The sequence below is a fragment of the Staurois parvus genome, unplaced genomic scaffold (assembly GCF_062004578.1).
Source record: "Staurois parvus isolate SC_StPar_1 unplaced genomic scaffold, SC_StPar_1.0 ptg001945l, whole genome shotgun sequence".
In the NCBI taxonomy this organism is placed as follows: domain Eukaryota; kingdom Metazoa; phylum Chordata; class Amphibia; order Anura; family Ranidae; genus Staurois; species Staurois parvus.
This window is the reverse complement of record NW_028319741.1, coordinates 20,829-159,729: the sequence shown is the minus strand read 5'-3', so window position 1 is coordinate 159,729 and position 138,901 is coordinate 20,829. Positions and strand designations below refer to the sequence as shown.

Sequence of the window (138,901 nt, the reverse complement as noted above, 5' to 3'; positions counted from 1 at the left end):
AGTTTGTGTCTCTGCCCCTCCCACAATGGGGAGATTTCCCTGCAGTAGTTTGTGTCTCTGCCCCTCCCACAATGGGGAGATTTCCTCCAGTAGTTTGTGTCTCTGCCCCTCCCACAATGGGGAGATTTCCCTGCAGTAGTTTGTGTCTCTGCCCCTCCCACAATGGGGAGATTTCCCTGCAGTAGTGTGTCTGCCCCTCCCACAATGGGGAGATTTCCCCGCAGTAGTTTGTGTCTCTGCCCCTCCCACAATGGGGCGATTTCCTGCAGTAGTTTGTGTCTCTGCCCCTCCCACAATGGGGAGATTTCCTGCAGTAGCTTGTGTCTCTGCCCCTCCCACAATGGGGAGATTTCCCTGCAGTAGTTTGTGTCTCTGCCCCTCCCACAATGGGGAGATTTCCCTGCAGTAGTTTGTGTCTCTGCCCCTCCCACAATGGGGAGATTTCCCTGCAGTGTTTGTGTCTCTGCCCCTCCCACAATGGGGAGATTTCCCTGCAGTAGTTTGTGTCTCTGCCCCTCCCACAATGGGGAGATTTCCCTGCAGTAGTTTGTGTCTCTGCCCCTCCCACAATGGGGAGATTTCCCTGCAGTAGTTGTGTCTCTGCCCCTCCCACAATGGGGAGATTTCCCTGCAGTAGTTTGTGTCTCTGCCCCTCCCACAATGGGGAGATTTCCCTGCAGTAGTTGTGTCTCTGCCCCTCCCACAATGGGGAGATTTCCCCCAGTAGTTTGTGTCTGCCCCTCCCACAATGGGGATATTTCCCCCAGTAGTTTGTGTCTCTGCCCCTCCCACAATGGGGAGATTTCCCTGCAGTAGTTTGTGTCTCTGCCCCTCCCACAATGGGGAGATTTACCCGCAGTAGTTGTCTCTGCCCCTCCCACAATGGGGAGATTTCCCCGCAGTAGTTTGTGTCTGCCCCTCCCACAATGGGGAGATTTACCCGCAGTAGTTTGTGTCTCTGCCCCTCCCACAATGGGGAGATTTCCTGCAGTAGTTTGTGTCTCTGCCCCTCCCACAATGGGGAGATTTCCTGCAGTAGTTCGTGTCTCTGCCCCTCCCACAATGGGGAGATTTCCCTGCAGTAGTTTGTGTCTCTGCCCCTCCCACAATGGGGAGATTTCCTGCAGTAGTTTGTGTCTCTGCCCCTCCCACAATGGGGAGATTTCCTGCAGTAGTTTGTGTCTCTGCCCCTCCCACAATGGGGAGATTTCCTGCAGTAGTTTGTGTCTCTGCCCCTCCCACAATGGGGAGATTTCCCTGCAGTAGTTTGTGTCTCTGCCCCTCCCACAATGGGGAGATTTCCCTGCAGTAGTTGTGTCTCTGCCCCTCCCACAATGGGGAGATTTCCTGCAGTAGTTGTGTCTCTGCCCCTCCCACAATGGGGAGATTTCCCCGCAGTAGTTTGTGTCTGCCCCTCCCACAATGGGGAGATTTCCCTGCAGTAGTTGTGTCTCTGCCCCTCCCACAATGGGGAGATTTCCCATACTGGACATTCTGCAGTAGATCACATGTTGGGGCTCCTCCTATCCTGTCCTCCCCCGGGACGGCGGCTGCTCTTCTATGAAATGTGTATTTCTGGTCACTCACCATTACTCTCAGCCTGGGATGGAGACTCTTTGTCTTCTTTCAGCTGCAGTTTGTTAAACTAGAGGAGAGGAGGAGACAGAATATGAGAGGGAGGGGCAAAAGAGGAAGGGGGGGGCAAAAGAGGCGGGGGGGGGGGCAAAAGAGGCGGGGGGGGGGCAAAAGAGGCGGGGGGGGGGGGCAAAAGAGGCAGGGGGGGGGGGGGGCAAAAGAGGCAGGGGGAGGAGCAAAAAGAGGCAGTCTCAGCCACCTTCCAGGGACAGACTACACCATGGTCCAGTATAAGGGGGAGGCCCCGCCTTCCAGGTTAATGATAGGACCCCTAATATATATATATATATATATATAGCCTGGGAAGGGCCCCAAGATGATATCTCCCCCAGAGGGGCCCCTGTGATAGATATAGAAGACCCAAGATAGGGCCCCTAGTATATATGAACACTGGGGGGCCCCAGGATGATGTACACCAGAGGGGCCCCTGTGATAGATATAGAAGACACAGGATAGGGCCCCTAGTATATATGAACACTGGGAGGGGCCCAAGAATGATATCTCCCCCAGAGGGGCCCGTGATGACTATAGAAGGCCCAGGATAGGGCCCCTAGTATAAATGGACCTTGGGAGGGGCCCCTGTGATGAATATAGAAGGTTAATGATAGGACCCCTAATATATATATATAGCCTGGGAAGGGCCCCAGGATGACATGTACACCAGAGGGGCCCCTGTGATGGATACAGAAGGCCCAGGAGAGGGCTCCTAGTATATATGAACACTGTTAGGGGCCCCAGAATGACATGTACCCCGGAGGGGCCCCTGAGATGGATATAGAAGGCCCATAACAGGGTCCCCTAGTATATATGAAACATTAAGAGGGGCCCAAGGATGATATCTCCCCCAGAGGGGCCCCTGTGATGACTATAGAAGGCCCAAGATAGGGCCCCTGGTATATATGAACACTGGGAGGGGCCTGGTATGACATGTACACCAGAGGGGCCCCTGTGATGACTATAGAAGGCCCAGGATCGGGCCCCTGGTATATATGAACACTAGGAGGGGCCCCAGGATGATATCTCCCCCAAAGGGGCCCCTGTGATAGATATAGAAGACCCAAGATAGGGCCCCTTGTATATATGAACACTGGGAAGGGCCCCAGGATGACAAGTGCCCCAGAGGGGCCCCTGTGATGGATATAGAAGACACAGGATAGGGCCCCTAGTATATATAACCACTGGGAGGGGCCCCAGGATGATATCTCCCCCAGAGGGGCCCCTGTGATAGATATAGAAGACCCAAGATAGGGCCCCTAGTATATATGAACACTGGGAAGGGCCCCAGGATGACAAGTGCCCCAGAGGGGCCCCTCTGATGGTTAAGAGAGCCCCAGAATTAACTAGACCTTAGAGGGACCCTTGTCCTGAGTATAGGGGCCCCATGATGGAGTGGATCTCGGAGCTCCTGTGCTGAGTTTAGGGGCCCCTGAATGAGCTGGATGACAGAGGGGCCCAGGGCTGAGTACAGGGGTCTCAGGATAAAGAGCTAAGTGAAGAGGCCCCAGGATACAGCAGCCCCTGAGGGCCCCCGGTCCTCCTCTCACCGTCTCGGCCGCCGCCTCTTGTTCGTCCACCGCCTGGGCCCAGGAGTCAGTCGCCATCGTGCTTCGGCTTCTCTCACAACCGGAAGGCTGACTGTGACAGAACCCACGCCCACTTCCGACCACGGCCCACCAATGGGAGTGAAAATTCGGCCGGCTTGTCCGCTCTGATATTCTCCCGGCCGGAACTCAGTATTTCTTCTTCAGTTCCGGCCGCTGCGAGCTCCCGAAACACACCTAGCCCCGCCCCGTCCAGAGCTCATCCACTGCTCCGCCCACTTCTGCTGGTTTCCTTGGTAACTGTGTACAGCCACAGTAGGGGAGAGAATAGGGGTAGTGTGTGCTGTATGGGGTCCCCAGGATCCCAGTGTGTGCTGTATGGGGGCCCCAGGATCCCAGTGTGTGCTGTATGGGGGCCCCAGGATCCCAGTGTGTGCTGTATGGGGGCCCCAGGATCCCAGTGTGTGCTGTATGGGGGCCCCAGGATACCAGTGTGTGCTGTATGGGGGCCCCAGGATTCCAGTGTGTGCTGTATGGGGGCCCCAGGATCCCAGTGTGTGCTGTAGAGGGGCCCCAGGATCCCAGTGTGTGCTGTATGGGGGCCCCAGGATCCCAGTGTGTGCTGTAGAGGGGCCCCAGGATCCCAGTGTGTGCTGTAGAGGGGCCCCAGGAGCCCAGTGTGTGCTGTAGAGGGGCCCCAGGAGCCCAGTGTGTGCTGTAGAGGGGCCCCAGGAGCCCGAGGTGTGCTGTGGGGCCCCCAGTGTGTGCTGTAGAGGGGCCTCAGGAGCCCAGTGTGTGCTGTCGAGGGGCCCCAGGAGCCCAGTGTGTGCTGTAGAGGGGCCTCAGGATCCCAGTGTGTGCTGTAGAGGGGCCCCCAGGATCCCAGTGTGTGCTCTAGAGGGGCCCCAGGATCCCAGTGTGTGCTCTAGAGGGGCCCCAGGAGCCCAGTGTGTGCTGTAGAGGGGCCTCAGGATCCCAGTGTGTGCTGTAGAGGGGCCCCAGGATCCCTGTGTGTGCTCTAGAGGGGTCCCAGGATCCCAGTGTGTGCTGTAGAGGGGCCCCAGGATCCCAGTGTGTGCTGTAAAGGGGCCCCAGGATCCCAGTGTGTGCTGTAGAGGGGCCCCAGGAGCCCAGTGTGTGCTGTAGAGGGGCCTCAGGAGCCCAGTGTGTGCTGTAGAGGGGCCCCAGGAGCCCAGTGTGTGCTGTAGGGGCCCCATGAACCCAATGCTTGCCTTGGAGGGGCCCCAGGAGCCCAGTGTGTGCTGTAGGAGGGCCCCCAGGATAGGGCCTGTAGTATATATGAACCCTGAAAGCGGCTCCAGGATGACATGTACCCTAGAGGGACCCCTGTGATGAATATAGAAGGGGGGGGGGCTCCGGTATAAAAAGCCCCTGCAATCAGCATTGGGGCCCCGTAATGAAGTGGATCTTAGAGGGGGCCCTTGTGTTGAGTATAGGGGTCCCATGATGGCGTGGATCACAGGGCCCCTAGACGAGGTGGATGGCAGAGGGGTCCTTCATCCCAACTTCTGTAGCCCCCTCCCCCAGAATGTAGAGAAGGGGTTCCTATAGCTCTGTGTGACCCCCTTTCCCGCCTTCCTGGTATGGGTGTCACCAGGACAGGAAGTGAGGCGGGATACCATTCAGCAATGATCTTTGTACAGCTCTACAGACCATGTCAGCGCTATATAAATGATTCATGAAATAGGCGTCGGCCCAGCACAGGAAGAGCCAATGAAACGCTCCTCCGCGGCTCGCGGAGCTCCTCATTAAATTTGGCGAATGGGGCGGCGGTGATCTCACATGAATCGCTCCCTCGGTCGGCGTTCCGCTCGTGTCCGCCGCAGGATCCCACCTTTTATATCAAACTCCAATTGCTGTAAAAAGGCGAAGAAAAAAAATTAACGGCGCTCCCGGGAGATGGGTGGGGGACGGGGGCTGAGGAGCCGTCTCTGATTGGAGGATTCCGAACACAATGATCCTTCGGAATACTTTGACGTTTGAATGCGACCCTACACACCGCAATCCGATTGTACAATCTCCAAATCAGGTGAAATCACCAAACCCCACCCCCGTCCCCGCCCACCTATTCACAAAAAGAAAACCGTCTGTCATGTGACTTTTTTTGCGGGTGCAAGCCCACCGCCCGGTCTCTTGGTGAAAAGTCGTGATGCTGCCGCTTGGACCCCCACCATTGGACTCCTCTACAGCCAATGAAAGGCGGGTACCCGAGGAAGGTTTTCCTGACACCGAGAGATAACAAGGTGACAGAGGGGAGGAGGAGCTCCAGCACACAGCCTGTGATTGACAGCCTCAGCTCTGCTCCTGTGTGGTCGTGAAGGTGGGGGGCCGTCCCTAAAATCAGCTCTCACTGAGCTCTGCAGTAGCTCTCCGCCCCCTTTTTTCTGAACTCTCAGACAAGCTGTATAAAGTCAGCACTTTGAACGGAAGTAGAGAAGAGAAGGATACAGATAAACAGGTACAACTTATGTACTCTTTGGATAGAAGGGAGGAGTTAGATGACCCCCCCATCAATTTTCATCGTCGTCTGCGCCCCCCCATTAGGGAGATTCACTGTCCTGTTTGGCATTATCATTGAGGACCGGTTCACACTCCATGCGGTTCAGTTGCTTTTTTTTTCTGTCTCCAAAACGCACAGAAAGTCGGTGGTCGGTGTCATTGTTCACATCAGCGCTGGCAGTTCCGGTGCGTTCCAGATGCAGAAAAAAAGTAGAACAGGCGGCATTTTTCCTGCACAGAACTGCACTGGAATGCGGTAAAACGCAGCAAAATGCACCAAAAAAACACACTAATAACGCACTGGAATGCACATGTCCCTATTTAAATTGAAGAAAAAGAGGGGGAGGGGGGAAAGAACCAGAACGCATCAAAAACGCATCACAAATGCACCGGAATGTGTCAAAAACGCATCACAAATGCACCAGAACGTGTCAAAAACACATCTGGACTGCATTTCTATAGTGTGAACAGACCCTGAAAGTGAAAAAAAAACCCTAAGTTTTGGGTTGTCACTGGAACAGGAAGTGAAGAGAAATTTTCCAATGGGGGACACCGGGGATTCCCTCACTTTGGAGGGATTTCCTCTCACTTCCTGTGCTGGCGATGAGACAGGCAGTGAAGGGAAATCTTCCAATGGGAGACAGTGGGAATTCCTTCACTTTGGAGGGATTTCCTCTCACTTCCTGTGCTGACGATGAGACAGGAAGTGAAGGGAAATCCCCCCCCCCCCAATGGGGACAGAAATGACAACTGACGGGGGTCACAACCCTCCTTTATTCTATCCATAATGGAAAAAAAAAATTTTTTTGCTGTTCTACTTTAAGGGTCCATTCAGACTTGTGCGACTTCAAAATCTTGCGATCTTCATTGCCACCATAAGATGGAATCCCGGGGCTGCCACATGAGGGAATCCCGGGGCCGCCACATGAGGGAATCCCGGGGCCGCCACATGAGGGAATCCCGGGGCCGCCACACGAGGGAATCCCGGGGCCGCCACACGAGGGAATCCCGGGGCCGCCACATGAGGGAATCCCGGGGCCGCCACACGAGGGAATCCCGGGGCTGCCACATGAGGGAATCCCGGGGCCACCATACGATGGAATCCCGGGGCCGCCACACGAGGGAATCCCGGGGCCGCCACACGAGGGAATCCCGGGGCTGCCACATGAGGGAATCCCGGGGCCGCCACACGAGGGAATCCCGGGGCCACCATACGATGGAATCCCGGGGCCTCCACATGAGGAAATCCCAGGGCTGCCACACGAGGGAATCCTGGGGTTGCCACAGGATCCAATCCCGGGGCCACCATATGATGGATTCCTGGGGCAGCCACATGAGGGAATCCCGGGGCCGCCACACGAGGGAATCCCGGGGCCGCCACACGAGGGAATCCCGGGGCCGCCACACGAGGGAATCCCGGGGCTGCCACATGAGGGAATCCCGGGGCTGCCACATGAGGGAATCCCGGGGCCACCATACGATGGAATCCCGGGGCCTCCACATGAGGAAATCCCGGGGCTGCCACACGAGGGAATCCTGGGGTTGCCACAGGATCAAATCCCGGGGCCACCATATGATGGATTCCTGGGGCAGCCACATGAGGGAATCCCGGGGCCGCCACATGAGGGAATCCCGGGGCCGCCACACGAGGGAATCCCGGGGCCGCCACACGAGGGAATCCCGGGGCCGCCACATGAGGGAATCCCGGGGCCGCCACACGAGGGAATCCCGGGGCTGCCACATGAGGGAATCCCGGGGCCACCATACGATGGAATCCCGGGGCCTCCACATGAGGAAATCCCAGGGCTGCCACACGAGGGAATCCTGGGGTTGCCACAGGATCAAATCCCGGGGCCACCATATGATGGATTCCTGGGGCAGCCACATGAGGGAATCCCGGGGCCACCACACGAGGGAATCCCGGGGCCGCCACAGGATCAAATCTCGGGGCCACCATATGATGGATTCCCAGGGCCGCTATAGAATAGATTCCTGGGGCCGCCATACAATGGATTTCCGGGGCCACCATACGATGGAATCTCAGGGCATGACTTTGCAGGCTGTGGCCCTTACATTGAAGCCTGTGGCCCTTACATTGAAGCCTGTGGCCCTTACATTAAAGTTAGTGGCCCTTACATTGAAGCCTGTGGCCCTTACATTGAAGTCAGTGGCCCTCAAGTTGCATGAAAGTTGAACCACAGTAGTGCCGGGACTACTTTGAAGTCGCAGAGATATGAATGGTGAATTGGGAAATATGGGGGGAGGTGACTTGTCATGCGACTTTGAACCCCAAAGTCACATGACAAGTCGCATAAGTGTGAATGGGCTCCAACTTGTGCGGAACTTTTTTTTTTCCATTTAACCCGGAGTTGGGCTTTAAAGGCGCCTCCCGGCACTTTAACTGGTTTGTGATGGCAGGAGGCGGGGTTTTAGGGTTATGTGAGCGCCGTGATTGGCCATGCAGCGGTCACATGATTGGAAACCTCACCTTTCCGTGTGTCGTTGGTGAATGTGTGACGCGATTGCGCAGGGTGTGCGCTCAAGACACATGCAAGGTTTTTTTTTTCAGGGACGCAAATATGCAGCCTGTCCGCGTCACGACCCCGCCGCCGAGAGGCCGCAGATTTGCGCCAACAGGCTTCACGCACGCTAGGTGCATTTTTTTCACTAGAATCAATTCTCGAAGACATGGAAAGCGCCAAAACGACCGCGTTTACGCACATCAAAAGCTCCTCCCAAAATTTCCTGCGTTGACGCCAAGCGAAATCGGGATTCTGACGGAATTTCCGTGAAGTAAAACTGACAATTACGCTTGAAAATTGGGCGGAAACGCCCCGGCGGCACCCAGCGCTGGCCCCGCCCCCTTGTGATACCGCGTAGCGCGGCGGGTTATTTATATCAGGTGTTTTAATGGCGCGTCGCAGCGTTTGATCTAATAGACGGCTCGGCAAAGAAAAGCGCCGCGAGCACAACAATGGCGGCGGCGTGCGACGCATGAACTTCTCCTACCCTGAACTGAAATGACACCGTCAGTGAAAGGAAAAGACGCTCGAGCTGTGAATGGCGCCGTGGCGAGGAATTTTCCGCTCGCTTTGTGTCTGCGGCAGAATCTTTGTGTGAATGTTGGAGGAGAGGAGAGGAGCGCCGCAGCTCAAGGTCCCCCGCTGAAGTGGAGGCAGAGCCGAGGCATTGATAGTGGTGGGGGGAGGGGGGGTGGAATCTCAGGGCCACCATACAAGGGAATCCCGGGGCCGCCATACGAGGGAATCCCGGGGCCGCCATACAAAGGAATCTCAGGGCCACCATACGATGGAATCCCAGGGCCACCATAGGACGGAATCCCGGGGCCGCCATAGGACGGAATCCCGGGGCCACCATACAAAGGAATAACGGGGCCACCCTACAAAGGAATCCCGGAGCCGCCATACAATGGAATCCCAGGGCCACCATAGGATGGAATCCCGGGGCCACCATAGGATGGAATCCCGGGGCCACCATATGATGGAATCCAGGGCAGCCATAAGATGGAATCCCGGGGCCACCATAGGATGGAATCCCGGGGCCACCATATGATGGAATCCCGGGGCCACCATACAAAGGAATAACGGGGCCACCCTACAAAGGAATCCCGGAGCCGCCATACAATGGAATCCCAGGGCCGCCATAGGATGGAATCCCGGGGCCACCATATGATGGAATCCAGGGCAGCCATAAGATGGAATCCCAGGACCGCCATAGGATGGAATCCCAGGGCCGCCATAGGAAGGAATCCCGGGGCCACCATAAGATGGAATCCCAGGACCGCCATACGATGGAATCCCGGGGCCGCCATAGGAAGGAATCCCGGGGCTGCCATACGATGGAATCCCGGGGCCGCCAGAGGATGGAATCCTGGGGCCACCACAGGAGGGAATCCCGGGGCTGTCATAAGATGGAATCCTGGGGCCGCCATACGATGGATTCCCGGGGCCGCCAGAGGATGGAATCCCGGGGCCACCACATGAGGGAATCCTGGGGCTGTCATAAGATGGAATCCTGGGGCCTCCATATGATGGATTCCCGGGGCCGTTAAAGGATGGAATCCTGGGGCCGCCACATGAGGGAATCCCGGGGCTGTCATAAAATGGAATCCCGGGGCCGCCATACGATGGATTCCCGGGGCCGCCATACGATGGATTCCCAGGGCCGCCATAGGAAGGAATCCTGGGGGCCCCCCGCAGGAACTTTGTATTTCATTTTCTCTGGAATCTGGCAGCACGAGAAGAGAGATGCGAGATCGCCGGCCTGGATTGGACGTCTGTGGGCTCGATTGGACATCTGTTGATTGGACGTCTGTGGGCTCAATTGGACTTCTGTTGATTGGACGTTTGTGGGCTCGATTGGACGACTGTCGATTGGACGTCTGTGGGCTCGATTGGACGACTGTCGATTGGACGTCTGTGGGCTCGATTGGACGACTGTCGATTGGACGTCTGTGGGCTTGGCGGTCGCCCAGGATGTTTTTAGTGGTTTTTGGCTCAATTAACTTTTATTGAATGCATTCTCCAGTTATCACACCGCAACTGCCACTGACTGCCCCCCAACATGAGCCCCACCCCCAATACTGAGGAGGGAGGAGCAAAGGGATTTAGGCGAATGGGATTTCCCTGCAAAATTACCAGCTTCACTTTCCTAAAAATTTGTCCGAATTGGCCTCAATTTTTCCCATTCTGACTCCTCAGCTCCAACTGAAGGACCGCACACCTCCGAATGAAGGACCGCACGCCTCCGACTGAAGGACCGCACACCTCCGACTGAAGGACCGCACACCTCCGACTGAAGGATCGCACGCCTCCGACTGATTGACCGCATACCTCCAAATAAAGGAGCCCACCCCTCCGACTGAAGGACCGCACACCTCCGACTGAGGGACCGCACACCTCCGACTGAGGGACCGCACACCTCCGACTGAGGGGACCGCACACCTCCGACTGAAGGACCGCCAAACCTCTGACTGAAGGACCGCAAACCTCCGACTGAAGGATCGCACGCCTCCGACTGAAGGACCGCACACCTCCCACTGAAGGACCGCACACCTCCGACTGAAGGACCGCAAACCTCCGACTGAAGGATCGCACGCCTCCGACTGAAGGACCGCACACCTCCCACTGAAGGACCGCACACCTCCGACTGAGGGACCGCACGCCTCCGACTGAAGGACCGCATACCTCCAACTAAAGGAGCCCACCCCTCCGACTGAAGGACCGCACACCTCCGACTGAAGGATCGCACACCTCCGACTGAGGGACCGCACACCTCCGACTGAAGGACCGCACACCTCCGACTGAAGGACCGCACACCTCCGACTGAAGGATCGCACACCTCCGACTGAGGGGACCGCACACCTCCGACTGAGGGACCGCACACCTCCGACTGAAGGACCGCAAACCTCCGACTGAAGGATCGCACGCCTCCGACTGAAGGACCGCACACCTCCCACTGAAGGACCGCACACCTCCGACTGAAGGATCGCACGCCTCCGACTGAGGGACCGCACACCTCCGACTGAGGGACCGCACGCCTCCGACTGAAGGACCGCATACCTCCAAATAAAGGAGCCCACCCCTCCGACTGAAGGACCGCACCCTTCCGACTGAAGGACCGCACACCTCCGACTGAAGGATCGCACGCCTCCGACTGAGGGACCGCACACCTCCGACTGAGGGACCGCACGCCTCCGACTGAAGGACCGCATACCTCCAAATAAAGGAGCCCACCCCTCCGACTGAAGGACCGCACACCTCCGACTGAAGGACCGCACACCTCCGACTGAAGGACCGCACACCTCCGACTGAAGGACCGCACGCCTCCGACTGAAGGACCGCACGCCTCCGACTGAAGGACCGCACGCCTCCGACTGAAGGACCGCATACCTCCAAATAAAGGAGCCCACCCCTCCGACTGAAGGACCGCACACCTCCGACTGAAGGACCGCACACCTCCGAATGAAGGGACCGCACGCCTCCGACTGAAGGACCGCACGCCTCCGACTGAAGGACCGCACGCCTCCGACTGATTGACCGCATACCTCCAAATAAAGGAGCCCACCCCTCCGACTGAAGGACCGCACATCCTTGACTGAGGGAGCACACACCTCTAAGGAGCACTCCTGACAGAAGGACCGCACACCTCCGACTGAAGGACCGCACACCTCCGACTGAAGGACCGCACACCTCCGGACTCAACAGATCTACTGGCAGGATCATCAGGGAAATGAACTACGTTAGAGGGAGGACTCTGGGAGGTCGATGTTGCTGACGTGTTTCATCACATATATGTCATGTTATATTGTACCCAGAGCTCCACTTTGATCAGCGCTCTCCGCTTGTCACAGTCTTCTCTCTCTCTTTCTTTCTTTGAATCCTTTTTCTAGCTGCTTTGTTGCTGTGCAGGACCAGAGAAAAGGAAGTCAGACGTCGTGTTCTTTGTTTTAGTCGGCTTCCAACCAACTGCAAATTAGCAAGAAAAAAGAAAACAATGGAAGCGAACGGCGGAACGATGCGAATGGCGGCGAGAAGCGAATGACTGCGAGAAGCGAATGGCGGCAAGAAGCGAATGGCGGCGAGAAGCGAATGGCGGCGAGAAGCGAATGGCGTCACAAAGCGAATGGCGGCGAGAAGTGATAGGTGGCGAGAAGCGAATGGCGGCGAGAATCGAATGGCGGCACGAAGCGAATGGCGTCACGAAGTGAATGGCGGCATGAAGCGAATGGCGGCATGAAGCGAATGGCGGCGAGAAGCGAATGGCGGCGAGAAGCGAATGGCGGCACGAAGCGAATGGCGGCGAGAAGCGAATGGCGGCACGAAGCGAATGGCGGCACGAAGCGAATGGCGGCGAGAAGCGAATGGCGGCACGAAGCGAATGGCGGCACGAAGCGAATGGCGGCGAGAAGCGAATGGCGGCGAGAAGCGAATGGCGTCACGCCGTATCAATATTATTACAACATGTTTTCTGTATTATTATTATAAATGTTCATTTTGTATTTTATATTCCTGGGAAGGAAACGTCCCTCGAGGGTTCGCGTGGCAAACACACAGGAGGAGGAGGAGGAGGAGGAAACCGGCGCGGTGCTGCAGCTCAGACCTGTTGGGCGGATGAACAGAAAGTTCAGATGATGACATTTTGCTGGTTATTCTGGATTCATGTACAGGAACCATCACACCTCGGGGGGTACATACAGTATCATGGAGATGTCTCAACCAATCACAGGGCCCCCCTCGAATGCTTGCCATATGTTTGTAATGTGATTTTTGTTCAATGAGCATCAGCTCTACCTAGTGGCCATGATGTGTTATTTTCCTGAAATGCCTCAATCACTGTTGGGGGAGGGGACTGAGGAAACGACTCCTCCTCCTTCTGCAAAGTTACAATGTACAGTCTGATCACTGGGGGGGAGGGGAGACTGAGGAAACGACTCCTCCTCCTTCTACAAAGTTACAATGTACAGTCTGATCACTGGGGGAGGGGAGACTGAGGAAATGCCTCCTCCTCCTTCTACAAAGTTACAATGTACAGTCTGAGAGAATACGGCTTTATATACGGAGAGTTTCAATGTATTCATTTTTCCTGGCATTTTTTTCGCCCTTCAGCACAGAGCAGCCTGTTCACTTGGATTCCAGCGTCGCTCCTGCGCCATTTGTGGGCGTGTCTGTGCAATGCACATTTGTTTTGCGCGTTTTGCCGTGCGTTTGCGTTGTTATTAATAAACAGTGGCCCTACAAGCGCAATGCACGCTTCGGGGGAACGTGCGCAGGAAGTGCGCGTTTCTGTGTGTCTTCATGGGGCCGGACTAACAGGGCTGCTGTTAGAAACCACGGGGCCCCATACAGCCAACCTGACAGCCCCCCCTCTTTAAAAAAAACCACAGTTTACTAGGCTGCTTTTCTGAATGAACACAGTGAGTGATCGGTACAGATCACTCATTGTGTTCATTCAGGAGAGGAAGGGGCTGGTAAATGTGATGTATTTACCGGACCGTTCTCTCACTGTCCTTCCTGAAGGACCCGGGGGGGTCTGGGCAGCAGGGAGAAACGTATGGTGCACAGGGAGAGTGATGGGTGCGGCGGATGGGGGGGGGGGGCAATTACTGGAACCGATCCCCTGTATGGCTCTCCCTTCAGCAGCTGGGAGAGGAGAAGCAGCTGTCAATTACTGGAAGCGATCCCCTGTATGGCTCTCCCTGCAGCAGCTGGGAGAGAAGACGCAGCTTTCAGTTACTGGAACCGATCCCCTGTGTGGCTCTCCCTGCAGCAGCTGGAAGAAGAGAAGCAGCTGTCAATTACTGGAACCGATCCCCCGTGTGGCTCTTCCTGCAGCAGCTGGGAGAGGAGAAGCAGCTGTCAATTACTGGAACCGATCCCCTGTATGGCTCTCCCTGCAGCAGCTGGGAGAGGAGAAGCAGCTGTCAATTACTGGAACCGATCCCCTGTGTGGCTCTCCCTGCAGCAGCTGGGAGAGAAGACGCAGCTTTCAATTACTGGAACCGATCCCCCATATGGCTTTCCCTGCAGCAGCTGGGAGAGAAGACGCAGCTTTCAATTACTGGAACCGATCCCCTGTGTGGCTCTCCCTGCAGCAGCTGGAAGAAGAGAAGCAGCTTTCAATTACTGGAACCGATCCCCCGTGTGGCTCTTCCTGCAGCAGCTGGGAGAGGAGAAGCAGCTTTCAATTACTGGAACCGATCCCCTGTGTGGCTCTCCCTGCAGCAGCTGGGAGAGAAGACGCAGCTTTCAATTACTGGAACCGATCCCCCGTGTGGCTCTTCCTGCAGCAGCTGGGAGAGGAGAAGCAGCTTTCAGCTGCTGCAGAGAGGGCCATACAGGGGATCCCCCCCCCCCCCCCATTCCCCTGTTATGCTGATCACCCTCCCTGCCAACATCCAATTCTCCCGGCTGCCCGGGCCCCTCTGCCAGCCTGGGCCCCGTACAGGAGACTTGTGGTACCCCCTTATCCACGGCCCTGCAGACTAACCTCTGTCAGGAATTCATGGCAGACTTGTAAAGTTCCAGCAAGTCCATTGTGATAGAGGATGGGTATTATATATGCATGCGCGGTATAATATATTCCCTATCCCCCCCCATTCTGTCTCATGTACACCCCCCCTCCCCCAAACTCATTGAAGGTATGTATATCATGTGTATTGTCAGTGTTCCTATAGAGAGGCGCTATCAGGCTCCGCCGTGTGCGTGTGAACGCAGAAGAGCAGTGCGATACTCTTGACACCCCCCCGATAGGTTTCGTTCATCTCATTCCTGGATGTCTGGGTGTCACTGGGTTTCGTTCATCTCATTCCTGGGTGTCACTGGGTTTCGTTCATCTCATTCCTGGATGTCTGGGTGTCACTGGGTTTCGTTCATCTCAGTCCTGGATGTCTGGGTGTCACTGGGTTTCGTTCATCTCATTCCTGGATGTCTGGGTGTCACTGGGTTTCGTTCATCTCATTCCTGGGTGTCACTGGGTTTCGTTCATCTCATTCCTGGATGTCTGGGTGTCACTGGGTTTCGTTCATCTCATTCCTGGATGTCTGGGTGTCACTGGGTTTCGTTCATCTCATTCCTGGGTGTCACTGGGTTTCGTTCATCTCATTCCTGGATGTCTGGGTGTCACTGGGTTTCGTTCATCTCAGTCCTGGATGTCTGGGTGTCACTGGGTTTCGTTCATCTCATTCCTGGATGTCTGGGTGTCACTGGGTTTCGTTCATCTCATTCCTGGGTGTCACTGGGTTTCGTTCATCTCATTCCTGGATGTCTGGGTGTCACTGGGTCTCGTTCATCTCATTCCTGGATGTCTGGGTGTCACTGGGTTTCGTTCACCTCATTACTGGATGTCTGGGTGTCACTGGGTTTCGTTCATCTCATTCCTGGATGTCTGGGTGTCACTGGGTTTCATTCATCTCATTCCTGGATGTCTGGGTGTCACTGGGTTTCGTTCATCTCATTCCTGGATGTCTGGGTGTCACTGGGATTCGTTCATCTCATTCCTGGATGTCTGGGTGTCACTGGGTTTCGTTCATCTCATTCCTGGATGTCTGGGTGTCACTGGGTTTCGTTCATCTCATTCCTGGGTGTCACTGGGTTTCGTTCATCTCATTCCTGGATGTCTGGGTGTCACTGGGTCTCGTTCATCTCATTCCTGGATGTCTGGGTGTCACTGGGTTTCGTTCACCTCATTACTGGATGTCTGGGTGTCACTGGGTTTCGTTCATCTCATTCCTGGGTGTCACTGGGTTTCGTTCATCTCATTCCTGGATGTCTGGGTGTCACTGGGTTTCGTTCATCTCATTCCTGGATGTCTGGGTGTCACTGGGTTTCGTTCATCTCATTCCTGGGTGTCACTGGGTTTCGTTCATCTCATTCCTGGATGTCTGGGTGTCACTGGGTTTCGTTCATCTCATTCCTGGATGTCTGGGTGTCACTGGGTTTCGTTCATCTCATTCCTGGATGTCTGGGTGTCACTGGGTTTCGTTCATCTCATTCCTGGATGTCTGGGTGTCACTGGGTTTCGTTCATCTCATTCCTGGATGTCTGGGTGTCACTGGGTTTTGTTCATCTCATTCCTGGATGCTTGGGTGTCACTGGGTTTCGTTCATCTCATTCCTGGATGTCTGGGTGTCACTGGGATTCGTTCATCTCATTCCTGGATGTCTGGGTGTCACTGGGTTTCGTTCATCTCATTCCTGGATGTCTGGGTGTCACTGGGTTTCGTTCATCTCATTCCTGGATGTCTGGGTGTCACTGGGTTTCGTTCATCTCATTCCTGGATGTCTGGGTGTCACTGGGTTTCGTTCATCTCATTCCTGGGTGTCACTGGGTTTCGTTCATCTCATTCCTGGATGTCTGGGTGTCACTGGGTCTCGTTCATCTCATTCCTGGATGTCTGGGTGTCACTGGGTTTCGTTCACCTCATTACTGGATGTCTGGGTGTCACTGGGTTTCGTTCATCTCATTCCTGGGTGTCACTGGGTTTCGTTCATCTCATTCCTGGATGTCTGGGTGTCACTGGGTTTCGTTCATCTCATTCCTGGATGTCTGGGTGTCACTGGGTTTCGTTCATCTCATTCCTGGGTGTCACTGGGTTTCGTTCATCTCATTCCTGGATGTCTGGGTGTCACTGGGTTTCGTTCATCTCATTCCTGGATGTCTGGGTGTCACTGGGTTTCGTTCATCTCATTCCTGGATGTCTGGGTGTCACTGGGTTTCGTTCATCTCATTCCTGGATGTCTGGGTGTCACTGGGTTTCGTTCATCTCATTCCTGGATGTCTGGGTGTCACTGGGTTTCGTTCATCTCATTCCTGGATGTCTGGGTGTCACTGGGTTTCGTTCATCTCATTCCTGGATGTCTGGGTGTCACTGGGTTTCGTTCATCTCATTCCTGGATGCTTAGGTGTCACTGGGTTTCGTTCATCTCATTCCTGGATGTCTGGGTGTCACTGGGTTTCGTTCATCTCATTCCTGGATGTCTGGGTGTCACTGGGTTTCGTTCATCTCATTCCTGGATGTCTGGGTGTCACTGGGTTTCGTTCATCTCATTCCTGGATGTCTGGGTGTCACTGGGTTTCGTTCATCTCATTCCTGGATGTCTGGGTGTCACTGGGTTTCGTTCATCTCATTCCTGGATGCTTAGGTGTCACTGGGTTTCGTTCATCTCATTCCTGGATGTCTGGGTGTCACTGGGTTTCGTTCATCTCATTCCTGGATGTCTGGGTGTCACTGGGTTTCGTTCATCTCATTCCTGGATGTCTGGGTGTCACTGGGTTTCGTTCATCTCATTCCTGGATGTCTGGGTGTCACTGGGTTTCGTTCATCTCATTCCTGGATGTCTGGGTGTCACTGGGTTTCGTTCATCTCATTCCTGGATGTCTGGGTGTCACTGAGTGTTACTTAATTATTTGTTATGACTTATTACTGACTGTCAGATGTCACAGTGTTTCTAATTGCCTTTCCAAATACATTTCTGCTGTGGAAAAGGAAGGGGGGGGGGGGATCTGATGCAAAGGAGGGGGGGGGGGTGCACTGAGCGGAGCAGTGTGTATACTAGGAGTTTCTATGGTTACCTATCTGACTAAAGTGTCTGTGATGGTGATGATGATGGTCACCCAGGCTGCTATGGCACTGAGTGCAGCATACAGTGGGCTTCTGGAAGGAGCACAGCCCACCCTGGTGACAGACAAGCCCCTCTGGCTGCTGGCTGCTGCTCCTGCTCGCCTCATGCACACATGTTGCTGATCAACCCTTCGCCAAGACTTCCAGGGATCATCTGTGCCATTCTAGGGAACCCCCTTCCTCCCCGAGAAAAGATCTGAGGGTGCCACTGCTAGACCCAGCAGGATTGGCAGCCTGATTTCAACCCACACATCGGTTAGAAGGTCTCACTGCACCCTGTAGCTCTTCAGTGGCCCCCAGGAGCCTCTGGGAGGTGTTTTGGAGGGGCCACTTGTTGCTGTTTTTTCCTTCTTTTTCACAAGGTCCACCTTCTTCAGAAGAAAACAAACAAGAGGCTGTCTCTTCTCCTTGGTTCCTCTGGATTTCAGAGTCTAGTTCGCTGCGCTGTGCCAAGACCCTCAGAAGCCCACTGGAGTGACGGCATCAAGGTGAGTGGTCTTTTTCAGGGGGGTGGGGGGGTTGGGGAGTAAAGAGCCTGAAAACTGTTCAAGCTTTGTGTCTGCTCTGAAATAGCTTGTGGTCGTTCTCTGGTTCTTTGCATGTTCTTCCTGGGCGTTGGTGAAAGGGTTAATTATGGTTGAGTGCCCCTCTTTCTGGGAGTTGGATAAAGAGTTAATCATGATTGGGTGCCCTTCTTTCTGGGTTTCAGATAAAGGGTTCATTACGGTTGGGTGCCCTTCCTTCTGGTTGTTGGATGAAGGGTTCATTATGGTTGGGTGCCCTTCCTTCTGGTTGTTGGGTGAAGGGTTAATTACGGTTGGGTGCCCCTCTTTCTAGGAGTTGGATGAAAGGTTAATTACAGCTGGGTGCCACTCTTTCTGGGCGTTGGATGAAGGGTTAATTACGGTTGGGTGCCCCTCTTTCTAGGAGTTGGATGAAGGGTTAATTACGGTTGGGTGCCCCTCTTTCTAGGAGTTGGATGAAGGGTTAATTACGGTTGGGTGCCCCTCTTTCTAGGAGTTGGATGAAGGGTTAATTACGGTTGGGTGCCCCTCTTTCTGGGCGTTGGATGAAGGGTTAATTACGGATGGGTGCCCCTCTTTCTGGGCGTTGGATGAAGGGTTAATTACGGTTGGGTGCCCCTCTTTCTGGGCGTTGGATGAAGGGTTAATTACGGTTGGGTGCCCCTCTTTCGGGGAATTGGATGAAGGGTTAATTACGGTTGGGTGCTCTTGTTTCTAGTTGTTGGGTAAAGTATTAATTACGGTTGGGTGCCCCTCTTCCTGGGCATTAGATAAAGGGTTAAATATAGATGGGTGCCCCTCTTTCTGGGCATTGGATGAAGGGTTAATTACAGTTGGGTGCCCCTCTTTCGGGGCATTGGATGAAGGGTTAATTACAGTTGGGTGCCCCTCTTTCTGGGCATTGGATGAAGGGTTAATTACAGTTGGGTGTCCCTCTTTCGGGGAATTGGATGAAGGGTTAATTACGGTTGGGTACCTCTCCTTTTGGGCATTGGATGAAAGGTTAATTACAGTTGGGTACCCCTCTTCCTGGGCATTGGATGGAGGGTTAATTACGGTTGGGTGCCCCTCTTCCTGGGCATTAGATAAAGGGTTAAATATAGATGGGTGCCCCTCTTTCTAGGTGTTGGATAAAGGGTTAAATATAGTTGGGTGCCCCACTTTCTGGGCATTAGATGAAGGGTTAATTACGGTTGGGTGCCCCTCTTCCTGGGAATTAGATGAAGGGTTGTATATAGATGGGTGCCCCTCTTTCTGGGTGTTGTATAAAGGGTAAATATAGTTGGGTGCCCCTCTTTCTGGGCGTTTGATGAAGAGCTAATTACAGCTGGGTGCCCCTCTTTTGGGGCATTGGATGAAGGGTTAATTATGGTTGGGTGCCCCTCTTTCTGGGCATTGGATGAAGGGTTAATTATGGTTGGGTGCTCCTCTTTCTGGGTGTTGGATGAAGGGTTAATTACAGTTGGGTGCCCTTCTTTCTGGGCATTGGATGAAGGGTTGATTACAGTTAGGTGGCCCTCTTTCTGGGCGTTGGTTGAGTTGATTATGGTTAGATGCCCCTCTTTCTGGGCGTTGGATGAAGGGTTAATTATGGTTGGGTGCCCCTCTTCCTGAAAGTTGAATGAAGGGCTGATTACGGTTAGTTGTCCCTCTGTCTGGGTGTTGGATGAAGGGTTAATTACGGCTGGGTGCCAATCTTTCTGGGCATTGGACGAAGGGCTAATTACAGTTGGGTGCCCCTATTTCGGGCATTGGATAAAGGGTTAATTATGGTTGGGTGCCCCTCTTTCTGGGCATTGGATGAAGGGTTAATTATAGTTGGGTGCCCCTCTTTCTGGGCGTTGGATGAAGGGTTAATTATGGTTGGGTGCCCCTCTTTCTGGGTGTTGGATGAAGGGTTAATTACAGTTGGGTGCCCCTCTTCCTGAGAGTTGAATGAAGGGCTGATTACGGTTAGTTGTCCCTCTGTCTGGGCATTGTATGAAGGGTTAATTATGGTTGGGTGCCCCTCTTTCTGGGTGTTGGATGAAGGGTTAATTATGGTTGGGTGCCCCTCTTTCTGGGTGTTGGATGAAGGATTAATTACGGTTGGGTGCCCCTCTTTCTGGGTGTTGGATGAAGGGTTAATTACGGTTGGGTGCCCCTCTTTCTGGGTATTGGATGAAGGGTTAATTATGGTTGGGTGCCCCTCTTTCTGGGTGTTGGATGAAGGGTTAATTATGGTTGGGTGCCCCTCTTTCTGGGTGTTGGATGAAGGGTTGGTTATGGTTGGGTGCCCCTCTTTCTGGGTGTTGGATGAAGGGTTGGGTATGGTTGGGCGCCCCTCTTTCTGGGTGTTGGATGAAGGGTTAATTACGGTTGGGTGCCCCTCTTTCTGGGTGTTGGATGAAGGGTTAATTACGGTTGTGTGCCCCTCTTTCTGGGTGTTGGATGAAGGGTTAATTACGGTTGGGTGCCCCTCTTTCTGGGTATTGGATGAAGGGTTAATTATGGTTGGGTGCCCCTCTTTCTGGGTGTTGGATGAAGGGTTAATTATGGTTGGGTGCCCCTCTTTCTGGGTGTTGGATGAAGGGTTGGTTATGGTTGGGTGCCCCTCTTTCTGGGTGTTGGATGAAGGGTTGGGTATGGTTGGGCGCCCCTCTTTCTGGGCGTTGGATGAAGGGTTAATTATGGTTGGGTGCCCCTCTTTCTGGGCGTTGGATGAAGGGTTAATTATAGTTGGGTGCCCCTCTTTCTGGGCGTTGGATGAAGGGTTAATTACGGTTGGGTGCCCCTCTTTCTGGGTGTTGGATGAAGGGTTAATTACGGTTGGGTGCCCCTCTTTCTGGGTATTGGATGAAGGGTTAATTACGGTTGGGTGCCCCTCTTTCTGGGTGTTGGATGAAGGGTTGGTTATGGTTGGGTGGCCCCTCTTTCTGGGTGTTGGATGAAGGGTTGGTTATGGTTGGGTGCCCCTCTTTCTGGGTGTTGGATGAAGGGTTGGGTATGGTTGGGCGCCCCTCTTTCTGGGTGTTGGATGAAGGGTTAATTACGGTTGGGTGCCCCTCTTTCTGGGTGTTGGATGAAGGGTTGGGTATGGTTGGGCGCCCCTCTTTCTGGGTGTTGGATGAAGGGTTAATTATGGTTGGGTGCCCCTCTTTCTGGGCGTTGGATGAAGGGTTAATTATGGTTGGGTGCCCCTCTTTCTGGGTGTTGGATGAAGGGTTGGTTATGGTTGGGCGCCCCTCTTACAGCAATTGGTTTTCTACTGGTGGAACCTGAAACTGGAGGGTGGGGGGGGGGGGGGGGCTGGGTTTCTGCTTGGAAAAGTAATTTCAAGAGTTTTGCATTTTAGCACTTGGGGTCCTAATCAAGAAATATTTTTTAATTATTGAAAAGCATTTGCGCACAATGTGTTACTGGTTATACTGGAATACTAGGTATTGCATTTGGGGGTTACTTGGGGGGGTCTGTGCTCTAGTGGAGAATCAATCATTGGCATGTAATGGATCTAGGAGATTCACCTGCAGAGAATGTTTGGCGAATGTCAGATTCAGAAGTCAGAGATGTTCTTTGGGCTCTTTCAGGGGGCTCAGCCTCATACAAGTCTGTAGGATTCAGGAAGTGGAGCTGTCCATGGTGCTGAAAAACATCTCAGCTTCCTTTCCAGCAACGGGAAGCGCTCCAAGGCGCTGCACCCTAACAGCTTGTTAACTTAGGTGGCCAGGCGGTGGTAAATATAGTTGTGTGAGCTGCGCTTTTACCACCCTATATTAAACTGCAATGGCGGCCAGACGGAGTTGTACGCTTGCCTCACCCTCAGCAAAATGACACCCCATGTCACGGCCAGTTTTCCATTCGAGTGAACAGGGCCACAACCGTCCTGCAACTGCGTCCAATGCCCACGTTTGCAGTTGCGGTGATGTGGGCTTTTCAGGGGTTAAAACGTACTGTGAGACGGCAACAGATTGCCTCCCACCCGCCTGTCAGTTGTTGATCACTTTTCAGAGGGGCGGTGAAGGCTGAGTGAATGAGCTCTTAGAAAGCTGCCGAATTGACCTACCGTCTTGCCTTGGTTGAATGGCAGGTCATGCTGGGACTTGTGGTTCCTCCACTGCTGAAGGCCCTCAAATGACCAATCCCAGCTAGGCTCAGTCTGGGAGGATATTCGGTGCTTTCAATGCTTAGTAATTAATTGCTGCCCCTTCAAGTGGCAAAGAGCAGATAATAATATTTGTGGAGGATTTCAGGGCTGGTCTCCTTGATGGAGACGTTTCTGAAGCTGTAATAATGGCACTTCATGTCTAGAAGTGGCTCTCCAGCCTCCAGGGACATAGAAAGGGTTCAAGGAAGCTGATTATTCCAGTTGCCACCTTTGGGAGAAGCTGATGAGGGACTGCAAGTTCCATAGTCATTGGCTAATAACCAAACCAAGTGCCATAGTCATTGGCTAATAACCAGACCAAGTGCCATAATCATTGGCTAATAACCAGACCAAGTGCCATAATCATTGGCTAATGTTCAAACCAAGTGTCATAGCCATTGGCTAATGTCCAAACCAAGTGCCATAGTCATTGGCTAATAACCAGACCAAGTGCCATAGTCATTGGCTAATAACCAGACCAAGTGCCATAATCATTGGCTAATGTTCAAACCAAGTGTCATAGTCATTGGCTAATAACCAGATCAAGTGCCATAGTCATTGGCTAATGTTCAAACCAAGTGCCATAGTCATTGGCTAATGTTCAAACCAAGTGCCATAGTCATTGGCTAATGTCCAAACCAAGTGCCATAGTCATTGGCTAACAACCAGACCAAGTGCCATAGTCATTGGCTAATAACCAGACCAAGTGCCAAAGTAATTGGCTAATAACCAGACCAAGTGCCATAGTCACTGGCTAATAAACAAGCCAAGTGCCATAATCATTGGCTAATGTTCAAACCAAGTGCCATAGTCATTGGCTAATAACCAAACCAAGTGCCATAGTCATTGGCTAATAACAAACCAAGTGCCATAGTCATTGGCTAATAACCAGACAAGCGCCATAGTCATTGGCTAATAACCAAACCAAGTGCCATAGTCATTGGCTAATAACAAAACCAAGTGCCATAGTCATTGGCTAATAACCAGACCAAGCGCCATAGTCATTGGCTAATGTTCAAACCAAGTGCCATAGTCATTGGCTAATAACCAGATCAAGTGCCATAGTCATTGGCTAATAACCAGATCAAAGTGCCATAGTCATTGGCTAATGTCCACCCCATTAGCTGTTGTTTCATTTCCTTTGTATAAATAAAAAAGGTTGGCAGTTTATTAACATATTTGATACTTTTTTTTCCACGAGGTAAAGTGCAGTAACCCATAGCAACCCATCATCAGTCATCGTTCAATGGACTTCTGGCTCTCTAACAATGCTGACATCTGATTGGTTGCTATGGGTTGTTGCTCTTTGCACTGTCGGTGTGCGGGCGAGGCGGTGAGATCCGTCATAGAGAGGAAATTGTAGAAGAAGAAGAAGACGCGTTCAGACGTCGCGTATCATTCCAGCGCTGCGGGCAGACGTCTCCGTGTGTTTGGTAGTTGATAAGCTGAGGGATTCGGGGATCCGGGGATCCAGGGATCAGGGGATTGGGCTGATCCCATATTGTGGTGACAACGGCGGCTGAGATCCTAAATGTGTTTATAATCCAACTGTCTTCTATGCATCTATGTACTGATCCCTGGAGGAGTCTGCCCCCCCCCACTCCCCTTGTCATCCTTCTCTCCTCTGTTATCTTCTCTCCCTTTCTCCTCCCCCCCCCATCCCTGCCTCTATTACTGTCTCTCCCTCCCCTTCTCTACTACTCCCTGCATCCCTCCCTTCTCTCTCTTTTTCTACCCCCCCCCCCCACTCTCTCCCTTCCTCTCCCCCTCTATTTCTCTCTTCTCCTCTGTTACCCAATGTCCCTTCTCTCTCTTCCCCATCCCTCTTTCTTTTCCCTAGCCACCCCCCCCTCCCATTTCCCCCTACTTCTCTCTCTTTTCCCTGTTCTCCCTTCAGTTCCTCCCTCCCCCTTCCCTCTCCTCTCTCTCACCCTTTATTACTCTCTCTCCCCTCTCCTGTCTCTCCAGCCCTTCTCCCCTTTCTGTTTCTCTTATCCCCCTCTCCTTTTTCCTTTTCTCCCCTCCCCCCTTTGGTTACCTCTCCCAGCTCCCCATTTTATTTTTTTCTCACTCCCTCTTTCCTCCCCTCTATGCTCCCCACCTCCTCCTCTCTCCATTTATCCCCCTCTATCTTCCCCTCTCTATATCGCCTCCTCTCTATTTCTCCCGCTCTCTCTCTATCCCCCTCTCCCTCTATCCCCTCGTGTCTCTGTCTCTCTCTCTCCTCTCTCTCTCTATATCTCCCCCTCTCTCTATCTCCCCCTCTCTCTATCCCCCCTCTATATATATCTCCCCCTCTCTCTATCCCCCCTCTATATATATCTCCTCCTCTCTCTATCCCCTCCTCTCTCTATATATCTCCCCCTCTCTCTACCCCCTCTCTATATATATCTTCCCCTCTATCTCTCCTTCTCTATATCTCCCTCTCTTTCTATCCCCCTCTCTATATATATCTCCCCCTCTCTCTACCCCCCTCTCTCTATATATCTCCCCTCTCTCTATCTCCCCCTCTCTCTATCCCCCCTCTATATATATCTCCCCCTCTCTCTATCCCCCTCTATATATATCTCCCCTCTCTCTACCCCCTCTCTATATATATCTTCCCCTCTATCTCTCCTTCTCTATATCTCCCTCTCTTTCTATCCCCCCTCTCTATATATATCTCCCCCTCTCTCTATCTCTCCCTCTCTTTATCCCCCCCTCTATATATCTCCCTCTCTCTGTATATATTGCCACCTCTCTCTATCCCCCCTCTCTACATATACAGTATCTCCCCCTCTCTATATCTTCCTCTCTCTCTATCCCCCCTCTCTATATATATCTTCCCCTATCTCTATCTCTCCCTCTCTCTATCCCCTTCTCTCTCTATACATCTCCCCCTCTATCCCCCCTCTCTATGTATATATCCCCCTCTCTCTATATATCTCCCCTTCTCTCTATCTCCCCAACCTCTCATCTCTCTCTTCCTCCCTTTTTTTTCTCTCCTCCTCTAAATCCCCCCCCCCCCACTTTCTCTCCCCCACCCTGTCTCCCCCCTCCATCTCCAACACTCCCTCTATATCCCCCCCCCTCTCTCTATCTCCCCCTCTCTATATATCTCCCCCTCTATATATATCTCCCCCTCTCTATATATATCTCCCCCTCTCTATATATCTCCCCCCCTCTCTCTCTCTCTCTATCTCCCCCTCTCTATATATCTCCCCCCTCTCTCTCTCTATCTCCCCCTCTCTATATATCTCCCGCTCTCTCTTCTCCCCCACCCTGTCTCCCCCCTCCCCCCTCCATCTCTAACACTCTCTCTGATATGTTGTGAACAGTTTCCTCCGGTCTCTATCTCTGGCCCTCAGGTTGGTATGTTGGGGGTCATTCCGCCATTGAGGGTCTCCGCCGTCTTCTCACCTTTGTCCAGATCCGGAGTTTTTATTTTGTAAACAGAGCAGACATTTCAGATACAATGTAACAGAAGGCAGATCCCCACAGAGAACCATCCGCCTTCACCGTCCACGAATCTCACCGCCGGTGACGGTGAACTGAGGTTGCTATGGGTTACTGGACCTCGCGCCTCCTCGCCCCCTCTTCACGCCGCCTCATTAAACCAAAGTCCCAAAGTGCGCCTGAAATGAATTGCTGCGTTATCGCCAATGTCAGAGGCTGCGCACATTTCTCATTGCCCCCAGTTTTGTCCTAATAATCCCCCCTCTGTTCCTGGCAGACGCCTCTTCGCTCCCGTGACGTCAGCGCTGCTAAATCATCGAACCGTCTGGCGGACGAACGCGATCCTAAATGCCTCAATTTAAGATGTCCTCGGGCTGCGAGGAGATGAATGCGCTGCGAAGCCAACGCCGAATCTCTCCAGAGCCGCTCTGCCAACAATACGGCAGACATTCCAGGAATCGCAAGATGTTTGTTTACGTCTTGCTGAAATCTGACGCTTGTTTGCTTCCTTTTTCGCAAATGTTGCGCTTTTTTTTTTTTCTTCAAAACCTTAAAATATCTCTGGAAGCACCGACTTCTTTTTGTCTCACGAATATTTAAACGTCACGCTCACCTTTATGAGCGCTTCGCCTGCCGCACACGTCTGTGCGTTTCTCATTGTCGCAAACAGATTGTATGGCTGGCGGCGGTTAGTCACACTCGGCCGGACGCGCTCTCTGATGTCGGAGGCGGCTCACCTCTGGTCCAAGCGGCTTCCTCCATTCAGATGAAGGTCTGGAACCTAGAGATGCGCGGCTAGCTCAGTCACCCTCATCCAATCACTGCGGTGTCATGAAATGTGTCAAGGCGGATGCTGATTGTCCAAGACCATGACGGGAGGTGGGAATAGATTCAGTATTGGGGATACCAGATTTCCCGGATCTCGCTGAACGCTCCTGGTCCGCGCTGCACCTCACTGAGGCACCGCTAAATCTGTCTGGGTCTCTTTGACCCTCATTTGCATATTAATGAGCAGGGGCGGACTGAGAACTCATGGGGCCCCCGGGTAAAAGGGCATCATGGGGCCCCTGTGTCCTCACCCACACTCAAACCACACCCAAGAAAGCCTATGAAAGGTACCAGGGACATCTCATGGGGCCCCCTACTGACCATGGGGCGCGAGGTCCAGTAACCCATAGCAACCTCAGTTCACCGTCACCGGCGGTGAGATTCGTGGACGGTGAAGCCGGATGGTTCTCTATGGGGATCTGCCTTCTGTTACATTGTATCTGAAATGTCTGCTCTGTGTACAAATAAAAACTCCGGATCAGGGGCCAGACTGACAACTCATGGGGCCCCCGGGCAATAGGGCATCATGGGCCCCCTGTGTCCTCTCCCACACTCAAACCACACCCACAAAAGCCTATGAAAGGTACCAGGGGCATCTCATGGGGCCCCCTACTGACCATGGGGCGCGAGGTCCAGTAACCCATAGCAACCTCAGTTCACCGTCACCGGCGGTGAGATTCGTGGACGGTGAAGGCGGATGGTTCTCTATGGGGATCTGCCTTCTGTTACATTGTATCTGAAATGTCTGCTCTGTGTAAAAATAAAAACTCCGGATCAGGGGCCAGACTGACAACTCATGGGGCCCCCGGGCAATAGGGCATCATGGGCCCCCTGTGTCCTCGCCCACACTCAAACCACACCCACAAAAGCCTATGAAAGGTACCAGGGGCATCTCATGGGGCCCCCCACTGACCCTGGGCCCTCGGGCAGTGCCCGAGTTCCCCAATGGTCAGTCTGCCCCTGTTAATAAGCTCTCCCAGGGTCCAAAAACGAAAAAAAAAAAAGTGACACAATGAGTTTTTTTTCAGCTCTTATATTGCAGCCGATACACTTTGTAACATTTAGAAACATTGAAACCATTTTATTTCATGCTTTTAGGGCCCATTCACACTATAGAAGAGAGCTGCGTCTTCTGCATCCGAAAAACGCAGCTCTCTGCAACGGCAGACAGGAAGCAATGGATTTCTATGGGTCTCATTCACACTTCCCCGCAGCGGTCACCTGCGGTGCGGAAATCTGCAACAATGCTGCAGGTGAACTGTGCCAAAATCTTAGCACCCCCCCCCCCCCCATTCACATCTTCGTGTTCCAGAAACGCGCAAACAATGCACCAAAATGCGCATCGTGCTTGCAGCGCCGATTAATTCCTAATGGCCAACCAAATGCGTTTAGCAGTCACACGTTTTGTTGCGCAACAAAAGGCGTGAAAAACTCGCCTTACAAAAATGCGTGAAGCTCGCTGCCAATAAAAGGAGCTACTTTGGCGCATTTGTCGCACTTGCCCTGTGCTGTTGCACAGCAAATGTGCAAAAAAGAAAGCGATGTGACGCTCAGGTATGAGTGCGGCCCTAAGTGCCCGGGTGCAACTTGCCGTGCGATGCGAGCTTCAAATTGCATGGCAAGTCGCACCTTGTTGAACCGGTCAAATTGGCGCGATTGGTGTGACCAGGGACTGAGCTCGGGTTCAAAGGCGTATCGGTGTGACCGGGGACTGAGCTCGGGTTCAAAGGCATATCGGTGTGACCGGGGGACTGAGCCCGGGTCAGGGGCGGACTGACCATTTGGAAATTCGGGCACTGCCCGAGGGCCCGGGGTCAGTAGGGGGCCCCATGAGATGCCCCTGGTACCTTTTTCATAGGCTTTTTTGAGTTTGGGCAAATACACAGGGGCCCCGTGATCCCCTATTGCCTGGGGGCCCCATGAGTTGTCAGTCCGCCCCTGGCCCGGGTTCAAATTTTGTATCGGTGTGACCAGGGACTGAGCCCGGTTCACACTGAACCCTCATTACAATAAAGTCCTTGTTTTCACCTTTTTTTAATTAGCATCTCAGTGCTGCTGATCTCCTGCAGCCTCTTTGTGGCCACGGCATTTCTCGGGGGGGCGTACAACATAAGTTGCACCTGTTTATCTGCTGCAATCTCTCCTCTACAGCCATTCAAAGTGCAGCATTTACACAGCATTTCTGAGCTGCACAAGGCAGGGGGTGGGGATCGTAGAACGTAGAGCTGAGTGTAATCTGATACCTGAGTGAAGTGAATGGACACCCCCCCTCCCTCTACACAGTCTCATAAAGAAACATGCACAGCTGAGGCTGTCAATCACCTGCTGTGTGCTAGGGGGAGGGGTGGGGGGGGGGCAGGACCATCTCCTGAGATTGCTTGGTGCTGTCATAGGTCACTCATGCAGATAGCAGACAGAAATCGCACTCAGTGCTTTGGATAAAGACAAGCACACACTATAGAAGGATATTCTTTGTTCACTTTTAATTTTGGAAGTTTACAACCACTTTACACCCCGGTCACACTGGGTGCGACTTTCCATGCCAGAAAAGGAGCGACCAGGGGCGGACTGACAACTCATGGGGCCCCCGGGCAATAGGGGATCATGGGGCCCCTGTGTCCTTGCCCAAACTCAAAAAAGCCTATGAAAAAAGGTACCAGGGGCATCTCATGGGGCCCCCTACTGACCCCGGGCCCTCGGGCAGTGCTGAGTTTTCAATTGGTCAGTCCTCCCCTGGGAGCGACTTTGGCGCGTTAGTCGCATTTGAATGGGCTGCCCTGTGCCGTTGCACAACAAAGGTACAAAAAAAAAAGTGATGTGACGCGCAGGTCGGAGTGGAGCCTTAAGTGCTCGGGTGCAACTTACCATGTGATGCGAGCTGCAAAAACGCACGGCAAGTCGCACTCTATTGTCCACAATTAAAACGGTCATATCAGTGCGATTCCGACTTGCTCGGAGCCGCACCGATTTTTAAAGTAGTGCTTGCTGGCAGATGTCCTGCAAGTCGCACCTCAAGTCGGCATGACATCCGGCTTGGAAATCGTGCCACTTCACTGGAAGTCGCACGATTTCAAAGTTGGATCGGTGTGACCGGGGGGGGGGGGGAGGTTAAAGTTGCAAGGTGCAGTTTGGCTGCGCTTAGGCGCCATTCACACTTGTGTGACTTCAAAATCATTGCGACTTGATGCGACTTTGGCTTTGACCAAGGATAATTGTTTCTGCTGTACAACATTCTGGTACGACTTTCATGTGACTTTAGAGGGTTTACATTGAAGTGCATGGCCCTCGAAGTCACATGAAATTCAGACCAAAGTAGTGCAGGAACTGCCTTGAAGTCGCACAGATGTGAATTAGTACCCATTGGGGGACTTGTCGTGCGACTTTAGAGGGTTTACATTGAAGTACATGGCCCTGAAGTCACATGGAATTCGGACCAAAGTAGTGCAGGAACTGCCTTGAAGTCGCACAGATGTGAATGGTACCCATGGGGGGGGACTTGTGCGACTTTAGAGGGTTTACATTGAAGTGCATGGCCTTGAAGTCACATGAAATTCAGACCAAAGTAGTGCAGGAACGACCTTGAAGTCGCACACATGTGAATGGTACCCATGGGGGGGGGGGGACTTGTCTTTCAACTTTAGAGGGTTTACATTGAAGTGCATGGCCTTGAAGTCACATGAATTCGGGCCAAAGTAGTGCAGGAATGGCCTTGAAGTCGCACAGATGTGAATGGTACCCACGGGGGGGGGGGACTTGTCATGTGACTTTACACCCCAAAGTCGCATGACGAGTAGCATAAGTGTGTATCTGTGCGACGCGAACTGCAGCTGTGTCCAACTTCAGCTCCGGCGCGGCGTCATAAAACACTCCCGTCCCGCTCTGACATTTCGCAGTCCCCAGTTTATTCCTTTATTGCCGCAAGGACCCCCGCGCGGCGCGTCGTCCTCTGTAGCGTGTGGCGCCGCGGCGTGGATGAATGAGTCCGCTCCAAGTGACGCAGGTGCGAGCCGCAGAAAAAGACACAACAAAGCGTTGGGCTTTTTTTTTGCGAGCGTCTCTTCGTGGTCGGTCAGCAGGTGGCGCTCAGGTCAGCGGGCTCCTAACCCGCCTGTGTCCCCTGACGGCTCTCGGAGAAAAATCATTGAGCCTCGTCTGGAGCGCGTCTGCGGAGCGAATCGCATCCGTCGCTGGAAGGATCAATAATATTCAGTGTATGAAATCGTCTCCGTCGGGTCCTCCAGCCAGATGCATAGATGGACTCGGGAGACCCCCGGGGGCCACAAAGGAAGGAACTGCCAATCATTGGCTGGCGGAAAGTTCGCGGGCGTGGCGTTTATTAACCACATTGGCGCATTTTTTTTTTATAGTCGCGTAAAGATCGCTGCCACGCCCGGATGTGGCGCTCCAATGGGAGAGTCGGGTCTCAGCAACGATTGTTGTGTTTTGTAATGTTACAAAGTCACAAATCATTGATACATTGTATTTCTGGAAGCTGAATGACATGTATTCGGGGCCCGGGACAAGGACGTGTATTCGGGGCCCGGGACAAGGACGTGTATTCGGGGGCCCGTGACAAGGACATGTATCCGGGACCCGGGACAAAGACGTGTATTCGGGACCCGGGACAAAGACGTGTATTCGGGGCCCGGGACAAGGGATGTGTATTCGGGGCCCGGGACAAGGACGTGTATTCGGGGCCCGGGAAAAGGACGTGTATTTGGGGCCCGGGGAACAAGGACGTGTATTCGGGGCCCGGGAAAAGGACGTGTATTCAGGGCCCGGGACAAGGACGTCTATTCGGGGCCCGGGACAAGGAGGTGTATTCGGGGCCCGGGACAAGGACGTGCTCGGGGCATTGCAGCAGAAATCAATAAAAGCCGAGACCTGGAGTGAGCAAATGAAACCCCGAAGGAGGCTCTGACCCCCCGAAACTCCTACGTACAAAGTGACCCTGAAACCCCAAAGGGAGGCTCTGACCCCCCGAAAACTCCTCCGTACAAAGTGACCTGAACCCCGAAGGAGGCTCTGACCCTCCGGAAACCCCTCCGTAACAAAGTGACCTGAAACCCCAAGGAGGCTCTGACCCCCGAAACTCCTCCGTACAAAGTGACCTGAAACCCCGAAGGAGGCTCTGACCCCCGAAACCACCCGTACAAAGTGACCCGAAACCCCGAAAGAGGCTCTGACCCTCGAAACTCCTCCGTACAAAGTGACCCGAAGCCCGAAGGAGGCTCTGACCCCCCGAAACCCCTCCGTACAAAGTGACCCGAAACCCCGAAGGGAGCTCTGACCCCCCGAAACTCCTCCGTACAAAGTGACCTGAAACCCCGAAGGAGGCTCTGACTCCGAACTCCTCCGTAAGGACTGAACCCGAAGGAGGCTCTGACACCCTCCGTACAAAGTGACCCGAAACCCCGAAGGAGGCTCTGACCCCCCGAAACCTCCGTACAAAGTGACCTGAAACCCCTGAAGGAGGCTCTGACCCCCAAAACTCCTCCGTACAAAGTGACCTGAAACCCCGAAGGAGGCTCTGACCCTCCGAAACTCCTCCGTAAAAGTGACCTGAAACCCCGAAGGAGGCTCTGACCCCCCGAAACTCCTCCGTACAAAGTGACCTGAAAACGTGACCTGCAGCCTCGCCTTTCCGCCATCTTTATAGCAAATCGCTGCAGTTTTTCCTCCTCTGTTTCCCGCTCCGGCAGATCGATCCGGCAGCCGCCTGACATTTTCGCTGTGCGGTGGCGGTAATTGTCGGCCTTCAGACTGACGGCGGCGGCGGGAGGTCGAGGGCAGACGGTGGAAAAATGGGAAGGGGGGGGGGGATGTCAGTAATCAAGGAAATGGCTGGAAATTGCGCAGTCACTTACACGCCGGGGTTCAGTAACCACGTGAACAGTCGCTTCGCTGAGCGCTGCCGGCGTCCGCGGGTACCAGGGAAGGTGCCTGCGGGCCGGGGCGAGTTATTCTCCTGATATGAGGGGGGGAAGGAAACCGGAGTATCCAGAGGAAACCCACGCAGGCACAGGGAGAACATGCAAACTCCAGGGATGTGATCTTCGCCTTCGTGTATTGGGCGCCATTTCATCGCACATCATCACAACGCCCTGCGTGTGAACGTGCGTCATGTGAGAGCATGGCGGTCCAACAACACCGGCAGTCTCTTGTTATACAGGCGGTCCAACAACACCGGCAGTCTCTTGTTATACAGGCGGTCCATCGACACCGGCACTCTCTTGTTATACAGGCGGTCCAACAACACCGGCAGTCTCTCGTTATACAGGCGGTCCAACAACACCGGCAGTCTCTTGTTATACAGGCGGTCCTTAGTAACACCGGCAGTCTCTCGTTATACAGGCGGTCCTTAGTAACACCGGCAGTCTCTTGTTATACAGGCGGTCCTTAGTAACACCGGCAGTCTCTTGTTATACAGGCGGTCCAACAACACCGGCAGTCTCTTGTTATACAGACGGTCCTTAGTAACACTGGCAGTCTCTTGTTATACAGACGGTCATTAGTAACACTGGCAGTCCTTGTTATACAGGCGGGTCCTTAGTAACACCGGCAGTCTCTTGTTATACAGGCGGTCCAACAACACCGGCAGTCTCTTGTTATACAGGGCGGTCCAACAACACCGGCAGTCTCTTGTTATACAGGCGGTCCAACGACACCGGCACTCTCTTGTTATACTGGCAGTGTTACTGAAATACATGAGAGTTGCCATACCGCTGTTGCATTGCTGACCAGATGCTCTGTTTCTTTCTAACATGGGTAGGCAGTAGGTGTCACTGACTCATGTAAACATTTCATTATAATCCCCCCCCCCCCCCCCCCCCCCCCCCCCCGGTGGGATCAGGGGGTCGGTATATTGGAATAGCGGGGGGTCTCAGGTGGGAGGGGCCAGCAGGACAAGCTGGACAGGTCTGTGCTGGAGACTCCCTGCAGGTTCCCAGGTCTATTTTCCGCTGATCTCCCCGGGATATCGCAGGACAACCTCCATCACACTGCGCTTCGCCTTTCATTGCACACACTGAACACAGCCCTGCGATCGCTCTTCCTGCAGACAGCATGGCCACACTGAGGGCCCGTATGCAGCATGGCCACACTGAGGCCCGTATGCAGCATTGCGACACTGAGGGCCCGTATGCAGCATGGCCACTCTGAGGGCCCGTATGCAGCAGGCCACTCTGAGGGCCCGTATGCAGCATGGCCACACTGAGGGACCGTATGCAGCATGGCCACACTGAGGGCCCGTATGCAGCATGGCCACTCTGAGGGCCCGTATGCAGCATGGCCACTCTGAGGGCCCGTATGCAGCATGGCCACACTGAGGGTCCGTATGCAGCATGGCCACACTGAGGGCACTCGCTCACTGTGTTGTCGGCCGGCCAAGGAAAGTGGGGAGGGGCGCCCTGCCTGACCTCACAGCTAGCCTTATACAGCACATTGGAGGATAGGACAAAGGAAAGACACTAACCACTTAGCCGCTGCGCATTGCATAGACAAGCACAGAGACCCAGTGATGACATCGCTAGGAACGTAAAATAAGGCCCCTCCCACCAGCCATGATCTGCTCGTACAGCATAGAGAAGCACGGAGGCCCAGTGATAAGGGGGGGGGGGGGGGGACCATGGAAGGCAAACTATAAGCAGGTTAAACCCCCGCTGTAAGCGCCGCCGCGCTGCGTTCTTTGTCATCCTCCTAAGCTGCCGCATCAGCTTCCCAGCGATGTCAGTGGGACAGTCGAGGAGCCGTTGAGATATTCGACTTGCGCCTCTTCTTTTATGACACCGATAGTTACTTGTATCGCGTCCTGACCTTCGGAAGCGACGTCTCTCCTCCGCGCTTCGCTGACACATCGTGAATCCAGAACTCGTCTCCGCTCGCTATAAATGTGCCTGTCACCAACAATCACAATTCCTCCAGCTGTCATCAAAGAGAGAGAGAGACCACGTCGCCGTGACAGAAATACTTGTTGGGAATTGCGCAGACGCAGCGGCGGATCCAAACGTATTTATGGTTCTTATGATTCACTGCGGATGCCGTAGGCTGGAAATAATGGGGAACTTACCTCTACATACCTCCATGGATGCAGACACAGGCCGAGGGGGTTCCTTACCTCCATTGCAGGGGTCCCCAAACTCTCAAAACAAAGGGCCGGTTAATGGACTTTCAGACTTTAGGGGGGCCGGACGGCGGGAAGTCAGAGAAGAAAATGTCCTGGCTTCACGGGGAGTAAACAAAGCCCAGTCTTTGGAATTAGGGGAGAAATTGTGCCCCATCGTTGGTGTCAGTGGGAGGAATAGTGCCCCATCGTTGGTGTCAGTGGGAGGAATAGTGCCCCATCATTGGTGTCAGTGGGAGGAATAGTGCCCCAACATTGGTGTCAGTGGGAGGAATAGTGCCCCAACATTGGTGTCAGTGGGAGGAATAGTGCCCCAACATTGGTGTCAGTGGGAGGAATAGTGCCCCATCATTGGTGTCAGTGGGAGGAATAGTGCCCCATCATTGGTGTCAGTGGGAGGAATAGTGCTCCATCATTGGTGTCAGTGGGAGGAATAATGCCCCATCATTGGTGTCAGTGGGAGGAATAGTGCCCCATCATTGGTGTCAGTGGGAGGAATAATGCCCCATCATTGGTGTCAGTGGGAGGAATAGTGCCCCATCATTGGTGTCAGTGGAGGAATAGTGCCCCATCGTTGGTGTCAGTGGAAGGAATAGTGTCCCATCGTTGTTGTCAGTAGAAGGAATAGTGTCCCATTGTTGGTGTCAGTAGAAGGAATTGTGGCCCATTGATGGTGTCAGTGGAAGGAATTGTGGCCCATTGATGGTGTCAGTGGAAGGAATTGTGGCCCATTGATGGTGTCAGTGGAAGGAATTGTGGCCCATTGATGGTGTCAGTGGGAGGAAATGTGCCCTTCACTGGATCAGTGGGTGGAGTAGTGGCTTGTCATTGGTGTCAATGGGAGGAACAGTGCCCCACCATTGGTGGTAATTGGAGGAATAGTGCCCCACCATTGGTGATAATTGGAGGAATAGTGCCCCATGGTTGGTGTCATTGGAAGGAATTGTATCCCAGCACTGGTCTCAGTGAGAGGAATTGTGCTGTACTGTAGGTGTCAGTGGAATGAAGAGTGCCCAACTGCTGGTGTCAGTGGAAGGAAGTGTCACCTATCGTTTGTGTTTTTGGAAGGAATTGTGCCCCATTGTAGGTGTCAGTGGGAGGAATTGTGCCCCAATGTATGTGTCAGTGGGAGGAATTGTGCCCCAATGTAGGTGTCAGTGGGAGGAATTGTGCCCCATCACTGGTGTCAGTGGGTGGAGTAGTGGCTTGTCATTGGTGTCAGTGGGAACAGTGCCCCGTCATTGGTGATAATTGGAGGAACAGTGCCCCATGGTTGGTGTCATTGGAAGGAATTGTATCCCAGCACTGGTCTCAGTGAGAGGAATTGTGCTCTATAGTGGGTGTCAGTGGAAGGAAGTGTGCCGTATCGTTTGTGTTTTTGGAAGGAATTGTGCCCCATTGTAGGTGTCAGTGAAAGAAATAACGCCCCATCGTTGGTGTCATTGGGAGGAATAGCGCTCCATTGTTGGTGTCAATGGCAGGAATGATGACCCAATGTTGGAGCCAGTGGATGGAATAGTGCTCCAAGGGCCGGATAAAAGCAAGCAAAGGGCCACATCCATCCATGATGATCCAACAAGGAAAGACACGGTTGAGTCTCTATACTCAATCCTTGATTACCTACAGGGTACAACCCAGTACATGGAGGCTTACGCGTTTCAGCTGAACGGCCTTATTTGCAGCACTAGGAGTAAGGCTGTGTTGCTGAAACGCGTAAAGCTAACCTACCTATGTACTGGGTTTTATTGTGTAGCTACTAAGTACTTGGGTGGCCCTTGCTTCGGCAGGCTCACTGAGGAAAGGGGCCACCTGGTTTTGACTGGGTGGATCACGAGTACCTTAGTCCCCGTGAGGAGCCTTGTGCCCCAAGAGTTTAGAGCCTTTAGAGCTTGTAGGGGATCTCACTCCCGATTATTGGGGTGTAGGTCCTTGGACTTGCTCTGAAAGTCTTGGGTTGGAGGGCACATGGCCTTATGGTTCTTCCCCTCCCATGGGGTCTTCATTCGGGGGAGCCTTACAAGTACTTGGGTGGCCCTTGCTTCGGCAGGCTCACTGAGGAATGGGGCCACCTGGTTTTGACTGGGTGGATCACGAGTACCTTAGTCTCCGTCAGGAGCCTTCTGCCCCAAGAGTTTAGAGCCTTTAGAGCTTGTAGGGGATCTCACTCCCAATTATTGGGGTGTAGGTCCTTGGACTTGCTCTGAAAGACTTGGGTTGGAGGGCACATGGCCTTATGGTCCTTCCCCTCCCATGGGGTCTTCATTCGGGGGAGCCTTACAAGTACTTGGGTGGCCCTTGCTTCGGCAGGCTCACTGAGGAATGGGGCCACCTGGTTTTGACTGGGTGGATCACGAGTACCTTAGTCCCCGTCAGGAGCCTTCTGCCCCAATAGTTTAGAGCCTTTAGAGCTTGTAGGGGATCTCACTCCCAATTATTGGGGTGTAGGTCCTTGGACTTGCTCTGAAAGTCTTGGGTTGGAGGGCACATGGCCTTATGGTTCTTCCCCTCCCATGGGGTCTTCATTCGGGGGAGCCTTACAAGTACTTGGGTGGCCCTTGCTTTGGCAGGTCCCCTGAGCAATGGGGTCCATCTGCTTTTGACTGGGTGGACCATGAGTACACTAGTCTCCATTAGGTGTCTTGCACCCTGGGGAGTCAGGACTGGAGTCCTTTCACTGTGGAGAGGACCATGTGTATACCCTGTGTACATTTTTGTGGCCTTCACTTTTTTTGCACCTGGTGTTAGTTTCAAGTGTGTGTACTGTGGAGTTAATAAAAAAGGAGGGGGGGGGGTCCTTGAGTTGTGGCTTATTTACTTCCCATGTGTTGGTGCTTGAAAAGTCCCTGGGTCAAGGCTACCCGGCCAACCATCTGCATGGCACTAATGTTCTTTTTAGATAAGGGTGGCATTCATTACAATGGTGGTCATACTGCCACCCATTGAGAAGATTGCCCCTTACCAGGGGCGGACTGACAACTCATGGGGCCCCCGGGCAATAGGGGATCATGGGGCCCCTGTGTCCTCGCACACACTCAAACCACACCCAAAAAAGCCTATGAAAGGTACCAGGGACATCTCATGGGGCCCCCTACTGACCCCGGGCCCTCAGGCAGTGCCTGAGTTCCCCAATGGTCAGTCCGCCCCTGCCCCTTACATTCATAACTGGGGGGAAGAATGCACCCGGAGCCCAAAATATTTCCTGGCCGCCATGTGGGTAAAGAGACAGCTGGGCGGCCCTTGGCGGTTCTTTGCGCTGACCTCCTATTCATTATCAGAATGGATCTGCAGGGCGCGTCACGGCGAATGGCGGCGAGAGGCTCCAGGCCTTTTCCGAAGGCAATTAGGTGGAAGTTATTTCTAAGGCTGTAATTCCCCTGAAGTGTCCTTGGCAGGCGGATGTTCTGGAAAGGATTCATTACGCTGAAATCCAGCACGCGGGAGCGGGTAATTATCTTTACACAGGTGTATCGCTTTTGTGTGCAAATCCGAGGATCGGGGACAATGAAGCCGACTTTGATCTCGCCGAGATGTGAGCCGTGTTAACTGCTCTCCTCACGCGCCTCGCAGAAGGCAGAGGAATTTAAAGGGGCTTTCCACGTAACATGTGCATTTCTTTTTTATCAGCCCTGCAGACTTTATGATTTTATGTCATCTCTCATGGCAACAGATCCCTTTCCAGTCTTTACATTTTTCCTGCATGTTAGTGGGCGGGCAGCCCTGGCTTCTATGATTAGAGCAGCTCTAGGTGCCCAATAGTTCTCTGCTGGGAGGGGAAGCAGGGAGAGCTGGGCTGCTGAGTCACTGCTGGGAGGGGAAGCAGGGAGAGCTGGGCTGCTGAGTCACTGCTGGGAGGGGGAAGTAGGGAGAGCTGAGTTGCTGAGTCACTGCTGGCAGGGGGAAGCAGGGAGAGCTGAGCTGCTGAGTAGCTGCTGGCAGGAGGAAGCAGAGAGAGCTGAGCTGCTGAGTCATTGGTGGCAGGGGGAAGCAGGGAGAGCTGAGCTGCTGAGTCACTGGTGGGAAGGGGAAGCAGGGAGAGCTGAGCTGCTGAGTAGCTGGTGGCAGGGGGAAGCAGGGAGAGCTGAGCTGCTGAGTAGCTGCTGGCAGGAGGAAGCAGAGAGAGCTGAGCTGCTGAGACATTGGTGACAGGGGGAAGCAGGGAGAGCTGAGCTGCTGAGTCACTGCTGGGAGGGGGAAGCAGGGAGAGCTGAGTTGCTGAGTCATTGGTGGCAGGGGGAAGCAGGGAGAGCTGAGCTGCTGAGTCACTGCTGGGAGGGGGAAGCAGGGAGAGCTGAGCTGCTGAGTAGCTGGTGGCAGGGGGAAGCAGGGAGAGCTGAGCTGCTGAGTAGCTGCTGGCAGGAGGAAGCAGAGAGAGCTGAGCTGCTGAGACATTGGTGACAGGGGGAAACAGGGAGAGCTAAACTGCTGAGTCACTGCTGGGAGGGGGAAGCAGGGAGAGCTGAGTTGCTGAGTCATTGGTGGCAGGGGGAAGCAGGGAGAGAGCTGAGCTGGTGAGTAGCTGGTGGCAGGGGGAAGCAGAGAGAGCTGAGCTGCTGAGTAGCTGGTGGCAGAGGGAAGCAGAGAGAGCTGAGCTGCTGAGTAGCTGGTGGCAGGAGGAAGCAGAGAGAGCTGAGCTGCTGAGTAGCTGCTGGCAGGAGGAAGCAGAGAGAGAGCTGAGCTGCTGAGTAGCTGGTGGCAGTGGAAGCAGAGAGAGAGCTGAGCTGCTGAGTAGCTGGTGGCAGTGGAAGCAGGGAGAGCTGAGCTGCTGAGTTAATGCTTTGACTAGGAAGCAGGAATAGCTGAGCTGCTGATTAACCTGCTGGGAGAGGGAACTGGACTGTGGAAAGCATTACTTGAATGACACCAGTGTTTCTGCTGTGAACTTTGGGGTTGAATTTCTCCACAGTGCCTGCAGATACAGAGGTCAGTGCAGGTTTGCTTTACTACTTGTCAAGAAACCTCCAATATATAAGTGTCCATAGTCAAGGCACAAGGTTTATTGTAAGCACAATGTCTGAGTCAGCCGAGAGATCCGGAGACAAAGAAACGACGGGGGGGGGGGGGGGGGGAGATCTGCTGCGTGTTCCTAAGACTGCTCCCCCCTCCTCCCCCGATGAAGGGAACAATTCCCTGAAGCGTGTTTTAATATAGAATAAAGAAGCGATCATGAGGACTTTTTCATGAATCCTCCCATCTCAGATTCCTATCTGGAGCTGGAAGACGGCTGAATTATGCTGCCACTGCGGAGGGGTGAATGTCATTACTGAGGCGCAGAGATTGCCGGCAACCGTGGAGACGTTGGTGCAGCTTAGAGCTAGCCTGGGGGGGGAGGAAGGGAGCCAGAGGGCTGAATCCATCCCATCCCTCCTCACAGAGCCGGCGTGAAATCAGAATAAAAAACAAAAATGTAACACATTGCAGCTTACCAATCATTAGATGTGGTGGGTGCATTAGTTTTCTTTTTTTTCTTTAGTCCTCTTCCAGTCTGTTTTCTGGTGATCTGGCCAGTTGCACCCCTCCTGTATTAGAGCGCCCCCAATCTGAAGGAAGGAGCAACAGCTTTGGACAGCAGCAGTGTCAGTCTTGGGGGGGTGTTAGATGCACTAGCAGATTTAAATACACTAACAAATTGAAGCCAAACTCCAGCTCAAACTTTATAATCAGTTACAGCCAACAGTTGTGTTCCTTTTTTTTTTCTTTTAATTCTTTATTTATATATCTGCAAGAATAATAAACATGCATGTCGTTTAAACCCAACAAGGCCAACAAATACAGGCTATGACACCATTACATGTCCATGGATTTTCACCGCATGTGAACCTCTTACCTATTTACACGAGTATGATTAAATCTAAAAATTCCTATTCTATCCGAAGAGCCTTTTATCTTTCAACCGACTAAGTTATAATTTCCCCAAAATGCCCATAAGAACACCAAAACAACAGCAGAAAAAAAAAAGAAAGAAAAAGGAAGAAAAAAAGAAAAAAGAAAGAAAAAGAAGGAACAAAAAAGAAAAAAGAAGAAAAAAAAAGTAAGAAAAAAAAAGAAGGAAAAAAAGAAAGAAAAAAAAGAAGAAAAAAGAAGGAAAAAAGAAAGAAAAAAAAAAAAGAACGAAGAAAGAAAAAATAAGGAAAAAAAAGAAAAAAGAAGGAAAAAAAAGAGAAAGAAAGAAAGAAAGAAGAAAAAAGAAAGAAAGAAAAAAAAAGGAAAAAAATAAAGAAAAAAGAAGGAAAAAAAAGAAAGAATGAAGAAGGAAAAAGAAGAAAAAAAAAGATGAAAAAAGAAAGAAAGAAAAAAAAGAAAGAAAAAGGAAGAAAAAAAGAACGAAGAAAGAAAAAATAAGGAAAAAAAAAGAAAAAAGAAGGAAAAAAAAAAGAAAGAAAAAAGAAGGAAAAAAAGAAAGAAAAAAGAAGGGAAAAAAAAGGAAGGAAAAAAAAAGGAAAAGTTGTGTGGCTTTTGGGATAAAGGTTTTACATGATCAAACAAAATCTGATCTTTGTAGGAGCCCCTGCCAGTGATAAATGGTTTGTCTCAACCCTTCAACTGCAACATCTACAGGACAGCTTGTACTGTTGAAAAATAACAGACTTATTGGCTGGATCACCAGGTAAAAATAAAAGAAAGAAAACTAATGCAGCCATCACATCTAAGAACTGGTCAGCTGTAAATACTGTATATAATATAATAAATGTTTTGGGGTTTAATACGGCTTTGATGCAGATATTCTGTTACATTGTTACAGTATATATACGGTATATTGAAATATATTGAATACGGCCAAAATTGTAGCATTTCAAATATATAATATATTTAGGAAGAATATTTTTAAAATATATTTCAAAATATATATTTTTTCCATATGGGAATATATACGGCATCATCCATCTAGGCTCTTCTGGGGAAGATCTGCGCTGAGACATTTCCTTCTGATCGGGAGTTTTATTATACAGGATTTATATTGCGACAACAGTTTGCGCAGCACTTGACAACCTATAGGGAGATGGAGGGTCACAATCCAATGAAATACGAGAGGATTAACAGGTCCCCGCTCCTAAGAGCTTGCAATCTAAGAGCGGGGGATGAGCTGATGGACTGGTGGATTAATCTATCATTACACTTTGAAACTCTGATACTGAAAATCCTTCGTCATGTTCAGCGATCGTTCTTGGTATCGTCCCGCCACCACTCTGAAAGCGATCCGTGGCTGTCTTTGATGTCCCCTCGGGAACTACAGGACGGCGGTGACCCCCCCCCCTTGACAACGTCCTTTCAGACTTTCAATTACAATTTTTGACGCCATCGAGACGATGTTCTTCTGGTTGTCGGGCGCACTTCATGAGCTGAGCGACTGTCAATTAGCATCATTAATCAGCATTTACAAACGCCGAGCCTCGCGGAATGATGCGCCAATCTGCGAGTTGGTGGGTTCTGGTTGGACTAGGATGGCTACAGTGCCTCTTGTTCTACAAGGCTGGACATTTTTTTAATATAGGTGACCCTGTGGTGACAAGATCACTCTAAACTGTATCTCTAGCCAAATGATACACTGTATTGCCCCAAGTATTGGTCGGCCAGCCTTTCCACGCACATGACCTTTAATGGCCCCCCAGTCTTAGTCTGTAGGGTTCAATATTGAGTTGGCCCCGCCTTTTCCACGCACATGACCTTTAATGGCCCCCCAGTCTTAGTCCGTAGGGTTCAATATTGAGTTGGCCCCGCCCTTTGCAGCTATAACAGCTTCACTCTTCTGGGAAGGCCCCCCACAAGGTTTAGGAGGGTGTCTATGGGAAGGTTGGACCATTCTTCCAGAAGCACATTTGTCAGGTCAGGCACTGATGTCGGGGGAGGGGCCTGGCTCGCAGTCTCCGCTCTAATTCATCCCAAAGGTGTTCTATGGGGTTGAGGTCAGGACTCTGTGCAGGACAGTCAAGTTCCTCCACCCCAAACTGGCTCCTCCATGTCTTTATGGACCTTGCTTTGTGCACTGGTGCGCAGTCATGATGGAACAGGAAGGGGCCATCCCCAAACTCTTCCCACAAAGTTGGGAGCATTAAATTGTCCAAAATGTTGTCCCTTCACTGGAACTAGGGGGCCAAGTCCAACCCCTGAAAAACACCCCCACGCCATAATCCCCCCTCCACCAAACTTTATACTTGGCACAAGCAATCAGGAAAGTACCGTTCTCCTGGAAACTTGCCAAACCCAGACACATCCATCAGATTGCCAGACAGAGAAGCATGATTGGTCCCTCCAGAGAACACGTCTCCCCTGCTCTAGAGTCCAGTGGCGGCATGCTTTACACCACGGCATCCGACGCTTTGCATTGCACTTGGTGATGGAAGGCTTGGATGCAGCTGCTCGACCATGGAAACCCATCCCATGGAGCTCTCTACACACTGTTAACTGTGTATAATAAAACATTTAACCCGTAAATCTAATCTCCCATCCTATCTATTTACTAATACTAGCAGTCAGGGGCGGGCTGACCATTCGAACACCGCCCAAGGGGCCCGGGGTCAGTAGGGGGCCCCATGAAATGCCCCTGGTACCTTTCTTATAGGCTTTTTTGGGTGTGCTTTGAGTGTGGGCGAGGACACAGGGGCCCCATGATCCCCTATTGCCCAGGGGCCCCATGAGTAGTCAGTCCGCCCCTGCTAGCAGCATGAGGATTAATAATAGTTCAGGTGGATTGAGAGGACAGGGGGTCGGGGGAAATCTCTCATATTGTACCCGGACCCGCCAGAGCTTCAAACCCCCACTCCCCCCCGCCCCCCCACTCCATCAAGGACATGGCCTGACATTCACATTACAGATTTATAGCCATACAAATGGGAGATGAATTCTGATTGGTTGTTCTGGGTTCCCGCACTCCGTTATTTTGTATCAGTCTGTTGCTGGCGATTGATATGATGATGTCTCCGCCTCTTGCGTACGTTTTTCGGGTCATATCTGAGGACGCGCGGCGTGTTCCGCGATAATATCTCCTCTGTAATTATTCCTAATTGTTGTTCTGCGTGATTAAAATGTATTTGTGACCAACGCAGGGCAGCGGAGGGGCCGGGGGGCTCATCAGAGTCACATCTGCTGGGAATTCATCAAACTCTACGCTCATTAGTGGGGGGGGGGGGTACTGACAGCCAGGATTACATGGGGCAGGCGAGCGACTCCAGAAACCACATCACCGTTCTACACAAGTCCATCCAGATGATGATAGGGGGGGGGGGCACCGAACAAAGAGGACCTGTCCTGTCATAGTGAGCGAGCGCACTTAGTTCTAGAACAGTCCATGTGATGGGAAATGTAACCCCCCCCCTTTATGGAAACGAGATACTCTCCCTTTCCCCCTCCATTCCTCTCCCCCCCCCCCCCTTTGCTCCCACTTCCCGCTCCTCGCCCCTCACTCCACCCCATTACTCCCTTTCTCAACACTCCTCCTTCTCTCTCTCTCTCCTTTTCTCTCTTCCCCTCCCCCTTGCACCCCTTGTCCCCCCCTTCTCTCCCTCCCCACCCCCTCTTCCTCTCTCCTCTTCCCCCTCACCTCCTCCCTCTTTCTCTCCCCCCTTCTCCCCTCCCCATCTCTATTCACAACCCCCCCCTACTTTTGTCTCTTCTACACCCCCCTACTGCCCCCCTAGTTGCACCCTCTCCCCCCATTCCTTCTTGCCCCTCATCGCCCCCCCCACCCACCTTCTCTTCTTCGTGTGCTCCACCCCCTTTCCCTTGTACCCTCTTTTCAATTCTTTCCCCTTCACCCCCCCATATGTATCTGCTCACTTTCCCCTTCCCCATCTCTATGCTCCCCACTTCCCTCCCCCCCATTTTTATTGCCTTTACTTTCCCCATCACCCCCCCATTTTTATTCCCTTCACTCCCCCCCCCATCTTTATCCTCCCCTACTTTCCGCTTCACCCCCCCCCCATCTGTATCTGCTCACTTTCCCGTTCCCCATCTCTATACTCCCCACTTCCCCCCCCCCCATTTCTATTGTCTTTACTTTCCCCATCACCCCCCCATTTTTATTCCCTTCACTCCCCCCCCATCTTTATCCTCCCCTACTTTCCCCTTCACCCCCCCCCATCTGTATCTGCTCACTTTCCCCTTCCCCATCTCTATGCTCCCCACTTTCCCCTTCACCCCCCCCCCCCATTTTTATTCTCTTCACTTTTCCCTTCACCCCCCCCCCCCCCCCCCCGTTTTTATTCTCTTCACTTTCCCATTCACACCCCCCATCTTTATCCTTCCCTCTTTTCCCATTACCCCCCCACCCCATCTTCATTCTCTTTACTTTCCCATTCACCCCCCCACCTCCCATCTTTGTTCTCTTTACTTTCCCCTTCATCTTTATCCTCCCTGCTCCCTCTCCCATTTTAGCCCATATCTATCTTATTATTCAACCCCCCATCTTTATTCTCTCCATTTTCCCATCACACCCCTCCCCCATCTTCCTCCCTTCCCCCGTTCTATCCTCTCCCCACCTCCAGTGATGAATCAATAGCCATAGCAGACCAGTTGGCTGCTGAGGGGCCCGGGGTGGGAAGGGGCCCCATTGGAGGCTGTTATGGAATTCTAAATGGTGACGTTTCTATTATAGACGGGCTGAGTAGTGCGCTCGGGACAGGAGCCGGCCAGCGTTCTGCTGTTAGAAGCATTTTCTGATCTGTTTGAAGCTGCCCATAGATGGATTGGAATTGGACCGGTTCAGAAGGAATCGTGCCCATAGATGGATCAGAATTGGACCGGTTCAGAAGGAATCGTGCCCATAGATGGATGGGAATTGGACCGGTTCAGAAGGAATCGTGCCCATTGAAGGATCAGAATTGGACCGGTTCAGAAGGAATCGTGCCCATAGATGGATGGGAATTGGACCGGTTCAGAAGGAATCGTGCCCATAGATGGATCAGAATTGGACCGGTTCAGAAGGAATCGTGCCCATAGATGGATGGGAATTGGACCGGTTCAGAGGGAATCGTGCCCATAGATGGATGGGAATTGGACCGATTCAGAAGGAATCGTGCCCATAGATGGATGGGAATTGGACCGGTTCAGAAGGAATCGTGCCCATTGAAGGATCAGAATTGGACCGGTTCAGAAGGAATCGTGCCCATAGATGGATGGGAATTGGACCGGTTCAGAAGGAATCGTGCCCATAGATGGATGGGAATTGGACCGGTTCAGAAGGAATCGTGCCCATAGATGGATGGGAATTGTACCGGTTCAGAAGGAATCGTGCCCATAGGTGGATGGGAATTGGACCGGTTCAGAAGGAATTGTGCCCATAGATGGATGGGAATTGGACCGGTTCAGAAGGAATCGTGCCCATAGATGGATGGGAATTGGACCGGTTCCGAAGCAATCGACCGAATTTTGATCCACTTGTGGCCACTGCAGTTGAACAAAATTCAGCCTACCGATCGACTTCTATTCAGCCGCCTTGTCGGATTAAAGCCGCTCGATCAGCAGCTGCAGCCATCTAAATTTTGATATGGTGCCCCATGCCCTGATTTATTGTCACTTCCCCCCTCTCTCCCTTCAGTCCCTCTCAGCCGCCCCCCCACCATTACCGCCCCCCGCCGACTTCTCCCAGACATAATAGAGTATGGTAATATCAGTGTGATACGGCGGGATCTCTCCGGTGGGGCTCTGGAGGGTAATGAATGCTTTTGAATATCTAATGACAGATTCTCGCTATCAGCACAGACGGCTCCTTGAGCGAAATGGAACGTCGCGGAGTCGGAATTCATACATCAGAAATTCCATGTAAGAGCGGAGCAGATGACAGTCATTCCAGGCGCTTTGTAGCCGAGGATGGATCGGTCGTCTCACAGCTCCCGGAGAGGAATCGTTTTCAGGCTTTGATCCCGAGCAGTAAAAAAAAGGCGTTTTATATCCAGCGCTTGATGGAGGAGACGGATAAAAAAACGCTGAACCCGGCGGAGGGAAAATCCTCGCCGATAAGAATGCGTCACATCTCAGAGAAGCTTCATTGACAGGAAATATTAACCTCCATTTATTGGAGTCAAGCTGCTGAAAGATGAATTCTGATTGGTTGTTTGGTGTCATCACTCTTTATTTGTATAAATTAGTGTAGCGCTTTAAAAAATGCCATAAATGCCATAAATAAACTATAAAAATATAAAATGAAAATGTGAATGTGACCAGTGCTGTAATCTTCACAGTGCTCTTATGCCACTAATAGCACTAAAACATAAACAAAACCAACAATATCGGAATATAAAGTATAAAATATAAAATGAATGTGACAAGTGCTGTGGTCTTCTCAGTGCTCTAATACCACTGGGTGAGAAATGAGACCTTAAATCAAAAAATAAAAGTGATAGTGTCACTCCAAACAATAAATAGATCAATAAATAGCAAGTGACGGTGCCACTTCAACTTCATTCAATGTCCAATTTTCTCATTGACATTCATCTATTCGAAGTGTTCTTGATAACCATGCATAGTGTGTATAGATAGTGCCACACGTGAACCAACACACTTCTTATCCACTTTGGCTGAAATGCCTGCTCACCTCCTTCCTGCGACCCCAAGGGGCCCACAAGCCTTTAGGATCACCCTGGATCCTCAAGATTCCTGGTATTGGCACCTTCCTGATATTCCTCCTATCAGGTCTCCTCCACTCCTTCACTGCTATGCCTCCCAGGTTCCTCACCACCGGTTGTCTGCAAGCTCTCTCTCACAAAGACAGTGAGTGGAAAAACAGATCCTCCATTGTGTAGTATTTCCAATCAGTAGGGTTTATTCATAGATAGTAATAACAGGTGACTTACATTCGGTTGTACAGTCTCAGTGTGTTCCTCTCAGGGTAAACTGCAACCTCTTAATAGTGACTTCCTGATAACCAGGAAAATGGCGTCCCACACCGGAAGTGCGACACTCCGGATACCGGAAGTAGCGTCTACGTTTTGCCTACGCGTTACGTCACGTACCTCGTGACTTCTTCTGGGTATCGCTATGGAGACGCTGCCTCCTTTTATAGTGCGGTGGAACCAACTATCCCGCCCTTTAATCCCATTCTAATTGCGGCCGCCATTTTCTTGGAGCCTATTTTGCAGAGACATACATAGTAATCCTCTACTATTATGAAAATCCTCTTGTAAATCCTAAGATCGCAAACTGACACATATAAAGGCTATCTACTACAGACTAGCCCCTACATAACACATCTAATACAACTAACTTTAATCATAATACATAATTAAAATCCATTTGGAGTATATAATAAAAATATATATAAAAAATATATTAAAGAGACCCCCATTAGTCTAAATGAGAGACCCATAATGCACCCTGGTCTCCCTATCCTATACAATGCCCAGCTCTATATTAAAGAGTAACTCCTATACTAAAAACTCAAGATTATGAGAATACATAAAGATGGTAGAATTAGTAAAAAAGCCCATCTCTCTACATAACATAAGATTAATAAAATAAGATGTGAGTAAATGCTAGTGCTAAATATAATAAAAACATCTTAAAATTATAAAATAGACATAAAAATATGATATATATGCACAATATACTCTTTTCACTAAACAGCTAATCAAAATTATATATATATACGGACTACCTGAGTATGCAGTTACCCCATAAATTACAATAAAAAGTCAATAACAGTCATAACTTAAAACTCGACAACCTAATCAGTTTAATAATCATTGATAAAGGAATTAAGATCAAACTCAACATTTAGGCCTCTCGGGACTAGCGTTCTCATGTCATGTATCCAACGTGACTCAGCTTGGCTAAGTTGTTTAATCTTGTTACTGCCTCTCCAGTGCTTTTTGTATTTCTCTATACCCCAAAACTGCATTTTTGTGGGGTCCTTATTATGATACTTAGAGAAATGTTTTGAGACATTATGCTTTGGGAATCCCTTTAGAATATTTCTTACATGTTCTCCTATCCTCTTCCAAAGCGGTCTTTTTGTCCTCCCAATATATTGGTAACCGCACTCACACTGTAAGCAGTACACCACTCCCATAGTTTTACACGTGATGAAGTCTTTAATATTGTGTTCCTGTCCAGTAGTGTTAACTAAAAACTTTTTTCGTCTACCGCTTTTCGTGGTCCTACATCCCACACACTTTTTACATGGGTAAAAACCTTCTTCATTCAAGAAGGTTACTTTATTCATTTGTGGGGGGTCCAATACACTTTTAACCACTCTGGATTTAATAGTAGAGGCTTTTCGATAGATGAACCTAGGATATTCTGGTAATATTGTTGTTAGCATAGGGTCCAACTTCAGGATATTCCAATGTTTATTGAATATTAACTCAATTTTTTTGTGATGGACATTATAGTCCATAATAATAGGTATATTATCCTCCTGGGTTGCTTCTCTCTTTTTTTCCCCCAGGAGTATATCTCTGTCCATATTACCTACCTCTTTAATTTTTTGTGTTATCATACTTTCTGAATAACCCTTTTCTACAGGAGTGGATAAGAAGATCCTAAATAAGAAAGAGTCCAAATATCTAGTACCGGATCTATGTAGGATACCAATAATCTACACTGTCCCGAAAATACATAAAAATATGGAGAACCCACCGGGCAGACCCATTGTAAATGGGATAGAATCAGTATTAGCAAGGATGGGGGAATACATTGATGAATTCCTACAGCCAGTGGTTAAGAATACCAAAGCATATCTGAGGGACACCAAGCATTTACTACAAATTTTAGATACATATAAAGGTACTAACAGGACATATATAGCGAGTGCTGATGTCACATCACTTTATACCATTATAGGGCATGATGATGCCATGAAAGCAGTGGATTGGGGACTCAGAGAATATAGTGGTTTGACATGGACCCAAAGGAAATACCTATTAGAATGTCTGGATTTTTCCCTTGATCATAACTATTTTTGGTATAGTGGTACATATTACAAACAAATAAGGGGTGTGGCTATGGGGGCACGATACGCACCAAGTGTGGCGAATATTTTCATGTCATGTTGGGAAGAAATGGAAGTATTCAATAATTGTCCAGAAGAGTTGAAAGTTTACAAAAGGTTCATTGATGACGTTATAGTGATATGGGAAGGAGAGGAAAAATCATTAATGAGGTTTTTGGATAAACTTAATGTGAATAATAAAAATATCAAGTTTACATGGGAACACAGTAAGGATCAGATCAACTTTTTGGATATCAATATAGCAATAGTAGAAGACAAATTTATTACGAAAACATTCTTTAAAAACGTTGATAGGAATGGGTATATTCCAATTGGAAGTTGCCATTATCCGCCCTGGTTGTACAATATTCCAAAAGGGCAGATGGTAAGAGTTAGGAGAAATTGTACAAAATATGAGGATTATTTGGAACAAGCAGAAGGACTGGCAACTAGATTTGTAGAAAAGGGTTATTCAGAAAGTATGATAACACAAAAAATTAAAGAGGTAGGTAATATGGACAGAGATATACTCCTGGGGGAAAAAAAGAGAGAAGCAACCCAGGAGGATAATATACCTATTATTATGGACTATAATGTCCATCACAAAAAAATTGAGTTAATATTCAATAAACATTGGAATATCCTGAAGTTGGACCCTATGCTAACAACAATATTACCAGAATATCCTAGGTTCATCTATCGAAAAGCCTCTACTATTAAATCCAGAGTGGTTAAAAGTGTATTGGACCCCCCACAAATGAATAAAGTAACCTTCTTGAATGAAGAAGGTTTTTACCCATGTAAAAAGTGTGTGGGATGTAGGACCACGAAAAGCGGTAGACGAAAAAAGTTTTTAGTTAACACTACTGGACAGGAACACAATATTAAAGACTTCATCACGTGTAAAACTATGGGAGTGGTGTACTGCTTACAGTGTGAGTGCGGTTACCAATATATTGGGAGGACAAAAAGACCGCTTTGGAAGAGGATAGGAGAACATGTAAGAAATATTCTAAAGGGATTCCCAAAGCATAATGTCTCAAAACATTTCTCTAAGTATCATAATAAGGACCCCACAAAAATGCAGTTTTGGGGTATAGAGAAATACAAAAAGCACTGGAGAGGCAGTAACAAGATTAAACAACTTAGCCAAGCTGAGTCACGTTGGATACATGACATGAGAACGCTAGTCCCGAGAGGCCTAAATGTTGAGTTTGATCTTAATTCCTTTATCAATGATTATTAAACTGATTAGGTTGTCGAGTTTTAAGTTATGACTGTTATTGACTTTTTATTGTAATTTATGGGGTAACTGCATACTCAGGTAGTCCGTATATATATATAATTTTGATTAGCTGTTTAGTGAAAAGAGTATATTGTGCATATATATCATATTTTTATGTCTATTTTATAATTTTAAGATGTTTTTATTATATTTAGCACTAGCATTTACTCACATCTTATTTTATTAATCTTATGTTATGTAGAGAGATGGGCTTTTTTACTAATTCTACCATCTTTATGTATTCTCATAATCTTGAGTTTTTAGTATAGGAGTTACTCTTTAATATAGAGCTGGGCATTGTATAGGATAGGGAGACCAGGGTGCATTATGGGTCTCTCATTTAGACTAATGGGGGTCTCTTTAATATATTTTTTATATATATTTTTATTATATACTCCAAATGGATTTTAATTATGTATTATGATTAAAGTTAGTTGTATTAGATGTGTTATGTAGGGGCTAGTCTGTAGTAGATAGCCTTTATATGTGTCAGTTTGCGATCTTAGGATTTACAAGAGGATTTTCATAATAGTAGAGGATTACTATGTATGTCTCTGCAAAATAGGCTCCAAGAAAATGGCGGCCGCAATTAGAATGGGATTAAAGGGCGGGATAGTTGGTTCCACCGCACTATAAAAGGAGGCAGCGTCTCCATAGCGATACCCAGAAGAAGTCACGAGGTACGTGACGTAACGCGTAGGCAAAACGTAGACGCTACTTCCGGTATCCGGAGTGTCGCACTTCCGGTGTGGGACGCCATTTTCCTGGTTATCAGGAAGTCACTATTAAGAGGTTGCAGTTTACCCTGAGAGGAACACACTGAGACTGTACAACCGAATGTAAGTCACCTGTTATTACTATCTATGAATAAACCCTACTGATTGGAAATACTACACAATGGAGGATCTGTTTTTCCACTCACTGTCTTTGTGAGAGAGAGCTTGCAGACAACCGGTGGTGAGGAACCTGGGAGGCATAGCAGTGAAGGAGTGGAGGAGACCTGATAGGAGGAATATCAGGAAGGTGCCAATACCAGGAATCTTGAGGATCCAGGGTGATCCTAAAGGCTTGTGGGCCCCTTGGGGTCGCAGGAAGGAGGTGAGCAGGCATTTCAGCCAAAGTGGATAAGAAGTGTGTTGGTTCACGTGTGGCACTATCTATACACACTATGCATGGTTATCAAGAACACTTCGAATAGATGAATGTCAATGAGAAAATTGGACATTGAATGAAGTTGAAGTGGCACCGTCACTTGCTATTTATTGATCTATTTATTGTTTGGAGTGACACTATCACTTTTATTTTTTGATTTAAGGTCTCATTTCTCACCCAGTGGTATTAGAGCACTGAGAAGACCACAGCACTTGTCACATTCATTTTATATTTTATACTTTATATTCCGATATTGTTGGTTTTGTTTATGTTTTAGTGCTATTAGTGGCATAAGAGCACTGTGAAGATTACAGCACTGGTCACATTCACATTTTCATTTTATATTTTTATAGTTTATTTATGGCATTTATGGCATTTTTTAAAGCGCTACACTAATTTATACAGATTTTTACACTGATTAGGGTATTGGTTGGAGTGTCAGCAGCTTACTCACTAGGAGGGGGAACTGTCCATAGAAGCGCAGGAGGATCCATTATCATCATCACTCTTTATTGTTTTTTACAATGAGCCTCATTGTTCATCATATACAATATTGCCAAAAGTATTGGCCCCGCCCTCCAATAATGTGATTCAGGTGTTCCAATCCCCTCCATATCATGTGATTCCGGTGTTCCAATCCCCTCCATATCGTGATTCCGGTGTTCCAATCCCCTCCATATCATGTGATTCAGGTGTTCCAATCCCCTCCAATCATGTGATTCAGGTGTTTCAATCCCCTCCCAATCATATGATTCAGGTGTTCCAATCCCCTCCATATCATGTGATTCAGGTGTTCCAATACCCTCCATATCATGTGATTCAGGTGTTCCAATCCCCTCCATATCATGAGATTCAGATGTTCCAATCCCCTCCATATCATGTGATTCAGGTTTTCCAATCCCCTCCATGGACACAGGTGTATACAATCAAGCCCCTAGGCATGCAGACTGCTTCTACAAATATTGGTGAAAGAATGGGTCACTCTCAGGAGCTCAGTGACTCCAAGCGTGGTCCCGTGATAGGTGGCCACCTGGGCAATAAGTCCATCCGTGACATTTCCTGGCTACTAAATATTCCACGCTCAACTGTTAGTGGGATTATAACAAAGTGGAAGCAACTGGGAACAGCCACTCAGCCACATCACATGACAGGGTAGGCCACGTCACATGACAGGGCGGGGTCAGCGCATGCTGAAGCGCACAGTGCGCAGAAGTCGCCAACTGTCTGCAGAGTCAATAGCTAAAGACCTCCAAACTTGGTGTGGCCTTCAGATGAGCCCAACAACAGTGCGTAGAGAGCTTCATGGAATGGGTTTCCATGGCCGAGCAGCTGCATCCAAGCCTTCCATCACCAAGTGCAATGGAAAGCGTCGGATGCCGTGGTGTAAAGCACGCCGCCACTGGACTCTAGAGCATGGAGGCGTGTTCTCTGGAGTGACCACCAATCACACTTCTCTATCTGCCAATCCAATGGACGTGTCTGGGATTGGCAGCTGCTAGGAGAACGGTACTTGCCTGACTGCATTGTGCCAAGTGTAAGGTTTGGTGGAGGGGGGCTTATGGTGTGGGGGTTGTTTTTCAGGGGGTGGGCTTGGCCCCCTAGTTCCAGTGAAGGGAACTCTTAAGGTGACATTTTGGACAATTTCATGCTCCCAACTTTGTGGGAGGAGTTTGGGGATGGCCCCTTCCTGTTCCAACATGACTGCCCACCAGTGCACAAAGCAAGGTCCATAAAGACATGGAGGAGCCAGTTTGGGGTGGAGGAACTTGACTGTCCTGCACAGAGTCCTGACCTCAACCCCATAGAACACCTTTGGGATGAATTAGAGCGGAGACTGCGAGCCAGGCCCCCTCCCCCGACATCAGTGCCTGACCTGACAAATGTGCTTCTGGAAGAATGGTCCAACCTTCCCATAGACACCCTCCTAAACCTTGTGGACGGCCTTCCCAGAAGAGTTGAAGCTGTTATAGCTGCAAAGGGCGGGGCCAACTCAATATTGAACCCTACGTACTAAGACTGGGAGGCCATTAAAAGTCATATGTGTGGAAAGGCGGGGCCAACTCAATATTGAACCCTATGGACTAAGACTGGGAGGCCATTAAAGGTCATGTGGGTGGAAAGGCTGGCGGGCAATACCTGGGCACCCTCCTAAACCTTGTGGACGGCCTTCCCAGAAGAGTTGAAGCTGTCTATTTGTATGAAGATTTTGTATAATAATTTTGTTGCCTCCAATATTATTGGTTTTAAATATGACCCCGAAGGAGGGAAAATTGTATTGATAATGGGTTGATATGGAGATGTCTGTTATGTTCTTTCTAGGCCTGATGAATGACCCCCGAAACACGTTGGATATATTTTGAATTGTCTCTGACTTTTATTGGGATACAGTTGTATCCGGACCTCTTAGCGGTGGTGCGGTGCTTCAGTTTCCATCTTTGTTACATTAGACTACAAGCCAAGGAGACCTATGGAGATCTTCTGGGGAGTAGAAGTCGCCTGCTGGGAACTGAACCACCTCCATCAATGCTTGCACTGCCAGTGAGATGACCCTACAGGTCCAGTAATTTTTTTCCATTTTCCAAAACCACATTGGATTCCCATTTGCCTGCGTTATAAAATGCATGCAAGCACATTTTTGGCGCAAGCAGTGAAGACATGTTGCACACCAATGGACGCGTCAAGTAGACTTGGCCTTGGAGGTCATATCCGGCTGTGGTGGTGCACCAGGCTGGGGACTGCCCTGTTGGGACTTTTCTATGGTGGGGGAAGACCGGGGACGACATGTATGATGGATAGACGCAGAGACCAGGACGGACAGACTAAAGAGAGACGTAACGCGCGGGGAGCCGACTGCGTTTCTTCTTCGCACGGCCCACGTAGTTCAACAATGAAGACGAATAGTGAGCCGGAGGCCGGCAACTCGGAGAACAGAAGGTGATTGGCAGCTCGCAGATAAACCACCCGACTTCCTCTCTTATAATGGATGGGATTCTATTAACTATGAAGAGGGGGGAGGTGGCGCTGCACTGCGGACGAGGCCCCTGGAGAGAGGGGGGGCGATGTCACAATGGCAGCTCTCGAGCAATCAGACCTCTATTCACCCGCATTGTCTCCGTCTCTCCACTTCCCTTGTTTATCTCGGCAACCATTGTCAGAGCCGCCACCGCTCCAGGAACCTGCAATGAATTCCCGATACGGCCCCCGAATGAATTAAAGGCGCGTTCACCCTAAAGTGATACAAAGGTTTTCCTCTTTAGATACAAATTCTGATGGGGTTGGCAGGGGACGAGGGCAATGGAGAATTTTTAATTCCCGAAAACTTCCACAAAAAAAAAATTTGTGAGATTTCTGCTAAATTTCCCCTCATTGAAAGTGCAACAGGGGTGCCAATCCTTCCCACCAAAAAAAAAGGTCCTGGCAGGATATGCACTTTAACTAAAAGGCCGAGCTTCACTTTCACATCTGCCTAAGTTACAAATGAGCGCCCTGAATTCCAGCCGCAGATATGGAGGACGCTGCGCCTTATAGCCTCCGCGTGCTCTGTGCGTTCCCACCCCCCACCATCAGCTGCAGCCGGGAAATGAAATGTTCCACCTGCGTCACAAGCAGAGATGAAAAAAATTGTCTTCCGAAATAATGGCCCAAATCGGGAGGGCCAATTCAATAATGAACCCTACGGACTAAGACTGGGGGGCCATTAAAGTCCATGTGCGTAGAAAGGGCGGGGCCAACTCAATATTGAACCCTACGGACTAAGACTGGGGGGCCATTAAAGGTCATGTGCGTGGAAAGGGCGGGGCCAACTCAATATTGAACCCTACGGACTAAGACTGGGGGGCCATTAAAGTCCATGTGCGTGGAAAGGGTGGGGCCAACTCAATATTGAACCCTACGGACTAAGACTGGGAGGCCATTAAAGTCCATGTGCGTGGAAAGGGTGGGGCCAACTCAATATTGAACCCTACGGACTAAGACTGGGAGGCCATTAAAGTCCATGTGCAGGGAAGGCCGACGGCCCAATACTTGGGGCAATATAGTCTATGTTCATATCAATTGGCCTGACTGTTCCCTGCCTGCAGTCCCATTCCAGGTTCTCTTTAGGCAATGGACCAAGGATGAGGCTTTCTCACAGCTCAGCGACTTATGTCCCACAGCTCAATACCTTTCACAGAAGAGTCAAGGGCCGGGTGAAGCTTGCCCTCAACAGGTTAACTGCTCCAGGTCATCCTAATCCTTGCTAACCTGGAACAGGTACACCAATGCACATAGGGTGCCCTGAGTGTTCTCTGCCTGCATGCCCATTCCAGGTTCTCCTGCAGCAATGGACCAAGGATGAGGCTCTCACACAGCTCAGCGACTTATGTCCCTCAGCTCAATACCTTTCACAGAAGAGTCAAGGGCCGGATATAGTTTGCCCTCAACAGGTTCTGTGCTCAGGGTCATCTTCATCCTTGCTGCCCATTCCAGGTTCTCCTGAAGCAATGGACCAAGGATGAGGCTTTTTCACAGCTCAGCAACTTATGTCCCACAGCTCAATACCTTTCACAGAAGAGTCAAGGGCCGGGTGAAGCTTGCCCTCAACAGGTTCACTGCTCCGGGTCATCCTAATCCTTGCTGACCTGGAACAGGTACACCAATGCACACAGGGTGCCCTGAGTGTTCTCTGCCTGCATTCCCATTCCAGGTTCTCCTGCAGCAATGGACCAAGGATGAGGCTTTCTCACAGCTCAGCGACTTATGTCCCTCAGCTCAATACCTTTCACAGAAGAGTCAAGGGCCGGGTGAAGTTTGCCCTCAACAGGTTCTGTGCTCAGGGTCATCTTCATCCTTGCTGCCCATTCCAGGTTCCCCTGAAGCAATGGGCCAAGGATGAGGCTTTCTCACAGCTTAGCGACTTATGTCCCACAGCTCATTACCTTTCACAGAAGAGTCAAGGGCTGGGTGAAGCTTGCCCTCAACAGGTTCTCTGCTCCGGGTCATCCTCATCCTTGCTGACCTGGAACAGGTACACCTATTCACATAGGGTGCCCTGAGTGTTCTCTGCTTGCATGCCCATTCCAGGTTCCCCTGAAGCAATGGACCAAGGATGAGGCTTTCTCACAGCTCAGCGACTTATGTCCCTCAGCTCATTACCTTTCACAGAAGAGTCAAGGGCCGGGTGAAGTTTGCCCTCAACAGGTTCTCTGCTCCATGTCATCCTCATCCTTGCTGACCTGGAACAGGTACACCGATGCACATAGGGTGACCTGAGTGTTCTCTGCCTGCATGCCCAGTCCAGGTTCTCCTGAAGCAATTGCCATAGACACCCTCCTAAACCTTGTGGACGGCCTTCCCAGAAGAGTTGAAGCTGTTATAGCTGCAAAGGGCGGGGCCAACTCAATATTGAACCCTACGGACTAAGACTGGGGGGCCATTAAAGGTCATGTGTGTGGAAAGGGCGGGGCCAACTCAATATTGAACCCTACGGACTAAGACTGGGAGGCCATTAAAGGTCATGTGCGTGGAAAGGGCGGGGCCAACTCAATATTGAACCCTACGGACTAAGACTGGGAGGCCATTAAAGGTCATGTGCGTGGAAAGGGCGGGGCCAACTCAATATTGAACCCTACGGACTAAGACTGGGAGGCCATTAAAGGTCATGTGCGTGGAAAGGGCGGCCGACCAATACTTGGGGCAATATATTGTATGGACGGTGGTAGGGAAGTGGGTAGAGTGGGGGAAGGCTAGAACCCCCACCAGCTTTTTATATCCCTGTTGGAGATTTCCCCTAACTTCCTGTTTGGTGGAGCCGTTGTCCTTGTGACAGGAAGTGAGGGGAAATCTCCCTGACGGAGCTCCAGATAGCATTTTAAAAAAATAAATTGAGTTCTGATCCTTTCCCTTCACATTATTACACGATTTACAAAATGTATCCGAACTAATCTGCAACCTTCGATCTTTCTTGCGCACTTCATTGCAGAAACCATTAAAAGTGGGAAATATCCCGTCCAATAAGGATTTTGCTGTGAAGTTTATTTTCGGCGTTTTCCTTCTCATTTTTTCCGATATTCTCCCTACAGGTTGGCGGGGCGGGGCTCGCTGTGCATCGCGGATTCATTCCGGGTGCGCCACTTGCGGATGAATATTTATGAAGGCGCCCGCCGCACGGAGGAATAAACAGCTTCAATGTTTCATGTTATTGTTAATTTTGCGCAGACGTCCCGGGAGGGTTGCGGCGTTGGATCTGAAGGCGGAATTATGAATGGGATGGGATGGCGGGAACGTAGTAGATAGGGCTGAATGCTGACCAGAGACCGGCGACGTCAATCCATTCAACTTCTGATGATGATGAGCTCCGGGGAGACGGCGGAAACACCCACCGGAGAAATCTCTGGGATTTGATACGTTGTATCACTAGGTAGGTGACACCACTGCTCAGAGGGTGCAGCTTTACAGCTCCTGTGTCACCTGCTTGTTCATTGGACAATGAAAAAGTATCATATATTGCTGAGTCCCTCCCTCTTTTCAGTAAGCTGCCTAAAGTCCGCCCCCTCCAGTACCTGAAAATGTTCGACTGGCAACCCTCAGCTCCTGTCTATGTAGGCGACATAACGGATTCTCCTGCCTGCAGCAGACTGATAACATCGCCGGGGGAGGGGGAGACTAAGGAAATGCTTTCTCCTGCCTGCAGCAGACTGAAAACATTGCCGGGAGAGGGGCAGACTAAGGAAATGCTTTCTCCTGCCTACAGCAGACTGAAAACATTGCCGGGAGAGGGGCAGACTAAGGAAATGCTTTCTCCTGCCTACAGCAGATTGATAACATTGCTGGGGGAGACTAAAAAAATGCTTTCTCCTGCCTGCAGCAGATTGATAACATCGCTGGGAGAGGGGGAGACTAAAGAAATCCTTTCTCCTGCCTACAGCAGATTGATAACATCGCCGGGGGAAGGGGGAGACTAAGGAAATGCTTTCTTCTGCCTGCAGCCTGATAACATCGCCGGGGGAGGGGGAGACTAAGGAGATGCTTTCTTCTGCCTGCAGCAGATTGATAACATCGCCGGGGGAGGGGGAGACTAAGGAGATGCTTTCTTCTGCCTGCAGCAGATTGATAACATCGCCGGGGGGGAGGGGGAGACTAAGGACATGCTTTCTTCTGCCTACAGCAGATTGATAACATCGCCGGGGGAGGGGGAGACTAAGGACATGCTTTCTCCTGCCTGCAGCAGATTGATAACATCGCCGGGGGAGGGGGAGACTAAGGAGATGCTTTCTTCTGCCTGCAGCAGATTGATAACATCGCCGGGGGGAGGGGGAGACTAAGGACATGCTTTCTTCTGCCTACAGCAGATTGATAACATCGCCGGGGGAGGGGGAGACTAAGGAAATGCTTTCTCCTGCCTGCAGCAGACTGATGACTTCATCTCAGGCAAAATCACTGACTTGAGATCAAATGGGATAGTAAAAATATCCATCCAATTTACACCCAATCAGGTGGCGCAGTTAGTGATAAATTTGGCAGATCAAACTCATCAAATCTTAAAGTGGTTGTAAACCTCAGATATGGAATATGAACAAAGCCGATCCCTCTATAGTGTGTACTTGTCTCAGTCCAGAGCACTGAGTGTCATTTCTATCTGCTGCCTCCTTCCTATGCTATCAGCATGAGTCACTTCTGACAAGTTATCCTGACACCAAGAGATTAATGGTGACAGGGGAGGGACATCCAGCTGATTGACAGCCTCAACTCTGTCCCTGTGAGCTGCGTGGAAGAGGGTGTGTCCCTTTCCTCCAATCACCTCTCAGAGCTCTCCTCACTGAGCTCTGCAGAGTGTAATTTAAGCTCCCCACCCCCTTTTTTCTGAACTCTTGGACAAGCTGTATAAATTCAGCACTTTAAATGGCTGTAGAGAAGGCTGTAGAGAAGAGAAGACTCAGATAAACAGGTACAACTTATGTAGGAAGATTTCTTTAATCTCCGTAGAATAAAACATTAAAAAAAAGGATATTTATTTACAGAACAATTTTGATCTGACAAAATACATCATAGTAAAGACGGTCCGTGAGCTCTCTTATGGCCTTACAGCATCACATTCCTGGCCGGGGCCCGGGGCCAGCACTTGTCACATCCAATGTTCAGCTTCCTTGGGAAATGATTCCTCAGATGTGCGGTTGGACTTCTTCCCAGCCAACTGCGTCACATCGTAAATCTCCATCACCGCTCTGCAGATGTGCCGTGTCTGCAGGTGAGATGAATTATCGGGGCCCTGAGATGAACGAGTCCTCCCTACGGGGCCCGGCCCTCCTCTCCATCACCTTCCCTCTCTATTCACTCCCTTCATCTCTCTCTGTTCCTCCATCATTTTCTTTCTTTCTTACTCTCTATCTGCATCTCCTTTTCTCTTCCTCTCTTATCGCCATTTCTCGTCTTCCTCCTTCTTTTCTATCTCCCTCTATCTCTTTATATTTCTCTCTCTCCCTCCGCTCCGCTCTTCCAGTTCTCTCCCTCTCTGTCGCTCTCTCTCTGTTTCTTCCTCGCCTTCTCTCCCTCCTCCTTCTCTCTCTTTATTTCTCGATTTCTCCATCCTCCGATTATCTCCCTGTCTCTTCCTTGCCGTCTCTCTTTTTCTCACCTTCTTTCCCTCCTTCTCTTCTCTCTCTTTCTCCCCCTCCTTCTCGCTTTTTCTCTCCTTCTCTCTCCCCTCCTTCTGTCTTTTCTCCCCCCTCTCCCCCCCTCTCCTCTCTCCCCCCTCTCTCTCTCCCCCTCCTTCTCTCTCTCCCCCCTCTCCCCCTCTCTCCCCCTCCTTCTCTGTCCCCCCTCTCTCTCTTCCCCCTCTCTCTCCCCCCTCCTTCTCTGCCCCCTCTCTCTACCCCTTCTCTCTCCCCCTCTCTCTCTCCCCCTCCTTCCTTCTCTCTCCCCCTCTCTCTCTCTCTCCCCACTCCTTCCTTCTCCCCCCCCCCTCTCCCCCTCCTTCCTTCTCTCTCTCCCCCTCTCTCTCTCCCCCTCCCTCCTTCTCTCTCTCTCTCCCCTCCCTCCTTCTCTCTCTCTCCCCCCTCTCCCCCCCCTCCTTCCTTCTCTCTCCCCCCTCTCTCTCTCCCCCTCCTTCCTTCTCTCTCTCCCCCCTCTCTCTCTCCCCCTCCTTCCTTCTCTCTCTCTCTCTCTCTCCCCTCTCTCCCCCCTCCTTCCTTCTCTCTCTCCCCCCTCTCTTTCTCCCCATCCTTCCTTCTCTCTCTCTTTCTCTCTATCTCTCCTTCTCTCCCACCCTCCTTCTCTCCCCCCCTTTTCTCTTTCTCCCCCCTCTCCCCTCTCCCCCTCCTTCCTTCTCTCTCTCCCTCCTTCTCTCCCCCCCCTTTTCTCTCTCTCCCTCCTCCCCCCCTCTCTCTCCCCCTCCTTCCTCCTCTCTCTCTTTCTCCAACTCTCTTTCTCTCTATCTCCCTCTCCCCTCTCTCTCTCCCCTTTTCGCTCTCTCTCTCCCCCCCCTTTTCTCTATCTCCCCCCTCCCCTTTTCTCTTTCTCTACCCATCTCTCTCTCCCTCCTTCTCTCTCCCCCCTCTCTCTCTCCCTCTCCTTCCCTCTCCCTCCTTCTCTCTCCCTCTCCTTCCTTCTCTCAACTTTCTCTCCCTCCCTCCTTCTCTCCCCCCTCTCTTTCTCCCCCACCTTCTCTCTCTCTTTCTCTCTCTCTCCCCCCCTCTCTCCCCTTCCTTCTCTCCCCCCCTTTTCTCTCTCCCTTCTCCCCCCCTCTCTCTCCCTCTCTCCCCCCTTTTCTCTGTCTCTTCTTCCACCTCACATCCTTTCGGATTTATTGGCAGGACTATGAGTGGTGAGGGACCATATACAGGGACTAGGAGGGGAGTCCGGGGACATTAGGTGAAGGGTTGATATAAGTGGGTGATAATAGGAGGTGAGTCCATGAATGGGGTTTATTAGTCTTTCATTTCTCCTGTCCCAAGTCCAGGATGAAAGCAGAGATTCTTTGGAAGTGAGTGTTCCTCACTGCTGAGTACTTGGGGCCCCATAGCAGGAAGGGGGCCCCATCCACCAGAGCCCCCCCGGTCATATCTCTGGCACAGTCTGCTCTCCTTGGGTTTGTAGGTCTGTCTGTAGGGCCCTGATTCCATCTCTGGGTTCTGGGCGCTCGGTGCCTACAGGCTCGGGTCTCTCCATCCATCTTTGGGGTCGCCTCCCTGGTACGGGGCCCGGGGCCAGTTTGTGGTCTCTCTGCAGCCACCGGGAAGCAGTTTATTCCATTCCTGCAATCTGTGGCAGATTTTTTAGGGTCATTCATGATGTCTTATATCTGATTCTCTTTATTGGGCTGCTAGAAGATATTATTGACATCCTGCCATTGTCTGGAGTCTTTTTTTTACCGCTCTTCATTGAGAACAAATAATAAATATTCGGCTCTGTGACACAATGTAGCCATTTGTGGTCAGGGCTGCCCGTGATTGGCTGAGACTCGTTGGCTTTGAATCGATTCTTCTTCATTGTATCAGAATGATAATAATTGGGAGCGTTCTCTGCAGACATTGTCACAAACGTTCATTTCCCCTTCAGATCTGAAGAAGAAAAGAACAGAAAATCATTTGATTTGCACCGTTTTCTTCTCTCGATTTCTTGCCTCTGCACACACGCCGAGAGATTTCATTCCAGGATCATCGGATACGCAATCAGAGCGACATTTTCATAGCCCCACCCCCACTGCAAGGAGATATCTACATAGGGCTTGTGATATTCCGGCAGTGCTGGGACAAGGCCATCTAGAGCCCAGGGGGGACATGCCAAATTGCACAACCCCCCCCCCCCCAAATGTTTGAGTATTAGGTGTCAGCAAACATCCCCTCCCCCACAAAAGTACAAGCTCTAATTTGCATGTTTACCCCCTAAGCATAAATTCCCCCTCCTCCCAGTACAAATCCACCCCCCACTGCTAAAATCCTCCCCCATCACAAATCTTTGCCTCCCAGTTCAAATCCTCTTTTTCCACATATACCCCCAGCACAATATCCCCCCCCCCTCAAAAAAAAGTCCCCCTCCTAGCAGAAATCCTCTAACTCTCAAACTTTCCCTCCAAGCACAAATCCCCCCCCCCCCCATTTTCCCCTTCAAGCACAAATCTTCTCCCCCCACTTCAAATCCCCCCTCCCCCAATTTCCCATCGTAGCACAAATACTTCCTAATCATCCCCAGGGCTGTGGATAAGGGGGGTACCACCAGTCCTACTGTACGGGGCCCAGGCCTGCAGGGGGGCCCAGGCAGCTGGGGGATGTGGATGTGAGCAGGAAGGGTGAACAGGGCAATTACTGGAACCGATCCCCTGCATGTCTGTCTCTGCAGCAGCTCTTCCCCCCACCCCGGCTGGCTTTCAGCAGGGGATCAGTTCCAGTCACTTACCAGCCCCTTCCATTCCTGAATGAACACAATGAGTGATCGGTACCAATCACTTTCTGTGTTCGTTCATAACTGAAGCATAGTAAACTGTGTTTTTTATGGGGATGGGGGGCCCTGTTAGGTTGGCTGTATAGAGCCCTGTGGTTTGGGTGGGGCCCTGTCAGGTTGGCTGTATGGGGCCCCGTGGTTTCTAACAGCAGCCCTGATCATCCCTACTAGCACTAATCCACCCTCCCCCCCCCAAAAAAATTTCTCCTTGCCCAAATCCACTCACCCCCTACCTTGTGTTCTAGCACAATCCCCCTCCTAGCACAAATCCTCTTTCCCCATTGCCCCTCCTAACACAAATCCCCCCAAATCACCACTCTTGGCACACCTCCCCAAATTTCCCTTCCTAGAACAATTCTTACCCCCTGCCACCCCCCCTAAATTCCCCTCCCAATAGAAATCTTGTCCCCCCCAATTTCCTTGTGGTGACCCCCCCCCCTCCCACACCTCACATGATATCGTGCCCAGGGCAGCTGCCTCTCCTGCCCACCCCTTGTCCCAACCCTGTATTTGGGGGTCGGGATCACTAGCTAGCCGTCTTTGTAAAAAGAAATTTTTTTTTTTTTTTAAAAACAAAGTATCTTATCTACAGCCTAAAATTAACAAAACAGTCCACCAATCTGATACACAAAAACAAAACTTTGGCTCACCGCCCATAAACTTGTCCCGCAGCAAGGTTTACAGTCCCCGCCTGCTCCAGGGGTCCAGATACGTTACCGGAGCCCAGCAGCGTCTCAGCAGCCAGACGGTCCCACAGCTCCTGTCCTTTTCCATACAACACCACATGGGCACCTGCTGGCTGCCTCCTGCCCCTTCCAGCCCTCTCTCACAGGCGGGTTAACCCTTTCAGGTCCAAGGTACCCGTAGTCAGGGTTCTTTCCCACCCGAGATCTCTCTGATTCTCTGGATTCCAGGTCCCATATCAAGATTTAACAATCCCAGAAAAACTGCAAATCAGTTTTCCCTCTTTCACAGATTGCCCCGGAACCCCCACCCAGTGTTGCCATCTTACCAGATTGAAATTCACTGACATGACACCCAAATTTTACTGTCATGCCCAAAAGTTCAAAAAATTACAGTTTTAAGGTGCAAATTTCAGTATTTCAGCTACAAACAAGTACAATATGCCATTAGCAATGTCATTTATGGTGTATAGTAAGGGTAGGTGATGGCTGGTAGGCACAGTAGGGGATAAAAGGGAACATTACATGGTGGTAGGTGATGGCTGGTAGGCACAGTAGGGGATAAAAGGGAACATTACATGGTGGTAGGTGATGGCTGGTAGGCACAGTAGGGGATAAAAGGGAACATTACATGGTGGTAGGTGATGGCTGGTAGGCACCGTAGGGGATAAAAGGGAACATTACATGGTGGTAGGTGATGGCTGGTAGGCACAGTAGGGGATAAAAGGGAACATTACATGGTGGTAGGTGATGGCTGGTAGGCACCGTAGGGGATAAAAGGGAACATTACATGGTGGTAGGTGATGGCTGGTAGGCACAGTAGGGGATAAAAGGGAACATTACATGGTGGTAGGTGATGGCAGGTAGGCACCGTAGGGGATAAAAGGGAACATTACATGGTGGTAGGTGATGGCAGGTAGGCACCGTAGGGGATAAAAGGGAACATTACATGGTGGTAGGTGATGGCAGGTAGGCACCGTAGGGGATAAAAGGGAACATTACATGGTGGTAGGTGATGGCAGGTAGGCACCGTAGGGGATAAAAGGGAACATTACATGGTGGTAGGTGATGGCAGGTAGGCACCGTAGGGGATAAAAGGGAACATTACATAGTGGTAGGTGATGGCTGGTAGGCACCGTAGGGGATAAAAGGGAACATTACATGGTGGTAGGTGATGGCAGGTAGGCACCATAGGGGATAAAAGGGAACATTACATGGTGGTAGGTGATGGCAGGTAGGCACCGTAGGGGATAAAAGGGAACATTACATGGTGGTAGGTGATGGCTGGTAGGCACCGTAGGGGATAAAAGGGAACATTACATGGTGGTAGGTGATGGCAGGTAGGCACCGTAGGGGATAAAAGGGAACATTACATGGTGGTAGGTGATGGCTGGTAGGCACAGTAGGGGATAAAAGGGAACATTACATGGTGGTAGGTGATGGCAGGTAGGCACCGTAGGGGATAAAAGGGAACATTACATGGTGGTAGGTGATGGCTGGTAGGCACAGTAGGGGATAAAAGGGAACATTACATGGTGGTAGGTGATGGCAGGTAGGCACAGTAGGGGATAAAAGGGAACATTACATGGTGGTAGGTGATGGCTGGTAGGCACAGTAGGGGATAAAAGGGAACATTACATGGTGGTAGGTGATGGCAGGTAGGCACCGTAGGGGATAAAAGGGAACATTACATGGTGGTAGGTGATGGCTGGTAGGCACAGTAGGGGATAAAAGGGAACATTACATGGTGGTAGGTGATGGCAGGTAGGCACCGTAGGGGATAAAAGGGAACATTACATGGTGGTAGGTGATGGCAGGTAGGCACCGTAGGGGATAAAAGGGAACATTACATGGTGGTAGGTGATGGCTGGTAGGCACCGTAGGGGATAAAAGGGAACATTACATGGTGGTAGGTGATGGCAGGTAGGCACCGTAGGGGATAAAAGGGAACATTACATGGTGGTAGGTGATGGCTGGTAGGCACAGTAGGGGATAAAAGGGAACATTACATGGTGGTAGGTGATGGCTGGTAGGCACCGTAGGGGATAAAAGGGAACATTACATGGTGGTAGGTGATGGCTGGTAGGCACAGTAGGGGATAAAAGGGAACATTACATGGTGGTAGGTGATGGCAGGTAGGCACCATAGGGGATAAAAGGGAACATTACATGGTGGTAGGTGATGGCAGGTAGGCACCGTAGGGGATAAAAGGGAACATTACATGGTGGTAGGTGATGGCTGGTAGGCACCGTAGGGGATAAAAGGGAACATTACATGGTGGTAGGTGATGGCAGGTAGGCACCGTAGGGGATAAAAGGGAACATTACATGGTGGTAGGTGATGGCTGGTAGGCACAGTAGGGGATAAAAGGGAACATTACATGGTGGTAGGTGATGGCAGGTAGGCACCGTAGGGGATAAAAGGGAACATTACATGGTGGTAGGTGATGGCTGGTAGGCACAGTAGGGGATAAAAGGGAACATTACATGGTGGTAGGTGATGGCAGGTAGGCACAGTAGGGGATAAAAGGGAACATTACATGGTGGTAGGTGATGGCTGGTAGGCACAGTAGGGGATAAAAGGGAACATTACATGGTGGTAGGTGATGGCAGGTAGGCACCGTAGGGGATAAAAGGGAACATTACATGGTGGTAGGTGATGGCTGGTAGGCACAGTAGGGGATAAAAGGGAACATTACATGGTGGTAGGTGATGGCAGGTAGGCACCGTAGGGGATAAAAGGGAACATTACATGGTGGTAGGTGATGGCAGGTAGGCACCGTAGGGGATAAAAGGGAACATTACATGGTGGTAGGTGATGGCAGGTAGGCACCGTAGGGGATAAAAGGGAACATTACATGGTGGTAGGTGATGGCAGGTAGGCACCGTAGGGGATAAAAGGGAACATTACATAGTGGTAGGTGATGGCTGGTAGGCACCGTAGGGGATAAAAGGGAACATTACATGGTGGTAGGTGATGGCAGGTAGGCACCATAGGGGATAAAAGGGAACATTACATGGTGGTAGGTGATGGCAGGTAGGCACCGTAGGGGATAAAAGGGAACATTACATGGTGGTAGGTGATGGCTGGTAGGCACCGTAGGGGATAAAAGGGAACATTACATGGTGGTAGGTGATGGCAGGTAGGCACCGTAGGGGATAAAAGGGAACATTACATGGTGGTAGGTGATGGCTGGTAGGCACAGTAGGGGATAAAAGGGAACATTACATGGTGGTAGGTGATGGCAGGTAGGCACCGTAGGGGATAAAAGGGAACATTACATGGTGGTAGGTGATGGCTGGTAGGCACAGTAGGGGATAAAAGGGAACATTACATGGTGATAGGTGATGGCAGGTGGTGAAGACAGGGAGGAAGAGTACGTGATGCATGAGCAGGTGGGCAAAGTAGATGATGTCACATGGGTGGGCAAAGGTAATAGTAAGTGGGCACAGAAGTTACCTTGGCTTGGAAGTTCAAATGAATTCCATGCTGGAAGGCTTTCTCAATATGGAGAGGGACTCTCCACATATCCATCCATCATCCACCAGATTGTACTACCTACTCCTCACTGGCATAAGGCACCCCACAGCCTGTCCACTGTGGGGCTTCGGCTTTGCTGATATTGCACTCAGGGATCTCCAGGAATGAGGGTGGTCCTCAGGGAATTTCCAGAGAGGGATAAGGGTGGTCCTCAGGGAATTTCCAGAGAGGGATAAGGGTGGTCCTCAGGGAATTTCCAGAGGGGGATAAGGGTGGTCCTTAGGGGATCCCCAGGGATAAGGGTGGTCCTCAGGTGATCTCCAGAGGTAAGTGTGCTCCTCAGGGGATCTCCAGGGATAAGTGTGGTCCTCCGGAGATCTCCAGGGGTAAGTGTGGTTCTTAGGAGATTTCCAGGGATGAGGGTGGTTCTCAGGTGATCTCCAGGGATGAGGGTGGTCCTCAGGGGATCTCCAGGGATGAGGGTGGTCCTCAGGGAATTTCCAGAGAGGGATAAGGGTGGTCCTTGGGATCTCCAGGGATAAGGGTATCCCTCAAGAGATCTCCAGGAATGAGGTTGTTCCTCTGGAAATCTCCAGGGATAAGCATGGTTCTCAGGGGATCTCCAGCAATGAGGGTGGTACTCTGGGGATCTCCAGGGGTGAGGGTGGTCCTCCTGGGATCTCTAGGGATGAAGGTGGTCCTCGGGATCTCCAGGGATGAGGGTGGTCCTCAGAAGATCTCCAGTGATGAGGGTGGTCTTCTGGAGATCTCCAGGGATAAATGTGGTTCTCAGGGGGATCTCCAGGGATGAAGGTGGTACTCTGGGTATCTCCAGGGATGAGGGTGGTCCTCAGGGAATCCCCAGGAATATGGGTGGTTCTCAGAGGATCTCCAGTGACATAGAGGCCCTCCGTGGAACTCCAGGAATGAGGGGGGTTGCCAGTGAGTGGGGGCTTTGGTGATGGAGGGTGCCCTAGAGGGCCTCTGGTGATTGGGGGGGGCTCTGTCGAAACACGAGGCACCGCCCAGCTCTGCCACTCTGGCTGCTTGAGGCTCACCTCGCGCACAGCCTCCTCCACAGCAGACCCGACCCCCTCATCCCCCAGCGCCAGCCCCAAACACAGTTGGATGGTCTTGGGACTCAGGTGGTCCTGGAACTGGTGATAGCACAGTTCTGAGCCGAGCCTTCACAGACATTTTTCACTGGCATGTATTATGGGCAGGGGCGGACTGACCATTTTGAAACTTGGGCACTTTCCGGGGGACTGGGGTCAGTAGGGGGCCCCATGAAATGCCCCTGGTACCTTTTTCATAGGCTTTTTTATGTTTGGGCAAGGACACAGGGGCCCCATGATCCCCTATTGCCCGGGGGCTCCATGAGTTGTCAGTCCGCCCCTGATTATGGGCATTTACGGGCAGGACGAAAATTGCCCGATTGGCCTATAAAAAGGACTGTTGGCATCCGGTTGGGGTATACACCCCCTTTAAATGGGGTTGGTACTCTTCTCCTCGGTGGTACCCCGTCTGTAATGTTTCAGGATTGGCCCGATAATTGCATGGCAATCCACATTTGCACCTGAGCTCTCCTCCCCCATGTGATCTGCTCCCTGGGGACCCCCCAGGTATGTCTCATTGTGTGTGTGTGTGTGTATTGCAGGACAGAGGCACCAGGATGCCGGGACTGATGAACCGCTTCACCGGGGCCCCTCTGCCCCTGACAACCTCAGAGATCAGCGCCTGTGTCAGCGGCTACGCCCTGGGGATGACGGCGTCACTTACCTACAGCAACCCTGACAGCCAGTCAGCGGAAGGTAAATCCCAAACTCCCAGCATGCACTGCAACTACCCACTGCTGACATAGAAGTGGGACTGAGCAGAGTCCATACATACAGAATAGGGACAGATCCCGAGAATGACACCCGACATCCGGGACAGGAGAAGTGGGACTGTGATGAGTCCATACATACAGAATGGGGGCAGATACCGAGAATAACACCCGGCATCCGGGACAGGAGAAGTGGGACTGTGCAGAGTCCATACATACAGAATAAGGACAGATACCGAGAATGACACCCGGCATCCAGGACAGGAGAAGTGGGACTGTGCAGAGTCCATACATACAGAATAAGGACAGATACCGAGAATGACACCCGGCATCCGGGACAGGAGAAGTGGGACTGTGCAGAGTCCATACATACAGAATAAGGACAGATATCGAGAATGACACCCGGCATCCGGGACAGGAGAAGTGGGACTGTGCAGAGTCCATACATACAGAATAGGGACAGATACCGAGAATGACACCCGGCATCCGGAACAGGAGAAGTGGGACTGTGCAGAGTCCATACATACAGAATAGGGACAGATACCGAGAATGACACCCGGCATCCGGGACAGGAGAAGTGGGACTGTGCAGAGTCCATACACACAGAATAAGAGGAGATACCGAGAATGACACCCGGCATCTGGGACAAGAGAAGTGGGACTGTGCAGAGTCCATACATACAGAATAGGGACAGATACCGAGAATGACACCCGGCATCCGGGACAGGAGAAGTGGGACTGTGCAGAGTCCATACATACAGAATAAGGACAGATACCGAGAATGACACCCGGCATCCAGGACAGGAGAAGTGGGACTGTGCAGAGTCCATACATACAGAATAGGGACAGATACCGAGAATGACACCCGGCATCCGGGACAGGAGAAGTGGGACTGTGCAGAGTCCATACATACAGAATAAGAGGAGATACCGAGAAGGACACCCGGCATCCGGGACAGGAGAAGTGGGACTGTGCAGAGTCCATACATACAGAATCAGGACAGATACCGAGAATGACACCCGGCATCCGGGACAGGAGAAGTGGGACTCTGCAGAGTCCATACATACAGAATCAGGACAGATACCGAGAATGACACCCGGCATCCAGGACAGGAGAAGTGGGACTGTGCAGAGTCCATACATACAGAATCAGGACAGATACCGAGAATGACACCCGGCATCCGGGACTGTGCACAGTTCTAGGTATGAAGTCGGGGTCTCTGATTGGTGGGTCACACATTTTACAATCTCTGACAATGGTTCCTCCCCTCCCCCAGCTCTGTTCGTCTTCCCCCTGAACGAACACACGGTGGTGGTGGGATTTGAGGCCGTCATCTGCAGACGAATCATCACCGTCCAGATCAAGGACAAGGCCAAGATGGACGAATCGTACTACGACTACTGCAGCATGTCCAGCGGGAGGCTGCTGGAGGGCAATGGTGAGCACTGCGGGGTCACGGGGTCACCCCCCCCCCCAAAATAAAAACAGCCTCAAAACGTTAAAAGCCTTTTATAGTTTTCCAAAATAAAAAATTTACCAAATTCAAAGATGAAAATATTCCTGACTTCCTTCAAGGACTGTGTGAGTATTAGTGTAATATAACCATCGGCCGAAATCCGGAAATATATCGAGAAGAATAGAATAGAAAAAACTAGAACAGAATAGAAAGAATATAGCCGTCTTCTGAATTTCGAAATGAAAAGAATAGAATAGATAAAAAATAGAATAGAAAATCACTGGGGGAGGGGAGACTGAGGAAATGACTCCTCCTCCTTCTACAAGGTTACAATGTACGGTCTGATCACTCGGGGAGGGGAGACTGAGGAAATGCCTCCTCCCCCTTCTACAAAGTTACAATGTACAGTCTGATCACTGGGGGAGGAGACTGAGGAAATGCCTCCTCCTCCTTCTACAAAGTTACAATGTACAGTCTAATCACTGGGGGAGGAGACTGAGGAAATGACTCCTCCCCCATAGGTTCTAGGCAGTCAATGTTAAAAGAAATGAGAAGAGAATTTTTCAAGGTCGGTGTGGAAGGTTGAATGAGGACCGGTGTCTCCTGGCAGCGAAATGAGTCTTCAATCCTATTGGCCCTGCGCTATGACGCACACCCGCCATTGGCCAATAGATAACTCCATAGGAAGGCCCACAGTGCCTACTTCCTGTGGTACCTCCTTGTAGCCTTTAGGTGTCGCTGGTGATAAAGCCGTCTCTGCTGTTGGCACCTAAAAGGATGCAACTTGCAGCGAATCGTCCAATAAATGGAGATGTTATATCGCTCCTTCACAGCAACTTATGAAGGCCATAGATGGGTAGAAAATCGTCCGTTTAAAAAAAAAAAATTGGTCGTTCAATCGGCTGACGTTACCGCCAACGGTAAAAAAACGGCCGATTTTCGTCCCGTTTATTGCCGGCATTAGGGGCGGACTGACCATTTGGAAACTCGGGCACTGCCCGAGGGCCCGGGGTCAGTAGGGGGCCCCATGAGATGCCCCTGGTATCTTTTTCATTTGCTTTTTTGAGTTTGGGCAAGGACACAGGGGCCCCATGATCCCCTATTGCCCAGGGGCCCCATGAGTTGGCAGTCCGCCCCTGTCCGGCATTTAACCCCATAATTACTTCTGTCCCTTGCAGAGACAGGGGAGCACACAGGGGAGCAATACATAAGAATAAGAAGTAGAAAAGAAGAAGAAAATGAAGAAGAATTCCAGTCCGCTATTATTATTTTATATGAAAGTCTTGCGGTTGCAACAATGTATCTATTTGTATCCATTTCGGATACAGATGGTTTTATTCGGATACAAATAGATACATTGTTGCAACCGCAAGACTTTCATATAAAATATAATAGCGGACTGGAATTCCTCTTCCTCCTCCTTCTCTCTCCTCCTCCTCCTCCTTCTCTCCTCCTCCTCCTCCTTCTCTCTCCTCCTCCTCCTCTCTCCTCCTCCTCTGCCTTCTCTCTCCTCCTCCTCCGCCTTCTCTCTCCTCCTCCTCCTTCTCTCTCCTCCTTCTCTCTCCTCCTCTGCCTTCTCTCTCCTCCTTCTCTCTCCTCCTCTGCCTTCTCTCTCCTTCTCCTCTCTCCTCCTTCTCTCTCCTCCTCCTCCTTCTCTCTCCTCCTCCTCCTTCTCTCTCCTCCTCCTCCTCTCTCCTCCTCCTCCTTCTCTCTCCTCCTCCTTCTCTCTCCTCCTCCTCCTTCTCTCTCCTCCTCCTTCTCTCTCCTCCTCCTCCTTCTCTCTCCTCCTCCTTCTCTCTCCTCCTCCTCCTCCTTCTCTCTCCTCCTCCTCCTTCTCTCTCCTCCTCCTCCTCCTCTCTCCTCCTCCTCCTTCTCTCTCCTCCTTCTCTCTCCTCCTCTGCCTTCTCTCTCCTCCTCTGCCTCCTCTCTCCTCCTCCTCTCTCCTCCTCCTCCTTCTCTCTCCTCCTTCTCTCTCCTCCTCTGCCTTCTCTCTCCTCCTCTGCCTCCTCTCTCCTCCTCCTCTCTCCTCCTCCTCCTTCTCTCTCCTCCTCCTTCTCTCTCCTCCTCCTCCTTCTCTCTCCTCCTCCTCCTCTCTCCTCCTCCTCTCTCCTCCTCCTCCTTCTCTCTCCTCCTCCTCCTTCTCTCTCCTCCTTCTCTCTCCTCCTCCTTCTCTCTCCTCCTCCTCTCTCCTCCTTCTCTCTCCTCCTCTCTCCTTCTTCGTCATGGCTCACGCGCAGATTTTTTATCGGTAAAACGATCGGCCGATTTGCCCATCATCGCCCTTCAAATTTTCCAACATGACCGATAAAAAAAATGTGCCGAAACACGGCCAACCAATTAACCCACTGCGAAAATCGACCCGTCTGTTGCCCCCATAATACACACAATGTGGTCGTGTCCAATCCCCCTCCCACAGGTAAAAGCCGTCATCGCTGCGCTAATTCCTTTCCAAGCCGTCCCCATGTTAGGTGCGAGCTCATTAACGCATTCCGCGCCATTCTGAGAATTTCTGGGTCATTAAATCACTCGGCTGCTTTTCTGGTGACCAGGAGACACCGAGGCGGGGGAGGGGTTAGGTCTCGGCCCCCAGCGCCGGGTTAAACGCATCTGCGAAACCATTAACACGGCTCTCCAGTTGCCTTGGAAATCCGGTTAGTTCCCCGAAGTCTATGGCAGATAATGAGGATTATTCACAAATTTCTGCCACCACAAACAGCTGCAGACGGGGAAAGAAAACGCAAAAAAAAAACGCATTCAGTTCTCTGAATTTCATGAGCCGCGGTTGGACGTAGATGAGTCTCCGGGGAGGAAAAAAAGTAAAAATATAATTTTGTGTCAGACGTTCGCTATTTTCGCATCTGAGTCCGATCCATTATGCTCCCCGATCCGCAGATCCGATCCATCCTGCGGGGTTCGTCGGGTTTCTTTACAATTTACCTTTTCTTGGAGCGGGTCCGGTGTCACCCCGTATAGGCTGCATGCCGACGATCCCCGCAGGATGGTTTCGGATCTGAGGATTGAGCATAATGGATCGGAGTCGGATCCATTGTGCTCCCTGATCCGCAGATCAGATCCATCCTGCGGGGTTTGTCGGCTTTCTTTACAACTTACCTTTTCTTGGAGTGGGTCCGGTGTCACCCCGTATAGGCTGCATGCCGACGATCCCCGCAGGATGGTTCGGATCTGAGGATTGAGTCGGATCCATTATGCTCCCTGATCTGCGTCCGATCCATTATGCTCCCTGATCCGCAGATCAGATCCATCCTGTGGGGATCGTTGGCATTCAGCCTATACGGGGTGAATGCCAATGCCAATCGTCGGCTTGCTTTACAACTTACCTTTTCGTGGAGTGGGTCCGGTGTCACCCCGTGCAGTCGGTGTCACCCCACACCCCCGCACCTGCCTCGGGACGCCACTGGTGTTCAGTAGTCTGCACCCCCTTAGTTCCTAATCCTGTGTAGCGCCCCCTGTAGGATCAATGACGGCGGCCCCCTGTAGGATCAATAGTTGTCTATGAGGCCCCTGAATTCTTGCAGGTGGTACATCTGCCCATTCGTCTTGGCCGGTCATGTAAAGCGTTGCATAAATCGCATGTCTGAGATCCCCCCAGAGCAGATCGATGATATGAAGGTCAGGAGACTGTAATGGCCACTTCAGAACCTTCACCTTTTCCCGCTGCACCACTGTAGGGTCAGCTTGGCCTTGTGCTTGGGGGTCATTGTTGTGCCGGAAGGTCCAAGAGCGGCCTATGCGCAGATTTCCGGCACATTTTCTGATAGTGCGCTGCATTCCTCTTGCTCTCAATTCTCACAAGATTCCCCATGATGCATCTCTTATAGCGTACAATTTACGGTTTTTATTACCTTTTTCTCTTCAGGGCGGATTCTGCTGGACGAAGACCTGGAAAGGATAATTTTTGTGGCCAATCTGGGGGTGGTGCCGGCTCAGGAGAGCGTGTCTGTGCTGATCAGTACATCCTCGGAGCTGCCCACGCTCTCCAGCGGGGCTGTCAGGGTCCTGGTCCCCCCCGTCTGCGTTCCCAGGGTGACGCAAAGCACCTCTGACAGCGCCTTAGCCGCCGTGACCCCATTGAGATTGTAAGAATCCTTCTGCATGTATTAAATGTTTGTGCACTATAAAGGTTTGTGACTCGCCTCCATATGATGGAGTTGAGGTGTCTCCAGTGAAGGGTCCCAGTAATACTCCTTCATATAAAGTCATTGTAGACAATTGGGCTCCTCCAGCCTTGTGGTAACAGTTTGGTGAAGGTCCTTTTCTGTCCCACTATGGTTTGTCCAGTTTGGTGGAGGAACCTGAGTGTCTTGTACAGAGCTCTGACCTCAACCGTACTGAACACCTTTAGAATGAACTGGAATGTTGACTGCAGGCCAGGTGTTTGTTTTTTTTGGTGCCCAACGTAAGGCACAGACTTCTCAATAGGTAAAAATTCCCACAGACACCCTCCAAAACCTTGTGGAAAGCCTTTCTAGAAAACTGGAGGATGTAATAGCCACAAAAAGGGTAAATCCATTGTAATGAAGGCCATTGAAACTCTATAATGACCATGGTTTTGGATTGGATGTCCAACAAGCTCAGATAGGTGTGATGGGTGGAGGAACTCAAGTTTCTTGCACCCGACCTCAACCCTACTGAACACCTTTGGGATGAATTGGAATGCCAACTATTTTTATTTGGCAACTCTATATTAATGACTATGGGGAGATGGGGCAACTCCATATTAATGGCCATGGGGGGAGGGGGCAACTCCATATTACTGACCATGGGGAGAGGAGGCAACTCCATATTAATGGCCATGGGGTGAGGGGGCAATTCCATATTAATGGCCAAGGGGGGAGGGGGCAACTCCATATTAATGGCCATGGGGGGAGGGGGCGACTCCAAATTAATGACCATGGGGGGAGGGGGCGACTCCATATTAATGGCCATGGGGGGAGGGGGCGACTCCATATTAATGGCCATGGGGGGAGGGGCAACTCTATATTAATGACCATGGGGAGAGTGGGAAACTCCATATTATTGACCATGGGGAGAGGGTGCAACTCCATATTAATGGACATGGGGGGGGGGGGGGGGCAGAGGGCAATAACTATGGTTTTGGAATGGTTTGTTCAACAAGCTTTTATAGGTGTGATGGCCAGGTGTCTATATAGCCAAGTATAAAGAAAATGGGTCAATGACTCCTCCTGATTTAGGCTATGCAAGAACCAGGCATGGCCCTCCTGGTGTGCTTTTCCCAAACAATGATGCCCCTCTTGAGATAGTTTCTGTGATATTGAGTCTTCAGTTCTGGTGTTTGTTCACAGGAGGGAGGTTGGTCTGGCCGGAGGCACCAAGAAGCTCTGCCTGGCAACTTTATTGGAGACAGAAGCGGTGAACACCATCGAGTATGAACTCACCTTCCACCTGGAGATCCGAGCTCCGTACCTCCTGGCGGGTGAGTGACCAGAGAAGGTTATCAGGACTGGACAGAAGAGAGGGATGGAAATATGGTGACACAACGACAGGTAGAGATTGAAGGGGAGAATGGTAGAATCTGGTAGAGATGAGCGAAACGGAGAATTTTAGCTAAATTTGTGAAAAGCAACATTAAAGTGTCTTTTGGGTTGGGTTTGAGTGGATTTAAAGGGTGCAATGGGCTTTAAATAGCTCCCAAGGGTTACAGAATCTTCTTTCCACGAAGATTAAAGCACACAAAATAAACCCAACAGTTCACACCTTCGAAATAAAAGTCAATTTATTTCCTTCAAGGAAAAGTTTATGAGTGAAATCGAGACTGACCATGAATTTGGTCAATGGGAAAACCAGTAATCACAAGAGAATCAGATTCAGAAGGGGAAGGTAGATCCTGCTTCAGGTTGATGGTTACGGGAGATGGGAAGGAGGTCTCCTTTGACGTGTCCACAGATGCCCTCTGGAGATGTTGGATGTGAGACACGACTTCATGTTTAGGAAAACCAGACCGAAGGTAGAGGCCAACTGACCGCAGGTAGATGCCAACTGACCGCAGGTAGAGGCCGACTGACCGCAGGTAGAGGCCAACTGACCGCAGGTAGAGACCAACGCACTGCAGGTAGATGCCGACTGACCAAGCTAATGATACATTGGGCTGGGTTTACAAAAGGCAAATTGTTGCTCTAGATCTGAGGAGAACCTCTGCTGATATCAGACAATGTTTTAAAAATTTTCCTTGCATGTGATTGGTTACTCTTCGCAAAGTGAATCTTCCCCTTCATTTACTAAGCTCTGGAGCAACTGCACTTTCCAGAGCGCAGAGTCTATTTGCCTTTAGTAAATCAACCCCCATGGTGCCTAGGCTACAGACAGACGGGACTCTGATCCACAAGTGAAGATGAAGGAGAGACAGACCGACCTACAAACAGACTGTCTGCTGCCTCCTCTGACTCACCTCCGGTACTGCGTTCATATTCCAGGTGTGGAGAGTCCCACCCATGAGATCCGCGCCGACGCTGACCCCTCTGCTCCTTCCGCCAAGAGCATCATGATCACCCTGGCCAACAAGCACACCTATGACCGTCCAGTGGAAATCCTCATCCACCCCAGCGGTAATGAGCCCTCCAGCAGATGAGAATGGCAATGTGTGTGTGTGGTGGTTGGGGGTGAATGGACGGGGTCAATCCCAGAAGATTCCTGATGAACCACCTAAAATTTGCACCGTGGGTGGCATCGCTTGGCTTCCCAGGGAGCCGTTACTTATCTCCAATTAAAGCTCCAATATTTGGGGAAAATGCCATTTCTATTGAAGGTCCCCATTCATAGGGTCCGGAGAGCAGGCGAGCAACTGGATCCCAGATGTTGGGAGGGGCGACTTAGGGAGGCAGCAGATGCAACAACATGGCACCCGCAGATGATTGACTGCCATTGGTTTAATTAGACGACTCTTCCAATCTCACACTTTGCCCGTTCGTTTCCCTCAGGGACTCCGGTGTATTGTCTGAGCCATATTGGGGAAGGGGGGGGGGTGTCATTCAGGGTGATGTACTGATTGGACAGATGTGGTTACACGGTGTTCATGATGTATGGAGGGAGGGGCGACTTATTGCAGGACATGCGTTGTGATTTGTAGACGGAATATTATTGCACACAGCTGCTGTCTTTGGATCCCCGCAAAATGGACCTGATATCAGCCACAACATTATGCCCATCAGGCCCGGACTGGCCATAGGGCACACTGGGCGTTTGCCCGGGTGGACCAAGGCCGCAAGGCCACATGCAGGGCTGCCATGGGGGGGTGACAGCCACATGTAGGCGTCACGATTCTTCAGTAGCTCTACCGCTACAGTCCTACCTCCCACCCTCCATTACCAGCATTGGTGGTTGGTTGCTAGGGCTGCCTGGCGTCTACCAACCAACCACATGGTAGGTCCGCCTCCAGCGTTCAGTGGAGAAGTTAACTGAAATTCCTCCTACAGACCTGGCTGCTGCACTGTGTTCCCAAGTCCACCAAATCCCACCCATCAAGTCCAACCCACTAAGTCCCACCCACAGAGTTCTGGCTACTGGGCCCTGGCTCCCAGCCTCCCATCCAGCCCTTGGTAAGGGAATTCAATGCGGGGGACACTGATAGAGGACCTCTATTGATGGGGACACTGATGGCGGACCTCTAATGATGGAGACACTCATGGGAGACCTCTAATGATGGGGACATTGATGGGGGACCTCTAATGATGGAGGACACTGATGGGGGACCTCTAATGATGAGGACACTAATGAAGGAACCTCTAATGATGAGAACACTGATGAAGGGACCTCTAATGATGAGAACACTGATGAAGGGACCTCTAATGATGAGAACACTGATGAAGGGACCTCTAATGATGGAGACATTCATTGGGGGACCTGAATGAGGACACTTTTGGGAGACCTCTATTGATGAGGACACTGATGGGGGACCTTTAATGATGGGGACACCAATGGGGGACCTCTAATGATGGGGACACTGATGGGGTATCTCTAATGATGGAGACATTCATGGGGGACCTTTTATGATGAGGACACTGATGTGGGACCTATAATGATGAGGACACTGATGGGGGACCTATAATGATGAGGACACTGATGGGGGACCTATAATGATGGGGGCACTCATGGGGGACCTATAATGATGGGGACACTGATGGGGGACCTCTAATGAGGGGGACACTAATGCGCAGTGTCACAGTGTGGAGGACCGACTCCATGAATATCATGTCACCAACTGCCCCCACGAACGCCCGTCTTCCCTCCCCCGGTTATCTGGTAAAATTGATTGCTCAGTCTACAATGCCCAGGCCTATTTTTTGTCCCAGTCCAGGCCTGATGACCATCCATCTAATACTGAGTTGGTTTCCCTTTCCTGACCCGCTGAGGCATGGACTCCACTAGACCTCTGAAGGTACGCTGTGGTATCTGACACCAAGCCGGCATTAGCAGATCCTTTAAGCCCCATACGGTGTGAGGTGGGGCCTCCATGGATAGGACTTCTCATATATGCTGAATGGATTAAAATCTGAAAAAGTTGGAGGCCAAGTCAACACCCTAAACTTGTTGTTCTGTTCCTCAAACCATTCTTGGATTCATCAGACCAGACCACCTTCTTCCATTGCTCCATGGTCCAGTTATGATGGTCACGTGCCCATTGTAGGCACTTTTGGCTGTGGACACGGGTCAGCATGGACACCCTGACCGGTCTGCGGCTACACAGCCCCATATACAACAAACTGCGGTGAACATTTTTTTCTGCTTTCAACTTCAGGGACAACATGCTCACCCACTACCTAATATATCCCACCCACTTTCAGGAACCATTGTAACGAGATAATCAATGGTATTCCCTTTACCTGTCAGAAGGGTACGGCTGATCGATGTATATCCTCAGTGGCTGCTTTGAATGTTTTTATGCTCAGATTTCACCTTTAAGGTCATCGAATTTATAGCCTGAAGGAAGAGAACCTGTTTAATAAAGTAAGGGGTGCTATCGATTCCTAGCCCCCCATTGGGACAGGGGTGAGACCTCTTTTTTGCATCACAATCCCATCTTTGTTCCTCTGCTATGTGAGCCACCTTTACCCCCCCCCCCCCTACCCTTCCTGGACAGACCTCATACAGATTTCTCCCCAATTCAAGCCTTTCTCCATCCTGCGTTTTTCAGAGCCTCACCTACCGCACATCCTGATGGAGGAGGGCGACATGACCCCCTATGAGTACGAGCAATTCCTCAGAGGGAAGAGCGACTTCATCCGAGGAACCAAAAAGGATCCCAGTGCAGAGAAAAAGGTAAAAAGAAAAGGAGGGACTTCACTCTGCTGCCGATGAAGCCGCTGGACCCATGATATATCCGGTGCTTTATTTGGGTTTTTGGGTTTTTTTTAAATATAATTCGGTACATATTTTATGTACATTTTGTGCACAGGCGTTACTCACAGTTTATTGGGTGGAGTGGCGCTGGTTATTGATGTCATGAAATATATAAAAATACATTTCAAATATACGGTATGTCTTTAAAAATACAAATCTACATATTTGGAATACGTTTACAAATATATGGAAAAATATATGTTAAAATGACTTTTTTTATGTTAAAAAAAATTTAAAGAATATATTTTTAAAAAAACATTTTTAAAAATATATATTTTTTAAAATATATTCTTCAGATTTTTTTTTAACATATAAAAGTCATTTTAACATATATTTGTAAATGCATTCCAAAAATGTAGATTTGTATTTTTAAAGACATACCGTATATTTGAAATTTATTTTTAAAAATATTTTTCATTTTGTAATAAAAACGGATTTCAACATGCAGTATATATATTTATATATACACACTATATATATATATATGTATATATATATATATATATATATGTACAGTTGCAAGAAAAAGTATGTGAACCCCTTGGGATTATGTGGAGTTTTGCATGAATTGGGCATAAAATGTGCTCTGAATGTCATCTAAGTCACAACAATAGAAGAACACAGTCTGCTGAACATAATATTACACAAACATTAGATGTTGCCATGGTTTATTTGTACATAACATGTAAACATTCACAGTGCAGGGAGGAAAAAGTATGTGAGGCCCTAGCTTAATGACTTCTCCCAGAGCTAATTAGAGCCAGGAGTGAGCCAACCTTGACTCCAATCAGTGTGATGATATTGGATGTGTTGCTGACAGCTGTCCTGCCCTTAAAACACACACCTGTTTTGGGTTTACTGGTTTCAAGAAGCACTGTCTGAAGTGAACCATGCCTCGCAGAAAAGAGCTCTCAGAAGACCTACGATCAAGAATTGTTGACTTGCATGAAACTGGAAAGGGTTACAAAAGTATCTCCTTGAGCCTTGATGTTCATGTGTCCACGGTAAGACAGACTGTCTACAAATGGAGAAAGTTTAGCACTGTTGCTACTCTCCCTAGGCGCGGTCGTCCTGTAAAAATGACTGCAAGAGCACAGCGCAGAATGCTGCATGAGGTAAAGAAGAATCCCAGAGTGTCAGCTAAAGACCTACAGAAATCTCTGGCACATGCTAACATTTTTGTTGACACATCTACAATAAGGAAAACATTAAACAAGAATGGAGTACATGGGAGGACACCACGGAGGAAGCCATTGCTGTCCAAAAAGAATATTGCAGCACGTTTGAAGTTTGCAAAAGAGCCCCTGGATGTTCCACAGCACTACTGGCAAAATATATTGTGGACAGATGAAACCAAGATTGAGTTGTTTGGGAAGAACACACAACACTATGTGTGGAGAAAAAAAGGCCCAGCACACCAACATCAAAACCTCATCCCCACTGTGAAACATGGCGGAGGGAGCATCATGGTTTGGGGCTGCTTTGCTGCCTCAGGGCCTGGACGGATTGTTGTCATTGATGGGAAAATGAATTCCAGAGTTTATCAAGACATTTTGCAGGAAACCGTACGACCATCTGTCCGCCAACTGAAGCTCCGCAGAGGATGGGTGATGCAACAGGACAATGACCCAAAGCATACAAGTAATTCAACAAACCAATGGCTGCAACAGCACAGAATACGCCTTCTGGAGTGGCCCAGTCAGAGTCCTGACCTCAACCCGATTGAAATGCTGTGGCATGACCTTAAGAGAGCGATTCACACCAGACATCCCAAGAATATTGCTACACTGAAACAGTTTTGTGAAGAGGAGTGGTCCAAAATGACTCCAGATTGTTGTGCAGGTCTGATCTGCAACTACAGGAAAAGTTTGGTTGAGGTTATTGCTGCCAAAGGAGGGTCAACCAGTTATTAAGTCCAAAGGTTCACATACTTTTTCCTCCCTGCACTGTGAATGTTTACATGTTATGTGCAGTTAAACCATGGCAACATCTAATGTTTGTGTAGTATTATGTTCAGCAGACTGTGTTCTTCTATTGTTGTGACTTAGATGACATTCAGAGTACATTTTATGCCCAATTCATGCAAAACTCCACGTAATCCCAAGGGGTTCACATACTTTTTCTTGCAACTGTATATACGTGTGTGTATATATATATATATATATATGTGTATATATATATATATATATATATATATATATATATATATATTGAGTGTGGCCAAAATTGTAGTTTTTCAAATATATGCCAATATATTTGGGGGGAATATTTTTAAAATATATATTTTTCTTCCCTATGGGTATCCTGAAAGAAATATTTTTACAATTTTTATTTTACAATATTTAATCTTTTTTTATTTCTGTTATTTAATTTTGTTTTTATTTATTTTCCTTATTTTTTATGTTTTTGCTGATCCTCCTTTTTCTGTGACAGACGGAGATCATCCGCAAGCGCCTGATCAAGGATATCTGTCACAACCCCGTGGTGATGTTAAACTTCTGCCCGAACCTTCAGACGCCGCATACCGACCTCAGCAAAACGCAGGGAGAGTTCATCTTCCTTATCGACCGCAGCGGCAGCATGAGCGGCGTTAACATCGCCAGGGTCAGGGTAAGGAGGGGGGGGGGGGGAATCATTTTTAGGGGTAGAGCCACCTGTAAGGCCCACCTCCACCCTCATTCAAGCCAGACCAAACTGGTCATTTCTGACCCAGAAACGAGAGTCTCCTGTAGAACGGCTGTGGAACCGACGTGTTGACTGTTTGCTGCTTTTTGTTTATAATGGAGCAGATATCGAATTACCGTTCCCTGCCGAATTCTGTTGATAAAGTTGAGCAATAAAGCGCTCATCCACAGCGTAGTGAACATGCAGAGATGTAATGATGTCATCCCTCACCGTATGTCATTATCAGACGTTTTAATTGTCCCCCAAGAGGGCTTCACACAGGAATTCATCCAGCTGAGTCTTCTTGGAAATCATCTTTGGATTCATAATGATCTCTGTAGCCCCATGGAGATCATAGTCAGTGTGCTCCATAGGCGAGTCCTCTACTGGCTGCCAAAGGAGGTGATTGGAGCTTCAAACCCCCAAACGTTAAGTCCAGCAGAGGAGCTCTGTGCACTCCTTCATGGAACTAGTGGATGTGAAGTAACGCGAGACTGATGAAAGCCGAGATGTTCAATATCTGCGTGGAAAGGTGATTCTTCATTGAGGAGTCCAACCTAAACTGGAGGCGAAAAGCCCGATGATTAGTATAAAATGTTTATTTAGAATAGTCAACGTGTTTTGTGGGAAAAAAAACCGAGTCCCATTCTTTAAGGCTTAAAATATATACGATTTAAATCAGACATTGGAGAATGGAATGGCTAACCAACATGGTGGAGGAGATGGTTAGCTATCATGGTGGAGAAGGCGGTGGTTAGGATTCATGGTGGAGAAGGCGGTGGTTAGGATTCATGGTGGAGAAGGCGGTGGTTAGCATTCATGGTGGAGAAGAAGATGGTTAGCCATCAAGGTAGAGAAGGGAATGGTTAGCCATCAAGGTAGAGAAGGGAATGGTTAGCCATCAAGGTAGAGAAGGGAATGGTTAGCCATCAAGGTAGAGAAGGGAATGGTTAGCCATCAAGGTAGAGAAGGGAATGGCTAGCCATCATGGTGGAGAAGGAGATGGTTAGCTATCATGGGGGAGAAGGCGGTGGATAGCATTCATGGTGGAGAAGAAGCTGGTTAGCAATCATGGTGGAGAAGAAGATGGTCAGCAATCATGGTGGAGAAGGCGATTGATAGCATTCATGGTGGACAAGAAGATGGTTAGCCATCAAGGTAGAGAAGGGAATGGCTAGCCATCATGGTGGAGAAGGAGATGGTTAGCAATCATGGTGGAGAAGGCGATTGTTAGCCTTCACGGTGGAGAAGGCGATGGTTAGCCATCAAGGTAGAGAAGGGAATGGCTAGCCATCATGGTGGAGAAGGAGATGGTTAGCCATCATGGTGGAGAAAGATGGATAACCATCATGGTGGAGAAGGTGATGGTGATCTATCATGGTGGAGAGAGGAATGGCTAACCATCATGGTGGTGAAGGAAATGGTTAGGCATCATGATGGTGAAAGAGATTGTTAGCATTCATGGCAGAGAAGAAGATGTTTAGCCATCAAGGTAGAGAAGAGAATGGCTAAACATCATGGTAAAGGAGATGGTTAGCCATCATGGTGGAGAAGGAGATGGTTAGCCATCAAGTTAAAAAAGAGAATGGCTAACCATCTTGGTAGAGAAGGAGATGCTTAGCCTTCATGGTGGAGAAGGAGATGCTTAGCCATCATGCTGGAGAAGAGAATGGCCTACCACCATGGTGGACAAGGAGATGGTTAGCTATCAATGTAGAGAAGGGAATGGCTAACCATCTTGGTAAAACAGGAGATATTTAGACATCATGGCAGAGCAGGAGATGGTTAGCCATCAAGGTAGAAAAGGGGATGGCGAACTATCATGGTGAAGAAGGAGATGGTTAGCCACCATGGTGGAGAAAGATGGATAACCATCATGGTGGAGAAGGTGATGGTGATCTATCATGGTGGAGAGAGGAATTGCTAACCATCATGGTGGTGAAGGAAATGGTTAGGCATCATGATGGTGAAAGAGATTGTTAGCATTCATGGCAGAGAAGAAGATGGTTAGCCATCAAGGTAGAGAAGGGAATGACGAACTATCATGGTGGAGAAGGAGATGTTTAGCCATCAAGGTAGAGAAGAGAATGGCTAACCATCATGGTGAAGGAGATGGTTAGCCATCATGGTGGAGAAGGAGATGGTTAGCCATCAAGTTAAAAAAGAGAATGGCTAACCATCTTGGTAGAGAAGGAGATGCTTAGCCTTCATGGTGGAGAAGGAGATGCTTAGCCATCATGCTGGAGAAGAGAATGGCCTACCACCATGGTGGACAAGGAGATGGTTAGCTATCAATGTAGAGAAGGGAATGGCTAACCATCTTGGTAAAACAGGAGATATTTAGACATCATGGCAGAGCAGGAGATGGTTAGCCATCAAGGTAGAGAAGGGGATGGCGAACTATCATGGTGAAGAAGGAGATGGTTAGCCATTATGGTGGAGAAGGAGATGGTTAGCCATTATGGTGGAGAAGGAGATGGTTAGCCATCATGGTGGAGAAGGAGATGGTTAGCCATCATGGTGGAGAAGGAGATGGTTAGCCATCATGGTGGAGAAGGAGATGGTTAGTCATCAAGTTAAAGATGGGAATAGCTAACCATCTTGGTAGAGAAGGAGATGTTTAGCCATCATGGTGGAGAAGGGAATGGCCTACCACCATGGTGGACAAGGAGATGGTTAGCCATCAAGGTAGAGAAGGGAATGGCCTACCATCATGGTGAAGAAGGAGATGGTGAGCCATCCCTTTCCTACGAGGACATGATGACTCCCCAGTTTTCGTTGAGCACCACAACAGGCTAATGAACATGTCCGGTTTTAATTACATTTCATTTGTGTTAAGCCCCGAAGAAGGGGGCGGCCTTTTCACATTTTTGTCTGTCACATTGCCTTTTTTGGTGGGCTTGCGCTGGTTTTCTTACCACTCCACACAATAGAGCGACCAGGTTGATCGAACATAATGGGAGCGACGTCACTCAACATTTATTCTACCCAATTATAAAGCTGCTCTGGATTTCTAATGAGATGGGATAGGTCTGGATTAGGGAATAGACGTTTCCATGTCTGACTGCATCCATCTCAGGGGTCATGTACCAGAGAAGTCCTCTCTAGTTTCTTTAGGGGCAACTCATAGACAGAAACTATCTTGCAATTACCCTGATGCCCTCCAAGTGTACACTCTGACAATAGCACCTCCTCCAGTCTATTCATTGTTACTGCAAGCCATTTTATTTACATTACTAGCATATACGTTTGTGTTCCCCCCCCTCCCCCCGTAGTTTATTACATTTGTTTACATCCGACTACAAGTGGTTTTCTGTTTCCACAATTTGACCCGTCGTCTCCTAGGAACGCATCTCTGAAATTCTCTGGGTACGATTGCAGGTTGACGTCATTACACCTGACCTGAGACCTCGCATCTCCTCCTGGCAACAGCCGCTGAAGTCACAATGACATCCATTAATGTCTCCCGAGGCGGGTCCAGGAGTGTCCTCTCCAGGGCAGAGCCTGTGCCGCTGAGATGAAGCCGTCTGCCTCCCAATACACCGGGGGGGTTCCAATGTTATATTTCTGTTCCGGGGTGATGGCAGCCGGTCTGACTCCAGATCCTGGAAATCAATGTTGGGCCTGTAGACCCAGGACCAAGGGAGGGCTTAGGAAATATCCCAGGGCTGGTAGGGGGGACCCGTCCGGGCGGCTAAACCAGGGAACCCTCAGACTTCTCTAGAGGCAGTTCCAGCTCAAAAGACGATATTTACTTTCATCTGCAGGAAATCCACACAGAGTTTCTGGTACAGAGCTCCAACCACAGAGAGACCCCACAATACAGCCCCCTTCATAATAACCCCCCTGTAACCCCAACACTAAGCCTCCCTGTAACCCCAACACTAAGCCTCCCTGTAACCTCAACACCAATCATCCCTGTAACCCCAACACTAACCCTCCCTGTAACCTCAACACCAATCATCCCTGTAACCCCAACACCAACCTTCCCTGTAACCCCAACACTAACCCTCCCTGTAACCTCAACACCAATCATCCCTGTAACCCCAACACTAACCCTCCCTGTAACCTCAACACCAATCATCCCTGTAACCCCAACACTAACCCTCCCTGTAACCTCAACACCAATCATCCCTGTAACCCCAACACCAACCCTCCTTATAACCCCAACACTAACCCTCCCTGTAACCCCAACACCAACCTTCCCTGTAACCCCAACACCAACCCTCCCTGTAACCCCAACACTAACCCTCCCTGTAACCTCAACACCAATCATCCCTGTAACCCCAACACTAACCCTCCCTGTAACCTCAACACCAATCATCCCTGTAACCCCAACACCAACCCTCCTTATAACCCCAACACTAACCCTCCCTGTAACCTCAACACCAATCCCCCCTGTAACCCCAACACCAATCATCCCTGTAACCGCAACACTAAACCTCCCTGTAACCCCAACACTAACCTTCCCTGTAACCCCAACACCAACCCTCCCTGTAACCCCAACACCAACCCTCCCTGTAACCTCAACACCAACCCTCCCTGTAACCCCAACACTAACCTTCCCTGTAACCCCAACACTAACCTTCCCTGTAACCCCAACACTAACCCCCCTGTAACCTCAACACCAACCCTCCCTGTAACTCCAACACTAAACCTCCCTGTAATCCCAACACTAACCCTCCCTGTAACCCCAACACCAACCCTCCCTGTAACCCCAACACTAACCCTTCCTGTAACCCCAACACCAACCCTCCCTGTAACTCCAACACTAAACCTCCCTGTAACCCCAACACTAACCTTCCCTGTCACCCCAACACTAACCTTCCCTGTAACCCCAACACTAACCCTTCCTGTAACCCCAACACCAACCCTCCCTGTAACCCCAACACTAACCCTTCCTGTAACCCCAACACCAACCCTCCCTGTAACTCCAACACTAACCCTCCCTGTAACCCCAACACTAACCTTCCCTGTAACCCCAACACTAACCTTCCCTGTAACCCCAACACCAACCCTCCCTGTAACTCCAATACTAAACCTCCCTGTAACCCCAACACCAACCCTTCCTGTAACCCCAACACCAACCCTTCCTGTAACCCCAACACTAACCTTCCCTGTCACCCCAACACTAACCCTCCCTTTAACCCCTCTTAGCGTCAGCTGAAGGATCCTCTAGTCCAGGGGTGGGCAACTGTGGCCCTCCAGCTGCTGTAGAACTACAAATCCCATGAGGCATTGCAAAACTGACAGTTACAAGCATGGCTCCCAAAGGCAGAGGCATGATGGAACTTGTAGTTCACCAACAGCTGGAGGGCCACAGTTGCCCACCCCTGCTCTAGACATAAAAAAGGATAATGCACCCTGACAGCTGGACGCTGATTGGCCGATCGGCTGGCCGCCGCCTGGCCTATTCAGACGCTAAGCGTGCCGCTTCCACGATGGATCTCCGCGCTCTCTCCGCCCCGCCTCTTTCCTGCATGCGACGTGCAATAACCGAATGTATAATTAATTCCGAAGTGTAAAATATAATTAGCACCCGGCGAAGTCACACAGACGCGGCAGTTGATTGCACGCTGCGCGCCAAAGCCGGTGGGATCCGCGCCTTCGGATAATGAAAAAATAGGGGGTTGCGGATCTCTGTGGAGACAGGGTTTAACCCTCGCATCGCCTCCGGAACGCTTCCGCGAGATTTTGTCGCTTCGAAAGGTGAAGTTCGTCCAAAGCCGAAACAAAGTCTATAAAATGTCGATGGCCCTCCGGTCTCTGATATCTATGCGGTTCCCAGCTCCGCCCACCTCCTGCAGCCGGGGGTTCCCACTTTCTGAGTTTCAGTTATTACATTACGTAGAGTGCAGCGGGAGGAGTAAGACACCTCTGTCTGGCTTTGCACTAGATGCAGTGATGGGCCTATCCTCAGACTGGCAGAGGGGTTGGGGGGGGTTCTCCTCCGTCGGGTCTATGAGGAATAAAGAAGCCAATCAGTGCTCCAGCCAATCACAACTGCCTGTTATCACCACAAGCATGAAAGTCGACACCGATTTATTGCTGGTATGTGAGAGAACCAGGGGCGGACTGACCATTCAGACATTTGGGCACTGGCCGAGGGCCCGGGGTAAGTTAGGGGCCCCATGACTTGCCCCTGGTACCTTTCATAGGCTTTTTTTGGGAGTGGTTTGAGTGTGGGCGAGGACACAGGGGCCCCATGATCCCCTATTGTCCTCCCTGAACTTCAGGAAGAAGGAAGTGGGTGGGTGATAGCATGAAAACCTGGATTCTTGGAGGGTTCTAACAGAAGAGACTGTGTAAGATCTGTATGTAGATGGTACGTTCCAACATGTTTCTCTCCTCTGCTCGGCCCGCAGGACGCCATGCTGGTCATTCTGAAGAGTCTCATGCCGACTTCCCTCTTCAACATCATTGGATTTGGATCGACATTCAAGTCTCTGTTCCCCAGCAGCCAGAGCTACAATGAGGTGAGTGTATACATCACACAGTGCGCCACATGGCTCTGCAGGGGCGGGGCTTCATCCATCCTATGGTAAAGAACCCCTCCCCACTTTTACTGTAAATGGAAAACCGTCTGATACAGAAACTGATGGGACTGTGGGGGAGGGGACATTAGAGTGTAAGCTCCTCTGGTGCAGAGACTGATGGGACTGTGGGGGAGGGGACATTAGAGAGTAAGCTCCTCTGTACAGAGACTGATGGGACTGTGGGGGAGGGGACATTAGAGTGTAAGCTCCTCTGATACAGAGACTGATGGGACTGTGGGGGAGGGGACATAGAGCGTAAGCTCCTCTGGTACAGAGACTGATGTGACTGTGGGGGAGGGGACATTAGAGTGTAAGCTCCTCTGGTACAGAGACTGATGGGACTGCGGGGGAGGGGACATTAGAGCGTAAGCTCCTCTGGTACAGAGACTGATGGGACTGCGGGGAGGGGACATTAGAGCGTAAGCTCCTCTGGTACAGAGACTGATGGGACTGCGGGGGAGGGGACATTAGAGCGTAAGCTCCTCTGGTACAGAGACTGATGGGACTGTGGGGAGGGGACATTAGAGCGTAAGCTCCTCTGGTACAGAGACTGATGGCACTGTGGGGGAGGGGGCATTAGAGTGTAAGCTCCTCTGGTACAAAGACTGATGGAACTGCGGGGGAGGGGACATTAGAGCGTAAGCTCCTCTGGTACAGAGACTGATGTGACTGTGGGGGAGGGGACATTAGAGTGCAAGCTCCTCTGGTACAGACTGATGTGACTGTGGGGGAGGGGACATTAGAGTGCAAGCTCCTCTGGTACAGAGACTGATGGGACTGTGGGGGAGGGGACATTAGAGTGTAAGCTCCTCTGGTACAGAGACTGATGTGATTGGCTCAGTGATCTCTGTACAGCGCTGCGGTATATGTCAGAGCGGAGTTCCGCTTTAGGTAAGCGTGACATTTTGCTGTGTGATGGGGCTTGCTGGGATTTGTAGTTCACTGTCAGGCGATTTTGCTGGAATTCAGCAAATGAATCGCAAAATAACGTCACGGGTGCTGCTTGGCGTCCCTCGCCGTGCGTTTCCCCACCTGATGAACACGAGCGCACTAATGGTCTCCATGTTGCGTCTTTGGAGGGTTTACATTCAGGAGGATCCCCGGGTGGAGGATGAGCCGATTCCCCATTGGGAAGCTCTGTCGGTGCGTATTGCAGGCGAGGCTCAGGATGAGATGTTGAAGAAGAGCGCCACCTGCTGCCCTCAGAGCTGCGGTGCAGGAGCCGGATGCGGCGCTCACAGTCCCATGGAGCCCGGAAAGCTCTGGGCCCATTCACATGGCGGCGGTATGACGCACGCGCTGAAATGCGCTGAACTATAACAAAGATGGCGTCCATTCCCAGCCCAGCTCTGACCAGCATCACAAATATGACGTGTCAGCGATTTTCTGCATTTTAGTGTCTTGGGTGACCCATAGAAGTCCATCCAATGAAAACGCAGGAAGCCTGCGACAGGTCAGAGGACGCTGCTCATTGGCTGCTCATTGGCTGGTCACTCTGGGTCCTCGGATTCCTGCGTTCAATGTGCGTCATGTGATCAGCGCGACATTCAGATCATCAGAGGAGGAAACACGGAAATCCCAATACAAAAATCAATTCAGCCTGCACCTTTCTAATCAGAGTCCCTCCTTTACACCAGAGTCCCCATCAGATTCCCTCCCTATATCAGGATCCCCATCAGAGTCCCTCCTTATATCAGGATCCCCATCAGAGTCCCTCCCTATATTAGGATCCCCATCAGAGTCCCTCCTTATATCAGGGTCCCATCAGAGTCCCTCCTTATATCAGGATCCCCATCAGAGTCCCTCCTTATATCAGGATCCCCATCAGAGTCCCTCCTTATATCAGGATCCCCATCAGAGTCCCTCCCTATATTAGGATCCCCATCAGAGTCCCTCCTTATATCAGGGTCCCATCAGAGTCCCTCCTTATATCAGGGTCCCCATCAGAGTCCCTCCTTATATCAGGGTCCCTGGGAAAAGCCTGCTGAAACCTGGACTATATAGAAGAAGCGAAGGTGAACTGAGCGCACTTTATGATTTTGATGCTGACAATTCGCATATTTCTATGATTGCGGTCGCAGGATCAGGGCGACCATCAGGATCGGTCTGATTGCGGTCGCAGGATCAGGGCGACCATCAGGATCGGTCTGATTGCAGTCGCAGGATCAGGGTGACCATCAGGATCGGTCTGATTGCGGTCGCGGGATCAGGTGACCATTGGGATCGGTCTGATTGCGGTCGTAGGATCAGGGCGACCATCAGGATCGGTCTGATTGCGGTCGCAGGATCGGGGCGACCATCAGGATCGGTCTGATTGCGGTCGCAGGATCAGGGCGACCATCAGGATCGGTATGATTGCGGTCGCAGGATCAGGGCGACCATCAGGATCGGTCTGATTGCGGTCGTAGGATCAGGGCGACCATCAGGATCAGTCTGATTGCGGTCGCAGGATCGGGGCGACCATCAGGATCGGTCTGATTGCGGTCGCAGGATCTGGGCGACCATCAGGATCGGTATGATTGTGGTCGCAGGATCAGGGCGACCATCAGGATCAGTCTGTTTGCGGTCGCAGGATCAGGGCGACCATCAGGATTGGTATGATTGCGGTCGCAGGATCAGGGCGACCATCAGGATCAGTCTGTTTGCGGTCGCAGGATCAGGGCGACCATCAGGATTGGTATGATTGCGGTCGCAGGATCAGGGCGACCATCAGGATCAGTATGATTGCGGTCACAGGATCAGGGCGACCATCGGGATCAGTATGATTGCGGTCGCAGGATCGGGGCGACCATCAGGATCAGTATGATTGCAGTCGCAGGATCAGGGCGACCATCAGGATCGGTCTGTTTGCGGTCGCAGGATCAGGATGACCATCGGGATCGGTCTGTTTGTGGTTGCAGGATCAGGGCGACCACCGGGATCGGTCTGTTTGTGGTCGCAGGATCAGGGCGACCATCGGAATCAGTATGATTGCGGTCGCAGGATCAGGGCGACCATCGGAATCAGTATGATTGCGGTCACAGGATCAGGGCGACCATCGGAATCAGTATGATTGCGGTCACAGGATCAGGGCGACCATCAGGATCAGTATGATTGCGGTCGCAGGATCAGGGCGACCATCAGGATCAGTATGATTGCGGTCGCAGGATCAGGGTGACCATCGGGATCGGTCTGTTTGCGGTCGCAGGATCAGGGCGACCATCGGGATCAGTATGATTGCGGTCGCAGGATCGGGGCGACCATCAGGATCAGTATGATTGCGGTCGCAGGATCAGGGTGACCATCGGGATCGGTCTGTTTGCGGTCGCAGGATCAGGGCGACCATCGGGATCAGTATGATTGCGGTCGCAGGATCGGGGCGACCATCAGGATCAGTATGATTGCGGTCGCAGGATCAGGGTGACCATCGGGATCGGTCTGTTTGCGGTCGCAGGATCAGGGCGACCATCAGGATCAGTATGATTGCGGTCGCAGGATCAGGGCGACCATCGGGATCAGTATGATTGCGGTCGCAGGATCGGGGCGACCATCAGGATCAGTATGATTGCGGTCGCAGGATCAGGGCGACCATCAGGATCAGTATGATTGCGGTCGCAGGATCAGGGCGACCATCAGGATCAGTATGATTGCGGTCGCAGGATCAGGGTGACCATCGGGATCGGTCTGTTTGCGGTCGCAGGATCAGGGCGACCATCGGGATCAGTATGATTGCGGTCGCAGGATCGGGGCGACCATCAGGATCAGTATGATTGCGGTCGCAGGATCAGGGTGACCATCGGGATCGGTCTGTTTGCGGTCGCAGGATCAGGGCGACCATCGGGATCAGTATGATTGCGGTCGCAGGATCGGGGCGACCATCAGGATCAGTATGATTGCGGTCGCAGGATCAGGGTGACCATCGGGATCGGTCTGTTTGCGGTCGCAGGATCAGGGCGACCATCAGGATCAGTATGATTGCGGTCGCAGGATCAGGGCGACCATCGGGATCAGTATGATTGCGGTCGCAGGATCGGGGCGACCATCAGGATCAGTATGATTGCGGTCGCAGGATCAGGGCGACCATCGGGATCAGTATGATTGCGGTCGCAGGATCAGGGCGACCATCGGGATCGGTCTGTTTGCAGCGTGCGGTTCGGTGAAATATTTCGGATCGCCTTGTGTCTATATAAAGCCGACGCCTAATCCTGCTTTGTCCAATCGCACGGATTACGGGAGGGGAATTCCTGCCGCGACTCGCAATCTGCTGTCCTCGTCTGGCGGGGAAGTAAAAGTGAACAGAGGAGCGGCGGCCTCTTTGCGGTCACGGGGGGGGGGGAATCTGCGGTCCTGGTTAGCAGGATTAAGGGCCCGCGTCCGTCTGTTGTATTGATCCCCCCCCCCCCCCCGTCTGCAAGGTTGACAGCGCTGACGCTTCGCAGGGGGGGGGGTGCAATGCATTATGGGGGATCACCATGGCATGGACAGGGGAACATCTTAGATCCGCGGGAATAAAAAAATGATACATTCTGTAGAAACAAACAGGAAGTTCCAGCAAAGTGACATCTACAGTTGCAAGAAAAAGTATGTGAACCCCTTGGGATTACGTGGAGTTTTGCATGAATTGGGCATAAAATGTGCTCTGAACGTCATCTAAGTCACAACAATAGAAGAACACAGTCTGCTGAACATAATACTACACAAACATTAGATGTTGCCATGGTTTCATTGCACATAACATGTAAACATTCACAGTACAGGGAAGAAAAAGTATGTGAACCTTTGGACTTAATAACTGGTTGACCCTCCTTTGGCAGCAATAACCTCAACCAAACGTTTCCTGTAGTTGCAGATCAGACCTGCACAACCATCTGGAGTCATTTTGGACCACTCCTCTTCACAAAACTGTTTCAGTGTAGCAATATTCTTGGGATGTCTGGTGTGAATCGCTCTCTTAAGGTCATGCCACAGCATTTCAATCGGGTTGAGGTCAGGACTCTGACTGGGCCACTCCAGAAGGCGTATTCTGTGCTGTTGCGGCCATTGTTTTGTTGAATTACTTGTATGCTTTGGGTCATTGTCCTGTTGCATCACCCATCCTCTGCAGAGCTTCAGTTGGCGGACAGATGGTCGTACGTTTTCCTGCAAAATGTCTTGATAAACTCTGGAATTCATTTTCCCATCAATGACAACAATCCGTCCAGGCCCTGAGGCAGCAAAGCAGCCCCAAACCATGATGCTCCCTCCGCCATGTTTCACAGTAGGGATGAGGTTTTGATGTTGGTGTGCTGTGCCTTTTTTTCTCCACACATAGTGTTGTGTGTTCTTCCCAAACAACTCAATCTTGGTGTCATCTGTCCACAGTATATTCTGCCAGTAGTGCTGTGGACACATCCAGGTGCTCTTTTGCAAACTTCAAACGTGCTGCAATATTCTTTTTGGACAGCAATGGCTTCCTCCGTGGTGTCCTCCCATGTACTCCATTCTTGTTTCATGTTTTCCTTATTGTAGATGTGTCAACAAAAATGTTAGCATGTGCCAGAGATTTCTGTAGGTCTTTAGCTGACACTCTGGGATTCTTCTTTACCTCATGCAGCATTCTGCGCTGTGCTCTTGCAGTCATTTTTACAGGACGACCACGCCTAGGGAGAGTAGCAACAGTGCTAAACTTTCTCCATTTGTAGACAGTCTGTCTTACCGTGGACACATGAACATCAAGGCTCAAGGAGATACTTTTGTAACCGTTTCCAGCTTCATGCAAGTCAACAATTCTTGATCGTAGGTCTTCTGAGAGCTCTTTTCTGCGAGACATGGTTCACATCAGACAGTGCTTCTTGAAACCAGTAAACCCAAAACAGGTGTCAGCAACACATCCAATATCATCACACTGATTGGAGTCAAGGTTGGCTCACTCCTGGCTCCAATTAGCTCTGGGAGAAGTCATTAAGCTAGGGCCTCACATACTTTTTCCTCCCTGCACTGTGAATGTTTACATGTTATATGCAATTAAACCATGGCAACATCTAATGTTTGTGTAGTATTATGTTCAGCAGACTGTGTTCTTCTATTGTTGTGACTTAGATGACATTCAGAGCACATTTTATGGCCAATTCATGCAAAACTCCACGTAATCCCAAGGGGTTCACATACTTTTTCTTGCAACTGTATGGGGAGAGAAACGAGGAAACGAAATCTGCTACTTTGTATCTCCTGGAAAGGAAACCAAGAAATATTCTCTGACCACCAGGGGCAGACTGACAACTCATGGGGCCCCGGGCAATAGGGGATCATGGGGCCCCTTTGGCCTTGCCCACACTCAAAAAAGCCTATGAAAGGTACCAGGGGCATCTCATGGGGCCCTCTACTGACCCCAGGCCCTCGGGCAGCGCCCAAGAGCCCAAATGGTCAGTCCACCCCTGCTGACCACCAGTCTGGATTCCTATATAGGAGGTGACACCAGGAGGGCTTCCTTCTGTGGTGGGGACCACCAATTAACCTCCCAGCATGTCTTTGGCGTGTGGGAGGAAACCCACACAGGCACAGGGAGAACATGCAAACTCCAGGCAGGTGGTGCCGTGGTTGGGATTTGAACCGACCCCCCTAGTGCTGCCAGGCGGGAGTGCTAACCACTGAGCCACTGTGCTGTCCAAATATAACATTTATATAATTATTAAAATGAATAATGAATATACAATAAATGTAACAATAATAATTCATCTTTATTATATTTTATATATGATTTATTTATACAGTTTTTTTTAATATTATAATTACTTTTTAACATAACATTTATAAAATGATTCAAATTAATAATGAAAATACAATTTTTTTTTAATATTATCATTATTTTTAAATTTAAAATTATATAATTATTAAAATTAATAATGTACAATACATTCAACGATAATTAATTATTAATATATTTTATATATGATTCATTTATTTATATTTAAATATAATAATTTGTATAACTATTGAAAATAATAATAATAATATACAATACATTCAACAATAATAATAATAATAATAATAAAATAATAATAATAATGATTAATATATTTTATATATAATTTATTTAATTATTTATATTTAAATATAGAATTTGTATAATTATTACAAATAATAATAATATAGAATACATTCAATAATAATTAATGATTCATATGTTTTATATATGATTTATGTATTTATTTACTGTATTTATATTCAAATATATAATTTGTATAATTATTAAAAATAATAATATAGAATACATTCAACAATAATAATTAATGATTAATATATTTTATATATTATTTATGTATTTATTTATATTCAAATATATAATTTGTATAATTATTAAAAATAATAATAATAATATAGAATACATTCAACATTAATGATTAATATATTTTTTATAGGATTTATTTACAGAATTATTTATATTTAAATATATAATTTGTATAATTATTATGGGGTGCGATGGGAACATTCAATATTCTCTCTCTTGTAGGAAAGTCTGGCCATCGCCTGCGAAAGTGTCAAGAAGCTGCGGGCCGACATGGGCGGGACCAACATCTTATCTCCTCTGAATTGGATCCTCAGACAGCCGGTGTGTCGGGGTTACCCGCGTCTCCTCTTCCTGCTCACCGACGGCGCCGTCAGCAACACGGGGAAGGTCATCGAGCTGATCCGCCACCATTCCTCCTTCACCCGGTAAGATGAAAGGCGGTGTCGGCGGTTTTGGGGGGGAGAGGTGGGTGGGTTTGTGACACCACACATAGGAGGGGGGGTTTGTGACACCACACATAGGAGGGGGGGTTTGTGACACCACACATAATAAGAAAAGATCGCTCCAAGTCCTGAGCATGTTCCTGCGGCCCGTCTGCAGCTGGTGGATTACGACACAGTCCACACCCCAAAGCCATGCACCACCGACGCGTTTCACCTCCACTGGACTTGTTTTTAGGGACCTCTATGAATATGTCCAATAGGGGGTAGAAAATGTCCCCGGCCTGGCATCAGTGAGAATAAACATGGCCTCAGGGTTGGTGGTTAGTAAGAGGAAGAGTAATGCCCCATCATTGGTGTCAGTGGCAGGAATAGTGCCCCATCATTGGTGTCAGTGGGAGGAATAGTGCTCCATCATTGGTGTCAGTGGGAAGAATAGTGCCCCATCATTGGTGTCAGTGGGTGGAATAGTGCCCCATCATTGGTGTCAGTGGGAGGAATAGTGCCCCATCATTGGTGTCAGTGGGAGGAATAGTGCCCCATCATTGGTGTCAGTGGGAGGAATAGTGCCCCATCATTGGTGTCAGTGGGAGGAATAGTGCTCCATCATTGGTGTCAGTGGGAGGAATAGTGTCCCATCATTGGTGTCAGTGGGAGGAATAGTGTCCCATCATTGGTGTCAGTGGGAGGAATAGTGTCCCATCATTGGTGTCAGTGGGAGGAATAGTGCCCCATCATTGGTGTCAGTGGGAGGAATAGTGCCCCATCATTGGTGTCAGTGGGTGGAATAGTGCCCCATCATTGGTGTCAGTGGGAGGAATAGTGCCCCATCATTGGTGTCAGTGGAAGGAATAGTGCCCCATCATTGGTGTCAGTGGGAGGAATAGTGCCCCATCATTGGTGTCAGTAGGAGAAATAGTGCCCCATCATTGGTGTCAGTGGGAGGAATAGTGCCCCATCATTGGTGTCAGTGGAAGGAATAGTGCCCCATCATTGGTGTCAGTGGGAGGAATAGTGCCCCATCATTGGTGTCAGTAGGAGGAATAGTGCCCCATCATTGGTGTCAGTGGAAGGAATAGTGCCACATCATTGGTGTCAGTGGAAGGAATAGTGCCCCATCATTGGTGTCAGTGGAAGGAATAGTGCCCCTTCATTGGTGTCAGTGGGAAGAATGGCGCCCCATCATTGGTGACAGTGGGAGGAATAGTGCCCCATCATTGGTGTCAGTGGGAGGAATAGCGCCCCATCATTGGTGTCAGTGGGAGGAATAGTGCCCCATCATTGGTGTCAGTGGGAGGAATAGTGCTCCATCATTGGTGTCAGTGGGAAGAATAGTGCCCCATCATTGGTGTCAGTGGGTGGAATAGTGCCCCATCATTGGTGTCAGTGGGAGGAATAGTGCCCCATCATTGGTGTCAGTGGGAGGAATAGTGCCCCATCATTGGTGTCAGTGGGAGGAATAGTGTCCCATCATTGGTGTCAGTGGGAGGAATAGTGCCCCATCATTGGTGTCAGTGGGAGGAATAGTGCCCCATCATTGGTGTCAGCGGGAAGAATAGTGCCCCATCATTGGTGTCAGCGGGAGGAATAGTGCCCCATCGTTGGTATCAGTGGGAGGAATAGTGCCCCATCATTGGTGTCAGTGGGTGGAATAGTGCCCCATCGTTGGTATCAGTGGGAGGAATAGTGCCCCATCATTGGTGTCAGCGGGAGGAATAGTGCCCCATCATTGGTGTCAGTGGGAGGAATAGTGCCCCATCATTGGTGTCAGTGGGAGGAATAGTGCCTCCTACGATTGGGAGGGCTGCATCTGGCCCTTGGGCTGCTGTTTGGAGACTCCCGCTATAGATAATCATTTTGGAGTTTATAAACACGAATAAACAATGCCCCAACTGTGGATATTCGATGGGTGACAAAAATTCCAAAAAACCCTAAAAATAAGAACCCCCGGGTCCAGGTGACCCCGAAGCGCTCGCTGTGTTGTCACCTTTGTGTTGTGTTTTGTGTCCTTTAGATGCTACAGCTTCGGGATTGGTCAGAACGCCTGCCGCCGACTCGTACAGGGCGTGGCCAGCGTGTCCAAAGGGAGTGCCGAGTTCCTGGTGGAAGGGGAGAGGCTGCAGCCGAAGGTGAGTGACACCCTTTGTGGAATGGGAAGCGGGGTCACCAGATGATGTTTTTAGGTTTGTGGCCCCCAAACTGCACTACGGCTCATTAAAGTGAAACTCTGGGGAAGTTCCACTTCCTGTCATGGGGTGACAACGCCGTTCATTGTGCAGTGATACCGAACAGAGGCATTATTCCTCCCACTGACACCAATGATGGGGCATTATTCCTCCCACTGACACCAATGATGGGGCATTATTCCTCCCACTGACACCAATGATGGGGCACTATTCCTCCAACAGACAACAATGATGGGACACTATTCCTCCCACTGACACCAATGATGGGGCGCTATTCCTCCCACTGATACCAATGATGGGGCACTATTCCTCCCGCTGACACCAATGATGGGGCACTATTCCTCCCACTGACACCAATGATGGGGCACTATTCCTCCCACTGACACCAATGATTGGGCACTATTCCTCCCGCTGATACCAATGATGGGGCACTATTCCTCCCGCTGACACCAATAATGGGGCACTATTCCTCCCACTGACACCAATGATGGGGCACTATTCCTCCCACTGACACCAATAATGGGGCACTATTCCTCCCACTGACACCAATGACGGGGCACTATTCCTCCCACTGATACCAATGACGGGGCACTATTCCTCCCACTGACACCAATGATGGGGCACTATTCCTCCCACTGACACCAATGATGGGGCACTATTCCTCCCACTGACACCAATGATGGGGCACTATTCCTCCCACTGACACCAATGATGGGGCACTATTCCTCCCACTGATACCAATGATGGGGCACTATTCCTCCCACTGACACCAATGATGGGGCACTATTCCTCCCACTGACACCAATGATGGGGCACTATTCCTCCCACTGACACCAATGATGGGGCACTATTCCTCCCACTGACACCAATGATGGGGCACTATTCCACCCACTGACACCAATGATGGGGCACTATTCCTCCCACTGACACCAATGATGGGGCACTATTCCACCCACTGACACCAATGATGGGGCACTATTCCTCCCACTGACACCAATGATGGGGCACTATTCCACCCACTGACACCAATGATGGGGCACTATTCCTCCCACTGACACCAATGATGGACAGTAAACTGGCCTTCTGTTTGAAAAATTTGTAGACCCCCGCTATAGACCCTATACCCCCAGTGGGTGGGGCAAAAGGCATCAGGGTGTGTGGATTGGTGGGGACATGTAGGCTGAGGCCGCTCTTTATAATTTCTTCTCCTCGGTTGGATGGGAGAAGCGGCCATACTTTCCTCTTTACATCGATTACAATAAGTCAGAATCTTAGCATTCATATCGAACGATTTGGGCCCCGGGATGGCTGATCTCGGTACCTACAGAATAGAAGCAGGTAAGTTCTAGGGTAGGCTGAACCGTTTCCTGAGACAGACCGCACCGTAATCTGACGTCCTTCCCTCTGTCCTGCAGATGTTGCAGTCCCTGAAGAAGTCGATGGCTCCGGTCCTCAGTGACGTCACCGTAGAATGGGTTTTCCCAGAATGCACCGAGGTGCTCATCTCTCCGGTCAGTTCCAGCTTCCTGTTCCCGGGGGACCGGCTGGTGGGCTACGGCGTTGTGTGCAACACCTCGCGCTACCTCTCCAATCCGCGCACCGTGAGTACGATCGCTTTCCAGTGAAGGTGGAGGCCGAACACACTTGTATTGCCGACATTCTACTTGGATAAAAGCAGAGTGTCAGTCATAGGTGGGATGTGGTGGGCGGAGTCACCTGCTGGTTACCTATATGTCACCTGGGGTTTGATCCCCGCCCACTGCGACGAGCATTTACAAAGATGTGCTGGGGATACAATGTTCACTGTATAACACTGAGACTGCAATTAAAGCATGGGTGGGGCCGCAATTACAGCATGGGTGGGGCCGCAATTACAGCATGGTTGGGGCCACAATTACAGTATGGTTGGGGCCGCAATTACAGCACGGGTGGGACCGCAATTACAGCACGGGTGGGACCACAATTACAGCACGGGTGGGGCCGCAATTACAGCACGGGTGGGACTGCAATTACAGCATGGGTGGGGCCGCAATTACAGCATGGGTGGGACCGCAATTACAGCATGGGAGGGGACGCAATTATAGCATGGGTGGGACTGCAATTACAGCATGGGTGGGGACGCAATTACAGCATGGGTGGGACTGCAATTACAGCGCGGGTGGGACCGCAATTACAGCATGGGAGGGGCCGCAATTACAGCATGGGTGGGACTGTAATTACAGCATGGGATGGGACCGCAATTACAGCATGGGAGGGGCCGCAATTACAGCATGGGTGGGACTGTAATTACAGCATGGGTGGGACCGCAATTACAGCATGGAGGGGCCGCAATTACAGCATGGGTGGGACTGTAATTAAAGCACAGGTAGGGCCTGCAATTAAAGCACGGGTGGAACTGCAATTACAGCATGGGTGGGGCCACAACTGCAGCATGGGAGGGGCCGCAATTACAGCATGGGTGGGACTGCAATTAAAGCACAGGAAGGGCCACAATTAAAGCACGAGTGGGACTGCAATGCAGCATGGGTGGGGCAACAATTACAGCATGGGAGGGGACGCAATTATAGCATGGGTGGGACTGCAAATAAAGCATGGGTGGGGCCACAATTACAGCATGGGTGGGACTGCAAATAAAGCATGAGTGGGCTCTCGCACTTAGCATTTGTGCTGAAAGATTTGCCCTTTCAGAAGTTCACTTCAATATCTCCAGAACAGAAACAGGTAAGGTTCTGCAATCAAATTTGAAACCCAGTTGTGGGAAAATTTTCTTTTTCAGTTTTTATACCCATGTGAGGCATACCCTCACTTCCTGTCCTTATGACACCCTTCCACCAGGACAGGAAGTGAGGGTAAATCTCCATAACGGGAAGACATATTCAAATAAAAACCCAGAACATGTACGATCGATGGATTCGGCTCATCAGTAATTCCCGGCCACTTACCTTCAAACATGGCGGAACAGCTCCGGTGAGGTTGCCCTCAGCCCCAACAGGGTAGCCTTTAGTTAGGGGGGATCCAGGTTTAGAACATCTAACGAGAGTGCCAGACCAGGGAAATAAGGGCCCCCCAAAAAATATTCCAATACCGACGCGTTTCGGCGGCTCTTTCCCAGGACCACAAGATAAATACAAGGAGATTGTAACAATGTGAAGTTTTATGCAAATCAAATCACATTTGAACTTTATCGATCCAAATCTAAAAAACACACAAATGCAACCAAAATCATAATAATCAGAAAAACTTTATAAAAACTAGTTGTAGAGTCATCATTTTTAAAAAAACATTTCTGATTTTGGTAACTTTTTTATTTTATATTTGGAATTATTTAAAATTTGGAAAAGTTCCAAAACAACAAGATGGGGGGGGGGGGGGTAAAAAAAAAGAGATGGGAATATCAGTCCATTTTTTTTCCAGAAGCCCAAAAAATTGTTCCACCAATGACAGCTATAAACGATTTTCTCAGCTCACGTCGATCGTTTACACTCAGCCAGGGGCAGACTGACAACTCATGGGGGATCATAGGGCCCACGGGCAATAGAGGATCATAGGGCCCCTGTGTCCTCACCCATGCTCAAAACCACACGCAAAAAATCCTATGAAAGGTATTAGGGGCATCTCATGGGGCCCCCTACTGACCCTGGGCCCTCGGGCAGTGCCGCCCCTGTGCTCAGCGAGTCAATGGAGTCGTTTGTCTTTGGTGCAAATTCCGCGTGGCCATTTCTTTACCATTCTGACATTCATTTGTTTCATTTTCTATCTTCTTCTCCCGGCAGGACAAGAGGCGGAGATACAGCATGATGCGCTCCCAGGAATCGGGAAGTTCCGTCTTCTTCCAGTCGCAGGATTCGTCCGGGAGTAGCGGGTCGAGGGGCCACCAAGATGGCGGACTTCCGTCAGAACACAGCACGGAATTCCTGAACGCTAAAGAAGACCTGTCTGGAGAACACGACGGTGGTAGGTGGTCGGAGGTTAAAGGTCACGCCCCTAAATCACCCCTTCCTATCTGCCGGCTGTCCTGACTTTGAAGAGCAGTCCTGATTTTTGGGACTTTGTATAGTTGAGAAAAGCTTAGTGAACGTTAGGGCCCCAACCGGCAGGATGGAGTCAGGACTTCTCTCTAAAAGTTCCATTTTCTCCTGCAGCCTCTGATTGCAGCTTCCAGCGCCGGGCGTACAGCGCCAGCCAGATTGCTGATCACCAGCCCATGCCAAGAGTCCACACCGCCAGCGACCCCAGCTCCGTCCAGGAGAAGAGCCCACCCTGCCGGATACAGATCACGGACAATGCAGACCTTCAGGAGTCACAGGTATGTTGCGTCATTGCCGGTCGTGACCTCAAACTGTCTGGCCAATCCTATCATAGAGAATTGCTCTGACCAACCCTATCAGAGGGAATCTCTCTGGCCAACCCTATCAGAGATAATCTGTCCAGCCAACCCCATTGGAGAGACTTTGTCTGGCCAACCCCTTGGAGAGACTTTATCTGGCCAACCTCATTGGAGAGACTTTGTCTGGTCAACTCTATCACAGAGAATCTGTCTGGCCAACCCCATTGGAGAGAATCTGTCTGGCCAACCCCATTGGAGAGAATCTGTCTGGCCAACCCCATTGGAGAGAATCTGTCTGGCCAACCCCATTGGAGAGAATCTGTCTGGCCAACCCCATTGGAGAGAATCTGTCTGGCCAACCCCATTGGAGAGAATCTGTCTGGCCAACCCCATTGGAGAGAATCTGTCTGGCCAACCCCATTGGAGAGAATCTGTCTGGCCAACCCCATTGGAGAGAATCGGTCTGGCCAACCCCATTGGAGAGAATCTGTCTGGCCAACCCCATCAGAGAGACTCTGTCTGGCCAACCCTATCAGAGGGAATCTGTCTGGCCAACCCCATTGGAGAGAATCTGTCTGGCCAACCCTATCAAAAGGAATCATAATGTTTGGCCAATGCTATCAAAGAGAGTCTGTCTGGCCAACCCCATTGGACAGAATCTGTCTGGCCAACTCCATCAGAGAGAATTTGTCTGGCCAACCCTATCACAGAGAATCAGCCTGATCAGAAGAAATCATAGTGTCTGGCCAATGCTATCAAAGAGAGTCTGTTTGGCCAACCCCATCAGAGAGAATATTTCTATCCAGCCTTATCAATGAGAATCTGACTGGCCAACCCTACCAAAGAAGATCTGACCAGCCAACTCTATCAAAAAGAATCTGTCTAGCCAAAGCTATCAGTCAGAATCTGTTCCGTGAACCCTATCAGAGAGAATTTGTTTGGCCAGCTATCGTTCGTCCATGGAAGCTGTTATGGCTTGACTCCTGGAGGTGACGGTGAAGGCAGAGCTCACCTCTGCAGCATCCCTTGCGGGGGGGGGGGCATGCCTTCCCTTGGCCATGTTGGCCTCCGACCCTGAATGGTTGACAGTTGGCTTCCTTCATGACAGGTTTCCTTCAAAGGAAACCTCTCATGACAGAAACATGAAGACCATGAGATGGCCACAATAGGTGTGCAGACCCAGGAACTCCATAAGTTGAGACACAGAAGAATCTCTCAGGTGTTGTACCCTCTCCAGCATCCACTAAAATTTCAGTTTTGGTCGGCAAAGAAGGCCGTATTATAACTGTGGCACTTGATTGCGCCTATATAGCAGGGATTGTATTGACCTCAAAGCGGTCAGGAAGGGGACATCATCCTGGGCCTTCTGAATTCCCTTGAGAATTCCAGGGTCAGATCTCGTCCACTCTAGCAGGGTTTCCCTCTTCCAGCAGCATGTAGAATCTGGCAGTAGGGAGTGGCAGCATTTCCAAGGGTCTGAGGGACTCAGGTCCCTCAGAAGCCTCAGGCAGAATAGGAAAGTGCCAAGTACTAGGGTTTCTTCTGCTGACCTCCTCCTGAAAATGTTCAGTGCTTGGCTGTCTCTGGCTTCAGCACTTTATGAATCACTGACTCAGCTCAGGAATCCTGATCTGCACTGAAGCTAAAGGATGGGCACAACACAGGGGCAGGCTGACAACTCATGGGGCCCCCGGGCAATAAGAGATCATGGGGCCCCTGTGTCCTCGCCCGCACTCAAACCACACCCAAAAAAGCCTATGAAAGGTATCAGGGGCATCTCATGGGGCCCCCTACTGACCCCGGGCCCTCGGGCAGTGCCCGAGTTCCCAAATGGTCAGTCCGCCCCTGGCACAACAGCAACCACTCCCAGCCATGGCAAGCTACGCGTTTCGCACAGAGCTGTCATTAACGGGCAAAAATAAATTAATTTCTTAATGAAGTCATTTACGGTTTTATCGTCTTCCTTCAAAGGCGGCGCACGTCAGTTTAGAATGATTTAATGGGAAGCGCTTCCGGTAAAATTCGTCTTGTCCCTTTAATAATTCACATTTAATAACGTTCGTTCCCCCCGGAGGACTCAGCTGGTACCACATAGCCCTCTGACCGCTGAAATCACACATCAGGTACAGTCAGACTGGCCGCGGCATTGGTCTCCAGTGCAGAAGGGATTAAGTAATGGCCCTTTTGATGTCCGGCGACCGCGGGGAAGCCTCCCGCAGCAAAGCGAAATGGAGATTTTAACCCTTGGATCCCCAGTGTGGATTTTTTTTCACTTGCAGGAAGGCAGGCTGGGGTGGAGGGGAGGGAGCCACAGGCAGTTTGAGTGTCTCTGCAGCGTTTCCCGCACTCTCTGGGCGCCTCTCCATACCGTACATCATGATCCCCCCAGCGTGGCGTGAAAATGGGGCACTCTCACTTCCAAATAGACATCCCTAGTTGCCATAGCAACACAGCTCAGGTTAAAGACTTCCTAGCATCTCATTTGCGCTGCTAAAAATCGATGGAGAAAACTACCCCCTCCCCCCCCCCCCAACCAGCGGCGAGAGCTTTAATCCCAAAACATTTTGTCTTAATCTTTTGCCGCGTTTGGCGTCCGGCCAGTTACTGTGCGAAGACGTAGATATTGCAGGAAGACATTTATTTTAAATGACGGTCGTTTTCTAGTATTCCCAATGTAGAAGCTTCCCACAATGGGGAGATTTCCCTGCAGTAGTTTGTGTCTCTGCCCCTCCCACAATGGGGAGATTTCCTGCAGTAGTTTGTGTCTCTGCCCCTCCCACAATGGGGAGATTTCCCTGCAGTAGTTTGTGTCTCTGCCCCTCCCACAATGGGGAGATTTCCCTGCAGTAGTTTGTGTCTCTGCCCCTCCCACAATGGGGAGATTTCCTGCAGTAGTTGTGTCTCTGCCTCTCCCACAATGGGGAGATTTCCCTGCAGTAGTTGTGTCTCTGCCCCTCCCACAATGGGGAGATTTCCTGCAGTAGTTGTGTCTCTGCCCCTCCCACAATGGGGAGATTTACCTGCAGTAGTTTGTGTATCTGCCACTCCCACAATGGGGAGATTTCCCTGCAGTAGTTGTGTCTCTGCCCCTCCCACAATGGGGAGATTTCCCTGCAGTAATTTATGTCTCTGCCCCTCCCACAATGGGGAGATTTCCCTGCAGTAGTTGGTGTCTCTGCCCCTCCCACAATGGGGAGATTTCCCTCCAGTAGTTGGTGTCTCTGCCCCTCCCACAATGATGAGATTTCCCCCAGTAGTTTGTGTCTCTGCCCCTCCCACAATGGGGAGATTTCCTGCAGTAGTTTGTGTCTCTGCCCCTCCCACAATGGGGAGATTTCCTGCAGTAGTTTGTGTCTCTGCCCCTCCCACAATGGGGAGATTTCCTGCAGTAGTTTGTATCTCTGCCCCTCCCACAATGGGGAGATTTCCCTGCAGTTTTTGGTGTCTCTGCCCCTCCCACAATGGGGAGATTTCCTTGCAGTAGTTGGTGTCTCTGCCCCTCCCACAATGGGGAGATTTCCCTGCAGTAGTTGGTGTCTCTGCCCCTCCCACAATGGGGAGATTTCCCTGCAGTAGTTGGTGTCTCTGCCCCTCCCACAATGGGGAGATTTCCCTGCAGTAGTTTGTATCTCTACCCCTCCCACAATGGGGAGATTCCCCCATTACTTTGTGTCTCTGCCCCTCCCACAATGATGAGATCCCCCCATTACTTTGTGTCTCTGCCCCTCCCACAATAATGAGATTCCCCTATTACTTTGTGTCTCTGCCCCTCCCACAATGATGAGATCCCCCCATTACTTTGTGTCTCTGCCCCTCCCACAATGATGAGATCCCCCCATTACTTTGTGTCTCTGCCCCACCCACAATAATGAGATTCCCCCATTACTTTGTGTCTCTGCCCCTCCCACAATAATGAGATTCCCCCATTACTTTGTGTCTCTGCCCCTCCCACAATGATGAGATCCCCCCATTACTTTGTGTCTCTGCCCCTCCCACAATGATGAGATTCCCCCATTACTTTGTGTCTCTGCCCCTCCCACAATGATGAGATTCCCCCCATTACTTTGTGTCTCTGCCCCTCCCACAATGATGAGATTCCCCCATTACTTTGTGTCTCTGCCCCTCCCACAATGATGAGATTCCCCCATTACTTTGTGTCTCTGCCCCTCCCACAATGATGAGATTCCCCCATTACTTTGTGTCTCTGCCCCTCCCACAATAATGAGATTCCCCCCATTACTTTGTGTCTCTGCCCCTCCCACAATAATGAGATTCCCCCCATTACTTTGTGTCTCTGCCCCTCCCACAATGAGGAGATTTTCCCACAGTAGTTTTCTTTTTCATGCATAAAAGTGCACCAGTCTGTAACAGAATTTTGGTTTTAGTGAGAAGGTCCAAAGGATCCTTGATGAAGATCCCAATGCTGGATTCACGTTGGGCTGCTGTCTCATTCTCTGTGGAGTCTCTGAGGGCATAAAGTCAGAGGATGTATCACGGTGTCAGAGGATGTATCGCGGTGTCAGAGGATGTATCGCGGTGTCAGAGGATGTATCGCGGTGTCAGAGGATGTATCGCGGTGTCAGAGGATGTATCGCGGTGTCAGAGGATGTATCGCGGTGTCAGAGACATTTGTGGTCACACTGCCCATGGTGACCCTTCGGAGCGACGCCCAGGCCCTGTGAAGCCACGGATGAACGGTCTGGACGGGAACAGCTGCTCCTCGTGATTATATTGCGTGATTAAGTTATTATCAGTTTAATCTCAGAATTCCAAAACACAAATGCCTGCGGCGGAAATCCTCTCCAACGGTTAACCCTCATTTTTGAAGTATCTCTATTAATTAGTAAAAGAGCAAGCAGCAATTAGTCCAGCGGGAGAGGCATCCTCAGGGGGAATCCTACCGCATGCTGACTCTACAGGCCCTGGTAGTCTCTGCTTATATTTATCAGGGTTCCATCGAAGACTCGGGATTCCCATGACATAATTCTACCCAGAATTTAAAGGAACACGCCAATCAAAACAAATATTTCCAGCAGGTGGTCGTTTATGGATTTTTTTGGGATATCGGGAGACACATTGGCCCAACCCAACATCCAGCTGCTTATGGATCTGTGGTCTGTTGTCTATTTGTATGGCCTTCTGGTTGGTTCTTAGTGCCTTCTAGCTGGTCTCCATAGCTCCTTTGCTGGTCTTGAAGACCACCTAGCTGGCATTCAAAGCCTTCTAACTTCTAGCCAGTCAATGTCTTCAGCTAATCTGACTGGTCTTCAACTGATCTTCAAGGCACTTTAAATGGTCTGTAAATTGTTCTAGGCAGTTTCCATGACCCTTCAGCTGGCCTTCAAACCTCCTAACGGACCTTCATGGCACTTTAAATGGTCTGTAAATTGTTCTAGGCAGTTTCCATGACCCTACAGCTGGCCTTCAAACCTCCTAACTGACCTTTAAGGCACTTTAAATGGTCTGTAAAGCCTTCTGGGCATTTTAATGACCCTTCAGCTGGCCTTCAAACCTCCTAACTGACCTTCAAGGCACTTTAAATGGTCTGTAAAGCCTTCTAGGCAGTTTTCATGATCCTTCAGCTGACCTTCAAACCTCCTAACTGACCTTCAAGGAACTTTAAATGGTCTGTAAAGCCTTCTAGGCAGTTTTCATGATCCTTCAGCTGGCCTTCAAACCTCCTAACTGACCTTCAAGGAACTTTAAATGGTCTGTAAATTGTTCTAGGCAGTTTCCATGACCCTTCAGCTGGCCTTCAAACTCCTAACTGACCTTCAAGGCACTTTAAATGGTCTGTAAAGCCTTCTAGGCAGTTTTCATGATCCTTCAGCTGGCCTTCAAACCTCCTAACTGACCTTCAAGGCACTTTAAATGGTCTGTAAAGCCTTCCAGGCAGTTTTCAAGCCGAGTCGGTAACAGGAAATCACAGGTCAGAATCACAGGAAACAGGAACAAGGCACGTGGAGCTAGAGATCATCCAGCAACCAGAGGAAGTGATGAGCCTCCTTTTAAAGGCCGTCTGGCACCAGACTGAGGCTGATGTGTACTTCTGCGGCCATGCAGAGTACTGGCAGAAATGCCAGATCTTCCAGAACTCCTGCCGTGGACAAGACCCTGACAAAACTACTCCACAGGTACCATTGTGTCCAGCACCCTCTGAATGTAGGCGCACGTTTAGGTGATGATTTACGTATGCGGTGGCACAATGACACCCTCTGTAGCGTGTTTTGGATAATGTTTAGTATTAAGAACCTTTAAATGACTTTATGGAGATTTGATGAATATACTGATTATTCCGTGTTTAATGAAACATGCCTAAATATTGCCTGAACCTATCAAATATCATCCCGGGGGATGGAGAGAATGGTTTGATGTTGGCTATGCTCAGATCTCCTGATAACTGTGACGAAGTTTATGATATTATACAGCCATTCCGATATAGACATTGCTGATGCTGGGAAGTATTGCGCCCCAAGAACCGAAAATTCTGACGTCTTTTGTTTGGGGCGTCTACAGCGAAAGTAGTTCCCTCCTCTGAGTTCAATCATTCAAAGATAAAATTTACAAGCACATAAATGAGTTTGAAAAAAGCGACTCCCCTCCTACCTGTCTGCCTATTCAGAAGGCTCATTAAGAGGTTTCAATCAGAGAGGGAGTCTGAAAGCAAACAGCGCCTGATCCGCTTGCTATAGAAAAAACCCATTGTGCTTTGTCAATCCTGATTCACGGGCATGACGAGAAGCGATGGAAAATCTACCCAGCAAGGAAATGGGCAATAAAATTTGACACAGAAATCAAAAAACAAAAGTTGGCCTTTAGATGTTTATTTGGAAAGCAATTTGCTGAAGATACTAAAAACATTCATTAGCCACTTCCAGTCCGGACTCTTTCCCCCCCTTCCAGTCCGGACTCTTTCCCCCCCTTCCAGTCCGGACACTTTCACCCCCTTCCAGTCCGGACACTTTCACCCCCTTCCAGTCCGGACGCTTTCACCCCCTTCCAGTCCGGACGCTTTCCCCCCCTTCCAGTCCGGACGCTTTCCCCCCCTTCCAGTCCGGACGCTTTCCCCCCCTTCCAGTCCGGACGCTTTCACCCCCTTCCAGTCCGGACGCTTTCACCCCCTTCCAGTCCGGACGCTTTCACCCCCTTCCAGTCCGGACGCTTTCCCCCCCTTCCAGTCCGGACGCTTTCCTCCACTTCCAATCCGGACGCTTTCCCCCCCTTCCAGTCCGGACGCTTTCCTCCCCCTTCCAGTCCGGACGCTTTCACCCCCTTCCAGTCCGGACTCTTTCCCCCCCTTCCAGTCCGGACACTTTCACCCCCTTCCAGTCCGGACTCTTTCCCCCCCTTCCAGTCCGGACACTTTCACCCCCTTCCAGTCCGGACGCTTTCCCCCCCCCTTCCAGTCCGGACGCTTTCCCCCCCTTCCAGTCCGGACGCTTTCCCCCCCTTCCAGTCCGGACGCTTTCCCCCCCTTCCAGTCCGGACGCTTTCACCCCCTTCCAGTCCGGACGCTTTCCCCCCCTTCCAGTCCGGACGCTTTCCCCCCCTTCCAGTCCGGACGCTTTCCTCCACTTCCAATCCGGACGCTTTCCCCCCCTTCCAGTCCGGACGCTTTCCCCCCCCTTCCAGTCCGGACGCTTTCCCCCCCTTCCAGTCCGGACGCTTTCCCCCCCCCTTCCAGTCCGGACGCTTCCCCCCCCCCCTTCCAGTCCGGACGCTTCCCCCCCCCCCTTCCAGTCCGGACGCTTCCCCCCCCCCCTTCCAGTCCGGACGCTTCCCCCCCCCCCCTTCTAGTCCGGACGCTTTCCCCCCCCCTTCCAGTCCGGACGCTTTCCCCCCCCCCCCTCCAGTCCGGACGCTTTCCCCCCCCCCTCCAGTCCGGACGCTTTCCCCCCCCCCCTCCAGTCCGGACGCTTCCCCCCCCCCCCCCTTCCAGTCCGGACGCTTTCCCCCCCTTGGCCAATCAGTGATCACATGATCTCACACAGAGGTCCCGTACAGCGATCGGTGTTACACTGTGTGGGCACTGTGTGGGCGGATCGCGGTGCTGCGAGCTCCCAGGGAGCGCGCACAAGCTGGGGGTGGAGAGGCCATTTATAAACGTCCACCCGCCCCTGCACTGCCACTGTCTGGCTGTTTATATACATGGGCCGGACGGGAGGTGGTTAAAAATTTTTTTTAATTCAATTGACCCCAAACCAGTTCAGTTGACCATTGTAAGATTTTGGCCTTTACAAGGTACCGTGCGTTCCACTCCAGCCACTTTGGTTGGTAACAATGGACGGGAACGGCGTGTAGTACCATAGATAACCCATCTAGTGTTTCCATTATAGAAAAAAAAAACAGGTTGAAGGTTTTCTGCAACTTCTACTTCATCCTCCATCGTGGTATTGGTGGCTTTATACGCCCAAGAAAATTGGAGTTAAAGAAATTATCTCCCTCCATTACATTCCAGATCTCAATCCTCATCTCAAAATTTTGCACATATTGGAGAACCCCTAAAAAAAAAAAAAAAATGCTTTTTCGCCTTTTCTTTGGCAGATTACTCGTGGGAGGCTACATCTGTTGAAGTAGGTCCCTGTTTCGTGTAGATATCTACAAATGTTCTAGTACAAAGTATTTCTGTTTTTATTTTGACTGCGGCGTCTAAAAATATCAAAAACATTTGTCGAAGTTCCGTGTCGTTGATCTCACTCGTTCCTAAAGAGGGGACCGGCTGAACGCTGATAGGATAGAGGCCCAGGAGACAAAACAGCCTCCATACTTCTTTCAGTGCCTAGTTTGGGTTTCACAGTTTGCCCCCCCCCCCCTTCTTTTATTGTGACACCACCCTGTTCTTTGTTGTTTAATAATTTTTGGAACTAGTAAGAAAGAAAACAATTAAAGATAAGTGATTTGTGACTCAAGATGGCATCCCTCAGTGATTTGTGACTCAAGATGATATCCCTCAGTAGATGACGTGATGTACGATAATCAGTGCCAAATAATAAACCTTGTAGGACTTGGCTGTCCCTAGCCAGGTTCTACAAGGTCTGTTTTTAGAATAATCGGTATTATTGTGGAGTTTGCACCCTCTCCTTTAAGGCTCTAACAACTTCCATTCTTCTGGGATGGCTTTCAACAAGATTTTGGAGAATATCTAGGTATTGTTGCTGATATTGAATGAGGACAACTGGCTTCAAATTGGGGTTCCAATTCATCTCAAGGGTGTTCAGTAGGGTTGAGGTCAGGGCTCTGCGCAGGACACTCTAGTTCTTCCACACCAAACTCGTCAAACTATGTCTTCATGGAGTTGGTCATTCTGGAACTGAAAAAGGACCTTTCCAAGACTGTTGAGTATGGAAGTACAGCGGGAAGGCTAGAACCCCTGTCATGCGAAATAATATTTGTGAGGTCAGGTAATGATGTTGGATGAGGACATCTGGTTTCAAATTGGGGTTCTAATAATCCCAGAGGTGTTCAGTAGAGTTGAGGTCGGGGCTCTGTACAGGACACTCAAGTTTCTCCACACCAAACTCGTCAAACTATGTCTTCATGGAGTTGGTCATTCTGGAACTGAAAAGGACCTTTCCAAGATTGTTGAGTATGGAAGCACAGGGGGAAGGCTAGAACCCCTGTCATGCGAAATAATATTTGTGGAGTCAGGTACTGATGTTGGATGAGGACATCTGGCTTCATATTGTGGTTCCAATTCATCTCAAGGGTGTTCAGTAGAGTTGAGGTCGGGGCTCTGTACAGGACACTCAAGTTTCTCCACACCAAACTCGTCAAACTATGTCTTCATGGAGTTGGTCATTCTGAAACTGAAAAGGACCTTTCCAAGACTGTTGAGTATGGAAGCACAGAGGGAAGGCTAGAACCCCTGTCATGCAAAATAATATTTGTGGGGTCAGGTACTGATGTTGGATGAGGACATTGGGGTTCCAATAATCCCAGAGGTGTTCAGTAGAGCTGAGGTCTGTGCAGGACATTCAAGTTCCTCCACACCAAACTGGTTGAACCATGTCTTTATGAAGCTGGCTTTGTACAAAAGGATACAGTTATGCCTTTAACAGAAAAGGGTCTTCACCAAACTGTTACCCCAAGGTTGAATATGCACAATTGTCTACAATGTCCTGCTGTAGCATTAACAGTATCGTTCACTGGAGACACCTGAGCAGAGTCATTAGGAGGAGAGTCTGCATACCTTGTACCCATATAGTGTATATTGTTCCTCAATCTGCCACTGTCACAGTCAGGGTTCAGGCTCGGAGACCAGGAGCTATAGCAGTAGAGAGGCTCCCACTGACCAGCAGGATAGGTCACCCTGGCAGATGACGTGCAGAGGTTTAAGCACCAACCAGAGTTCACCAGAGCTTCTGATGGTGGAGATGGGTTTTGGTGCCTGTTAGTACCAGGTCACAGTCCTCAAGATCACCCCACCAGGAGGTGAGAAAACTGGGGTCCAATAGTAGATATAGCAGGTAGGGATCAAGCAGAAGTATAGTCAGTTACAAGCCAAAGGTTGGTAACAAGGGGTTGCAGACTGGGATCAAGCAGAAGCATAGTCAGTTACAAGCCAAAGGTCGATAACAAGGAGCTACAGATTGGGATCAAACAGAAGCTTAGAGAGTTACAAGCCAAAGGTCGGTAACAAGGGGTTGCAGGTTGGGATCAAGCAGAAGTGTAGTCAGTAAACAAGCCAAAGGTCAGTAACAAGGGATTGCAGGTTGAGATCAAGCAGAAGTGTAGTCAGTAAGCAAGCCAAAGGTTGGTAAGAAGGGGTTGCAAGTTGGGATCAAGCAGAAGCATAGTCAGTTACAAGCCAAAGGTCGATAACAAGGAGCTACAGATTGGGATCAAACAGAAGCTTAGAGAGTTACAAGCCAAAGGTTGGTAACAAGGGGTTGAAGGTTGGGATCAAGCAGAAGCATAGTCAGTTAAAATCCAAAGGTCGGTAACAAGGGGTTGCAGGTTGAGATCAAGCAGAAGTGTAGTCAGTAAGCAAGCCAAAGGTTGGTAAGAAGGGGTTGCAGGTTGGGATCAAGCAGAAGCATAGTCAGTTACAAGCCAAAGGTCAATGACAAGGGGTTGCAGGTTGGGATCAAGCAGAAGAATGGGGGCAAGAGGTTGTAGGTGGGGATCAAGCAGAAGGTTGGTGGCAAGGGGTTGCAGGTGGGGATCAAGGAGAAGGTTGGTGGCAAGGGGTTGCAGGTGGGGATCAAGCAGAAGGTTGGTGGCAAGGGGTTGCCGGTGGGGATCAAGCAGAAGGTTGGTGGCAAGGGGTTGCAGATGGGGAACAAGCAGAAGGTTGGCGGCAAGGGGTTGCAGGTTGGGATCAAGCAGAAGGTTGGCGGCAAGGGGTTGCAGGTTGGGATCAAGCAGAAGGTTGGCGGCAAGGGGTTGCAGGTGGGGATCAAGCAGAAGGTTGGCGGCAAGGGGTTGCAGGTGGGGATCAAGCAGAAGGTTGGCGGCAAGGGGTTGCAGGTGGGGATCAAGCAGAAGGTTGGCGGCAAGGGGTTGCAGGTGGGGATCAAGCAGAAGGTTGGTGGCAAGGGGTTGCAGGTGGGGATCAAGCAGAAGGTTGGTGGCAAGGGGTTGCAGGTGGGGATCAAGCAGAAGGTTCGTGGCAAGGGGTTGCAGGTGGGGATCAAGCAGAAGGTTGGTGGCAAGGGGTTGCAGGTTGGGATCAAGCAGAAGTGTAGTCGAGGAACAAGCCAAAGGTCGGTAACAAGCGGTGGGAAAGATACGGACGGCAGTTGGAGAGACAAGAGCGGAATATCGGCTGGAGAGAGCACAATAATCTGGCAAACCAGAAGTGCAAAGGCGTGGCTTAAACAGGAAGTTCATGGAAGGAACAAAAGGTTCAAGAGAAACAAGACACAAGGCAAGGTTGTCTAAGGAATCATGCAAGATACAGGGAGCTGTCCATCATCTCAGGTGGCTCAGCAAGAAGAGACACTGCCAGACACAGCGGAGATCGTAGGTTCAGATCCGGGTCCCCACAGCCACTTGGTGAGGGAGTAAAAGTCAAGAAGTCATTTTGCAAATTAATAAAGGAAATGGAGTGATGATGTGAGAGGCCAATGGCCTTGGTGACCACGAAACCCCCCCCCCCCCCCCCCCTTGGCGGTAGGTATATTATATTGTTTCAATATTCAATGCATATGTATCTGAAAGCAGCAAACTGTCTTTATTCCGGGAAAAAAAATCGGTAAGTTTTCCGGCTTCGGTTTTGTGACTCGACAAATTAGCGCAATAATGGATAGAGGAGAGGAAATTGAGGATTTTTTTTTTCATTAACACCCTCCAAAGGCGTTACTGAAAATGCCGAAAAAAATCCCAAACCGTGCCCTTCTCTATCCATTATGTTATAATTACTGGTGCATGCAAGGCAGACGCGCAAGCCACTGGAGCGAAAAGCCGCAATAGTCTGCAGAGAAATCGGATGTCACAAAAATCCAAATTATTGTAAAAAAAAAAAAAATTTAAATTGCAGGAAAAAAAATCCTCCTATCCCGATCAATATTTAATTAATTAGTTAATATTTAATAAATTTAATTAGTTAATATTGGAACTTGATTTAAATGAGGGCAGCACCGATTTGTTTTTTTTTTTAATTTTTAAAAATTGAACCTGCTGTTTATTAAAGACAAAGCCCGTCCTCGGTCTGGTTTTATCCAATAAATATATTTTTTTTCAGCTTTTATTAAAAATAGACTTTCTCTTTAGAACACCCCAGAATCTCTGCCATTGCTTTCCCTGGATTGTGTTCCTAAGTTCCTCCGTGGAGTTCAGTCTCCTCCCACTTGTGGGTAACGGATGCCAGAATCCCCGAATTCTGCATTTTACCGACCGTGAAACATTTTTAATATCACAGAAATGTGACTAAAATTTGGGTAAAATTTTCTTGAGGGCGGGGTTTGCCTTTAAATTTGAATACCAGTTTGTGCGCATATTTGGTTGTATGAGGAAAGTTCACCAGTAATTATAAAGGTGGTAATGGTCCTCCATCTTTTTCTTATCTCCCCCTCCCCCCCACCCCACCCTCACCCCCATCCATATTTTTCTTGGATCCCATCAGTCCTCTTTGTCCGTCAGTCCGTTTGTCAGCACCACAAAGATTAGGGGTGCCGGCGCCCGGCGTCCGTCTCTGCTTCAGCAAAGCTGCCTGTCATTCTGCCATGATGGGGAGTGCCCACTGACCCCCGAGGCGGTAAAACCATTCAACACAGGAAGCCCCTCCACCCAGCATGAGACCTCCCTCTCTCTGAAATCCTCTTCCGACAGCCAGCCGTTCAGCAGCCCGGGCGATCTGGGTGAGACTCTCTCTTCAGGTCCATGTGCATCTGTCTGTGTGTGGGGAAGATTGTCCGACTTTTATGCGGCTACGCTTTGGACGCCGGTGCTGCAAAATGCCGTAGTCCTGTTTGCCGGGCATTTTTGTTTTTTATTTATTACAGTTCAAAATTTTTCATTAAAATTGTGCAATTTCTATTTAGAAAAAAATGCTGAAAAAATTGCTTGAAAATTTTTTTTTTTTTATTAAAGTTCTAAATTTTTCATTAAAATTGTGCAATTTCTATTAATAAAAAATTGCTGAAAAAATTGCTGAAAACATTGCTTGAAAAAAATTGCTTAAAGTTCAGCAAAACTTTTTTTCTTGATATAAAAGCTAAGTTGAAAAAAAAAAAAATGAATACATTTTGTGGGATCATTTTGCAGTTCTTGCGGCAAAGTATAGCAAGTTGTTTAAAAATGTGTGCAGTTTTTTTATTGTTTTTATTTTCCACAGGGAAAAAAAATGTTTTTAGAGTATTAAGATAACTTTACATGGCAAAAAAAATGGCAGTTGTCTAAAACTTTATGTAAAAGAAATGTTTGCAACTCTCCCAGCTCCATAGAAGTGTTATGGTTGGGGCTTTTTCGAATAGGTGCAGCTGCTTCCTCCTTCCGAGTCACCCCTTATCTCCTCCCCCTACCCACCCCTGAGCACCATTCCCTTGGTTCCACCCAGGGGTGGACTGACAACTCATGGGGCCCCCGGGCAATAGGGGATCATGGGGCCCCTGTGTCCTTGCCCAAACTCAAAAAAGCCTATGAAAAAGGTACCAGGGGCATCTCATGGGGCCCCCTACTGACCCCGGGCCCTCGGGCAGTGTCCGAGTTTCCAAATGGTCAGTCCACCCCTGGTTCCACCCCCTACCCACCTCCCAGGACCACCCCTTTTAGAGAATACAGACTCGAGTATCATTTTGTGGCAGTAAGTCATTTGTTACCCTCTTCCTGCTGTCCGCACGCATATAGGCGGCCGCTCTGCAGGTGGGCTTTAATGCTGAGCGGCCACATGTATGCGTCCTGATGCATGCTTGCAGCTTTGGATCATGTGACCAATGTGAGAGCCAGTCACAGCGGTCACATGATCGGAATGCCCGCCTCCGCCTTCTGGCATTTCAATTGGATGGGGTTAATGATAAGAAAAGCAGTAAAACAGATCCCCTGTAGCCAGCAACTATAGATCTCCCCAGCAGCAACAGATCCTGCCTGAGCAGCAATAGACCCCCCCAGGGGAAAGCGGTCGGTCGCGGGGGGAAAGACAATAGACACGCCTCCAACAAATTGCCCCCTGGTAACAATAGATCTACTCCAGCATCAATAGACCCTCTAGCAGCCAGCAACAACAGACTCCTCCCTCAACAGTTGATCTCTCCCAGCAACAATTGACCCCACCAGCAAAAATAGACCCCCTGCAACAAATTTCTCCCTGGTAACAATAGATCCACTCCAGCATCAATAGACCCCGGTCAGGAACAATAGATATATTTTTAGATACATTTTTAGATATATTTTAGTTACATTTAAGATACATTTTAGATATATTTTATTTTATTTTTTTATTTTTTTTTTTGTTTAGATATATTTTAGATACATTTGTAGATATATATATTTTTAGATACATTTTTAGATCAATTTTAGATATATTTTAGATACATTTTAGATACATTTTTTATCTATGTATTTTAGATTCATTTTAGATACATTTTAGATATATATATATTTTAGATACATTGTAGATACATTTAAGATACATTTAAGATACTTTTTTTTAATTTAATATATATATATATATATATTTATTTTTAAATATATTTTAGATACATTTTAGATACATTTTAGGAACCTTTTTCCTTTGGATGAAGTGCTAAATTTTTGGTCCCCTCCAATCCACGCTTAGACCCAAACTTTCATTTTTTATTTCTGAATAAGACACAAATTACTCTGAGACCAGTTGGCGATCTACAATGAAGTTGTTTTTTTATGCGTCTTTTTGGCACGATCCTCCTCACATGATGGTGAGTTTCCAAAGTGGAGGCCGCCGCTGACAGTGTAATTGAAGCTGCGTCTGTATTTGCTCTCGGTGAAGTCGACCGCAGAGCACGAAGAATTCCCATGGAGGTGGCGCCATGAATTATTTACCAGACATTATTATGAATGAGGCGCTCGGTCACGGGGGGAAAGCGCTTGGTCGCGGGGGGATAGTGCTCGGTCACGGGGGAAAGCGCTCGGTCGCGGGGGGATAGTGCTCGGTCACGGGGGAAAGCGCTCGGTCGCGGGGGGATAGTGCTCGGTCACGGGGGAAAGCGCTCGGTCGCGGGGGGAAAGCGCTCGGTTGCGGGGGGAAAGCGCTCGGTTGCGGGGGGAAAGCCGCCTGGACGCATCTTGTGACACAAGCCCGGTGCTCTCCTGCAGGAAAACGATGTTCATGAATCAGATAGGGACACACAAGATGGTGGGACCAGTTTGTAAACCATCCAGCCAGCCGGGGCGAATGTGGGTGGGTCCTCCTTGTGTTCTCCCTTCAGTTCATTCACCCCATAGCCTCCAGTGCCTGAAACATGTTAGGCTGACAACACTGAGCGATAAAATTGGATTGGCCGAGACTCAGGTTGTCATATGAAGATACACTTCAGTTAGTTACCATCGTAATAATGTCATTATCAGGGGCGGACTGGCAACTTATGGGGCCCCCAGGCAATAGGGGATCATGGGGCCACTGTATCCTCGCCCACACTCAAAAAAGCCAATGAAAGGTACCTGGGGCATCTCATGGGGCCCTCAGGCAATAGGGGATCATGGGGCCACTGTGTCCTTGTCCACACTCAAAAAAGCCTATGTAAAAGGTACCAGGGGCATCTCATGGGGCCCTCAGGCAATAGGGGATCATGGGGCCACAATGTCCTCACCCACACTCAAACCACACTCAAACCACACCCAAAAAAGCCTATGAAAGGTACCAGGGGCATCTCATGGGGCCCTCAGGCAATAGGGGATCATGGGGCCACTGTGTCCTTGTCCACACTCAAAAAAGCCTATGTAAAAGGTACCAGGGGCATCTCATGGGGCCCTCAAGCAATAGGGGATCATGGGGCCACAATGTCCTCACCCACACTCAAACCACACCCAAAAAAGCCTATGAAAGGTACCAGGGGCATCTCATGGGGCCCTCAGGCAATAGGGGATCATGGGGCCACAGCGTCCTCACCCACACTTGAACCACACCCAGAAAAGCCTATGAAAGGTACGAGGGGCATCTCATGGGGCCCTCAGGCAATAGGGGATCATGGGGCCCCTGTGTCCTTGCCTACACTCAAACCACACCCAAAAAGCCTATGAAAGGTACCAGGGGCATCTCATGGGGCCCTCAGGCAATAGGGGATCATAGGGCCCCTGTGTCCTCGCAAACACTCAAACCACACCTAAAAAAGCCTATGAAAAGGTACCAGAGCCATCTCATGGGGCCCCCTACTGACCCCAGGCCCTCAGGCAGTGCCCGAGCACCTGAATGGTCAGTCCACCCCTGATCTTTATATACATTAAATCGTTCCTTGAAATAGAACTCCTAGTCCTTTCCAAGGGTCCCTTCATTCTCGTCCTCTTGAGTTTTCCATTTAAACGTTCATTTTGTGATAGAAAACTAAGGCATTGCTCGTCCCCTCGATGTGTTTTCTTCCGCAGATTGCCACCACCCTTGCTTCACCTTCGAGACGGAAATGGCCTCCGAGTCTATAAGCCAAGACCTGGTGCCTGGGAACCGCAGCCCGGCCACCCACCCCCCGTCCGCCTGCAAAGCTGTGGTCAGGGGCCTAAGGGGCAACCAGCCAGTCCAGTGGGAGATCGCCTTCGACGTCCATGAGCTCTTCAGAGAGCGCGAAAACCGAGACGACGACGAGAGCGACTTGTGGAACGAGACCTTCCACCACCTGGCCGCCAAATCCATCATCCGAGATTTCGAGCAGCTGGCGGAGAGGGAGAGCGAGATCGAACACGGTAATGAAATGGTCAGATCCTACCCAAGCTTTCCAGGTTTCTCCATCCAAAAATGGAACCACAAGCCAGAGCAGACCCTACAACTGCTATGGGGCCCCATGTCTGGTCACTGAAGAGCATACGGGTAAAATGATTGTATACATAGTCCGGGACTTCTATGGGATGGCAATGAAAGCATTTGATAACACTTGAGGAATGGCGACACGGGGGCCCTTGTGTTTGTGTGGCCCCGCCACGCTTAGATTCATCCCCCTCTCGATATACTGTGACATTTCGGATCCAAGCATGCCCACTTGTAGTTAGCATTCAGCAGCATGGACTGTGTATTAATCGGCCAGCATGGTACATATCGATTATTGAGGGGGTTCCTACAACTTTACTGCCATTTTGCAGCATTTGGAAAAAGTAGAGAGACCAGGAATGGAATTGAGTTGGACGGAATGGAAACAATGGAATGGATTTATTCGATCTCTAATCAATCTGTTGGCTGTCTCTTTAGGATTTAGTTACAATTCCCTTTCACGTATACAGTGAAGGAAATGCGTATTTGCTCCCCTGCTGATGCTGAATGTTCGCCCCTCACACAGAAATGATCGGTCTAACAATGGAATGTTCGCCCCTCACACAGAAATGATCGGTCTAACAATGGAATGTTCGCCCCTCACACAGAAATGATCGGTCTAACAATCGAATGTTCGGTGTAACACAGAGACAGAATACAACAACAAATTCAGCAGAAATGCGTCTAACAAATGATGACTGATCTGCATGTTCATGAGGGAAAGAAGGATTTGATCCCCTTCACAAAACATGACTTAGTACTTGGTGGCCAATCCCTTGTTGGCAATCACAGAGGTCAGACGTTTCCTGGAGTTGGCCCCCAGGTTTGCACACATCTCAGGAGGGATTTTGGCCCACTCCTCTTGGCAGATCCTCTCCAAGTCATTAAGGTTTGGTGGCTGACGTTTGACAACTCGAACTTTCAGCTCCTCCACAGATTTTCATTCGGATGACGGTCTGGAGACTGGCTAGGCCACTCCAGGACCTTAATGTGCTTCTTCTTGAGCCGATCCTTTGTTGCCTTGGCCGTGTGTTTTGGGTCATTGTCATGCTGGAACACCCATCCACAACCCATTTTCAATGCCCTGGCTGAGGGAAGAAGGTTCTCACCCAAGATTTGATGGTGCATTGCCCTGTCCATCGTCCCTTTGATGCGGTGCAGTTGTCCTGTCCCCTTAGCAGAAAAACACCCCCAAAGCAGAATGTTTCCACCACCATGTTTCACAGTTGGGATGGTGTTCTTGGGGTCATAGGCAGCATTCCTCCCCCTCCAAACACGGTGAGTTGAGTTGATGCCAAAGAGCTGGATTTTGGTCTCCTCTGACCACAACACTTCCCACCAGTCCTCCTCTGCATCATTCAGATGTTCAGTGGCAGACTTCAGACGGCCTGGACATGGGCTTTCTTGAGCAGAGGGACCTTGCGGCACTGCAGGATTTCAGTCCTTGTCGGCGTAGTGTGTTACCAATTGTTTTCTTGGTGACTGTGGTCCCAGCTGCCTGGAGATCATTGACAAGATCCTCACGTGTAGTTCTGGGATGATTCCTCACTGTTCTCATGATCATTGACACTCCACGAGGTGAGATCTTGCATGGTGCACCAGACCTAGGGAGACTGACACTTGTTTTGTGTTTCTTCCATTTGTGAATGATTGCACCAACTGTTGTCACCTTCTCACCAAGCTGCTTGGCCATAGTTTGGTAGCCCAGTCCAGCCTTGTGTAGGTCTACCATCTTGTCCCTGACCTCCTTGGACAGCTCTTTGGTCTTTGCCATGGGGGAGAGTTTGGAATCTGATGGTTTGATGGCTCCTGTGGACAGGTGTCTTTTATACAGGTAACACAATGAGATTAGCAGCACTCCCTTTAAGAGACTGCTTCTAATCTCAGCTTGTAACCTGTATGAAAGACACCTGGGAGCCAGAAATCCTGCTGAATGATAGGGGATCCAATCCTTCTTTCCCTCATGAACATGCAGATCAGTCATCATTTGTTAGACGCATTTCTGCTGAATTTGTTGTTGTATTCTGTCTCTCAGTGTTACACCCAACATTCCATTGTTAGACCGATCATTTCTGTGTGAGGGGCGAACATTCCATTGTTAGACCGATCGTTTCTGTGTGAGGGGCGAACATTCCATTGTTAGACCGATCGTTTCTGTGTGAGGGGCAAACATTCCATTGTTAGACCGATCGTTTCTGTGTGAGGGGCGAACATTCCATTGTTAGACCGATCATTTCTGTGTGAGGGGCGAACATTCCATTGTTAGACCGATCATTTCTGTGTGAGGGGCGAACATTCAGCATCAGCAGGGGAGCAAATACGCATTTCCTTCACTGTATGTATATATATATATATAATTTTTTTTATTTGTAGTTTTTTGTGTCTTCATGAATCCTGTTAGTATGGCCAGCCTGCTGCAGGACGGAGGGATGATCACAGACTGGAGATAGAAGGGGCCCAGGTGGTGATTTCATGTCGGTGGTTCCTTGGGGGTGTGTGCAAACACAGTCGGCTGCTGACCTCTACTGTGCCGTCCAATCAGCTGGCACTGGTAGCATTCAGCTCCTCCTCCCTGATCCTCTCTCCGCCCCAGCAGAGCTAGATATGTTTATGGAGCTTCCTGGCCTGGTGACTGTCCGCCTTTAATGGCTTTCGGGAGAAGGTCACATGTTCCCTTCCAGGCCTTGGCTCTGTACATCTTCCGGCTGCCGCAGATTGGCGGTGTATGGGGGAACATTCCAGAGGGCTGCAGTTTAAATCTCAGTAAAACTTTCCTCCTTCCTCTCACCTCGGACACATCCCCGCTGATATTCATGCATGAAGAATTCGTAGAGGACGTGAGAACAGACAGGAGCTGACAGGTGAACACGATCTCCCCGCCGCCGTGCAGCAGATAATTGGCCGAGGAGAGATTGTTCTGGAATCCTCAATAACGGGAAAAGGACATTTTATGCGGGAGGTCGGAGAGGGAGGCCGGGCGTTCCCGGGAAATATCTGACAGATATCTTCTATTCCCCTTCTGCTTCCATTGTGAACATTTCTTGTCCTCTCTGGTCTGCTGAACGGGCCACACAATACAGAGTGACATCATTTTCAGTTCAAAGTATGTCATCATTTGTTAATGTGACATCACCGTATAGTCTGGAGTATGACATCATCATCTAGATAAAAATCGCCATACAGTCTAAAGTATGACATCATCATCCAGAGCAAAATCGCCATACAGTCTAAAGTATGACATCATCATCCAGAGCAAAATCGCCATACAGTCTAAAGTATGACATCATCATCCAGAGCAAAATCGCCATACAGTCTATAGTATGACATCATCCTTTAGAGCGAAATAGCCATACAGTCTAAAGTATGACATCATCATCCAGAGCAAAATCGCCATACAGTCTAAAGTATGACATCATCCTGCAGAGCGAAATCGCCATACAGTCTAAAGTATGACATCATCATCCAGAGCGAAATCGCCATACAGTCTAAAGTATGACATCATCATCCAGAGCGAAATCGCCATACAGTCTAAAGTATGACATCATCCTTTAGAGCGAAATAGCCATACAGTCTAAAGTATGACATCATCATCCAGAGCAAAATCGCCATACAGTCTAAAGTATGACATCATCCTGCAGAGCGAAATCGCCATACAGTCTAAAGTATGACATCATCCTGCAGAGCGAAATCGCCATACAGTCTAAAGTATGACATCATCATCCAGAGCGAAATCGCCACACAGTCTAAAGGATGACATTACAGTACAATGATGCGACATTACAAAGCAGCACGCGTGATAACATATAGCATGACATCAGAGTAAAGCAGGCGTGATAACGTCATAATATAGCATGACATCATACCGGTGACTGTCATAAAGTACGCGTGATGACGTCATGATATAGCGCGACATCATACCGCCAGCTGTCGTAAAGCAAGCGTGATGACGTCACAATATAGCACAACATCATACCGCCAGCTGTCGTAAAGCACGTGTGATGACGTCATAATATAGCATGACATCATACTGCCAGCTGTCATAAAGCAGGTGTGATGACGTCATAATATAGCATGACATCATACCGGTGACTGTCATAAAGCACACGTGATGACGTCATAATATAGCATACCTCATACCGCCAGCAGTCCTAAAGCACGCGTGATGACGTCATGATATAGCACAACCTCATACCGCCAGCTGTCATAAAGCACACGTGATGACGTCATGATATAGCACAACCTCATACCGCCAGCTGTCATAAAGCAAGCGTGATGATGTCACAATATAGCATGACATCATACCGCCAGCTGTCGTAAAGCACACGTGATGACGTCATAATATAGCATGACATCATACTGCCAGCTGTCATAAAGCACGTGTGATGACATCATGCTACCAAGTGACCTAACCCCCGCCCCCACACCTCATTTATTTGTTTTTTCACAGGAATTGGGCGAAGATTCCAGCTGAACGCCATCAACGCCAGCAAAGCCTGCAACGTCATCAGCAAGTACACGGCTTTCGTCCCCGTCGACCTGAGCAGCAACTCGTACCTGCCCAGCGTTGTGGAGTACGCCAACACAGGTAGTGGCGCAGTACTGTAAGAAATGAGGTGCGGCCGTGCGCTCAGCCTTGGTGGTCGCCTGCACTTGTCTGCCTTTATCTGGGTTCTATGTTTGCCTTCCTCCTGTGTCTTAGTTCCTGCCCCCCCCCCCCCCCCCACCGTCTCCTGCAGCCCGTCCTTCTGTCCTGTTAACTGTCCGTCTCTCGTCTGGTCCTCTCTCTCTCTCTGTCCTTGTCTGGAGGCCCCTCCCCCCTGACTGAAGAGGATGCGCTCATTCCCTGCTAGGTGCCGCACTTAAGCAGGGTTCCCAGAGGAGCCTGAGCTCCGGAAGTCGCCGCCTACGAGGATTCTCCATCGGCCTCGGGCGCTCCCAGTCGACATGTGTGTCGGAACCAACGGAGGAACGATTTTTCAGTAAGGCGCTATTGCAGCTTAAAGGTTCTATTTTTGTAAAGTGTAGAAGAGTGCTGAGTGTACCCTCCGGCAGGGGCGGACTGACGACTCACAGGGCCCCCGGGCAATAGGAGATCATGGGGCCCCTGTGTCCTTGCCCATACCCAAAAAAAGCCTATGAAAAAGCCAATGAAAGGTACCAGGGGCATCTCATGGGGCCCCCTACAGACCCTGGGCCCTCGGCAGTGCCGAGTGCTCGAATGGTCAGTCCGCCCCTGCCCTCCGGTATCAACACATCGAATATAGACGATTCTCCATGATACAGCACATGAAGGTGTCATCTGAAAACACACAGCATAGTAATGTAACAACATGACCTTTCATTGGACATATGCAGGCCATACACGGATCAAATTCCAAACGATTTTTTTGATCGAAAACCTTGTTCGTTCTGTAATCCGATGGTGCCACCAATGATGTAGAAAATCGATCATTTTTCACAAATTTTCCAGCATGCCCGATAAACAAAACAGGGCAGGAACCACGAAAATTGGCCGATGCCATTGCCCCACTAACAGAGCGAAAATCGACCGACTATTCTTAGGTCCGATTTTCGGATTAAAATTCGTTCGGAAATCGACCCACGTATGGCTGGCCTAAGGCTAGGTTCACACCCAGGGGTGGACTGACAACTCATGGGGCCCCCGGGCAATTGGGGATTACGGGGCCCCTGTGTCCTTGCCCACACTCAAGACACACCCACAAGAGCCTATAAAAGGTACCAGGGGCATTGTATGGGGCCCCCTACTGACCCTGGGCCCTCAGGCAGTGCTCAAATGGTCAGTCCGCCCCTGTTCACACCTATGCAGGTTGCGTTCGACTTGTTTCTGCATTGTGTTTTGCGTTTTTGCAGCGTTTTGCATGTTTTGGTTATTTTTTGTCTTTTTTTTTACATTTTTCTTGTTGCTAGGCAGATTTAAAATGCAAAAGGCAGCAAAAACGCACCGCATGCTTTTCTGCAGCATTTCCATTAGTCTATAGAATCAAAAACGCACTTTTTTGCATTTAAAAAAAGTCCCCGACCCTTTCCAAAAAAAAACGTGGTGAAAACACGGACCTGTCCCTTAGGAAATCTTGTTAAAATAATTTTTTTTGGTAAAAAAAACCCTAAAAACCGCAAACGCGGAAAAGCAGAACACATTGTCTCGAACGATGTGAAGGACCTATGAACGAGGCGTCTTCTACGTAGGGCCAAGTAGTAGTTCTTCAGCTGGAAATAGGTCATTTCGGAAAACTCCACCTTTTAAAAAGAGACCTCAAGATGCCCCTCCTCCTGGAACATCAGAAATTCCAATTTTGGTAATTTTTTTACAAATTCACCCCGACCCAGAGACAGGTCACCTAAAACCAGAGGGGGAAGGAAAGGGAGAAGAAGTGTTGTGTCCCATCATATGGATTATAGACCAGAGTGTGAAACCATTGGTGGGTGGCCATTACTGTTATGTAGCCATTTTGTTTTCACATTTTGGATAGAATGACCCCATTGAGGAGATTTGTCTTCACTTCCTATCCCCATGAGACTAGGACAACATATGGTAGGACTGGTTGTCACCAGGAAAGGAAAGTGTGCAGGACCTATGTATGAGGCCTGTTCTACGTAGGGCCAAGTAGTAGTTCTTCAGCTGGAAATAGGTCATTTTGGAAAACTCCACTTTCAAAAGAGACCTCAAAATGCCCCTCCTCCTGTAACATCAGAAATTCCAATTTTGGTAATTTTTTTACAAATTCACCCCGACCCAGAGACAGGTCACCTAAAACCAGAGGGGGAAGGAAAGGGAGAAGAAGTGTTGGGTCCCATCATATGGATTATAGAGTGTGAAACCATTGGTTTCAGTGAGTTCCAGAGGATAGGAGCAGTGAAACCATTGGTGGGTGGCCATTTCTGATATGTAGCCATTTTTTTTTCACATTTTGGATAGAATGACCCCATTGAGGAGATTTGTCTTCACTTCCTATCCCCATGAGACTAGGACAACATATGGTAGAACTGGTTGTCACCAGGAAAGGAAAGTGTGAAGGACCTATGTATGAGGCCTGTTCTACGTAGGGAGAAGTTTCCCATCATATGGATTATAGACAAGAGTGTGAAACCATTGGTGGGTGGCCATTACTGTTATGTAGCCATTTTTTTCTCACATTTTGGATAGAATGACCCCATTGAGGAGATCTGTCTTCACTTCCTATTGCCATGAGACTAGGACAAAATATGGTAGGACTGGTTGTCACCAGGAAAGGAAAGTGTGAAGGACCTATGTATGAGGCCTCTTCTATGTAGGGCCAAGTAGTAGTTCTTCAGCTGGAAATAGGTCATTTTGGAAAACTCCAATTTTAAAAAGAGACCGCAAAAATGCCCCTCCTCCTCGAACATCAGAAATTCCAAATTTGTGTTACTTTCTTTACAAATTCACCCCAACCCAGAGACAGGTCACCTAAAACCAGAGGGGGAAGGAAAGGGAGAAGAAGTGTCGTGTCCCATCATATGGATTATAGACCAGAGTGTGAAACCATTGGTGGGTGGCCATTTCTGATATGTAGCCATTTTTTTTTTTCACATTTTGGATAGAATGACCCCATCGAGGAGATTTGTCTTCACTTCCTATCCCCATGAGACTAGGACAACATATGGTAGGACTGGTTGTCACCAGGAAGGGAAAGCAAAGCATGAAAAAATGATTATCTGACCCTTCCCACACTCTACTAAATATGTGTCTTTTGTCATTGTCCCTGGTGGGAAGTAGTGGGGGGGGGGGGGGGAATAACCACATCAGGGACATTGATGGCAATAAAAACCTGATTTAGGCTCTAATCCTCCAACGGGAAATAATTCGATAAAACTGACAACACACCTGATTGAGTAGTCATGACACCTACTGGGTACAGTATAGAACAATGGTACCATGTATCTCACCATGCATGGAGTGATAGACTTTGTTCTACTTCTGTTTTGGGTACTCCATTGGTACCTTTTCTCTTTCTTTGGTTTATTGATCTTTAACTCGATCCAAAGGAAATAAAAAGCCAACTTCATTTGTTTTACTTCCACCATAGATGTGGATGAGACCGCGACCTCGCCCTGCACAACGCCCATTTCCTCCGGATGGGAGCGATGCAGCTTTCCACAAGGTACATCCTAAAATCTCAGATTAATTCCATTTGGGTTTTCACGAAACATTCCTTTGAATTGTTTTCTTGGCTCTTTTTCTGGTGTATGTAATTTTTCTTATCCTAGCATTCATCTTTTTGCTCCAACTGTTTTCCAAATCCCAAAAACCTCAGGAATTATTCTTTTTTTTTGAAGGGCCCGAATGTGAGAGTGTGAAAAGGCGTCTTAGTGTTGTATACCACCCTCTAGGGTTCTCAGAGAGAAAGGCTGCTCAGAGTCATGTAACAAGAGGTTGCAGGTCTTCCAGCTCTGTGAAAAGCCTTCAGGAAAAAAAAAAGTTGTTTGATGTGCCCTTTATGTTGGCTCACCCCCCCTTGGGCTGTGTCATGGTCAGGGGTCAGGCTCAGAGACCAGTAGCTATAGCAGTAGAGAAGCTCCCACCATTCATGAAATGAATTAGTTGAAAAGGTCCCAGCTTCATTTTGCTTGTTAGGAACAATAAAGCTTCACCTGTGTTGGATTCTACATTGAGCCACCAGCATCTTTATTTGGATCTACAGTGGAAAGCTTGCTGAATTTCCTTCATTGGTCAGAGATCTGAGTGTTTTCCATTCTTCATTCCTGTAGGTGCCCCACGTAGTCCTTCCGTTTCCTCCTCCCATTCTCAGAGGTCCATAGAAAGTCTCTTTGCTGCCAGGTAAGATGGTTTGGCGGTGTTTAGCAACAGCTCGCCCTCCCCCCAAGAAAATTCCTCATCTACTCTCTCTTTATAGGCTGTCTCTGAACAAGACCCGTCTCCTGACCCGCGCAGCAAAGGGATTTATGATCAAATCTCCAGGGAAAGGCAGCGAGGAGAGTGAGAACGAGAAGAACATCGATTATTTACCTCTGGTAAGGTGAACAAGCAGGTTCTACCAACGTAAAACTGTCAACTGATTTACCGCCTATTACTTCATAGTGGCCAACATAAAGCTGGGTGCTCATGAGGGCCAAGGAAGACGTTTATCTCGGCTTCAGCTGTTTTACCTGTAAAAAGTTACACCAACCTCAGGGTCAAGATCTCAGGAAGGCTTTGAGACTCCCTTTAATCTGTAGCATGGAATTGATTAGGACTCCCTCCTTGTTCCCTTCTCTTTTAGTCACTACAGTAGCCTACGAGGATCTATTGAAGGTCATTTTTTTTCTTGGCACCTATGATATCTAATAATGTAATTTCTTCGATAGGTCACTCTGCAGTTGGCTTGTGGAGGCTTCCTGCTCAACCAGGCCTTTGCTGATGCTGCAAATATCCCAATGGACAAACTCAAGTGGACGTCCCCTTTCAGCAGTCACCGCGCTGCCCTAAGCCCGATGTCTCACGGTTCTCCATCTCGAAAGGACACCAACCCTCCTGCGGGCACATGCCAGCTGCTGCCGCCGGAAGATGACCTCCATGCCACAGTGAACGGGTTCGGAGAGGATGTCGGCCAACAAACGAGAACGCGGCACTTATCAAGCAGTGCCTTGGATAGCCCTTCTCGCTCTTCAAAGATGAACAATGAACTGTCCCTCCCCGTCCTCCCTATCCGTCGGTTCTCTTCTCCCGATAGTGTGCAGGACACCTCCTCTATCCACACAGACAGCGGTTTGGGGTCAGAGTCTGACGGCACCGAGGTGCAGTCGTGGATGGAGAGCATAGAGGAGCAACGCAAGTCGCATCCAGAAAGCATGATCTGGGCTACTGCCGTGGCCCTGGCCTGGATGGAGAATAACTCCGCAGCCTATTTCACAGAGTGGGAGCTTCTAGCCTCCAAAGCTGACAGGTGGTTGTGTAAGCAGCAGATCCCAGAGGGACGCACCTTGGCCACGGTCAAATCCGCGGCTCAGCAGCTCTTTGTCTTGCTCCGGCACTGGGACGAGAACCTGCAGTTCAATGTCCTGTGCTACAATCCCAGCAGTGTGTAGCAAAAGCAGTGAGAGATGTGGAACAAATAAAAAAAAAACAGTGTGTGTTGTGGTATGGCTGTTCCGTGAAGACATTTATCTGTTCACTCAGTGTTGGTTGGTCTGAAGTGACGTCTTTGCATGTTGGCGCTGAATGTGTTGTGCGGCCAGCAGGGGGAGCACCCGAGGATCCAGAGGCAGTTAGGGAGCCTTTCCAGGTAGGATTGGGGTCTGGTTTCTGGGCCCGATTGAAGTACTTCATACCAAAATGGCCAGTGAGCAGTAGGATCAAAGGGGGCAAAACTGGGGTCCAAGCAGAACTTATGAAAGGGCCATCAAAATTATACATCTATTATTGGAGGCGATGAGTTTCCTTCTCAAATACTTCGGATGTTCTTTCTATTCCCAAGTGCAGTGTAGGCAAACAAATGAGGATCCATTAAATAGTCACAAATAGAATTTACAGTTTAGACCTTGAAAACTCAAAACCCAGGCACGTTACTTTTTTTGAGCCTAGGATGGCATGAATGAGATGAAGACTGTGGTGTTGGTGTAGACCAGGGGTCTTCAAAATTTTTAAAGAAAGGGCCAGTTTATTGTCCTTCAGGCTTTAGGGGGGCCAGACTGTGGCCAATGTGAATAGAAAATGTTGTGGGAGTAAACAATGCCTCATTGTTGGTTTTAGCAGGAGGAATAGTGCCCGCGGTTGGTATCAATGGGAGGAATAGTGCCCCATCTACAGTGTCTGTGGGAGGAATAACGGCCCCATCATTGGTGTCAATGGGAGGAATAGTGCCCCATCATTGGTGTCAGTGGGAGGAATAGTGCCCCATCATTGGTATCAGTGCGAGGAATGGTGACTCATCATTGGTGTCAGTGCGAGGAATAGTGCCCCATCATTGGTGTCAGTGGGAGGAATAGTGCCCCATCATTGGTATCAGTGGGTGGAATAGTGCCCCATCACTGGTGTCAGATAGAGGAATAGTGTCCCATCATTGGTGTCAGTGCGAGGAATAGTGCCCCATCATTGGTGTCAGATAGAGGAATAGTGTCCCATCATTGGTGTCAGTGGGAGGAATAGTGCCCCATCATTGGTGTCAGTGGGAGGAATAGTGCCCCATCATTGGTGTCAGTGGGAGGAATAGCGCCCCATCATTGGTGTCAGATAGAGGAATAGTGTCCCATCATTGGTGTCAGTGGGAGGAATAGTGCCCCATCATTGGTGTCAGTGGGAGGAATAGTGCCCCATCATTGGTGTCAGTGGGAGGAATAGCGCCCCATCATTGGTGTCAGATAGAGGAATAGTGTCCCATCATTGGTGTCAGTGGGAGGAATAGTACCCCATCATTGGTGTCAGTGGGAGGAATAGTGCCCCATCATTGGTGTCAGTGGGAGGAATAGCACCCCAAGGTTGGAGTCAATAGGAGGAATAGTGCCCCATCATTGGTATTAGTGGGAGGAATAGTGCCCTATCAATAGTGTCAGTGGGAGGAATGGTGCCTCACCATTGGTGTCATTTGGAGGAATAGTGTCCCAAGAGCCAAATAGAGGCAAGCTGCATCTGCCCCCCCCCCCCCCGGGCCAGCAGTTTGAAGACCTCTGGTGCAGAACAAGGCCAGGGTTTCCTCTAAGAAGGCAGGGCATAGCCACCACCACTCAGGAGGACCACAAGGGTACTCAGATAAGACATTCTTGGATGTCACAGTTGACTTCTAGCAAGAGGGGCCTGTCAAATGAGAACACAATGTTTCAGCAAGAGGCCCACCAACATGGGCCTAGAAGGCTTTGAGTAGAAAAGACCTGATAATTCATCAAGTACACAGGTAGGATGGCAAGCAATTGATATAAGAATCATACGGTAAGGTTTTCCTACCTGTCTGGAGTAGATTTGTAAGACCACTGACTGGCCTCTTGGAAAAACAAAGTTGTGTTTTCAAAGAGAAGAAGTTGGGTCTTTCATGACCAGCTTGCCAAGACAATAGGCAAAAGTATCATGTGTGTTTTACAAACAATGAAGGCAAGACTGCATGGAGTGAAGCATGGTCAAAGCTATAATTTCACAAAAGGAAACAGGTTATGGCACCTTTGATGAGGATAACTTGATCACAAAGCAGTCAGAATGGCAGGAAGGTGGGTAGAAGACTAAACTAAGAGGTCAGCAAGCCCTACGGGTGGGTAGAAGACCACACTAAGGTCAGCAAGCCCTACGGGTGGGTAGAAGACCACACTAAGAAGTCAGCAAGCCCTACAGGTGGGTAGAAGACCACACTAAGGTCAGCAAGCCCTACGGGTGGGTAGAAGACCACACTAAGAGGTCAGCAAGCCCTACGGGTGGGTAGAAGACCACACTAAGGTCAGCAAGCCGTACGGGTGGGTATAAGACCACACTAAGAGGTCAGCAAGCCCTACAGTTGGGTAGAAGACCACACTAAGAAGTCAGCAAGCCCTACAGGTGGGTAGAAGACCACACTAAGGTCAGCAAGCCCTACGGGTGGGTAGAAGACCACACTAAGAGGTCAGCAAGCCCTACGGGTGGGTAGAAGACCACACTAAGGTCAGCAAGCCGTACGGGTGGATAGAAGACCACACTAAGAGGTCAGCAAGCCCTACGGGTGGGTAGAAGACCACACTAAGGTCAGCAAGCCGTACGGGTGGGTAGAAGACCACACTAAGAGGTCAGCAAGCCCTACAGTTGGGTAGAAGACCATACTAAGAGGTCAGCAAGCCCTACAGGTGGGTAGAAGACCACACTAAGAGGTCAGCAAGCCCTACAGGTGGGTAGAAGACCACACTAAGGTCAGCAAGCCCTACGGGTGGGTAGAAGACCACACTAAGAGGTCAGCAAGCCCTACGGGTGGGTAGAAGACCACACTAAGGTCAGCAAGCCGTACGGGTGGGTAGAAGACCACACTAAGAGGTCAGCAAGCCCTACAGTTGGGTAGAAGACCATACTAAGAGGTCAGCAAGCCCTACAGGTGGGTAGAAGACCACACTAAGAGGTCAGCAAGCCCTACAGGTGGGTAGAAGACCACACTAAGAGGTCAGCAAGCCCTACGGGTGGGTAGAAGACCACACTAAGAGGTCAGCAAGCCCTACGGGTGGGTAGGGAAGGATTGCCAGATTAGAAGCTTAAGGCATGGGAAAAGATTGTTTTCTTGGTAGTCTGGCCTTGCGGTGGAGCACGCCAGGTTTAGATGTCAGTGGTCAGGACAAGGTGTTCTAGACTGTCCTCTTGATGGGTAGGCCAGGCAGTGATCATTCTAAGCAGACATATTTCTCTTTGCTAGTCTTCTATATTTCTCAGTGGTCTGCTGGCACGTGCTCTTCGCATGGTTCTCCGCCCCGTTGTGCTCATGGTGGTCCGTTCTGCCGTCTCTAGTGACGTAGCGTCATCTACGTGTGTATATGGTGGTCTTCCAGCCTTGTTGGTGTGTATGTGTGTGCTGACGTATGAGCCTTTCGCATCTCCTTCACATTAACGGAAGGGTGCTCAGTCTGCGTGGGGTGGGGGGGGGGATGGCTGTACCCCAGTCATGCCCAGCTCTGCCTGTCTTCTCTGTGAGAATGTAACCAGCCACGTTGTAGCATTACGTGGTGCGTGGTATATTTTGTTCTGTATTGGGGGATCCGGGTTGGGAAATCACTTGCAGGAATGTGGGAACTGGTCTATGCATGGGGTTATGGGCTCGTGTTTGAGATTCTATTATTAAATATAATTTTCTGGCCTTTGTGTGATTATTTTCCACATCTTTGGTTTTGGTGAGTTTTTCTTCCGTAATGCCACAGTCCCTGTGGACTTTCAGTAAGCCTGACAATATTTCTAGAAGAACTTGAGGCATGACGTTCACTAGACCTCTGAAGGTATGCCCTGGTATCTGGCACCAAGCCATCAGTACCAGATCCTGTAATTCCTGCCTCCATGGATCGGACTTCCCATAGTGCACCCTGGTGCCATCTCTTGTAAATGTACATTTCCATCTTCTAATAACCATCTTCTTAGATCCGGTCTCCAAGGAGATTGAGAAGATCTTCTAATCTAAGCAATGTCCAACTTCGACAACATGGAGGTATAGTCATCGAACCCACTGACACACTGTAAGTTGTGAGGTAGAGCCTCCATGGACCGGACTTCCCATAATGCACCCTGCTGTTGTCTCTGCCCCAGGTAAGTGACATGCATGTAGCCATCCACGTGACGTAAAAGAAAACGTGAAACATCAGACTGGGAAACCTTCTTCCATGGCTCTGTGGTCCAATTCTACTGCTCATGTGCCCATTGTAGGCACTTTTGTCCGTGGACATGGATCAGCATGGACACCCTGACTGGTCTGCGGCTACACAGCCCCATATACAAAAAACTGTGATGCTTTGTGTGTTCTGACACCTTCCTATCAGAACCGGCATTCACTATTTCAGCAATTTGAGTTCCAGTAGCTCTTCTGTTAGATCAAACTTCACGGGCCAGATTTTCACCCACCTCCATCAATGAGCTTTCCCTCCCCACCACCTCCGTCAATGAGCCTTCCCTCCCCATCATCTCCGTCAATGAGCCTTCCCTCCCCACCTCCTCCGTCAATGAGCCTTCCCTCCCCACCACCTCTGTCAATAAGCCTTCCCTCCCCACCACCTCTGTCAATGAGCTTTACCTCTCCACCTCCTCCGTCAATGAGCCTTCCCTCCCCACCACCTCCGTCAATGAGCTTTCCCTCTCCACCTCCTCCGTCAATGAGGCTTCCCTCCCCACCACCTCCGTCAATGAGCCTTCCCTCCCCATAACCTCCGTCAATGAGCCTTCCCTCCCCACCACCTCCATCAATGAGCCTTTCCTCCCCACCACCTCCATCAATGAGCCTTCCCTCCCTAGCACCTCCATCAATGAGCCCCCCCACCTCCATCAATGAGACTTCCCTCCCCACCTCCATCAATGTACCCCCCCCTCTCCATCAATGACCCCCCACCTCCATCAATGAGCCTTTCCTTCCCCACCTCCATCAATGAGGCTCCCTCCCCCACCTCCATCAATGAGCCTCCCTTCCCCACCTCCGTCAATGAGCCTTCCCTCCTTCCCCAGCTCCATCAATGAGTCTTCCTCCCTCCCCACCTCCATCAATGAGCCTTCCCCCAACACCCGCCTCCATTAATGAGCCTCCCCCCAACGCCCGCCAATATCAATGAGACTTCCTGTTAGAACCCGCCAGGTGGTGCCCCTGGCAGCCCACTTGACAGACCTACCCAAAGCGTGGAGTCTAAGTCCCGGTCTGTGCTTTCACCAGGGCCCCTGATGGTGGGGATGGACTTGAAACAGACCGGGACCAGGTCACGACCTCCGAGCAGGCCCACCAGTGGCAGGGGCAACCTCCGGGGATGTATTGGTACCGGGAGAGCCAGATGTGAGGAGGACGGCAGGACCTAGCAGGGTGGATCACGAGCGTGGGTCCCGTGGGGTAGGCGAGGTACAGAATCGGCAGGCGGAGAGTAGTCGGGTCACACGCAGGGTCAGCAGGATAAGTCAGTCCGTAGAGGGGTCAAAACAAGCCGAGGGTCAGGATGGGAGAAGGCAGAGTAGTCAGGACAATCCGGGTCAACACAGGAGTAGGCAGCGTAGTCAGGGTCAATCAGGGTCAAAAACACAGGTACAGGACTCAGGAACTCAGATAGACCTTGCGGCAATTACTGACAGTGCAGGGCATCTTTAAATATTGCGCCCTGCACTGTCATTGGCCGCTCGGGACGCGCCCCCGGGCTGTCATTGGCCGCCCGAGGCGCGCCCGCGGGTCCCACTGCGCATGCGCGGCATCCTGTCATCCACGGCTCGCCGGGACCTAGTGCCTGTGTCCCGGCGTGAGCTGTCGCCAGTGCGCATGCGCCGGCCGACAGGACGCCGCGATCCCTGACATTGCCCCCCCCCTATGGGCACCCTCCGGGAGCCCCACTGATCTCTCCACCGCGGGTGGCCACGAAAAAATTCCCGGATGAGCCTGGGGGCGTGAACATTCTGGATGGGTACCCAAGAATTCTCCTCAGGGCCATAACCCTTCCATTTTATCAGGAACTGCGTCTGGCCCCCCTTCTTTCGGCAACTGAGAATAGTTTCTACCTCATATTCCTCCTGGTCACCTATGGCGACTGCCTCAGGAGGTCTGGATTGGCGATCCGGGAAGGAATCCGGTCTGGACGGTTTCAGGAGAGAGACATGGAACACCGGGTGTATTTTGAAAGATTCCGGGAGCTCAAGTTCGTAGGCCACTTCATTGATCACCCGTTTAATTGGAAACGGTCCGAGGTACTTCGGTCCTAACTTCCTGGAAGGACACAGCATTTTCAAGTTGGTCGTAGCCAACCAAACCTGATCCCCCGGCTGGAGCAACAGCTCTCCTCTTCTCTTCCTGTCGAATGCCTTTTTACTATCTTCTTGGGCTTTAGTGATGGCCTCCTGAATAGTTTTGTTATTGACAGAAAAGAAATGCAAGACATCTTGAGATGCGGGTACCGGACTTTCGGGCGTTAGGTCGGGGAGAAACGTAGGATGATATCCGAAATTGGTAAAAAACGGTGATTGTCCCGTCGCTGAGTGGCTCGAGTTATTATAGGCGAACTCTGCAGAAGGCAACAGTGTTAGCCAGTCGTCCTGGAGATAGGAGGTGTAGCATCTGAGGTACTGTTCCAATGTTTGATTGGTCCTTTCTGTTTGCCCGTTGGTCTGTGGATGGTAAGCAGATGACAGTGACAGTTTGATTCCTAATGCTGCACATAAGGCTTTCCAGAATCTAGATGTGAACTGGACTCCCCGATCCGATACTATGTCTTCGGGTATCCCATGTAGCCTTACTACTTCCTTGATGAATATCCGTGCAGTCTCCGGTGCCGACGGGGTTCTTTCCAAGGGCACGAAATGAGCCATCTTTGAAAAGCGATCCACGATCACCATTATAGCAGTGTAGCCTTGAGACGGTGGGAGTTCGACTACAAAATCCATGGCAATCATTTGCCAGGCCCGTTTGGGTATCGGCAATGGACGCAACAATCCCCAGGCCTTGCTTCTGGAGGGCTTGTTCCTTTGGCAGGTGGGACAGGTCTGGACGTAGCGCTCGCAGTCTTTGACCATGTTTGGCCACCAGAATGAGCGCCGTAGTAGCTCCAGGGTCTTCGCCACCCCAAAGTGCCCTGCCATTGGATGGTCGTGGCAGTGCCCCAGGACGAAAGTTTGAACTCCTTCTGGCACCACGATCCGATTTTCCTTCCAAAGCAGACCATCAAGGTTCTGGAGAGGCGACCCAGGCGGGACTGGCAGTCCAACGGAAGCGTCAATCAGTCTGGAGCGAAGTTCCGTTTGCAGGACGAGGAAGCTTCCGGATGGCAAAATTGTGTCAGGTAACACTGTATCGTCGGGGGCCTCAAACATGTGGGACAGAGCGTCTGGTTTTGTATTTTTAGACCCAGGTCGGTACGTTATATGAAAGGTAAACCGAGAGAAGAAAAGAGCCCATCTCGCCTGGCGTGGTCTCAGTCGTTTCGCCGTCCTTAAATACTCGAGGTTCTTGTGATCCGTGAATATTAGGATTGGGTGTGTGGCTCCTTCCAGGAGATACCTCCATTCTTCTAGAGCGGACTTGATGGCCAGGAGTTCC

General features: G+C 50.0%; 1 protein-coding gene across 2 annotated transcripts; it reads left to right on the top strand.

Annotated features, from left to right (window-relative positions):
• Positions 1-17,807: 17,807 nt before the first annotated feature.
• Positions 17,808-134,998, top strand: VWA5B1 (von Willebrand factor A domain containing 5B1). Of its 2 annotated transcripts, XR_016308865.1 has the most exons (23): positions 17,808-18,325; positions 69,462-69,615; positions 70,905-71,066; positions 74,962-75,181; positions 76,409-76,539; positions 77,537-77,668; positions 80,254-80,378; positions 82,893-83,069; positions 89,489-89,599; positions 97,128-97,330; positions 99,360-99,474; positions 100,947-101,132; positions 103,305-103,485; positions 103,674-103,837; positions 116,925-117,159; positions 120,857-121,168; positions 125,677-125,814; positions 126,080-126,208; positions 129,296-129,370; positions 129,978-130,047; positions 130,124-130,241; positions 130,575-134,149; positions 134,189-134,998. XR_016308865.1 is itself a non-coding variant. In XM_089664560.1 (22 exons), the coding sequence occupies exons 2-22, from the start codon at positions 69,477-69,479 to the stop codon at positions 131,292-131,294; spliced, it is 3,843 nt and encodes a 1,280-aa protein (XP_089520686.1). In that variant the 5' UTR covers positions 17,808-18,325; positions 69,462-69,476; the 3' UTR covers positions 131,295-134,998. The 2 variants fall into 2 exon arrangements, 1 of the variants encoding a protein (XP_089520686.1); XM_089664560.1 differs by having other exon boundaries at positions 130,575-134,998.
• Positions 134,999-138,901: the final 3,903 nt, after the last annotated feature.

What these genes read in the sequence shown, in the direction of transcription:
- VWA5B1 (XM_089664560.1), top strand. Translation starts at nt 69,477, where the DNA reads ATGCCGGGACTGATGAACCGCTTCACCGGGGCCCCTCTGCCCCTGACA. An exon ending in TTAACATCGCCAGGGTCAGG is followed by an intron (nt 83,070 to 89,488) that starts GTAAGGAGGGGG and finishes CTCGGCCCGCAG; the next exon opens with GACGCCATGCTGGTCATTCT. An exon ending in GCAGCCAGAGCTACAATGAG is followed by an intron (nt 89,600 to 97,127) that starts GTGAGTGTATAC and finishes TCTCTCTTGTAG; the next exon opens with GAAAGTCTGGCCATCGCCTG.